Raw genomic sequence first — 139,406 nt, 5'->3', positions numbered from 1 at the left:
TTGATTATTGGATTCCATTAAAAATGTTGATTCACTATACATGGTAGTCTACAGGGAAAAAATGAACATTTTTTCCAATAAAACATTAGCAATATCTTTGCATTTATAGACCTTTGATAATTGATATCAATATACTTATAAGAATAGGGTGGTCACAAGTACATATGTGTACAAGAAATTTCGCCGAAAAACGTTGATGGCACTATACATGTAAGTCAACGAACAAACTATGAACAATATTTTCCAAAGTAAAACTAGCAATATCTGTGGATCTATAGATGTTCGATAAATATTGTAACTGTACTTGTTCAGAATGATTTATAGATGTGTGATAATTGATATAAATGTACTTGGTCAGATGCTGGAAAATCACCAAAATGTTGATTCACTATACATCATAGTCCATGAGGAAACTGAATATTTTTGTTACAATACAAAACTAGCTAAATCTGTGCGTTTTTAAATGTTTGACAATTGATATAAATGTACCTGATTAGAATAGGGTGTTTGAAAGACCAGATGAGAACAACAAGTATGATATTGGAATTTAACCCTAAAATATTAATTCCCTTCTCATGGTCTAGGGGTAAACTATTAAACACTTTTCCACTACCAAAGTTGTTACACGCAAGGGGAGGCCACTTTTTGCGCATGGAAATTGAGAGGGTCACTATTTTTTTGCGCAAACACTCTTGAAAGGTCACTATTTTCGCACAGCGTCATTTTAAAAAACACCGGCCCTCCCCCCTGTAACTTCTGTCCAGTCCCTTATTGGCACAAAAGTGCCCTTGCATTGGGGTCAGTACTCTGGACGTGTGAATTTACATATAACAATTATCACCAAGGTTATGTTATTTTTATATTCCGTTTCAATATTGAATGAGAAACTAAGTCACAGCTCACTTTTTATACTTCCTCTCCCTTTCGATTAGTTTTACTTGATAAAACCAATGACGTGACGGTGTAATGGTGTAATAAAGTAAGTCCTTCCCACGCTGGGTGTTGTTTTTCAGTGTTTAAAACCCCAATCGGAGGTGGAACAGGTCATTGAAGAGTGATTTAAAAAATATGGACATGGGATACAGGGTGAAGCTGAATGTAAACCGTGATATGGAATCAGAAGCATGGAACCCATAGCCGGACGACTGTTGGAGTGGTAATCATCGTAATGCATCAAATGTGACTATCAACCTCACTTTATATACTCACATTTAATTTCATACCAAACAGTTTAACGCTTGTGTCAAGAGTTTTGGTTTTTTTTCAAGTTGGAATGAAACTATTCATTCAAATAATGTTTTTTTTTATGTGGGTGTAGATCCCACATCCTTTTGGGATAATCTGTACCTATAAAAATATACTGTGAGTTTATTAGCTGGCAACTTGTAAGGGACAGGCAGAGAAAGCTCGTTGATCGATGACATTGCTGTTTAAATGATGAAGTCGAGTTCAACTGGACTCAGAGTTTTTTGTTTTAATATGTGAGCATCAAAGTGTGAACGTCACATTTCTGAGCATCAATCTCATCATCGAAGGTGGGATGTGTGTTGGCAAAGTCTTCGGTAAGAGAGGTGGATTTCCTTTCTTAACGATGTTCACATTTTAAAAGGAGAGACCAAGGGAAAACATCGAGGTTAGATCTGTCGAACTCCCCGCCATCGTGTAAACAACACAATCACGTCACAATCAAACAAGCGTTCATTCCTATGAATTAGCCTCAAACGGTGCAGGGTCCATAGCTAGGTAGCTTGTTGTAAACCGATAAGGGCTTTCAACAATTTCCTCATTAAGAATGTTTTGGGTGGAGGAAAACCTATCAATTATTTCATTGAGGACATTCATGACATCATCATGAGAAAGAGTGATGTATACAGTGCTAAAAGTCACGTTTACGTCCATTTTCTTCTCTTTTTCTGAGTGCTAATCACTCATATATAGTTTATCTGAAACTTGTTTGGAACTTTGCACCAACCGGAACTTATGGATATTTGAACAAAATTTACTTTTCAGATGAAACTGGTGAAAGAAGTCAAAAGTTACCTTAAACAGATGTTGTATAAGTTGGTGGTTTGATACAAATAGAACAAGAACTGATCAGCCGGCAGAGCATTCAAACCGAGTAAGGGGTTGGTTCAAATCCGACACATACATAAGACATAGATTATGCGATTTTCCTCACAAGTTTATTCAAACAAACAAACAAACAAACAAACAAACAAACAAACAAACACACATACATACATCTATGTATATATATATATATATATATATATATATATATATATATATATATATATATATATATATATATATATATATATATATATATATATATATATATATATATATATATATATATAATATAAAGTTTTTTGTTTTTATTTTTTCAAATGTAACAGATCCCCCAATGTTGTGTGTAGCGGGGAAATATATGCATAAAGTAATGCGAAAAGCACACAACTAAAAATTTGATTGTCTCACATAGCAACTTTTGGGGCATTGAAAAAATGACTCATGTAGATTCGAACCGACGTCGCCAGAATTCAGTTCGGATGCTCTACCAACTGAGATAACGAATCAGTTCAAGTTGGTATTTGGCGATCTTTGTTGGCCGTTTTTCTTTCCCGAAAGATACCTAAGATTCAACACTGCTTGTTCTCCAAAACTACTTGTTTTAAGGAACCGTATGTAATGTAAATAAACGGAATTTAAAAAATGTAAGAGGTTCCCCAATATTGTGTGGAGCGTGGAAATATGTCAAGTTTCGCATCATGCTGCGGGCAGGCCTTCAAGTTGCTGAAACGTGTTTATTATCATAACGCCCGCATGAAGTAACGACTTGAAAAGCCTATATAGGATGAATGTCAGCGCATGGAGTATCGACTTAAAAAAGCCCACATAGGATGAATGGCTACGTCCTAAAATAAAATGCATTGTTCTTTTCTGTATAATTGCCTAATACAGATTATAGGTTAGTAGGCATAACAATGATAGAAAATGGTGTTCCAAACAGAATTTTTCGAGACCCAATAAAAAGTCTGCCCATTGATGTTTTATTGCAGTTATTAATGTCTAATAATTTTCATTCGTTAAAGTAAACGTTCTATGCATCTGACAAAGATTGAGCTATTGTTGTTTCCTAGATTCGCAGATTTCTGTAAGGTGCAAAAGTTAGTGATTGTCAAACATATGCAGAAAGAGGTTGGTTGCTGATCAACTGAATAGATAAAGATACAAAAATATTAATGGCATCAATATTCGCACCAGAAATTTATCTTGCAGGAATTTTTAAAGTCTTTTCTTGGACATTTCGTGAAGACGATTAACAGACACATTTAGTTTGTCTTTGATTAAAGTTAGGTTAGGTTAGATTTTTAGACGACAGCCTGCGATGTTACGCCAAGTTTTCGAAATACACACACGTCTATGGATCCTTTCATCACCTTAAGAAACACAAAGTCTGGACGAAGATCTTTCTGGTGTATGGCGCAGTGCCATTGATCAAATGGGTTCGACCTAGGTCTTACTCTGCAGTAAACAAGACGTTGGTATTTTCTTTTCGAACATTCACACTTTACGCGTTGGTGTCAGTGATACCCGCATGGATCATATCGACTTGAAAAACCTATATAAAAATGCCAACCCCTGGATCAAAAGTGTTGTTCTTTTCTACGCAATTGCTCGGGTTTTCGTGATATGAGCCAGCATTCCTCAAAATGACGGGAAAAAATCGGGCTCCAAACTGAATTTTTCGAGTCAAATGGTATGGATATAACTGATTCTGTATTCTGTAAAGCTTTTATTACAGTTACAAAATTTGAGTCATCGAGGAATTAGGAAACTAACAAATGGAAGATTTAACTTCTGTTATATCCTTGCCGCGAAGATTTTTCTGAAGTTCTCCGTGAATGACTTTCAAAGAAACGACGACGTTTCTTGGTTACTTATCAAGTGATGAAGATAGGACAACGATACTTTTATCAAAATTTGTACCTAAAGATGGGACAACGATACTTTTATCAAAATTTGTACCTGAATTTGCTGATTCAGCAATGTACATTTCCCGGGTGTTTTTTTTTTAAAAAAGAAAACGTTCAAGCAATTTGTCTTAAAATAATGATTTGTTACACCCATCCAATTTTTAAAATAAATTTTCAATACTATTACTCAGTGAGTCTGGTTTTGTTGATGTTTCCAGAAAATGATAAAGTAATATTATAACAGCACATCCCTGACTGATGTGCTCTTGATTTGTACTAGCCAACAAAGGCACTAGACTGCCACCTCAGGGGTTTGTGTATCTCAAGGACGGATTTCCATACTCTGAATGTCTACAATACTTCTATGGTTCATGTATTTCGCTTTTTTCGAAGCTGGTGGAGATGAATGGGGCTTACGTCGTATTTTCTTGTGAATCTGAAGTTTTACAATTCCAAAGAATTAACGTAGGGTTAGCGGTCATATTGAATTTCAAATTATTAGTGAAAATTGGGGTATTTTAGTTCTCTGGTATTAAAATTGCACACTAAACCCTATTTTTATTCCGAATTCAGAAAGAGAACGATTAAAAATTGTCATAAGGAAAATTTGAGCAACAGATCATATATTTTTGTTTGATGCACGTACTTATCACCTTCGTAGTAGAATTAGCTATATACAAACAAAATAACATCTCTCGTGCGAGAGAAACTGTCTCGTGAGCACGAGATAGTTTTTGAGCAAGTTGTCACACATCCTAAGGAGTCCTAATTCTGACAGGCAAATAACTGACTGCCACTGGCCACATGGTTAATTAGTTTATGGTTACGTCCTGAAATAAAATGTATCGTCCTTTTCTTCATAATTGCCTAATAAAGGTTAGAGGTTAGTAGGCATAAAAATGATAGAAAATGGTTGTCAAAACTGAATTTTTCGAGACCCAATGGAAAGTCTGTCCGTTGATGTATTATTGCAGTTATTAATTTCTAATAAATTTCAGTCATTAAAGTTTTATGGATCTGACAAAGATTGAATTATTGTCGTTTCCTAGAGGCAGAGATTTCCGATAGGTGCAAAAGTAAGTCATTTTCAAACATATACAGAAAGAGGTTGGTTACTGATCAACTGAATAGATGAAGATGCAAAAGTATTACTGTCATCAAAATTCGTACCAGGAAATAATAATTCAGCAATTTATCTGGCAGGAATTTTTAAAGTCTTTTCTTGGATATTTCCTGAAGACGATGAAGACGCATTCGGTTTGTCTTTGATTTAATTTAGGTCATGTTAGATTTTTAGACGACAGCCTACGATGTAATCCCAAGTTTTCGAAATACACACACGTCTATGGATCCTTTCATCACCTTAAGAAACATAAGTCTCGACAAGGATCTTACTGGTGCATGGCGCGGTGCCATTGATCCAATGGATTCGACCTACATCTTATTCTGCAGTAAGTAAGATGTTGGTATTTTCTTTTGGACATTCACACTTTAGGCGTGGGTGTCAGTGATACCCGCATACATCATATCGACCTGAGAAACCTATAGAAAAAATGCCAACCCCTGGATCAAAAGTGTTGTTCTTTTCTACGCAATTGCTCGGGTTTTCGTGATAGGAGCGAGCATTCCTCAAAATGACGGGAAAAAAATCGGACTCCAAACTGACGTTTTCGAGTCAAATGGTATGGATATAACTGATTCTGTATTCTGTGAAGCTTTTATTACAGTTACAAAATTTGAGTCATCGAGGAATTAGGAAACTAACAAAGGGAAGATTTAACTTCTGTTATATCCTTGCCGCGAAGATTTTTCTGAAAGTCTCCGTGAATGACTTTCAAAGAAATGACGACGTGTCTTGGTTACTTATCAAGTGATGAAGATAGGACAACGATACGTTTATCAAAATTTGAACCTGAATTTGCTGATTTATCAATGCACATTTCCTGGGTGTTTTTTTAAAAAAGAAAACGTTCAAGCAAAATAATGATTTGTTACACCCATCCAATTTTTAAAATGAATTTTCAATACTGTTACTCAGTGAGTCTAGTTTTATTGATGTTTCGAGAAAATGATAAAGTAATATTATAACAGTACATCCCTGACTGATGATATGTGCTCTGGATTTGTACTAGCCAAAAAAGGCACTAGACTGACACCTCTGGGGTTTGTGTATCTCAAGGACGGATTTCCATACTCTGAATGTCTACAATACTTCTATGGTACATGTATTTCACTTTTTTCGAAGCTGGTGGAGTGAATGAGGTTTACGTCGTCTTTTCTTGTGAATCTGAAGTTTTACAATCTTTAACAAATCAACGTAGGGTTAGCGTTCATTTTGAATTTCATATTATCAGTGAAAATTGGGGTATTTTATTTCTCAGTATCAAAGTTCCACACTGACCCCTATTTTTATTCCGAATTCAGAAAGAGAACGATTAAACGTTGTTGTAAGGAAAATTTGAGCAACAGATCATATCTTTTTGCTTTGATGCACGTACTTAACACCTGGCAGGAATTTTTAAAGTATTTTCTTGGATATTTTGAAAAGAGGATAAACGCACACATTTAGTTTATCTTTGATTTAATTTAGGTAAGTTCGATTTTTAAACGACAGCCTGCGATGTTACGTCAAGTTTTCAAAAGACATACACGTCTATTGATCCTTTCATCACCTTAAGAAACATAAGTCTCGACAAAGATCTTTATGGTGTATGGCGCGGTGCCATTGATCCAATGGTTTGACCATGGTATTATTCTGCAGTAAATAAGATGTTTGGTATTTTCTTTTTTGACAGTCACACTTTACGCGTGGGTGTCAGTGATACCCGCATGGATCATATCGACCTGAAAAAACTGTATAAAAAATGCCAACCTCGGATCAAGTGTGTTGTTCTTTTCTACGCAATTGCTCGGGTTTTCGTGATATGAGCCAGCATTCCTCAAAATGACGGAAAAAAATCGGACTCCAAACTGACTTTTTCGAGTCAAATGGTATGGATATAACTGATTCTGTATTCTTTGAAGCTTTTATTACAGTTACAAAATTTGAGTCATCGAGGAATTAGGAAACTAACAAATGGAAGATTTAACTTCTGTTATATCCTTGCCGCGAAGATTTTTCTGAAAGTCTCCGTGAATGACTTTCAAAGTAACGACGACGTTTCTTGGTTACTTATCAAGTGATAAAGATAGGACATGGTACTTGTATCAAAATTTGAACCTGAATTTGCTGATTCCGCAATGTACATTTCTTGGTGTTTTTTTAAAAAAAGAAAACGTTCAAGCAATTTGCCTTAAAATAATGATTTGTTACACCCATCAAATTTTTAAAATAAATTTTCAATACTATTACTCAGTGAGTCTGGTTTTATTGATGTTTCGAGAAAATGATAAAGTAATATTATAACAGTACATCCCTTACTGATGTGCTCTGGATTTGTACTAGCCAAAAAAGGCACTAGACTGACACCTCAGGGGTTTGTGTATCTCAAGGACGGATTTCCATACTCTGAATGTCTACAATAATTCTATTTCGCTTTTTTCGAAGCTGGTGGAGTGACTGAGGATTACGTCGTATTTCCTTGTGAATCTGAAGTTTTACAATCCTAAACAAATCAACGTAGGGCTTGCGGTCATTTTGAATTTCAAATTATCAGTGAAAATTGGGATATTTTAGTTCTCTGGTATTAACATTGCACACTGACCCCTATTTTTATTCCGAGTTTGGAAATTAAAGTTTTCATATGGAAAATTTGAGCAACAAATCATATCTTTTTGTTTTGATGCACGTACTTATCACCTTCAAAGTAGAATCAGCTATCTACAAACAAAATAAACATCTCTCGAGCGAGAGAAACTGTCTGGAGCGCACGAGATAGTTTTTGGACAAGTTGTCACACATCCTAAGGAGTTCTTATTCTGACTGGCCGACAGCTGATAGCCACTGGCCACATGGTTAATTAGTTTTGTGGTTACGTCCTAAAATAGCATGTATCGTTCTTTTCTTCATAATTGCCTAATATGTGTTATACTTTAGTAGGCATAAAAATGATAGAAAATGGTTTTCCAAACTGAATTTTTCAAGACCCAATGGGAAAGTCTGCCCATTGATGTTTTATTGCAGTTATTAATTCTAATAATTTTCAGTCATTACAGTTATATGGATCTGACAAAGATTGAATTATTGTCCTTTCCTAGAGGCGGAGATTTCTGTAAGGTGCAAAAGTAAGTCATTTTCAAACATATGCAGAAAGAGGTTGGTTGCCGATCAACTGAATAGATGAAGATACAAAAATATTAATGGCATCAAAATTCGCACCAGGAAATAATGAATAATTAAGCAATTTATCTGGCCGGAATTTTAAAGTCTTTTCTTGGATATTTCGAGAAGAAGATAAACAGACACATTCGGTTTGTGTTTGATTTAATTTAGGTTAGGTTCGATTTTTAGATGACAGCCTGCGATGTTACTCCAAGTTTTCGAAATACACGAACGTCTATGGGTCCTTTCATCACCTTAAGAAACATAAGTCTGGACAAAGATCTTTCTAGTGTATGGCGCGGTGCCATTGATCCAATGGGTTCGACCTACGTCTTATTCTGCAGTAAATAAGATGTTTGGTATTTTCTTTTCGAACATTCACACTTTACGCGTGGGTGTCAGTGATACCCGCATGCATCATATCGACCTGAAAAACCTATACAAAAATATGCCAACCCCTGGATCAAAAGTGTTGTTCTTTTCTACGCAATTGCTCGGGTTTTCGTGATATGAGCCAGCATTCCTCAAAATGACGGAAAAAAATCGGACTCCAAACTGACTTTTTCGAGTCAAATGGTATGGATATAACTGATTCTGTATTCTGTAAAGCTTTTATTACAGTTACAAAATTTGAGTCATCGAGGAATTAGGAAACTAACAAATGGAAGATTTAACTTCTGTTATATCCTTGCCGCGAAGATTTTTCTGAAAGTCTCCGTGAATGACTTTCAAAGTAACGACGACGTTTCTTGGTTACTTATCAAGTGATAAAGATAGGACAACGATTATACTTTTATCAAAATTTGAACCTGAATTTGCTGATTCCGCAATGTACATTTCTTGGTGTTTTTTTAAAAAAAGAAAACGTTCAAGCAATTTGCCTTAAAATAATGATTTGTTACACCCATCAAATTTTTAAAATAAATTTTCAATACTATTACTCAGTGAGTCTGGTTTTATTGATGTTTCGAGAAAATGATAAAGTAATATTATAACAGTACATCCCTGACTGATGTGCTCTGGATTTGTACTAGCCAAAAAAGGCACTAGACTGACACCTCAGGGGTTTGTGTATCTCAAGGACGGATTTCCATACTCTGAATGTCTACAATACTTCTATGGTACATGTATTTCACTTTTTTCGAAGCTGGTGGAGTGAATGAGGATTACGTCGTCTTTTCTTGTGAATCTGAAGTTTTACAATCCTCAACGAATTAACGTAGGGTTAGCGGTCATATTGAATTTCAAATTATCAGTGAAAATTGGGGTATTTTAGTTCTCTGGTATTAAAATTGCACACTGACCCCTATTTTCATTCCGAATTTAGAAAGAGACGGATTAAAAGTTCTCATAAGGAAAATTTGAGCAACAGATCATATCTTTTTGTTTTGATGCACGTACTTATCACCTTCGTAGTAGAATTAGCTATCTACAAACAAAATAAACATCTCTCGAGCGAGAGAAACTGTCTCGTGCGCACGAGATAGTTTTTGGACAAGTTGTCTCTTATCTTATGGAGTCTTAATGATTCCGACTGGCTAACACCTGACAGCCAATGGCCACATGGTTAATCAGTTTTGTAGTTACGTCCTAAAATGAAATGTATTGTCCTTTTCTTCATAATTGCCTAATATAGGTTACAGGTTAGAAGGCATTAAAATGATAGAAAATGGTTTTCCAAACAGAATTTTTCGAGACCAACTGGAAAGTCTGCCCATTGATGTTTTATTGCAGTTATTAATTTCTAATATATTTCAGTCATTAATGTTATATGGATCTGACAAAGATTGACTATTGTCGTTTCCCAGAGGCGCAGATTTCTGTAAGGTGCAAAAGTTAGTGATTTTCAAACATATACAGAAAGAGGTTGTTGCTGATCAACTGAATAGATGAAGATACAAAAGTATTACTGTCATCGAAATTCGCACCAGGAAATAATAATTCAGCAATTCATCTGGCAGGATTTTTAAAGTATTATCTTTGATATTTCGAGAAGACGATAAACAGACACATTCGGTTTGTCTTTGATTTAAAATTTCAAGGTCAGGTTAGATTTTTAGACGACAGCCTGCAATGTTACTCAACGTTTTCAAATGACACACACGTCTATGGATCCTTTCATCACCTTCAGAAACATAAGTCACGACAAAGATCTTTCTGGTGTATGGCGCGGTGCCATGGATCCAATGGGTTCGACCTTCTTCTTATACTGCAGTAAATAAGATGTTTGGTATTTTCTTTTTGGACATTCACACTTTACGCGTGGGTGTCAGTGATACCCGCATGGATCATATCGACTTGAAAAACCTATACAAAAAATGCCAACCCCTGGATCAAAAGTGTTGTTCTTTTCTACGCAATTGCTCGGGTTTTCGTGATATGAGCCAGCATTCCTCAAAATGACGGGAAAAAATCGGACTCCAAACTGACTTTTTCGAGTCAAACGGTATGGATATAGGGCCTAACTGATTCTGTATTCTGTGAAACTTTATTTACAGTTACAAAATTTGAGTCATCGAGGAATAAGAGAATAACAAAGGGGACATTAAATTTCTGTGATTTCCTTGCCGCGAAGATTTTTATAGGGTTATCTGTAAATGATTTTAAAAGAGATGACATGCATCGGTTACTTATCAAGTGATGAAGATATTACAACGATACTTTTATTAAAAATTGTACATGGATTTGCTAATTCGGCAATGTCCATACTCTGAATATCTGCAATACTTCTATGGTTCATGTATTTCACTTTTTTCGAAGCTGATGGAGTGAATGGGGTTTACGTCGTCTTTTCTTGTGATTCTGAAGTTTTACAATCCTCAACGAATTAACGTAGGGCTTGCGTCATTTTGAATTTCAAATTATTAGTGAAAATATATTGGGGTATTTTAGTTCTCTAGTATTAAAAATTGCAAAGTGACCTCTATTTTTATTCTGAATTTAGAACGATTTAAAGATTTCACAAGGAAAATTTGAGCAACAGATCTTTTTGTTTCAATGCACGTGCTTATCACCTTCGCAAAAGAATCAGCTATCTGCAAACAAAATAAGCATCTCTCGAGCAAGAGAAACTGTCTTGTGCGCACGAGATAGTTTTGAGCAAGTTGTCACACATCCTAAGGAGTCCTAATTCTGACTGGCCAAGCCACATGGTTAATCAGTTTTGTTTCTGCAACAAGTCAGTCAATAATGACTCCATCATTGCACGTAAATATCTTACTGCCATTATGTCTCTAAATTCCATTTCTCTTACAGCTTTGCATGTGGTCGGATGCATCGTCAAGAAAAAGTGATATAATTATAGGTTAAAAAGGCAGAGTTTGTATATCAGTGTACCTTGGCAAAACGTAACAGTTATCAGCCCACTGTAGGGTGCTAGTATGATATCCATATAAATGAACTTATAGTTGCCGGTTTATGTCTTTGTGCTTACTGTTCACATTTGCACAGAGAATCTCAGATATTTTGTATTTATTTATAGCGTACGCCATGTTTCAAGGATTTGTTACCTCTGTTCAAAGGAAAACGTCGTTTGAACTGCGCCTGTGCGAGTTTCTTGTTTACATACAATTACTTCGTCCACAATATCTAGATGCACCTCATCGTCATAGCTGCAACATTGAAGTTATATACGATGTAGATTATGACAGACATGTTCTAATTTTCATCAATCACTATCGTACCATGGATACGGTGTTTACTTTGGTCGTCTGGGTCCCACGTGACCTTTGAGTGCAGTCCGACGACTGTATCCCTTTAAGAACTGTGAGCACATACCGTCATTTGAAACCTCAACCATAATTTATTCTTGTACTCTTCCTGTTTCAAGTTCACTCTACCTCTAAACACTAACCTAATCAATGCCCATGTTAAGATTCGATCTCCTTAAAGGTACATACAGTCACCTGTAATCTAAATATGCCCATATATGGTCAAAGGGGCGTTCCTTGGTATTCAAAATGCCCATGTGAGTGCGCTGCTTTTAAAAAGCGGCCACCCGCTTAAAATCTGTGATTGGTTAGATTTTCTCTTTCCATGGTAACTGTGGCAAAATTGGAACAGGTCACAGTATACCTTCAACTTCTCTCGCAGAGTTTCGCGATTGATGACGTGAAAAAGTAACTTTGGTCATAGGCAGTAGAGGGGAACGCCACTCTACTGCCTATGATTTGGTCAATAAATTTCGAAGACGTGGCCAGGTGGCGCCGCGGCAATATGCAAACTGTTATCGATCGCTACCATTATTCTACGTGTCCAGAGATTTAATCCTTTCACCTCCGTTTGCCTCTCTTGAGGTCCAACTTTATCGTAGAAAACAACGGGATTGGTTCAAACCACAGTGGTGAAAGGGTTCAGGCAGGGACGCAGCATCAGCGAGTTTGATTCCCCAGAACCTCCGGCTCGCGGTCACGACAATTTTTCGTGGTTTGGCACAATGGTGTTGGTGAGGGTTTGAGTTAACGTTCTTCTTCTTGATCGCGGTCCCCCCCCCCCCATCGCTCGAATCAGATGTAACTGGCTGAGGCCTAAAGTCATCATGATTTAGTATCAATGTCTAGCACATATTTGGTTCTAACTGGTATACCGATTAAAGGGAGGGGTGCCGGAACTGCGCTTAAAAGACGTATAGGGTGTCGACCAATGTAAACACTGCATCCAAGGTACGTTGGCGATAGATGAAAATTAAAAACTGTTTGCCATAATGTATGCCGTAAAATTTAAATATTTCAGATATGTCGACGTAATGCATCTGGATATCGTGCATGTAAACATTGTTTGCAACAAGAAACTCGCATAGACGCAGTTTCGACGAATTTTGACAAATTCTTGTCAAATTTTCGATTCCACATTGTATGAGACTGAATAATTTTTCGGCTGGTCTTTTTGAGGAAGTGAACGGTATTTCAGGCGCCAACATGTCTGGGAGGATATTAAGTGAAATCTCTCTAGGCACCGACACAGTAAACACTGTGGCCGGGGCCTTTTGACCGGACAATTCGCGGGGATTGTAAGTTCAATTATGAAATGTGTTTTCCGGCGGCAAAGATTACGTCGTCGGAAAATGGAGGCACGTGGTACGGTTGTTTGTGAGATCATCCAGCATGGAATAATGTGATTGTCTTCCTTGCTTTTTGATCATTTCTCGTTCTCCTTGTACCAGTACCGACGGTTGCTTCAATGGTGACCTTAGTATCGTTTCGGTCAATGTCATCCAATTGGAGTGATAGAATCGATTCGTTCACATGTTTGATAATGACATATTCAACATTGCCCCAATCAAGACTGTCATCATCGTTATCATTATCATCATCGTCGTCATCATCAATGTCGTCATCGCCGTCGTCATCGTCGGAGTTGGCATTACTAAGCTATGATCATAATTATCATGATCATGATATCAATCATGATCATAATTATGATCATGATCATCGTAAATTGAATATTACCAGCAGCGGAAGCAGCAGCAACTAAACATCTGTAAATTTGATATTCATATTATATGCACAGAGATTACCTATAATCTGTATAATCCACAGTGCCCGTGGCCAAGTTAACCATTCGCACATGCGCAGTTGCAGACTTTGTCACGTTTCCCGATAACGGATCATTAGCAGCATCTTGAAGGGCAAAATGAAATCGACATTTCATATGATTTCTTTGAATTGCCCGTCAATTGACAAGACCCATCTTCCCCCTCAGTGATGTGAGGCTCTCTGGTCTATATGTGTCATACTGTGGTCGCTTATCATACGAAAAACGCTTGATTTTCTGAAAGTGGGACGGTCTGGAAGGCTGTGTTGGCAAATTACCCACTTCAAAAGCGTATTGCCGAACCGTAGAGTACAGTAGGATTAAGCCGCCGATCACCGAGAAAGCAAATCTTGACATTAAAGATTCCCTTTTTTACGCAAATCTCTCTTGAAGGCTGAATTATTTACGCTTGAGTCTATTTCTAGTACCATGTTCGCCATGATCGAAAGACAATATATCAGTCTAAGCGCATGAGTGTGTATCTGTCTGTCTGTCACTCTCTCTGTCTCATTTAGGCGATACTTGTCCGGTCTGTCAGCTACTTATCGCCCCTACGCCCCTCTTTTTTCCTTGGCCTCTGCAAATCCTTACAAATCTGCTCTGATGTCTCGAGGCGATTCATCTACTGACTTGAACGTGATAAGCGGATCAAGTCAATCACATGATAACCACAGTCAATGCCACCATCACTTTATTCACATCACGTCCATGACCATTTACGGAGAGTATAATCAGGTTGTCTTCGCCAAGCGTAGGCCACTGTCACGTCAATATTTAAAAATCGAAAAGTAATGTAATGATTTTTTTCTGTCGACGTATTTGCGCAAACAGCACTCAAGTCGTAGTTGTAAATGTAAGTCAAAGGGACATTTCCCTGTTGTCGTATCTGCATTGTGTTCTTGACATAGCAGAGACGTTTGATCTTAATCTTGCTGACTTATATTACTTGACTATGCGTAAACTAAACGTAAAACTCACAGAATATACTTGCAGCAATGCATCTTTCTTAGGCATGAAAGACTGAATCAGAAACAGGATATTTATTTGTGATCCTTGACATTTGGCAAAATCAAATTGAATGCGATTTTCTTTTCTCTTAACATGTTTTCGCTTTGGTGTTAGGGTGAAACTTAAGAAGGTAATGATTTTGTTGAGCACACCAAGGAAGACAAACAGAAACATACTGCGCATGTCACGAAATGATGCAGGCGGTGTCTCGAAGTGACCAAGCGATTTCCAAAAACAAATGTTTCCATTTTTTTCGCTTTGGTAGTTATATGAAATGAATTATATAAAACAAGCATTCAAAAACATAGGTAGACGAGCATGTAATCGTTCGTATACTACACAATGTGGATTGAAAAAGTATAAAATACGAGACGTGTCGACGTATGAACGGCTGAATAATTGACACGTTATTGCCATTCTGCAGTGGGAGCATATGCCCAATAAAAATCAAATCGGTTATAAACACAGTATTTTCTCCCATTCGCTTTCATAATAAAACGGAGACCTTTGACCCCGCCATCCTAGAAAACAAACTCAATTACCTATGACGTCAGGGCGAACGCTTTTCAACAGATCATCGGAGAAAGTGTGCAATAGAGATACGGGCATATTGTGAGTGAATGATGATGAAACAAGGTTTAAAACTCTTTCTGCTAAGTTCAGTGTGACATCTTTCAAATACCTACGACTTATCGCCATGTTTCTCCAGAGATTAGTACCGTTTCCTAAAATTCGAGCTGAACACGGTCACTGTCATATTACACTTGAACGTGATACACAGCCTAATCAAACCTCCTAATGTAATTATGCAAGCGGCTTCCCTCATAACAAAATATTTTTAGTTTCCATATTTTTGATAGCAATATCTCTATGCATATATACAGACAGGCTGTTCATATTTTTAGTTTCCATATTTTTGATAGCAATATCTCTATGCATATATACAGACAGGCTGTTCGCTGGACATATGCGTGCTGTTATTAATATTTTGACCTCATCATGAATACAGTTACTCTTCCTGACCGCAGGTGTGCACGTGATTGTCTAGTACTCCTTTCAAACAGCGCACTGCATTCGAGGGTGACTCATCCTTCAACGGTATCAATAAACAGAACATCAAGACCCATTTATTCCCCTCGGGCCTCTTTCTCTTCCTGTGTCTGTGTATCCCTCAACCTGTTTCATTCTCTGTTTCTCCCCCCCCCCCGCCACCCCCACTGTCTGTGTAGGATATACAAATATTTATAATTCGGAGTCGAACGGAATATCTTCGCTAGAGCGGCGACAATGCCAATCGCATCGTTCGACTTTGCTTGTAGGCTGACGTTTCTTCGGTTGTGGCAATACAAATATTTTATAATGGTAGGTTCGTTTTGACGTCCTACATGAATAGAAAGAATAACACTGGCGCGACCCCCGAGTTGCTCCTATTCAGAATGCGCAAGACAGACATATACATCTCAGACCGGTCTAGTTTTCATATGAAGGGAGCCATTTCTACTTTACACAATAACGGTGTATGGATGTGTCCTTGCAGAGAGAGATAGATTAGCCGGGTGAGGTCGGGGCAGAACACCTAAAAATACCAAAACGGCAGCGTGTTATGAATAATCAATTAGTAACCTCTCTTTTTCCCCGCTAGCAATTTCAATAAACAGTACCAAAACAGAGTTGAGATTTCCGTTTAAGCAAATCACCAAGGTAGCTTCAAGGTTTTTGCCCTTTCACGGGTCATACGTTTGGAAGCCACCTGAATGGGAGCAGTCTCACCTTTGTAAAATGTGAAGGACGACACAATGAAAACGTTTACCGTTAGGATCAAGTCAGCTAACTTCTCTGTTTTGAAAAAGAAGTAACACACCGGACGGCGCCATGTCTGATGCTGGAAGAAAAAAGACGGGGTCACAACTTGTAGGAAGATCAGACAGAGTGTTCACCCGAAGTCCCCGGTCACGTGGAAAATGTCTGTTTTGTTTTCGTTTTCAACACAAACGATACTTACTATTAACATTCTTGGGGATTACTCTCGCGTATGAAAACTGTATGTTGAAGACTGGGCAAACAGATTCTGTACACAAACGCAAAAGTACATGTAGTATGTTCAAATTTACCACCATTACGTATTCGTTGCTAAGTGGTCGATAATGCTATCAGATGATTTGACAAATAGTATTTGCACGCTTTCTTTACAAGACTTCGTTTTTATACTGTTCAAAAAGACATTAGCATCTACACACTAGCTTTTGCAATCATTCAGCGTCAATGCACTCAAAGGCGACCCATTCGTTAACGGAAATATCTGTATTTATTATCACTGTCTTTTTGTCTGTCTTTTGTTTTTGAAAACGAAAACCCTGTATTCTTGTTCCCCTTCAAACATGCTGAAATTTAGAATGCAATCTTTGCAACTGTAATATACCGTTTGCATTGTTATTGTTGACAAATCCTTATCCAGACTATGATTAAGATGTCAGCAATAACATTTGGCGATGCATACAGAGTGTCTGACAGACAAGGTGTGTTCACAAACTGAACATTCGATATTTTGACATTTTGTTAGTAGACGAGAAAATGTTATTGACAAACAGATAATGATGATATTGGAAAATACTTCAAAAGTTACAGCTAATGAGGCTATAAAATGCAAACATGTCTTACGAAAATTGTACAACATTGTTAACAGTTACTAAAACCATTCTTATGGATTTTATAGTTTCTCTTGTAAGAACAACCAATCTCACACTGTATATTGACAACTTTCGTAAACCAAGGAACGAAAAACGAAATAAGTGAGAAAAGACACAAAAGAGGGCAACATGATGTTCTGAATTCGTTCTCGTTCCCACTGGTTTGCTGTCTTGCTGCAAGTGTAAAGATATGAATCTAAAGCTAGGCATATGTGTCCACGATTTTTACGAATTTCCACAGGGAAATATTGCCTTTTCACGCATTTTCGATTTTTCCAACTAAAGAGGTCAAACTCCTACGTCAATGTCGTTCCGCAAAGAAAAAGTCGAGGTCACCAACATCGACCCTTGGGCAATGTCACTATTACTATTTTTGGATTATTTCATTCCATTCAGAGCGCCGGTGAGTGACATTGAGCATACAAAATGTACTTCCTGTACAAAAGAAAAAGAAAACACCTAGTTTTAAACGACTGGTCATTAGCCCCACCATTGTGCATTATATCAGCATTCAAATTACGTTTTAAAGTGTGACTGCGTATCTACCGACTTGAAAAACAATCTTGCATGATTCGATGTAACACAAACCTTTTGGTAATACGTACATACATACATACATACATACATACATACATACATACATACATACATACATACATACATACATACATACATACATACATACATACATACATACATACATACATACATACATACATACATACATACATACATTTGTGTGTGTCTGTGTCTGTGTGTTTGTGTGTGTGCACTAAATGATAATGTAAAATTAGAAAAAAGTAGCAGAAGACATGTAAAGAGAGCCTTTACTGTTGAAATGGTGATTGCTTAACAATGGGTCGTGTTATTTTATGTTCGGAGGCCGTTGCCCCGACTTGCAAGATGACTTCATAATGTTGATTGTTGCTTATTTTCAGGTCCTTGAATTTCGCACCAAATGGGCATCATATCGTCCGTAGCGATGCCAATGTCATTTAAAGTGCCTAAAGGACTTTTTAAATGAAAAGAGCCAGTGCTATCCGAGTCAGCACAAGGCAAGTAACTTGATGGAAAGTGAATGAGTAACGATCTAGTCCTTAAGCAAGACCTCTGGAAGATTTTGGACAAAGAATAAATCCCGTGACTGCCCCTGACAAAAGATTTGGTTTCATTGAATAAGAATCAATTGATGAATGAATGAATGAATGAATGAATGAATGAATGAATGAATGAATGAATGAATGAATGAATGAATGAATGAATGAATGAATGAATGAATGAATGAATGACGGGATGGGACATTGGATGAAAGAAATAATGGATGGTTGATGAATGAATTGAATTAATGGTAATCAATTAGCTAATTGATTAATTGGTAAATTAATCAAGACGAAATACGTTGCGATGAGCTCTTTTCACAACAATACGGACATCAAAATTTACATATTTGTTTATTTACGTAATTATTACAAACCAGCTTCTCTAACGATGATTCATAATAAAGGATGCCCAGTCCAATGTTTGTTGAATAATAAATATGACAAACAATTTTGCTGACCTACGATTTTTAGCTCACATTTGGTTTTACCAATGTGAGTTTATTATCGTATAGGCTGAAGTCGATGGCGTCTGTATGTATGTGTGTATGTATGTATGTATGTATGTATGTATGTATGTATGTATGTATGTATGTATGTATGTACAGTATGTCCGTCAACATCAAAACACGCAAACCGCTGCACGTTTCAGCTTGGTATTTGGTGTGTGGATGCATCCTGGGCTGTAGATGGGATTTTGTTCAAATGAAGTCTGCATTGCCAAAATTATGCAAATGAGCTTACAAAATGTGAAAATGGTTAAAAATTAATAACTCAAGAACCGCTTTTTTGATTGCTTTGAAAATTTGTGTGCAAGTACCTTAGGTGAACCTTATACAGTTTTATGAATATTGTGAAGATATCCTTAATTTTGTATTTTTGCTGAATTTTTTGGTGATTTTTCTCATTTTCAGTAAAAATTCTTCTTCTCTGAAACCGCCAGCCCAATCGCTCTCAAATTTGGGTTGTCTCTTTGCAAGGGTGTTACTCTTCGAATTTGTTGAAATTATGACAAAATTGGGAAAATTACTATTTTTAAGCAATTTTGTCATTTTTGGTCAAAAAATCTTAGACAGTATTTCCTTTTTAAAACCCCTGGACAGACAGCTTTCATATCTGGTACACAGACGTACAGAGATGACAATAGTTAGATATGTGGAAATTGTCCTGAAATATAAAAAATTGTATTTTTAAGACAATATAATTGTCATTTTTGGTCAAGAAAACTTATCTCAAAATTACTTGTTTGATAGCTTTGTAATTTGGTATAAAGTCCCTTGTTTGATAGCTTTGTAATTTGGTATAAAGTCCCGAAAGATGTTATTAGATAAGTTTTCTGCTCAAAGTGTTGGGAAACCCCAAAATTTTTATATATTAATAGGTACTTTTCTCAGCTTGTGACCTTAAATGACCTACACCAACCCACCAATTTGTGAGACAATTTTGAAGGCTGTGAACATAATTTTGTCATATTTGGTACATTTGTAGGATAATTTGATCCAGAAAACAAAGCTGAGGTGATTTTTTTCATTTTGGACCAATTTTTGCAACTTTTCTATGTAAGACATACAAGAACTGATGAGAAATTTGGATCCAGGATAATTCCAGATGTTGTAATCACCGCCCACAGTGGAAGGCATTTCACTATCTGTAACTAACTTAAGTGCTGTTTACATTAGAATGATAACACTCATGGCATTAATTAAAAATCTCCAAGGTTGTAAATGTACTTCCTGTCATTTGGTCCTATGTAATACCAAGGGGTGGAACATTTGATATTCAGGAGGGGGTAGGGTTTAGAAGATCGATGATGTAGCATTACTTTTTTACCAGATCCCTTGTGCATTTTTGCCCACTCCCACCTTTTCTTTTTTATCAAGCCTTCTCTGTTTTTTGTTGTTGACATTTGCTTATGTATTTAGGATCTGCTTCTCCCATTGCTATAGAAGTTGATATGCATGTTCCTAAAGATGACCTCCAGTACCTAAGTTGGAGACCTTATTTGCTTTTGTCATTCTTGTTTTTTCTGGTTTAAATATTTCTTGAATGGACCAATTCAAACGAATGTGAGCACATAGTGTCCTTGACGGAATTTTTCACTGAACTGGTTGAAGTTTTGTTTAGCACGATATTGCGCTACCCGATATACATACGTGGCACATGCACATTGAAGCGCTGTGTTTCAGATATTCCTTATTAAATTCATCTCAACTGAGGTTTAATAACCAAAGGCTACAAAAGATGTCTGGCTTTACATGCAGGCCCCACTGGCAAGCATCGCAGGCAGAAGTAATGTGGTCGATGGTACAAGCCTAGGACAATGCCGATCTAATGCTCATAATCCCGTTTTTTATAACAATTTAAAGTCATCAATCCCTATTTGTTGGATGTATCTGAACAGTAAAAATATGTCGAAGGATAATAGAAGTATTACAGTAGCAAACGCGTGTGTCAGGGGGACAGAGTGTCCACTAAACCAGTGTTTCTACTTCCTGTCATTACGTCAGGGCGATAAATTTTGAAAGCTTTCAGCCGATCGACATTCAGTTCCTTCAAATCTTAATGTGGATAGCGTGACCCTATACTACTAGTGTTTACTCTTCTATTTTTCATTCGATTACGTATTTGACTGAATAAATGAGGAAATGTTATTTAAGATTGGAGATTTTCTTATTTATTGATTCTGCTTGGCACACTGACGTATTGGTATATTGACGCAATTGTGAGAGTAAAAACACAATTAGGTTGCAATCATTTATATCGATTTGACTTCTAGATCTGGCGGCAATTGTATCACTGATTAGCTCAATACCACTACGGTACTATGGAGAAAACAAAAGAAAATCTGAGCGTCGACGCTGAAGTCGCTCTTTTGCCCGTCCGTTTTTCTGAATGCTCTGTACCTGAAACACGATTAGGTACCTAAGTGAGTGATAAAAGTCTCAGGCGGTCGACCACATTTTCAATATGGCGGATTTCTTCTTGGTAAAACACATAAGATTACAGGAGCAAAGTGTAAAAATTTTGGTTAGACAGGCTTTTAATGCCAAAAATGCATGAAAGATTAGTGAATTTAGCTAGATTCACAAGCACACAAAACGATTTGCCCGGCAGCGACTAGTTGTCACCGTTGAAAGTATTTATGAGATAATTGTGTCAAACTCCCGGGTGAGAAGTCGACTTTTTACCCGAAATGCATTCAGATATCATCTAGTTTGCCCCTCCCCACCACCCCAGCACAAGACAAAAGCTATTTAAGGCTGCGAGAATTAGACTGGCCATCGAGGGTCCCTTATACCCAATTATTTAAACCACTACTGTAGCCAGAGTCATAGGCTAGAGCCGTATAGAAAGAAGGCGGCAGCGAATAATTTCTCTCAATATGAACATTGGCTATCCATCGAATATACCCAGCAAAGTGCAAAGAACTTTAGTTCGTGCTCTATTTTTGCGTGCAATAAGGAAATCAAAGAAGTGGCTATTGATTCATTTAATTTTTGGCGAGGTGTCAATGAAATTCTATTTCACAACACCAGAATTATTACGCGTTGAACCCCTTCAACAAAAAAATGCCATTACTAGCGAACATGGTAATGTAATTACGAAAGTGATTTAAAGAAACATTAAATTCATTTTTTTAATATTCATGTTTGTTATCTAATTAGAAAAGGCATCAAAGTTTATTCAACTTCTCATGGGGTCATGGCGATACAGATACTTCGATTACACTTTGTAAACCCAGACAGTCTCCTGACGTCACGTGTGGAATGATTAATAATTAGTTGCCAGGATCGACAGAGAACATAGTCTTGCTTAGCTCAGAAGTCATCGCCAACTTTTGCCCTTTCACCTCTACTCAATGAGACACAAAGAAACAACGGAAAAAAAAATGCCAAGCAGATGAAATCATTTTGTAATGTGTCGCTGTGTTCTGACGTCGATGAAGAGGATTTGACTAGAAGTTGGGATTCGTGGATGTAAGGAGTGTGTCCCGCCCTCTATTGTGACAAGTAATCATGGGATCAGTAGGGATTGCCCTTAAAATTATTGATTTGTTAGAAAAAAAATAGCAATCAATAACATCCCTCGATGCCAGTTATGAAATGAAACGACAAGAGATGATCTAAAAGCAATTAGAATCTATAACCATTTAAAGACGATGATTGGCAAGTGGGTGCTGTATGTGTTAGGTCGGTCGAGAGTTCGCTTGCCCGTGCAGCTATCTTTGTGATGAAACAGTTGATCGCATATTGTGTTAGCACTTCACAGAATGATGCATTTATGGCAGTGTGTTGTTAAGGCTATTTAAGCTTGGATAATAATGTTATTGACTCCTGAACTCATGCATATAAAACTTTCCTTGCAGTTCCAAAGTGTATTTGCCAGCAATAAAACGCACAGCACGTGCTTTGACCTAATCATAATTTTTAATGTTAACGGAAATTCATTTAGCAAGATACATTTTCAGTCAGTTTCATAAGAAGTATATGTATATATATATATATATATATATATATATATATATATATATATATATATATATATGATAGAGAGAGAGAGAGAGAGAGAGAGAGAGAGGAGAGAGAGAGAGAGAGAGAGAGAGAGAGAGAGAGAGAGAGAGAGAGAGAGAGAGAGAGAGAGAGAAGATTGCTGAATCAGCGGGATAAATCCAGGCTTTCATTCCAAAGTAAAGCCGTTGACTTTTTATACTAGCGCGGACTTAATAACTTAATGCGCCTTAGGGGTTGATATTCGGATTCTCAAACATTTACAATATTTGTAGAGTGAGGGCTTAATAACGCATGGTATCAATGTGATTTGATGAGTTTACATTAAGCTGTTTGCAAATAACATTATATAGGAGGCATGTTTACGAATACAAAGAGGGGACTTGGTAGAAAGGGGGAAGGAAACGGGGAAAACACCTGGCAATATGCAACATCCGTGTTTCAGAAAAAAGCGGTGTTATCTTTGAAGACTTTGCGCCACTTGTCTGTCTTCCAACGTCCTTTCGCTAGTTATTCCCCGTAGGGAAACATTTCGCAGTGATACCTGATGTGTTCATACTATGACATGTGGCGAAGCGAAGGTCCTGTCTGACCGTACTCCAAAGGCCACACACATGGCTGTACCAAAAGCCGAGACCACCAACCATCTCGCCCGGCGCCTTCAACGGCCGACGTACGATCAACTATCCGAGTCGCCGAGGACAGGGTGATAACTTCTCCGTCGGCGATTTTTGTTCAGTGAAATCCTTCCAGTCCTCCCTAATCATATCTTATCAGGAATTAAATATGGTAGAAAATCTTGCACTTTCCTTTAACGTTGACTATGTATGCATTACCAGGCAAGGTATATTACCATACGACAAACTACTCTACGACTCCAAATCTTGTCGTGTCCTGTGTTATCGCGCCATTTGAAACGAGTTTGTACTAAATAACGAGAGCTTGAATTACTATTTCTGGGGGAAACTAGGTATTGTGAGAATAATGGATACAAAGTCGTTGCACTCTTTTACTCAACGCACCAGATGGTACGATTTCACAAAAGCAGTGCAGTGTTTGCGGCAGAGTCGATGAAAGATATATTAAAAAGCCATGCATTCGGGGCAAACAATGAAAAGTTTAGGCCGAGTCTGAACCATGCAGTTCTACAAACATTAATTCTAATACCTGCTGACTATTCGTCATTTTCACAATAGTCTGGTCGTCAAAATCAAATAAAACGTTTTAGCTAATATCTTCCATTCTAATATAAGCTATGATGAAACAAATATAAAAATGATGAAACGGGACTGCCGGATCTATGCAGCACCTTTTTCTTTGACTATACAGCGCAGGCATATAATAGACACAATTTCCAAATAAACCATCATTCACGTGGAGTGGCACTCTAATTCTTTATTAGGAAATACATCAATCAGAATAACTTTTTATTGCAAATGTATATCCGATTTATGATATTTATCAATCTTTTACCGGTAAAAATGATATATAAGAAAAATCTCAACATTTTTCTTCGATGGGCACTTTCTGTGATGTTTTTTCATGTCGCGGTCAACCGTGACGTCAGACGACATTCACTCGAATGATTATTGGCGCCCGATATCACGCTATGAGTTTTGTAAGATCCTGGAACACGCAGCTTTTCAATTCAATAAGAGATATTATCACTTCTTAAGGGGAGTTTTCTCCGATTTTTTATAAGTGGCGTAGAAATTGCAGTGAAAACGAAGCTGCACACACCCCTGTCTGTAACACTCGGCGAATATCTTCCTTCTGTATCGTAATGCGATACGAGTGAATGACGAAAGCACTTCTAGTTGATGACGACACACAGACACTTCATCGCAAAATAATTTGATTTCAATGCGCAGCACGGGAGAGAAACCAACTTCACGTGAGCTGAACGGCAGTTTTAAGTTTTGTTTTTTTTTTTAAATGAAACATTTCGTAAGTAATATTCTTTTTTAAGTTTTCTTTAGCACGATTGGAACTAATTTGGGTAATTGGATCTTCATATTTTTCAAATTTCTCAAAGATGTTAAGTGCCCTTTAGCTGAATGTTGCAATATTACAAAGTACTCATGAAAACAAGTGTATAACTTAAAAAGAAAAGCAGATGAGCTTAAATTTGCAGATTAAATCGACATTATTTCACCATCCAATTATTCCAAATTAGTTCCATTCGTGTTCTTTGCAGATATGATCTGGCGCCAGATATTACCACCTAAAAAAGGCGATAACACCTTTAAAAAATTGATGGTGTTATTTCAGCTAAGGATTACTTTATCGTCTGTGCATCATAGTGAGAGTTATGAAGAGAATTCTATTTGCAAACAGTGACTCACGTAGAACGGGTATCGAAAAGATAGTTTGAGTGAGAAGTATACGTTAAACATCGATATTCAGATACAAATTTTACAACGCCCTCGTTCTAGTTCGCAGATATTTGTTGGTCGGTACAAAAGGTACGTCGAGTTAACGTGCTATCTTGCTGTCATTTTATTTATAAAATATTATAAAATAGGGCGTCCGAGAGTGAAACTACTCTAAACTATGTTTCTCAGTCTTTGGCTTTTCTAAATTAAGTGAGAAAGCATCGATCAACACCTGCAACACCTGTCGCCATATTGCCAAATAAACGAAATATGCCCTTACGCCCTCTAGTGCCCAGTAATCAAATAATCAATGCATATTATGTTCTGCGTTATCTATGGTAACCTCATATACCGTATCCTGTGAAAAAAAACTACCACGTGGCATTTTGTTTATGAATACAGCCAGAAAAAGTACGTATTCTCACAATATTTTCATGCTCAAAAAGTGCTCGCACTATGTAAATATGATAAAGTTTCGACTCTCCTCCTCGCATATTTTGCTTGTCGTATCCAGTCCACTGGTCTTGATCAAAACGACTGCTGTACGTGTTGATGGTGTAAAACTGATCACGTGACGAAGAATAAGTTCCGAGTCTACAATTCTTTCCGAACAAAACGCCTTTTCTAGCAATGTCAAAAGGTCGGACTACTGCAAGCTGATAGTCCATGAGAGAAAATGCCGAGAGAGTTTGACCGGTTGACCTCGCTGTTAATTTTATGCAGGAAATTACAATGACAATGCTTGGTCGAATGACGCAGTGCCTTGAGGGTGGGATCACCAGTGGTATATGGGGAGGAGTACCTTCCCGATGGTGATAAGTGGTGCAGATTACCGTCGCCTGTTGACCAATCGGATGGCAGAGTTGCAAATACCTGGACTGAACCATTTGGTTTTTTGTGGGTGTCGGTGGTACTTTGACAATATAAGTAAAAATGCACATTTATTGAGTTTATTGTCTTGTTTATGAGCGGCCAGTATTTCCAACAGCATAAATTATGTGCATTTGCCCTTGAAGGAATAAATAATTTTCGAATAAAACATCGCGAATGTAACTACATTCCTTAAGCTCGACGTACACTTAAGTGCCCCAAAGAACCATGAAATCGCCCGACTTTCGATTGAAGAGATGAGTTTTGCCAAACCGCGTATACAGAAAAATCGGCAGATGACTTTATTTTTAGAATCATAGACAGTATAGCGAGATGTAAAAAATGTGAAACAGGCTCCCCACCTAACTATCCTAAATGTTTTTGTGTCGAGTTTGTGTTTGATTCGTTTCGAAAATGTGTTCCTACATTCTTATCCGATTGTTTGTGTTAATGAAATGTTTGTTTCGCTTTGGATATTTGTAGAGAAGTTTGGATTAGTGTGTACGGTAATGTTTTGTTTGTGTGGGGAAGCTTATGGCGAGACGCAGCCGGACCTATGTTGTTACAAAAGTTGATAGAGTCGCCCTTTGACGCTTGCGTTTCGAAACCCGAGTGTGGTTTCTCATCAGTCGCAGTGTAGATTCTTTCCTTAGTTTGTGTTTGTGAAAATTTATTTTAATGCATTTTAGTGGTCTTGCTTTCCGATTAGCGAGGCAAGTATATTAATTTTGGTCACGTTGTGAGTCCGTTTGGTGGTTCGGTCTGTTTGTTCTATATTTCTTTACTTCGGTAAATTTTGTTTTGACTGGTGTGTCTTTTAGATTTTTGCGGAGGTTGTGTGATTTTTAGGCAATAAGTACCACTGCGGGGTACGGATTTTATGTTTATTGGATCAAGATACTTACAAGTATCCTGTTGATCCTGGTTGATGTGCTTGTTCTCGTACATTTTAATAATAGTTCATTTACTTTGTTTACTGTTTGTTCTGGCTTGTTGTGTATAATACTGAGTGTTACGTAATTGCCTTTCGCATTCGAGTACGTAATCGTTTGTGTTGACAATAACGAAAAACCGACCCTTGTCGAAGGGTTATTTTCCCAAAATTTGTACAATGTTTGCAAGCTGGTTTATCGCGATTCTTTTGGCACGCGACATGTTTTGTTTCCTTGTTTGAAAGGGTATCTCTAGAAGTGCGAGTTTAGAAGCTTCAGATAGCTTTCAAGTTTTTGTTTTTTTGTTGTTCGTGGAGTCCAATTTGACTTTTCTTTGAATTGGTGTTGTTGCGATTGTTTGTGTCTCACGATGTAGCATAGTCACATTATATGACTTTATTTGTTGAAATCCTGAGGTGGTTTTATTCAGTTTGGTTTTGTTGGTGTCCGAATGAATTTTAAGGCTTTTTGCCTAGTACTATTTTTCGGAGTTTCATAGTTTGAGCGATGATAGGTTGTTGTTGAATTTCATGTTGTTGTCGGCTTTTCTTTGGAAATGGCTGATTTATTTCCACGGCCATGTTTTCTGTTACGTTACTGTGATTGTTTATTTTGTATTTAATGTTGTGTTTCAGTTGTTTGTTATGTGTACGATTTTTGTTATTTCTTTTAAGTATTTGTGTGTTCTATGTCATCTTATCGTATTTTTTGGTAGTTCCCTTTTTGGAGTATTTGGTGGCCCTGAAAAGGGCCGCTTGGTATGGGTTTTTGTTAGCGCTTGGCGCGTTTGTTTTTGCGATAAGCCTAGCTTTTCATGCTTCTTTTCGCCGATTCGATGTGCTTGGTGAGTAGGTGTTTGCCGCCTTCTTGTCAGTGACTGTGTGTGCTTACATGGACAGTCTGCATAGCCCTTGAATGTGGTCTCGATTTTGATCAAACTTACAATTTAGGAGTATATATCAAAACTGATAAATGATTTATGTGATTACTGTAGCTATAGATAGGCTACATTCAGGACGGGCAGCGACGGGCAGTAATTAGTAGGCAAAACAGGTGGTTTTCACCGTGGGCAGAACTCGGTGCAATGATACTGAACATTAATAGTAAGCCTGTCACCTTGAAGGTAATGCTGTAGGTGAAACAAGGACGCGCGATGGTACAAACAACACCACAAGTGAAACGTACACACAGAAATACACGCGTTCCTACGTTGTGCCCACCCGGGCCACGCGATTAAAATATGACTGATACTGCTGGATAGTGTTAATTGGGTCGGTAAACAGTCAATTAATAGTTTAATTGACTACCTGGGTGATTGGCAGGTCGTGTCCAACGACGCATATGCAAAGCAGGCCAAAAGACAAAAGCCCCCAAAGTTATTGACAGCTGACCAGGGGTCACCATGAATACGTAATGAAGCTTCACTACGCAGAAACTGCGTAGTCAAGCCCTTCTTAACCGGTCAAAGTCTCTCGGCATTTTCCGGCATGCAGCGTAAAAATCATTCTATACACCTTGTTTGGGTTTTACGTGATCATTTATTATCTATAATATTAACTGTGAAAAAGATCATAAATGTTAACAACATTGTCAATCGTCGACTTTTAGTTGTAAATTTCACCGAACTTTGTCCCAAATAAGTAAATGTGGCCCAAAAGAACATCGACGAGTTCACCGACAGCGCAAATTTAAACCGTCCATACTGCGCATGCGCACATAAAGTTTATTGTTAGACCAAAAAAAATTGATTTTTTCTGGTCACCGCCCGCATCACTTCAAAGTGTGCGCGTTAACTCGTTTTTCTTGTTGTTCAGTTTCCCCTATGGAAAAAGGGAAAATGTATCAAATTCCAACAAAATTAAAAAAAATGAAAAAAAAAAATCACGTCGCCGCGTCAATGACAGAAACAAACCTATTATTTGTTTTTTTGGCCTAACGAGCCATGAGCGGGTCGATTAACTTTTCTTATCACCTTAAGGTGGATGAGTGCAAAAGGGTAGTGAAGTGAATTATTTGTATATAGAAATGGAAGAAAATGCCATTTTAATTTTGTCATCGCCTTAGATCTTTCATAAAAGACTCGGTACGAGCCATTGAGAAAAATTTACTGAAAACGTGGTGTCATGCTATACTTACTTCTAAGATAAATTGGCAAGATTACTTCTTTCTTCACCAAAGAACCTGTTTTATGTCATTGCACATTTTCATTGGTTGGTCAGCAACCCTGGTGTCTCTTTATAAATCTGAAATTCATTTTAAGGTAACAAGATATATGCTCAAAAAAAAGACCGTCTTCTGTCTCCATCTGCTGCTGTCTTCTCGGAAGGCTGAAATTTGTCATCAAGCGGTGTGAGCAGCACAAAATAAAGTGCTAGAGCGCGTTTCTCTTCGATGAATCTAAAAAAGTTAGATTACATTTGAAACACCATTTTGTCTCATGATTTTCTTGTCTGTACTCATGTTGCTTACAATATGATAATTATGCATTTATCAAGAAACTGATAATATTTACACTTCTTCGCAGACATCCACCTTAAGTCAAGTCACTAGTTAGCTGTTCCTCTCAGAACTTTATTAATAGCTGAAGTATGAATATGATACATAAATAACTCAAAACTTCAAGTGCCAGCCAAACATATTGAAACACGGCAGAGTAAAATTGTATATCAACAGTGCTTTCCATATCAATATATCCGTACTTTTACTTTTTCCATTATCCATGCATTTGAGAATATACTGTCAGATATCGTTTGAAATAAATGTCATTCCGTACATATACACTAAAACCCTTGTATGTATGTATGTATGTATGTATGTATGTATGTATGTATGTATGTATGTATGTATGTATGTATGTATGTATGTATGTATGTATGTATGTATGTATGTATGTATGTATGTATGTATGTATGTATGTATGTATGTATGTATGTATGTATGTATGTATGTATGTATGTGTGTGTGTGTGTGTGTGTGTGTGTGTGTGTGTATGTATGTATGTATGTATGTATGTATGTATGTATGTATGTATGTATGTATGTATGTATGTATGTATGTATGTATGTATGTATGTATGTATAACCTTACTTATTTTGATACTTGTCATTTATATTATTAGAGTATAAATATTATAAGTAGCCTACTGCGGTCAATAGCCGTATATCCCCACTGCGCATGTCAAACATTTCGCCTTATTTACCTAAGATGCTGTCGGACGTATAAATCGGATAAAATCATGATCGATGTATTGCACTCTACGTCATACGATATAATGGTTCCTTTGAAGGTTACATCGTTTAAGTGCCTATTGCTTTCATAGCAAAACCAATGTTTGCTGTGTTAAATGCGTGTTAATATGGAGACACGTCGGAGTGTATGGTACAGTATATAAACACACAGATAATGTCTGGCCTTGACACTTCTCGTACGCTACTTGTGCAAATATGGTTACCTAAAATATCCAATCTTTACCTTTCACGATATCTGTGTGTACAACGTGCAAATTTGATTGTCAGCTCAGTTGAGGAATGCAAATATTAAACTCATGTTAAACCACGTGTTCTTGTTGTACGCATGCTTGATAAGTACATTGAGTTCGAAGGAAGGTGCTATATTGCGCTTTTCTCACAACACACTGTACACCTACAAACAATAACGATACTCACAAATTTACAGTAAATTCCGACTTTTAAAAACTTCTCCACATTAAATCGTACAACGATTGGGTAAATTTAAGAGAATAAGGATATATGGACCACTACTGATTTAATAAAAATTACAAAAATCCCATCCATAAGGAAAAGAAGGACCTTTCAGAGACTTAGGCATATTTAAATTGTTTTGATAGGAAAATAAACCGCAATTTTCAAATCCATAATGTGCTCTATTACACTGTTTTATCTCTGTTCTGGATATGTTCCAGGTGCATCCACCATGAAATCTTAAAGTACAATGTTTTGAATAATTACGTTGAAACTAATCAGAGTTACATTGTCTTAAGCTTGTTATTGAACGATGAACGTTGATTCAAATATGTGAGATGAAATTTTGTGAGTTTTATGGCAATAGATATCAGAGTGACAATGATCAATCGACTGTGAATATTAGCTCATTTTTGTATTGCTGGACATCGTAATGGATTGGTTGTTGTCCTGTGATCGATTGAGTCCGAGGATTTTCCGACACTCCTCCCGAAACTCCTTCAACTTTGCCGCATAGATGAAAGGGTTCACGCACATGTTGCAGCAGACGGACACGACGGTGTACCGGAAGAAGATGCTGTTGAAATTGACGTAGCCGCCCAGGTTGAACCAGAAGTATATGATCTGATTTGGCGACCAGCAGATCGTGTAGGTGACGGCCACGATCAGTAAGGTGGATATGATGTTCTTCTCCGTTTTGGAGAGGTTCTTCTGTCCCGCCGCGGCGTTCGGAGCCTGGCCCTGGGCAGGATGTGAAATGGTACGCACATCTGAGGTATGGATCTTGCTCTGCCTCCGTACCACCCTGAGTATGCTTATGTAGGCAAAAGTCATGATTATAATCGGTGTGACGTATTGAAATACAAAGACTATGACTCCGAGAACGTCGAGACCGCTAAACCATATCTGAGTGCATCCTCCCTTGTTGTCCGACTCCTGCACCATGGCCCAGTGAAGCTCATAGATGAAGCACGTTGGCCAGACCACGGCCACCATTATCCTGGCTTTCCTCTGCGAGAAGCTTGCGTGGTGCTTGATCGGATGACAGATGGCGAAATATCGTTCGAACGTCAGAAACACCAGGTTCAGGGTGGAACCCAGGAAACAAGCCCACATTGGGTAGAGGCTCGACACCCAGAGCTTGCAGAAGACGTCGCCGGGAATGCCATGGGGGATGTATCCTGTAGGTATGAGGTTCACAGCTAACAGGAAGATGGAGCTGACAAGATCTATGCAAGATTGGTTTACGATGAATATGTTGGTGCTGGTTAGGCCTGTCGGAGTTGCTTTGTGAATCCTCGCGAAGACGACTATGACAATAATGTTTCCAACTACGCCGGTGATGCCGATAATTGCGAATATAACCTTCATAATAGCGTCGATGTTTCCATCGCTCGTCCCGTCGACGTCCAGCGTCTCGGTGACGTTGCTGGGACCGGCGGTCGAATTCCACAACGTCGTGTTGTTATTCATCATTAAAGGTCAATGATTTTCAGAAGTTTAACAGTTGTCTGTTCAATGTATTGCCAAAACCTTCAAGTTTCCCGGGTACACGACCGCTACGGCGGCAAGTAAGCAACTGGGCGGGGATGCATGAGCACCACTGAATAAACAGCCGAACGTCAAACGCAATTCACCGCCGAGTCGACTTTAATATACATCAATGGCTCTCCAATAACTAGTCTCTCACCACATTGATGAAGAGTCCTCTCGGTTTTATGATTCACTTTAACGAGACTGTATAGCTCACTTCATCCTCAGGTTAGCTGCGTTGATACCTGTAAGCAAGGAGAGAAAGTCGAAGCGTGTGAAATTAAATATAACAACTACTGACTCAGAGATTCCTGTTTTTTTCAACTGATACAAATCCTGTCTCATTACCTTGTGGGCGCCTTACATCCTTCACCACTTTGATGCATGTGTGTGTTGTCACATCACAGGAAATGAAGACATGCTCTCTCATGACCTCCCATCACCAAGACTTGTTATCGCGCCAAAGGTTGATTTGATAATGACCAGGAGCAAACATCGTGCAATCCTCCGTCTACTTGATTCATATGCTCGATAAATACAAGATTTCATCTTAGCAAGTTAGGGGAAGCGCCTTTTTCAGTTAAAATACAGCTTGGTGTGAAAGGCACGTGTATATTAGCCCCTGGGAGGGAAAAAACCTTTGCGTGCAAGATAGACTTTTCACATGGTTACAATCCGGCATTTACAGTGACATGCTAAAAAAAGATCTAGAAATGCTGTGGGAGTTCGCAGTTCAAGTATTGATCTTATGCCAATTTTGGTTATTATTTGATTTCCCAGATGCTTTCTCACATGTGCCAGGAAAGTAAATGTCCTTTTTTAGATATCGGCAAAACGGTGGTGTAAAAACCTAGTCCTAAAGTGTTTATGTCATTGACAAGATATTCACGTAATAAATTAAAAGCAAGAGACTCTGGAGGTAATGGAAAATAACAGTTTACTTAACAATATATTGCAAATTCATTTGTTGTTTATTCTTGTATTTGTAGTACACTGAGCATTTGATGACGCAAACAGTAAAAGAGCACTTAGTACAACAACTGTATATATATACCAATACAGGCTGGATTTGGCGGTGTTAAGTCACGTGTGGCTATACCAAGGCTAACGATCCAAATGGCCGACAGAGTCAATACAAGGTCAGCGAGCTTAAAAGATTCTAAAATTGTCATAACTGTGATTTGAAAATATACATGATCAATAATATTTGATGATGATGATGATGGTGATTATGAAAATCTCTCGGTTAAACTATTTTGTCATTGCTTAAGTACACTGTACAACATATATGTTCAACTGAATACGTTTATAGAAACTCGAAGGCCATTTTGGAAAGTTTATCATTTATTGTTGGTATTTAATGTGACTCGGAAAAACCATTGGCAGAATCATTGCTGACGTCCATTTAAGACTGGTATCATTATGCAAATAATTCCAGTTTATTCAAAAATAAAAATAAAAAGGCAAGAAGTCAGCTGTTGCCACATGTTGAAAATGACTTTGACAACAGACCTGCAAATGGGATTCGATTTGTACAATGCGAAATGGACATAAATATTATGTACTTGGCTTTTTAGAAGAGAACCTCGATGGGGTTGAAATTATTTATGGTCAGTCTTAGGAATACAGCATTCACTTGAAGTGTTAAGCGCTGCCCATAGATGTACCAGTGCATTTACCCGATGCTATTGATCCAGTTAGCTGCTCATAGGGATACAATATTTCTTGTAGGCTGTTCACAATGCGACTAGTGTGATTCTAGCAGTGTCAGAATCAGAGTAAATATAGTCGTATCTGCGATAGTTTAAAGATCGTAATGGACTAACACCTTCTTTCACTATTGGCACAAGCACTTAAACTGTCTGATTTCTTCTTCAGGGTATTTGATAGGCTGGACAGTTCAATGCTATGGCTTTCAGAACTTCATTTGAACAGTCATGCCGACTTGTCCATTCCCGCACCATTCTTTCTTTTTTCACGCCTATTGTGATTGCATCTCAAATGATTGATTGTTTGACGTCATCTCCAGGGGTTATTACGTCACGATTTGACCGGGTCAACGTTCGGAATTTAAAAGATTTCAATAGATCATGAAGTGAAAGTTTTTTGCAGTCAGATTAGCGGACGGATGCAGCAAAATACTGCTTTTAGTTCACATAATATATGATTTGTTCACGAACATAAAGATTCTCTTAATTCATACTTTTTTCGCTGCATATTCTGACCTCATTAATATATTACCACACCATGGCATGATTTGGATATATTTGTGTTATATATGTGTTTTATTTTTTCTGTAAAAAAAGCTGTAAAGAGTAAGATTTGATTTACTTTGAAGGTAATTTATAATTTATTTGCTCTCTGTTGGAAGAGCATCTAAAAAGGCTCATATGATCCACTGAGTACCATGGCGATAGCCAAGTAATGAAAAGGGACAAAAACCTAAACTAACAATATATCGCAATAAATTGAATGTTTTATCAGAGCTGATTTACCGAATGCCTGCCATAAGGCCAAATGAAAAATTATGTTCAACACTGGCTTTAGAAACATGCCTCAAAAATTAGAGCAGGTTGGTCAAAGGACATTTCATTTTTTTTCTTTTTGTTGGCTGAGAACTATAAAATATGGTAAAATTTAGAGAATTTACTCGAACTGTTTTGAAAGTGTTAAAAAAATTCCCTCAGTTGGGTGGGTTACCTGAAACACACATATTTTTTGGCCTAAATTAGTGTGTACGTGCATTCACAGACAAGGAGAACCCTTTGTCTGTGCTGCATTTGAGAAAGGGAAAGTTTGCCTTTCTGTACCGGACTTACAGACAAGACCATTGCCAACGAGATCGGCATAGAGCAAGTAAAGATAATTGGTGAAATACAAAGTGATTGGAATTAGCTTTGTGTGCTTAACTTAAAAACAGCGTGACTTCAACACAGACACACAAAGCACAGTTATCGAACAAATTGAATACCGATTTTCTTTGAACGAGTGTTGTAGTGATCATCATTAGCAATTAATTCAAAATACCATTTGATGACGCAAATCGCGTGCTTGGCTATCAATAATTTCTTCAGTGTTAATGGCGATATTGAGCTTACATCAACTTTCTAAGCTTAAGTAAAACACTGGAGTAAGATATAGAATATATACAAGTCAATGCGTAGTTTCGTGTTTTATTATTATAGTCTTGCCAAGACATGATGACGTTTATGCAATGCACCGATGAGCACATCCTATATGATACGTATACTAGGAACGTGGAAGCTTCAATAAGTCTGCGACAACGATATAATGTAAAGACTTAAAGGCAAAATTTTGTATGTCTATTCTGGGTTCTTTTTCGTCGCGTTTGAAAGCTTTTCTTCGCAGCAATATAACTATCGCTCTAACGGAAGGTCTAATGTCAACAATGCATTCAAACAGACATGAGGAACTAGGAAAGAAATCTGAAACGTGACTGTAGCATATGCTGAGTGTCACCATGGTGATATAAGTGATCCCTGGTGCAGGTTTGGAGTCAGTGCTCCTTCTGAAAAGGTGAACAGCGAGGTTCAATGGCTTATTGTCGACGTCGTTGAGAGAGAGAGAGAGAGAGAGAGAGAGAGAGAGAGAGAGAGAGAGAGAGAGAGAGAGAGAGAGAGAGAGAGAGAGGAGCGAGAGAGAGAGAGAGAGAGAGAGAGAGAGAGAGAGAGAGAGAGAGAGAGAGAGAGAGAGAGTATCAGTTCATTGAACCCAAAGTCTGATTTATTTCATACGCAATATGTTGTAGTTAGACTGAGAAAAGTGTCAGTTGAGAGTGATGCTGTGTAAAGACCAAGCTGGCACGCCAAATGCTAACCAACTGCACGAGTGATGTTGCTTCCAGTGGGCGGAACAGACTCCTCATAGTAACCAGCCATATTCGCCCCGAATGCAAATGACTAGGTGATACAGTTTTAGTCACGGTAAGGGAACCAACTCAACCAACTAAGCGGCTATATGCCTTCTAAACGCAAATGACGTCATTTCACCAAGACTCTTCACTAACGATTGCCTATAAGAGGCAATTGATTGACAGTAAAGGGTAATTCATTTCGAAAGTAGGGCGCGAAGTAATAATACCTCGACTCGGCGGCTTAATACTACTGTATTTATAACAAACATGGAGTATTCAGATTATGTCGCATAGGTTGACGAGTTTGTGCAGCAAGACGGAAAATCCACTGTGTGGATGCACATTCTAATGGCATGCTGGCGTATCTAGAGTTTTTCAGGAGTACAGTGATTTGCATGCCGGGTAATGGTGAACAACCTATCAAAACGACGATGTAAATACACGTTTTTTACTGACTTCACAAGACAAGAATATCACCCTGCCTGCTACAAGCTGTTATAATTGTTCGTACCGATCGAACAACCCAAACCATTGATTATTTTTAATTTAATGATCGTCAATGGAGCAACGAGCCAGGCTCTTTGGAATGTGGTGTTGCTTTATTGGCTTAATCTAATATTCAGCAAAATAAGGAATTTAATAAACCGGTGCGAAAATCGATCTGACGGGTCATACCGTCTACTGCACACCGTAACAGTTTGTCAAAAAAGGGCCGTTTGTCATTTGAGCGTGCTTGTCTCAAGTCATGAGAGAGGGATGGGAACGTCGATCTGGATTCACCCAGCGAGTATTTAAAAATTGCCCGAATTCGCCAAAGTATGAACAGCTGCGCGGGTTTGAATGATTAAATATTTGACCTTCCCTTGGCCACAACATAGCGAGCCTTTTTGACGAAATATATGTGAACTTTAAAATATTAAATTCAACCTCGAACATGTACTCAACTTTTATTTTTTTTAAAGTAGATTAGAACATTTAAGAAGTTCTAAGTAGATACAGAAATGTCATGTTAAAATGTTACATATCTGTTTCTCAAATAATGTGTGGCAGTTTGGTTTTGTTGTTTTGCCGAATCACACTTAAATTGTCACTTTGGGTTAATCTTGTTGACGGGTGTAGCATGGGAGCAGGGCACGCTAACCCATACCGGACACCAGACACCACCACCAAACAGCGAATCGAGGTGGCTCTACTGACATTTGCAATTATCTCTTGGTTCTTTGACCTAGTATGTAAGTTATTTGTTTACCTGAATGATATTAATTATTGGACCTGGTTTGATGTTATAGTATTGTACAGTACATGTATAGTACATGTATGCAGTACCCTAGTACGTGAACAAAGGCCGTTCGCGTTGACCGGGTGATAAATTTGATCTTATCAATTGATCTTGGTCATTGCTTGTAGGAAAAACCGATGAGCCGAGGGTACAGGACAAAAACTTCTTCAATTTCAGAGATGAATGTTTCGTTTTCTGCTTTTGTCTATTCTGAAAGTCTTTCTTAACTTATCTATACACAGTTATTTGATATTCTCACGCGTAACCAGCGGCTGCACAGCGCCGCTGAATTGCAAATAACGTGATGCGTGCTTTCTGATTGTATCTCCAACAAAAAGGTCACACTGAACTTCCATAGACGGTACAAATTTTCAGAACTGGCACGTCCTGTTTACACCGAGTGTTGCATCCTCGGCTCGGCACAAATTAGGCGCCTACAGTTTCGTCAAACGTCTACCCGATGATGCCGCCGGTGAATTGGTGATTAACCACGACATCACATGCAAGGCGAGAAACGAATAATGTTAGGGGTACTATTTGATCTCATTCGGGCAATTTTGTGCGTACAGTGTCCGCGTTCTTATCCAGAACACAGAAGCTTTCAAGGCATGGAACTTGAGCGTTCTGCGAGTACCAAGCTTGTTAAGATATTTAGCCACGAGTTTTCGGTAGTTTCTTTTGAAGACGGTGCTAGATGACTTCAGCAAGAAAAGAGTCTGTAAGAAAAATCTTTTGATCACGCTTCAAACTGAAAGAAAAACGTTTCTAAGGGACCTTTTGTGAACTGCCTTGTTAAATAGACCTGGCCTTCCTCGAATAACCATGAGTTACTCTAATCACTTACCATGGGCGAAATTTAAAGCGGAGAATACCATTACAAGTTCCCTTGATTCGGTTTTGATGACAGTGTTTGTCGAGGTGGGTACAATGCCCGGATCGTCGCTGGCACAAGGATCGGCCGCGGGTTTTTGTTCAGTACTGAAAACCGTGTGAGTGCGGAGCGCGAAGGACCATTGTGTAACTTGCATGTACGTTTCTCAACTAACAATAATTGGATCTTGGAGGCGAGACTACCGTGTTTCATGTGAGTCACGATGCGTGTGCAACAAACATCAAGAAACGTTACGAGCTTTAAGTGTGCGACGTTCGAGAGTTTGAGTTTGTGTGTCAATTCAGTTTACATAGGAGCTTGATTTTTTCATGCACATTATTGGTTAAAGACATGGGCATAACTATCAGAAAATAGGACTGCAATTGCCAACTACTTTTAATATAAAGTTTACCGGAAATCAATGTGACCTATACTCCACTTGACATTTGAACTTTACTAATGCGATCATTTGCCTATTTTCCAACTACGACCACTTCATTTCACCTGATGTCTCGGCATGTCTAGTCAGCATATACAAAATTAAATAGTTTTCTCCTGACATCATGATGGAATATAATGATTAGTTACTGTGACAAGAATTCATGACGACAATGAAACTGTACATCTGTGAATTGATCAAAAAATTCTATGGTATATTTCATTAAAATGATGCAGTAGTCCTCCGTGTTTTAAAACATTCGCTCGCAAAAAAACTGCAAGAGAGAGTTGAGGTTTGTTGAAATAAACCAATTCAAAGTACGCATTCATAGATAGAACATTGTCAGACATTTGTTTTGTCTTCTAGAACAATGAATTCAATATTATTAACCCTGTCTTTGAGAATTTTGATTTCAATCTTATTAGGATTATATGAGAAAAAGGAAATTTATAATTGTTCTCAACCACAATGTGTTCAACATAAAACATGAAAAGCCTTGACTTCGATTTCGAAAATAAAAAGTTGGAATTAGCAAATTCTTTGATCATGCGCGTTCGCATCTGCTTGCATGCCTTAACAACAGTTCTTAATAAATCACAGTCTATACTGCGTTTGTCGCTGAAACAAAGCGATGTGAAAATAGGATTAGATCTGCTGCCGACTAACACCTGAGGCATAGGCAAGGGAAATGGGAAAGGCTAAAAAGGTTGACTTCGATTAGCCTCGGCAGGGAAGAAGTTAATACAAAGGGATAAAAAATGCAATTAGCCCTTGGTGGGCTGTCATTTTTTTTCCGCTCCCAGCCTTGAACACTGTCAACAGAAATTCTCCACTTGAACGTGAAATCAATCTCTCTATATCTGCATGGCATCGGAATCATGGATTGAGATAAAAAACAAGAATGCTGTGTGAGGGTAACATTATTTGTCAAGTCGCTCTACTATAATTTGAAATCGAATATTTATGTTCACTGGATATGTTTTTGCTACTATTCTGTGCTAAATAATCGAAACCCTTGAAGGTAAACCAAGCTGGCACATTTTCATTTCATAATCTACGGTGTTTGGAACAGCACTGTTAAAGCTCCCTTCAGGCCTATACGAAGCTCGACTCTATAATTTTCTTGATATTCATGTAATACAATATCGGTGACCCTCAGTATTTTCCTGGAACCAAGGACAGATGTTCCAACGCTAATAGACACTTGAAGGACACAAGTAAACACTAACCGTGGGAGGGTCGGATCCATAATTGCTTATCCATATATAATTTTACAGCGGATGTTGTTATTTCGGGTAATGTGCAATTTTTTAAAAGTCCAAAGGTCTTACAATCTAGTAATAGTGTCGTATGATTTTAAGCTGTTCTCGTTTCATATATATCCTATGAGGTCGATAACACATAGGCTAGACCAAGGATATTATATGTATACATGTATATATAATCATATTATTATCCTACACACAAGGAAGGCCTATATATATTACATATATATATATATATATATATATATATATATATAAATATATATATATATATATATATATATATATATATATATATATATAACCACCTAGGAAAATGGAGAAGATAAAGAAACAAATATGCGCAGTTTTCAAAGACCACGGCTTCAGAATCACCATAGAAACCAACAAGAAATCTGTCAACTACCTGGACGTGACCTTCGACCTACGCACTGAAACTTTCAAGCCTTTCACCAAACCAAACAACATCCCGCTATACGTCAACCACAGAAGCAACCACCCACCCTCCATCATCCGCAACATACCAGAATCCATCAACAAACGATTGACCAGCATATCATCAGACAAACAAACATTCGATTCAGCCATCACACCATACCAAGATGCACTCAAAAAGAGCGGCTACGACCACCAACTCACTTTCAAACCCGTACAACAACAGGAAAAACGCACAAGAACACGAAACATCATATGGTTCAACCCACCGTTTGACAATAGCGTCAACACCAACATCGGGCGCAAATTTCTACATTTAATCGACAAATGTTTCCGCCACGATCATCCACTCAGGAAGATATTCAACAGGAATACACTCAAACTAAGCTACAGCTGTATGCCGAACATGCAAAGTATTATCACTTCACACAACAAATCAGTACTTGCCAAGGAAATGGAAAACAAGAACACAACCGCCACCATCGCCAATAAAGAATGCAACTGCAGACAAAAGAGCAAATGCCCATTGCCAGGAAAATGCCTCACCGAGGGCGTGGTTTACCAAGCAACGGTCACCAGAGAAGACAACAATACACACGCAACATACATCGGCCTGACGGAGACTCCATTCAAAACAAGATATAATAACCACATGCTATCATTCCGCAACACAAAATACAGAAACAGCACCGAACTGAGCAAGCACATCTGGTCACTGAAAGATGCAAAGACAGAATACAGGATTGACTGGAAAATAATAAAGCAATGCAATCCATACTCCAACGTCACAAAAAAATGCAATCTGTGCCTCCACGAGAAATTCATACTCCTCAGATATCCAGAAATGTGCTCCCTCAACAATAGAAACGAATTAGTATCGACCTGCAGACACAGGAGAAAATTTCTCTTGTGCAGTCACTAATTATTCAACCTTTTGCAACAAACAGGTGCCAACAAAAACAAAACAAAAGAAATCGTTTCCCGCCTAAAGTTTCAGTCGATCACAGCCACCCGATGAGTGTAGGCGGCTCTGCAGCCTATACGAAACAAATTTGTAGTGGAAATGTAATATTTTAGATTATCCTGATCAACTCAGTTGTGTATATATATATATATATATAGAATATTATATATAATATATATATATATATATATATATATATATATATATATATATATATGTATGTATGTATCGGACAAATAGTTGAAATACATCAAAATTTCAATCAATATTAAACCAAATGACACACGTTTTAGGTAGGCTAAGAGTGACGAGCAACCATATTGGAGTATTCGTTTAAAGAGGTCAAACTTCGAAAATAAGGATCTGAAGGCGGTACTCGTCGCGCTGGCACGTGACATCTTTCTTGTGAAATTCGTATTTTGTGCAATATGAGTTTTGAGAGTAAGATTTGTTATGTGGGCGAAGTTGAAATTTATGGTGGACTTTATTCTTACATCTTTGCAATATCTTCTGTAAGACCATCGGTTGTATTTAGGTCTTACGGCAGCTCGTTTTGTATTTGATATTGCTAATGCAAAGTTTGATTTACTTCGAGTCTCATAAAAAGACAAAATAATTTCAGTTACACTTTCACATGATGCTGTCTAACGCAAAGAAGTCATCTCGATTTCACAAGCGATGGTGTGAATATGTTTACCATAAATTACCAATAAATTCACCAATAAAATTAAAGCGACTGAAAATTCTTTTATAAATGCATAACTGGACTATATTTTATGAACATTTATAATTTTATTGAGTTTTCATCTTCTAAAATTCAAATGCGTCTAGGTGCTGATTCAAATACACTGCGATTAAATCGCTATAACAATCTTAACTTTCTTAGCACAAACCCTTTTAAATGCGTAGCATTACCAATTTATGGAATAATTTACCCTGGGCATTGCGGAGTATAAATTCGACGCTTGCTTTTAACCGGGCAATAACAATGGTATTTGGACAAATATCATAGCTCATTTAATCTACAAACACTTATACATGGACAATCCGCTGCTTTTGTAGTAAATGTAGACCGTAATAAACATGGTTTTTCATATATTTCATTTTTGCATTATTACTTTTTGCATTGTTGTATACTTTACGTCAGGTTTTAAAATTACTTTTGCTCACTGTGTATTGTGCAGTGGAGAACTGACTTTGCATGAATGATTCTGACCTGTTTCAGACACCCAACCCTATGAATTTCCTTTTGGGGGCTTACTTTTGATAAATCTTGTAAGTAAAGTATAGTGATTGAGTCATGTCTGAGACGGTAATACAAGTACAATGAATACGACAACTGACAACAGAGTGTACAAGAATAGTTATTAAACAGGAAGCTGGTGGCCATCTCCAGACTTGTCTTCTCCTGTTTTTTATTGTATCACTCCTATTGTCTGGACGCCACGACTACTTCGTGATGAGCAATTTTGAGGGACTGGACAACCAGAAAGGAACGTCTTGCATTCATGAAAAATTACCCGTTAACTCAAGAAAGATTAAATTCCTTGTCCTCAGTGGCTGCTACACTTAGGCGTATCGAGTACATTTATGGTAGGGCATTAAGGTAGAGAAAAAGGCTTGGGCGACAGGTAAAATCTAATAACCAAAACAAGTCATTTATTTTGTTCTTTACGTATTTTTAAGATATATAGAAACATGTTAAATTAACAGAAAGTGAGTGCCCCCACCATTTGTAGAGATACCGCAAATGAAATTTTAATAGCGATTGCAGTTAATATATTATATATAAGAACCCAATATTATTATTATTATTATTATTATTATTATTATTATTATTATTATTATTATTATTATTATTAACTGTAGAGTCATTCACATCCATACCCATTGTGGCGTTTGTCCTGCTGCTCATTGTCTCCTGGGCTGTTTAAAATTATTCTCCTAAACTCATTCCATTTTCTTCTGATATTGAAAAGAACACATCGCAAAACTATGAACTTTATAAAATACATTGTGCCATGCATAATTTAGCGTCCAGCAACAGACAAATCTCAAACTTTAATTTGAAAATGACTCAAAAGTTTTGCATAATAATAAAATATTGCATTGATAAAGTCATAAATGGTAAATAAAATAGTAAATGAAACATGAGCATTTTTCCGTGCTGTGAATAGTTTAGTATATAAAAACTGTTTTTGAGTCTGAAAAAACCATCAAGATTCACAGGCACCAAGACTACTGTGCTTACACCTTCCAGAATTAGTCTTTTCCGCTTATTTGCGTACTGTGGAATCACATTTGCATCAGGCCAATATTCATAAATGCATGTGCATCATTGATCTTGTACGTGCATGTTGTATCTCTTCAGTGTACAGAAGTCATTGGCAAATTGCAATACCCGAGGATGGCGATAGGGCAATATGATGTCTTCCTGTATGGCCATGACTGCCCTTTGCGAAAACAATGCAACTACCAGGCCGCGGTATTCCATTTATAATTCCAACCATATTAATGTGAGGTGAAATTTGAAAAATGACGTGAGTTAGCCACCTGCTAAAGACTGTCTATCTAGCTGAAAAATGTGTACACATTCTGTCAAATTAGGTCAAACTATCAAAAAAACAACAACACCACCAACAACAACACTCGCATCTACGTATTGTGGCTGGTACCAATTATTGAAAGACGTTAAGTTCCAGGATCTTCGCAGTGAAACGCTCAATATATATTCACATTCTGCGTTTACGGTAAACTGAAGCAGCGGTTTCTAATCAGTACACTGTACACTGGGTACATGTTCGCGCATATCATGTTTGTCCGCCATCAAAATTTCATATTGAAACCCATCAGTCAATCGATTTTAAAACGTCACACCGCTGTTCCGGGGCAACGCACCTATTTAGTTCACTAGTCATTTACACCTGAAGTGAAATTGGCATGGACTTAAATTTGCGTGACGCAATTTTCTCCGAATTAGATCTTCCGGGTACTTACTTTTAAGTGTCCGGTTTGAGGCACAAACGTTGTGGTGCACGCTCCGACAATTAACTCTTCAGTTTTGATGTGTGACATTCAATATCTGACGATGAAATTGTTGATGTTCAATCTAACGATTTCGTGATTAAAACTTACTTGGTCAATTATGTCCAATATCTTCTGTATGACTAAAATATGCAGGCAATACTCTTCGGAAACTCAACTCTCTGTTCAAAGATATTCCAAATCCAAAACAAGTATTTGTTCAGAAAAAGTATTTCTTGTTGTCGCCATAATGACGAAACACTTTTACAAACGCATGAATTATGTGGTTTCAACAACGATAACGCCGAGCAATTTATCTTGTTTTGGTAAATCAGGAACAGCTTTTGCGACATCTTAACGATCTCCACAGTCGGTTGGATGCCGTATTAATAATTACATGGCAGCAAGATTGATGGAGGTACGAAGCCCATTTGTTCTTTAAAGAATGGTGTCGTCATTTATTTCAAACGTTGGGTTGAGTCGTTTTACAATGACTAATCGATGAGACGCAATATAAGATGATTCTATAAACTGCTATAAAGACGAATAACCTAAGGACGCACTATTGCGACTAGATTAAAATTCGACTGACAATAACCGAACGCATATGCTGAACATTTCATTGTTTAACCTTTGAGAAAAAGCAATCATTCTTACTTTAAAAATGAAACCCTCTTAAACAAAAAAATGATTGAGTTTCCTTGTACTATTGTCAAACCATTTAACGCTTGTGAAGACTGGTTGTCTTTAGTAATATCATTTTACCTCTCTCGTGCCATCCATTTCCAGTTGTCACCTCTGATAAGCTAGCATTTAGCTGTAGTCTGATACACATCAATTATCAGATACAAATTCAATCATCAATAAGCCGATAAAGTGACTGCGGGCAAACGTATATATTATGATTTGCGTCAACAGCGAGAGAGTCGCAGGGGAGTGCAAGGAAGGTAATATTCAGGAACCCATTAATGGAAACATTGGGAATTTACTGGTCTGCATGTGTCTCGGTGTAGGCTGAGTAATGTGACCGGACTGATAGGTTACATACCTCATGGCTTTGCAATCATTACATCATGTCCATTGTTAAATTTGATGATCGTATACAAGCTGAAACAGTAACCTTAAATTTCCAATTCGCGGTGATTTATGTTTGATTTGTGTGAGGATGTATTTTAAAGAATTTGCCAAATCGAGCCACTCTTTGAAACAACGGCAAATTACCTGTGGAAGTCCACCCCTAACCATACGTTAGTTTAGTGTACGATTGGCCATAATGGCATCGTCAAAGCATGAGAGTATAATATGACATCAAAAGAGGTCCAATAATCAGTATTATTCAAGCTTAATTTAGATAACTGACCGGGTCAAAGAAGCAAATAGAAAATGCCAGTAAGAATAAGAGCATCTTTAATCATTGTTTATTGGTGGTACCAGGTGTCCGGAAACTCACCAATAATCTTCGAACACCCACATGACAACTCGTTGTATTGACAAAAGTAAACAAGCTGTTCTACTCGCATATATAACTACCGTAGGATTTCACTGATTTGGTTAATACTCGGTTAGGCTCAGTCCTTTAATTGGCTGAGATCGCTAAAACTGGTTTAATTCTTGATTTTTCACTCTTGGTTAATATCCCTATTAAACTTGTCAAACTGTTGAGGGGAAAAATGAAAGGCTCCGCGCTACCCACCTTTGGGCCGGCTACGCCTAGACCTTTAATATTTGGTTTCCCCTCGCACCTTGCCAATAAATAAATGTTGATGGTCAGCGCGTCGACCTCAACAAGTAAAGGAGAGCCTATTATCTTGTACGAGGGTGGCTGGTTTGCCTTGGAACACAGACACGTAAATGTTGTATACACACTACAGTGACGGGTGACTTTGCTGCTCTGTTGTTGTCTGCTCATCCCCTTCTTTCTCAATTTCTTTCTCTCTCTCATGCGGGTGTATAATCATGACTCATCTTCGCTCATTTCACCCAAATGCTGTATGCTATTATGTGGTCGACCACTTCTCTCAAGATTGAACACAAAAATTTCCCAATGATTAAACTATAGTGATGTACGTTACATGGTGCAAACACTCTGATTGCTTCAGCTGTAGTGCAAAGTTAATGAGCGCATGCAGTAGAGCACTGAAATGCGCGTGCGCGTCTACTTTTCGTTTGGCATGGTGAACATTCAGAAATCTGATCAATTTTATTTAAATGACTTGAGTTAATTAACTGGAGATAAGCTATGATATGAATCCAAGACTTATGCATTATGTCGTATTTTGTTAAATATCTGTAAGCATTTGTCTTAGTTTTTCATACTTTCGCTGGCGTGAAAACGATACATATATTGTGTATACATGGAATTTAATAATCAATCATTATGATCGATGAAAGTGTCTAAAATTGTTTTTAGCGCGAGGCACGGTGTTACAACGCGAATAATGGTAATAATGGTCGCTGAAACGATATTTTTTCTAATTGAACGCAAAGTAATTCATTATCAAACTTTCACAAGAAACCCTACCCAATTCTTTTGTCCAGACATGACAATAGGAGAGTGTCGTGTAGGAAGACGAATGGGCAGGGTTCCCGCAGTTTGGCATTCCAGAACAACCCGCCAGTCTAACTCAAAAAGAAGCTTTTTGCAATTATACAATATCACCATACAAAGTTCTCATTGCACACACTTGCTGGTGCCTATTGATAGTTCGGCAGCTATGTAACAGATACACTGTATCTATGAATTTATCTACCACTAGAAGGGTTTTGTGCCATTCTTTAGTATCTTATTCTTTTTGACATCCCCTTAAAACTAACTGTTCTACCCCTGATAAAAATACACTTTGTTGAATGGTTCGAAAGACCCCTTACGTAACACTTTGTTGTGCTCGATACGATTATCTTTTATTATCATTGGGAAACCTTTCAAAGATATTAATCTAAGGGTTTAGCGGTATGGTATTAGTTTGCTTGGTAAATAGTCGATCACACGCACGAGTCACAGTGCATCGAAGAATATCTGTAGCATCGATATATTTCAATTCACTGAATGATTCAGAAACGATCCTTTTGACCCTGAAAAGGGAGTACAATGCTCAATATTGTTGGATACTTGATATACTACCTCTCCTTAATGGCCTTACACAAAAAATATTGTGATCTTGCAATATCTTTGCGACGGTCATAGAGAAAACGGCTGTACATTTAAACGTAACAGTGTTGGCACGCTGAGTAATTCCTGGCACAATCTCTAGATTAATGAACTCATTCATGCATTAATCATCATCTAATATAACCTGGAATTACTCATTTAGTGAAATAGCGTTGTAACGTTTAAAGTTTAAATGTTTTCTCTATAACTGTTTCACAGAGGACAACAAGATCACGATTTTGCTTGTGATGATGATGATGATGATGATGATGATGGTCATCATCACCATCATCATCATCATCATCATCATCATCATCATGTGTTTAAGAAGCTATTCTTATTTTAAAACGGTAATCTTCATCAGAGCCCTTAAAGGGAAAATCATTAGCATTTAAGAGAAAAAAAGATATGTAATGTTTAGAAACTCAAAAGTGTCATCAAATATTTAGCACAAATATGCAATGGATATATCAGAGTGAGTAAATTCGTAGTTGAATCATCATTTGCAAATTCAATGAAAGGAAAATGAGTTCATTATTTTCAGAGGAGAGAAAGAAGGACTGTGTCTGATCGAACACCGGATTGAGTTCTAAGTATCAGCAGTATAAAACAACATTTGGGCGAGTGTCAGTCTTGTGTAACGTGGAAGAGTCAAGTAATTATGGTAAATAATTAAGGGCATGTATTGACATTGTATATTTTGAGCAAATATCCTTTTGCGGCGAGGTTTCCTTTAAATGAATATATTGACATTCAGGAAGGCATCTCTTTCGAATAGACTGCAAGCGAGACAACACAAGCGTTAGTGCGTAGAATAGTTTATAGTCAGCTCTTTACATTAAAATGTCTGAGACCGATAACTTAAATGTTTAATTTGGCACCCTCTATCAAGCTTATTCAAACATGATACAGTTGCGATCACTAACAAAATGTACTCACAACTTTTTTATCAAATGTTTGCAATACTCTAGCTCCTTTTATTATCATCGGCAAAAAAACCGGCAAAATTAAACGCCGACTGATCGCTTTCAATTCACAGAAAAAGAAAATCATCCGTTTTTGTGTACAATAGATCAGTAAATAGATACTAGGTAACAATTCTTTGTCAAAATGTATTTTTTCGACCATATCACTTTACGGAAACGTTTCAGCCGTTTTCCCTTTGACAAAACATTCTACAGACACTATACTGTCTGAGATGATTCTATTTACCATGGCAAGAATTTTCAATAACCCGTTCATAAATATTCGTAGATTTCTTTAAAGATTTATTCCGTAAATTGTGTAAAGATTGTAGTACTTCCGCCCGAGCGAGTTTGCAGTGGTCAAGGGGAACTAATTTCAAAATTGATAAAGGAAGAATCTGCCTGGGTGATAGATTTTTGGACTCCAAAAGTTTATTATTCTTTGTTCGTCATGTGCTTTCGTGCACTGAATTTGAACATACGGATGTAGCAAAGGTTCTGAAATTAAATTTCCAATAAACCTTAACATAAAGAATGGTGGTCATTTCGATCTTTATACCTTTAAAGTTTAGTGCTCCCATGTGTTAATTGTTATGCAAGAAACTGGTTAAAGGCTTTTGTAAGCAAAGCATGCGCACAAAGTGGATACAAAAAACATGAATATAATCCTTTCAATGGTGAAATAACTAGGTTTTGTATAAACCGGGTAAGATAAAACATGTGCCACTCATGTACGCTGGCGCTAAATATGCGAGAACATCCTTCTATTCATTTGTGATGTCCACTTGTGCAAATTGTATCATTTGGCAATCGATGCATTGTTGGCACGTGAAAACAAAGTCCTTACACTATCTGCATGATACATCATATAGCTCATTGAATAAAAATGAATTTATCAATACTATCCTTTTCCCAATTATTGTTCCAATCACTGCCATTTAACGACTGAAGACCAGCGTCTGTAAAAACGCAAATTTGAGCTGTATGCGACGATTCTGAGCCAGGGTGGTCGTAACTCTAGTATATTGTAGTATAGGCAGACGTCTCACGTTTTGCAGCTAACGGTAAAATTTGCAAAAGTTGTTGAGAGCTGCCCCAAAACGAGGCAGCATACATTATGGTTGAAATTTGGGACCAATGTCAGCTGGTTGCATAGACCATTTTTAATCATGACGGATTTGTTGCTTAAAATTTAGCCACTTTGGAGTGATACAAACAAGGGGATAACAGTTTGAGTAAACATCGGAAATTCCCCTGCAATTACTGTGATTGGAGTTTGCATCCTAAGGCACCTTTCACAAACTGGCGATCAAAGCATTAGCCTTATAACTTCAGCACGTGGTGTACAATGAGCGATGTTTCGTTGACTAAATCTAAGTCGCCAATAATAATATCAGTTATTGCGCGCACATACGCTGTGTTGGTAAGTTGAACACCATGCTTTTTGATATGATTTCGGAAATAGAACAAGAAACTGCATTTATCGACAGAACAAACAAAACGGTAAACGAATAAAAAGTTACGACTAATGGAGCTTGAAACATAATTATTTATTACAAATATTGCATTATTGTCCCACCTCTAAAGGAAGATCATTATATAAACTGCTGTAGGCGTTTTCCGTCACTTGCAAGCATAAGTGATCAAAGAATGGTAATTAAGACACACTGTATACAAGTTACTTTGAGTAATAATACTTACAATATATGCATTGGATATTTCCAATCAGCGCGTTTTGTGTGATCTCATTTGTTATGCATATTTGATATGAATATTTTGTTCTTAGTAAATTTTTAATTAAAAATGTAATAAATTGTTTATCAGTCATTTTAATGTATGAATGGTGAACAAATAAATGTCCCTGAACTTAATTTACTTTTAATTCTCAAATATTAGGTGGTTGGAAAGGCTAGAGCGTCAGTTATAAATTTCAACAAAACTATTAAATATAAAAGTAGTCAACATTCTCTGTGGAATAAAAAAAACTAGACATTTGGGCACAAAACTGCAAAAACTGACCAAATAAGAAGAAGTTGGGGAGTCCTCAGTGTATTAACTATGGTAGAGGTCCCCTAGCTTTTAATAAAATGTTGAAAAGGGAAAGTCATTATTTGCTGTTTTTCAGGAAAGTTTGACAAGGCGGTGCTGGCATTCAGAGTGAGTGACTGCTATTGTAAATGCATTTTTAGATTCTTTGAGTGTCAAAGAGGTGTCAAAAGTGAGATTAACCAAAAAAAACTGCTCTATGACTTCAAAAGAGGGGTGCAAATATGGCTTGTTTTCAACATTTTTGACAGAATAAAAGTTTTCCTACATAATTTTATACCAATTTAATCCAACTTTGAAATGAGATATGGACATGGAATTTTTACAGCCTATTAACAAGGTTACAGATAAGATTTGCACGGCACAATTTTCCTGTATTTGAAGTACTTTTTGAAAAATCACATTTTGAAATTTGAAAGAATTTTTAATAATTTTTGATATATAAACCCATGTAAAATCATAAAAACAAATTTTATTTACAAATCCTGCCGTACAAATCTTACAATAAATAGTGTCAACATATTTATAACTAATTTGGTAATATTAATACTATCCAATTATTATTAAATTCAAATATGTAAAAAAATATGAAAAATTAAATTTTAATATTTACTGGTGTCATATTTCAAAATCATGGCTGCAAATATACAATTTTTATATTCTTTGGAGAAAGTATTAACTAAGGGAGTTATCCTGAAAATTTGAACTAAATATCTTGATTCTAACACTTGAAACTTGACATTAACTGTGAGAAAAGAATTGGTGCAAAAATAGCCTTTCCAACCACCTTAAAAGACATAAATTATACCTAGTGTATGGTAATATTACATAAAGGTCGTCAATATACTTGAAATTAATTACTGTTGACATAAAACTGTTTACAAGTTCTGCCAACATTGTGCAAACTGACAGAAAATTGCATGTATCTCCAAGTGGATTCTACACTGAATGGCACATTTATCTAGTACACCTAGTAATTAAAATTCCCCTTAATATAGGATGTATATTTGTCGGTCTGTCTCCCTGACTGTCTGTCTGCCTGCATGCACCAGTATGTATGTATGTATGTATGTATGTATGTATGTATGTATGTATGTATGTATGTATGTATGTATGTATGTATGTATGTATGTATGTATGTATGTATGTATGTATGTATGTATGTATGTATGTATGTATGTATGTATGTATGTATGTATGTATGTATGTATGTAAATACGTCTGTACGTTTTTTGTCTCTGTTTCTCTCTCTCTCTCCCTTTCTGCTAACCTCCTCGTGAAGGGTAACTCGTAAAACTAAAGAAGGACGTTATTCGAGCATGCTTAATCCTAGTGATGTACCTCTTTGAAAAGCTGGTCTATTTCTTTCCGAACGCACATCGAGAAAAACGCTGGTGGAGGAACCGATTGTTTCTTTAATTTGCCGTATAGAAAGGATATCATCTATTCATATGTGTTCAGAAAACACAAATGATTAGATTTTCTAATACACTAAAGCTACCCGTATATATGCATGCAGGTGTAAATTTGTCCGAAAATGCTCCTTTACACTTGGAGGAAACTAAAAGAGGATATCAAATGCTGAGAAGTACCAATTATCTTCATGTTTTAGGCTATATCTCTGACTAATGACGTCATTCCCTGTGTAAAACCCAAAGTACTGGGAGCCATAAATTCTCGAGCTATCAAACGCGCTTTTGATCATGCCTGCATTACATTTGTAATCGCTAAAACAAATACATAAACACCGCCGTGATATCGATCAAACTGGAATGAGTTGGTTCCAGTAGACAGTAAGCAGGCATGAAAATCAGATAAATATGCTCAAATACTTAAGTCAATCCGGCAGAAACAATTAATAGGCATACTGAAATACCAAACGACTCCCCCTGTAACGTAAGAGGTTGCAATTGTACTGTAGTCAGGCACATTACTTCCATAGTGCTCGAAGTTATTCAATGCCCTTTACTTGATAATGTCGCCACTGGCAAAATACACTCTTTCCATGGAAATTTAATACAACTCAAGCGCTGCAAAGGAGGGAGTAACACCGTTCGGGGACTATTTAAAGGCGAACTACTTGATTCGTCCGCGGGGATCGTGCTAACATTACAATAATGTATATGACATAAATTGACAAAGTGTGTACCTTTAACCCTTTTATCGCAAGACTATCATCATGCGCAATGATTTTCAATTTCCAGCTAAAACAGCGCAGTGCCATGATGTTGCATGCATAAATGTAGCATCGCAATAGACCGAACAGTTGGGCGATGTCTCGACAGACGCTTATACAGTCGACAGACAATAACTCATTGCGACGACGTGTCTTCAATAAGAAATCCCCGTGTTTCAATTACCAGTTATATACGCGAACAGAACACTAGTCAAACTCTATTGACTTTATTCATTTATATTGATTTGGAGTCATCGGGCCGTGTGACCGACACACAACTATAGCCTGTGCATCTTTTGCAGCTCTTTCTCGTTACTACAGAAAAATAAACGGTACGTGCCTATGGCAAGGGGAAAATTGCCCATTTTCTATGGCATCATCAAACCGACTAAAGCCGCGGTCTGGAAAACTATTCCGCTCGACTGCTTGACTGATAAAGCGAATATGAAAATTTAAGGTCCTTGACACCGGTAACTCGGTAGACCCATCAATACAAATTAGGCTACCATTTTAGCGTGGATCTTGACTTGGAACCTTTTCTTTGACAGGGATTTGTGCGCCGCAGAGAATGTATTAAAAATCTCACCGACTTCATCCAATGATCGACGTTGAAAACCATTCATTGAGATCAGCGCTATTCTTAGTTTGTGGTGAAATATTAACCGGTACATTTGTAAACTCTGATTCGTCTGATCTTCTTTACAGCCGCTGGAATGGCGAGTCGGCACATTTCACAATTCACAAGAATTTGTTAGAGCTGTTATTGAAGAAATACTATAACTAAACATCGAATATTGGCCAGGTGACGCATCTGCAAAGGATTATAAACTAAATAATCTATTTGCATGACACTAACATAGGGTACACAGCGCTCTTCTTTTTCGCTAACTATCAAATCTCGGCAAAAGTTCCACCTCAGATACTCAAGTACAGGTATCAACAAACGTTATGAACGTTACAATCGTTTGACTGGAAAATTCTTTGTGTTATCGACGACTCTATCAATGTCATCATAGCACAAATTGGTGCCAAACGAAAATGCATCATATTTCCTTGGGAAGCAGCGGGAATACATAAACATGCATAAGAGTCCAATTTATAAAGTTCAGAATTTGACTTTTGTGTCTTATGGTAGATCCGAAATGGCTATTTATCAGAAGAGCCAGATATTTGCAAAACCAAACTGAACTAAAATGTTTCACATAAAATTTGATAGGTCAATAAAGGAATCAGTTTTCAGCGAGCTATGAGCTCAGCTGCCTGACGGGTAATCTCAGAAATGCCTACAATTTGAATAATATGATGTCTGTAACATCGCGTCCATTGACGAATTGAATGTAGTTGAAAAATATAGATGAAAAATATAATGATTTAACACATGAGGCCAATTAATGATGTTAAAAGTATGCAACTTGAAAAAAGACACGTAACATGTAAACGAAATTTTAAATAAAAGCTATCAAAGCACATGAACAAAACCAAACTTATATAATGTTAGATAGGCTGATCATATAACGTCAGCTATTACTGTATATATATATATATATATATATATATATATATATATATATATATATATATATATATATATATATATATATATATATATATATAAGGAATGTATATATCTATATATCTATATATATATATATATATACTGTAGAGTGACAACTACAAGTTCCTAGATTCTCAGTATATATATTTATATATATATATATATATATATATATATATATATATATATATATATATATATATATATATATATATATATATATATATATATATATATATATAATATATAATATATATATATTAAACCTGTCCAAACTGGAAACCTGTCTAAACTGAAACCTTTTTTAGAATACCATTCCAATACAACTATATATTTAAAGGACCTCTATAAACCAAACCAAACACTAAACCGAAAATTATAGATATATATTTAAACCTGTCCAAACTACAAAACCTGTCTAAACTGAAGCCTTTTTTAGTATTCCGTTCCAATACAACTATATATTTAAAGGACCTCTATAAACCAAACCAAACACTAAACCAAAAATTATATCTAATCACGCAAATTTTAATTACCTCAAGTACAATGTAATACAATCGTCTGATGATGATTGTATATTGTGCATGAAATTATGTAACAGAAATCGTATGATTACTTTGTACTTTATATATATATATATATTTATAGATAGATAGATAGATAGATAGATAGATAGATAGATAGATAGATAGATAGATAGATAGATAGATAGATAGATAGATAGATAGATATGACATTTCTCTTAACACTAGCCAATCGGGTCATGCAGGAAATGGAAATTATGCACTCTCCACCGTCGTTTGATATCAGCAGATCGCAGATCATGCCTAGCTATGACCATGTGGCTGCCTATGTCCATCTATCGGTGACAACATTTGAAATACAATCTGAAATATCAATAACGGCTTACCTGAGCCATCAGCTCAGTTTTGCGCTCTCATAATTTCAGGTTAAATTGCTGTCAGTGTTCTCTGCGAGCAATATGAGGGAATCGCCGTGCATTTACTACACTGCATGTCTGCACCATGAATCCATCGACTTTCTCCTCCACTCGCCTTTACTACACTGCTATAAAAAGCGGCCAGAGTTCAGGTATATAGCTGGGTTGGTTATTCCACCAATCAGTCGGCGACATGGCGGTCGTTGCCACGTGTGCGTGGCAACAGTTGCCCGGCAACTAGGTAAACACGGAGAGTTGTATTATTTCAGGTGAGCTCATGACAGCTTACCATCATATGCTGGGAACCAGAAGCGGGCAGGATTAAATCACCCTTTTTTCATAAGTGCAATAGCGACTCTGAATATCCTTCAGAACGTTTAAGTGCATTATGGTGTAATAATCGTCAGATTTACATCTCCTTTGGTTTACCTTCTCACAAATTATTATCGAATCGTTTGTGTACCTAAAACCGCATTCCATGTTTTCGACCCTCCAAAGAAAATTTGGAAAATGAAGCTGAGTGGGATTAATTTGTTCAAGAGAAAGCGGCGATGGTAATGTCAACAGGTTTATCGCATTGGTGTTTTGAATGCCTGAATATATGCTTTGTTAGGGAAGAAGCGTGTACAATAAACAGCTTGATAAACCGTCGCACACACTCATAGCACTAATCAGATCAAGTGGGGACCCTCTAAATTCATTTGTGACCGCAGACTACGTGTACGTGAGGGGAAGTATTTATGCGGGGGAGATTAAATGAATGCTATCTCACAAGTGCGTCCGTCCTGATTGCGGCATTGTGTCTCACAATATGTTGAAGCTGATGACAGCTCTGGGGGATCAGACGACGGAACTGACAGAGACAATTAGCGAAAAGTAAATAGTCTCCCGGCGAAACACGTTTTCACGCCGAGAAAGCCTCAACGGTTCGCACGTACAGAGCTGTCGCAAAAAACACGCCATTTGATTTACTCAATTTGTTTGCAGCGTTGTAAGGCTGATGTTAAAGCTTACTTCAGGAGAAACAGGACGCCTATATTCCGGTGTGTTTTTGTTTGCTAAACGGTCACAGTTTGTGTTCGCTATATATAATGCCTTCTCTTGTTTACGTCCTAGAAGGTAAGATCGCGTAAACCCACTTTTAAACGTGTATTTCATTATTGCGTGAATGTGATTTCTTCAGCGGCGAAGAGTCCAAATATCTATAGTACAGTCCCACCTTTGACAGGTTGCCACGTATGTAGGTCTGTTATCATCCGGATGTACATTTGTCATAACAAAATCTGACGGACACATTGATCAACTTCCTTCTACGCATATGTTCATAACATAAATTATCGATGACGAGATATGATGCAAGTAAATTTTGGTGGATTGTTTGGCCTCGAGACATATACATTGTACCGTTACGTGCCTGTCTAGATTTCTAATATTCATTTTGTATTATTCTGTATTCACTTGAAGGTATGTGTCTACGCCGTACATATTAATTTATTATGTTATCAAGGCATTCATGATCACACAAATGCAACAGAATGCTACTCTGTGTCTGCGTGTTTGCGTCTATTTGTATGTATGTATGTATGTATGTATGTATGTATGTATGTATGTATGTATGTATGTATGTATGTATGTATGTATGTATGTATGTATGTGTGTGGTGTGCATGTATTGTATGTATGTATGTATGTATGTATGTATGTATGTATGTATGTATGTATGTATGTATGTATGTATGTATGTATGTATGTATGTATGTATGTATGTATGTATGTATGTATGTACAATGTGTATGTGTGTATGTATGAATGTATGTCATGCTCTCTCTCTCTCTCTCTCTCTCTCTCTCTCTCTCTCTCTCTCTCTCTCTCTCTCTCTCTCTCAAATATTGGCAAACTGTGTGCGTGACCTACAAAATCCACTAGAGCCTACATCATAAAATTATGCTCACGTATGTGTTTGCTCCACTATTAAAAGAAGCACAACTACTACACCAGTTCGCAATAACGAATGGACTTAAATTAATGTTTAACACGTTTTGCTGACATATTGGCGTATACCAGTTTAAACTTTGCGGTATCATGTGCATTAGAAAAAGGTCACAGAAGGGTTGGCAGTGAGTTGAAAGGTCAATAATTTCTGCTATTTTGTAGGGCATGGTCACTAAACTCTTACTATCTATTAACGTTATTATGACAAGTCGTATCGAAAAGTTCTGTGACAAGTTTGGAAGCTAGAAAGGTGCTCGCCAGAAGGCTGCATCTTCTGTCCGACAGTTCGTGAAATCGAAATGCCTCGTCATGTATTCCCCTGGTGTTCAGAAGGATATATTGCGCATAAACAGGCTAAACAACTTTCTCTTGCATTTATTTGAACTTCACTGACAAATAGCAAGCCATGGTTGTTGATATCCATGTTAGATTAGATTTTATATCCGAACTTGTGACGGAAAGTTTCCAGAATCTAAGCCTAACAATAAGAAGAACCTTCTCACCTAAGAACTCAAGTGCGATGCGCAGTAGTATGAAAACGCTTCTATCGGACCGGCGCCTTTCAACAGTTTCGCGCGTTTCCGTATGCAGACGACATGTAGCACATGTTTTGTCACTCGTATCAAATTTCGCCTGCTGTTGACACCGCGAGCGTGTAAATAATCAAACGAAGGCCGATTTTTTTAAAAGGTGGCCGCAAGAATTCTGACAATTTTAGATATTGTCCGTGACGAAGAACCGAAACTGATCGGTTGGCAAGTCAGATTTTCGCAGTCTTCCATGAAGCTGACATTTGCCATTGTTCTGTCAAGCTATAGCAATTTGATGAAATCGGTCAGAGTATACCTGCAGTTACGACGGTGTTGCTAATGAGCGTCCAGGTCTACTCGTGCGTGATCACGTTGCAATTATTAAATGGTTGCCAGCGACTGTGGTCTCTTTGGAAGTTCATCATCAACACGCTGGTTTCTATTCGCGACTTTTCAACAGTTGTCATTATTCAATTTTATTCCGCAAAGTAGTTCGTCAGTCGGCGTATGAATATTTTATCTCTTTGAGAATCGCCTGGAGACTATTTTCTTCTACGGAGTGTGGAAATTGCCCGAATAATACGTACCTCTAGTCACTAAGAAATAGCTCTAAGACCTGAAGGTAGAAGTGAGTGAATACGTTAAACGTATTGAAAGACTTCACGACAGTTTTCCCTTCAAAACAGAATTTTTCATGAATGAGTGTTATTTCCGTGAACGTTGTTTAACCTGTGCTTTCAATCCAGTTATTCTATATGCAAGGGGACTTAAAATTCGAAAGCAAATATCGATCTATTTCATCTCAGCGGTATTTGCCTTGTCAAGATATTTGCATGCTGCAATGACGTTCAAACTCTTCAAAAGCGCGAAGTGACACCTTATTAATGTCGCACGGCGTTTTGCTTGCGCCATGATTACGATTATTGCCGTCGAAGTAGAATGAAGATGCCGTACTCCATATGTCAGAGGTAAATGAAAGTTTTAACGCCATGTCAATTTGACTGTTCTCCCCGTAGGGTTGCGAGAGTAAGTGTAGTGCGTGCTGAGGCGGGATAACCTCAGCAACCTGGTATTAATCACACAGCTGCTGCGAAAAAACACTGCATGAATTCGTGTGGCAGATTAGCGACAGCCGCCAGTAAAAACACACAATGTGATAATTTCAAGATATTTTATCGCATCCTACTTGTTTCCAATGGACACGAACATTGGCAATAAATTGCTTCTTTTTCAGAAGTTAATAGCTTTGGACGATAATCTTAGCTAAACTTTGAAAAGAAATTCTTCCACTAAATAAATTATTTTGTTATCGACCTGAATCAAATCCTAATTGTGATAGCGAGAAAAAAGAGGGCATTTGTAAATGGGAAACAAATTGGTAAAAAAGTCTTGTAATTTTTCTGATTTTGAAATGAAGTATACTGACAAACTGATATGAGATGCGCTGTCTGTATGCATTCACCTGTCTCTCCTTATTCATCAAAACGATATGTACCCGCGATTTGAGCTCCCTCGGCTGCGCTTGTCACTTAATTATTGATGTAGTCGTTACCCATTAATGCGTCAAATGAGAGCTCTTTAAGATAATCCAGGGAGACATCCAATTCTCGCCACACTTGTTCGGAGAGATCAATTACGCTCATCTTTTAGCGATGCTGGCGGATCTTGGCACGATGGCACTGTGCCAAAAAAAAAATACTCTTTAGCACTGTAAATCAAATCATGTCAGATGACACAACAATTTGGATTTCCGATAAGTATGAAATTGATGTGTTTTGACTGTTTAAGAGATTTAAGGGATGTCCTTTAAAATTGGCACATAATTGCCATTTGATGTATTCCTCGAAGACTTTAACATCTTACCATTGGGCAATTAGAAAATGGGCTCCCTGGAGAAACGTGTTAGCTTAAGATGATCGCACGGGTACATTTTCCTGGCGTTACCGGAGACGCTGTGTTGAACACTTTACATTCCAAGGTTTCTTCTATTAGAGGGCCAGCCAAACTACAGTATCATGAAACAATGGACAAACTTTAAGATATTTTGAAATGCCGGAGTTTGACTACCGTGTCCCTTACGTGCGCATATGCAGAATAAAACCTAGAATTGTGCGTTTCCCGTTTTCTGTGCATCATGGCGACATCGCAAGTTAATAAAATAATGCACAGAATGGAATGTTAAAGGCAAATCGTGTAATGTGGTTGACAACAATTTTATTTCCATGTATGACAGAGTACTTTTTACAGAGTTCTTTGTACAAATATTCTAGTATTAGGTAAGACATAAAAACGTTGATTTTTAGCTGTGTTCATCCTGTGGCCTGCCATATACTAAACTCCGATAGACAAAACAAAATTACAGACTTGCGAATGAACCCGACGGCGAAAAGTTTAGGGTTCCACGGAAATCAAATTTGTCCGCCTCTTGAGAAAAATTCCTAGTTCTATCCCATGCCTCTTTCTTATTTATACTACATGCGCTTCTACAGAAAATTATATCATTTTAATTTCCGCAAGAAAATTGCAAAACATTTTGTAATTTACCGTATGTATCAATACCTTCAGGTTGACGACTGCCCAGCAGGTCATGTATGCAGAAATAGGAAAGCATATAATATCATTTTAAACTGTAATTTCGATAAATCTTTCTAAAGTACCACATACTATAAAGAAACCATTTCGGGCAAAAAAAATGTGCGTAAATTTTGGATTAAAACGGCTAGATTATGTGTACCATTTAAATCTCTGCCAGACAAGTTCTCTGAACAGTTTTTTGTTAGTAATTATAACAAAAACCGGTGAAGTGATGTACCGGGTGGTAGGCGCCTCGGAGTCAGACGTTTGGCTATCAGTTTATTTCAATGCTTTTCAGATTTACCGCTTTTTTAAGCTCATTTTGAAGCTCTTGGAGTAAGAACAGTTTTCAACGTCTTGCTGTTTTGAAACCGAAATTGTTATTTTCCCCCTCAGTGTTTACCCAGGGATGACGGCCACTTTGAATTTCAAATATCGGTAAATGTTAGGTAATCTGTTTTTCCATTTGCAAATTTTACACGACGGTCTCTGATTTTTATTCTTGAATTGGTAGGAAAATAGTTGACAGCTTAATTGAGGAAATTTTGAGCAAAAGTTTAATTCTTTCACTTTCCAAGCGCATTGTACATAGGTGAACTACTTTTCCCAAGACTCGGTAATGCTATACATTGTCACTTGGTCAGAAAGTATTCCACTTGAGTCTTCAGACAGCCAGCTTGAAAGGCATTTGTGGAGGAAGTTCTAGCAACCTAAACTGAAAGAAAATAACAATGCTTCAATTTTCATTAGATCACCACTTCTTTGGAGGCTGACATTTGCCATATTGCTGTATAAGTTGCATAAGATGAGAGGATATTGTGCAATTCCATGCAATAGAACTCAACACGACAAACGGAAGCACCAAATTTTCTCATCAAATTTCTTGACGTTATACCTACGACATATGCCATTGTAAAGAAACTGGTGGGTTTTTTCAATGTTACCTTGTCTCTTCTGCTTTAATTCAGCAATGGTAACTGCCTCAGCGATAATGTTGCTGAATTACCGGAACAGAAAACCCAGTAGTGCAATGTCACCAGAACGAGCGGACGCGGAAAATCGGTTCAATACTGAAAACAGCCGCCGTCCGCTGACTGACAGTCGTCGCTTCTCTCATGACTTTATCAGAGTGTAATCCGCTCAGTGTCAATTAGCCGGCATTTTTGCATCCGTATCATCATCATATTCATAGACTGACTTGCATGATATAAAGATTGGTTATCTCAGTCTCCGCATAATCTCTCTTGCAAATTTCTGATCGGTATTAAGGCAGGGTACCGGTCTCGGCGATAGACTTTTTGATCTAAGCTATGAAAATCTGACGATGCATCGCTCGCGTATAGCCTTTTTTAGTCGCCTCGCATTAAACATAACATTTTCACGCTCATCTTGCTTTGTGATAATCGAAAACTTTCAAATTTTCCCACAGCGTTCACTCATAGAATGGCGCCCATTTGAATTTTAAATATGCCGATGTAAAGATTTCTATGGTGAACCCCGGATTGAACTGTTGGAACAGGATGTAAGGAACAGTTAATAGCATCCTTTTGCGAAATATGAGTCTATATATCAAGCCATTGCTACGTACACATTACCATAAAAATTATTAATGTGTTTCTGTTTCAGTTTTCCACTTAAAATGAAATCAATTATAGTGAAGATATTTCATATTGCAGCTCTTTAGGAGCACCAAACTTTACTTCCCGGACTGCAGTATGTTGTATCAGCCAATAAATGCCACGAGTCTCTCGTAATTTTGTTTCATTTCCGGGCGCGGATTGGATCAGTTGTTAAGTTATTACGCATTTGCTCTCATATAACTGTATTGTTTTTTACATAAATTGGTTCAGAGTAGGATCAGCGGTGTCGTAAAGGTTTCTCAACCACTTGGCCCGAGTCGACCCTTAAAAATAGAGTTACACGAAACGTGTCGTGAAATCGATTTCTGAATTACAGAGAACTGCGTCACATAAAGTGCAGTTGAGAGAGTCGGTCCGGTCATTCCGAATTCGTTCGCTTCAATATACCCACAATCATCGACAGGTTTTCTTATACCTAATTCGACCCTACATTCGACATCAATGGTAAAACCAATCCCCGAGAGATCGCATATACTATTTTCGGTACATGTGAGAAGACAACACATGCATATATATTATATAGTGTGAAGCTCTTAAGACTTGGTGTTGTTGTTTGTCTCAAACACGGATTACAACTGAAAAGGATCAGTAAAATGACCTTTGACTTTAGATTGTATTAGTTTATAAGGACAGACACGTCACGATCGGAATTCTTTCGCTGCGTTTAAATTTCTAAATGTCGTTATAGCTCACCTAATGTTGGATTTGGAAAAGTTAAGAGCCCTAAAATGTTCAATTATAAAGTGTTGAAGAATGTTTCACTCCCTGATCATTCTCCAAGTCTCTTCCATAATGTTCAGAGAGCGTACAGTCTTTGGACGTGTTTAGCATTACTTTATAAGGTAGTATTCGCTTTGAATTAAATTGGAAGACTTAAAGTTTTGGTAAAACTTTTCTCAATGAAACTTTTCAACCTTTCTCTTGCCAAATCAAGAATAAAATCAAGTCCTCGATGCAAAGCTTGGAACGTGTAAGAGAATCATATTACGTTACATTTATCATTATTTGAAATTCAAAATGGCTTCAATCCCTGTGTTAACTCTATTGGGAAAAAAATCCGGTTGTGGAAAAACTAAGATGGCGAAAATCCCTTCTTACTCAAAGAGCTTTAAAATGATCCCACAAGCGGTAGATCACAGAAGTATTGGAAACGTTGACGGTCCGATAATCTGTTCCCGGGGCACATTTTACCTGAAGATTGAGTCATCTTTGAGTACGAGAATCATCAGGAAAGTAAGCTACGATCTAAAATGAGATTGTAGCTACTTCTGATATCGTGAAACTCGCCAAGATTTCAGTGTATGTTAACTGTATAAAGAATTTTGCCTGAATTGAAGAGAGAACCCCCGGTTTACATCGGGCCATGTGTTTGTTTGAACACATCTAACGCGACAGCCTATATCACTTTCACTACAGGGCGTTCTTCTAGAGATACCGTACATCAAATAACTGAGTTCGCTTTGAATTGAGCCGCACGGTAAACCACAGAGAGTAATTTTATTGTAACGCAACCTAGGCGAAAAGGTGGTGATGATACTTGCCCGAGGGCATAAAATGTCCAATTGAATCGCAAGCTCGCCTTACGTGATGTGTGTGACGCTCGGGCTATTGGGTTTATCCATTGAATGAAAAGAACCGTTCAGATTGCAAAGTGTCCCCGTGTTTTCTGTAACAGTCACGAAGTCTGGTTTCTTCTTCAGTGAACGCTGATTTTGATGAAAATAACCCCAGGCAGATTCGATCGTTGCTCTCCAAAGAAAAAACACGGTTTATCTGTACCTCGGATTTCAAGTGTTTGTGATCGGCATGTAACAAGATCTTGTCCATCAGCCGTCTAATATTAATCCTTTCTGCCGGACTAGTACTGTTGTCTCGTGAACCTTCTGTGACACCTGGAATACATGTGCATGCTTGGCCGTCTCACTACCATATTCGCTCTTACGTTGATACGATATCATGGAGTGGATGTATCGCAGTCAACGAGACGGGTTCGTGTTTATCGTGTCAGCGTGCGTTTATCCGTGATCTAACGATTATCAGTGCCTTTACTCACAATCGAACGCGTGACCATTAAAAAGGCAAAAGCTTTCTTTTGCTGTTTATAGCTGTCATGACAAGGCCACGTAATTGTCCTTAAGTTCATGAACACTGTCATTATCGTTGCTTGCTTGTATATGAGTGTTCGCTTTCTGGTGATTAAGAGACAAGGGTATGGCTTTTTCACAGATCATCAAAAGATGATATCATTAAGATTGTACTCTGATCGGCAAAATAAGCCCAGCTCATCTGGACTATGACGTACAAGAACGTGAGACGGTGAGCTGGTTTCGTCATGTAGCGCTGGAAAACTAGAATGTGCTTCAAAACTTTAGCTTGTCTCAACCTTTTGCCAAATAACCGTTGTTGTGCAAGTCTATGTATCGACATCAATCTTAATAAACTCCCGATTAAAAAATTAAGGACACAGGGACAAAGAACCAAAGCTTTTAGGAAAGGCTTTGCAAAGTATGAAATCAAAGAATCGTGTGATACTACCAAGATTTTGAAAGACTTTTCACTTGTTAAAGGTATACTGCCACCTGTTCTAATTTTGCCACAGTTACCATGGAAAGAGAAAATCTAACCGATCACAGATTTTAAGCCGATGGCCGCTTTTTAAACAGCGCCATCACATGGGTATTTTGAATACCAAGGAACGCCCCTTTCACCATATATGGGCATATTTAGATTACAGGTGAGCGTATACCTTTAACGAGTTTTCAGTCAAATACCATGGGTTAGCCGAGGAAGCTTATAGAGACAGAGAGATATAAAAATAAATCTGCAGAATTTTGAAGAGAGTGGGTAAAACACTTAAAAATGACCAGAAGTAATAAAATGACGAGAGAAAAATAATCTATCGTTTGATGACCATACTCGATTTGAGACCACTAGTTACAGATATGGACAACATATGTTGGAAGGTTCTTGCGTCTGCGTTCAATTGACTACTGAAGCGTTGAATATTCCCACCTTTCTATAGCAATGTGGTGTAAATGTATGCGAACTTCTAATTTTTGCCTTTTTGGTGAACCCTAGCCACTGAATTCATCATACTCTCTATTTCCAGCTGTACAAACGAAAACGAATCTCCTTTTAAAATCTTGCGACTATCTAACCATCATGTTCTGCGTAGGGCGGAAACTTTCGTGTCTGCAGCACACATAGTTGACAGTTATGAAACATAACATTAAGCATGCAGCTGCAAAGAGTTCCTTGCCTTATTATGACAGGCAAGCTGTAAAATCCCAACTCAGGAGTTCTTTGTTGAATTCATTTTAAGAGTGTACTGTGACAAAATTACGATTTTTACCGGCGATCGGCCACACACAGCGGAAAATGTGATACAGTTATCATGACTATTCGTATATCACTCTATATAACAAGCGCAAATGTATTGAGCAACGAAACTTGTTGACTGTGCGTCCTACCCGTCCTATTGTCTTCAATTGAACCCGAGAGATTTCCGGCAAATTACAACTGATATACCACAGATATATTAAAATTGAAAACTAGATGACGTCAATATGGAAGATAAAATTTCGCAAAATCTAAGTCCCAATATTTGCTTCTAAATTTTCTACGATTTCAGTAGATCGTGAGTGTACGGCTGATGGGAGTTGTGTTTTGGCTGGTAAATAATGAAATCTTCCAGCAAAAGTAAGATTTCGGAGAATTTAAAACTGAAGCTGATGTACACTTCTTCCGTCAACGAAGGGAGATGGGTACAGCCACTGTGACAAGGAGGATAAAAATTATCTCGAAAATCTTCCAACTTCGCGAATAAAATATCACGAGACATGACCTCAATACAAATACATCATTTTACCTCAAAAACGGGATCAACGTTGGTGATTACTGGAAACGGATCAACTAAGAATATGAAATCGGAAAAGGTACTGGAAGCCGCAATGGAATATTAGTGAATTGTAGCGTACGTGCAACAACCGGTAAATAGTTAAGCACTTTCTTTGTAACTTTATCGGTCTGAATTCTCCTCCGGCAACAAATTAAAATATCCTTTATCCGAGGAAGAAGAGGGGACAGACAGACAGACAGACAGACAGACAGACAGACAGACAGACAGGGAGGGAAGGGGCAGACAGACGGACAGACGGAGACAAGCAGACAAGCAGACTGACAGAAAGACATAGATGGAGAAATATACACTATAGGTACAAGAGGACGGTGATCAGCATAAGGTGGTTTCATGATAAGGTAATTTCATCAGAATTTAGCTAAACCTGGCGTCTACTTTCTTGGTGTAGAACTATCAATTTTCTCAGAGCCGCATCTTAACTGAAACGTTATATGTCTGTCAAAATCTATTATATTAAAGTTGCATTATCTAAAGCTACGCTCATCGCAATAATACACGTCAACCGATGCGGTGCATGATATTAACATAAAATTCAGTCAGTTAATTTTTCAGTCACCTTTTTTCCCCTGCACACTTGGTTTCCACAGACCTGACTATCCGCCAGGCGAAAGAATTGTGCAGAGATAAATCGTAAGTCGTTAGTAGACATACGGCAGATGAAATTTTGATATTTGTGTGTGGGTGGTAAATTCATGCAGTATCTCTGAGGTATATAGGAAAAGTTTCAAATTAATTTAGCGTGTCCTATTAGCTTATCGTCATATCATTTTTCGGTTGTTTCTATCTAACATGATGAGGTTCTTCTCGACTCTAGATTGCGGGCGATCGGTGCGGTAATTGGAATTTCGATGCGGACAAATGCGGGGCCTTTCAAATAAAAAACAGCGCGCTTTTGAAAAGCAATACAGCAAGGCCGACGGATATACTCTCCGCCTTCGCGGTTATTAAGAACTCGTTTCGTGGTAACCTGATGTCTTCTCTATGTGATCAGGCGGTGAGTTCACACAGAAAGCGAAACAAAGCTATCCAACGCACGAAACAACTCAAATAGGATGTAATTTTGCATTCACTTTATGTTAACAACGTTGAATTAGAACACATTGTCAACTTGAAATCAAATACGTTCTTATTTTGCATACTGGGATATTTGCAAGGTCGGGCGTGTATGGTTTCAAGATAAACAGAGCAAAGATTCCAACGGGAAAAAGACGGCAGCTGACGTCTTACCCGAGTTTTGCCGGGTCACGGTGCATCATCATTAGCAGACGGGCAACCATAGAATCCTTACGTGGTACGCTCTAAGCGTGCAATGTTACATCTAATTGTACACACGTTTCAGACAAGTCCTAGTATGATAGTAAGGCTCCGAACATCGACCTATCGCTGTTGCTATCGTTATTTGTAAATTTTGCCGCATACAGCAGATGAATAAAAACTATACGAGTCAAAGCATTATGTCACCTCCAATTCAAAGACTAGTCTAAAGATATATGACAATTTATATCCTTGGGCGAACCCTTTCGGGTATACCGTTCGTTAGCCTAAGGAGTTTGAAATTATCTCACTACGTGTAGCAGCAGACGACATGAAGATAAAATGTAAATTTATGATATGTCGCGTCACCTTGAATGAGAGTATAGAATTTATGATGATGTTTAAAGTTACCGCTGCCGCCAAGGGGGAAATATTGTAAATTGTAGAAATATGCCGCAATTTGTTCTTAATTACAGCTCCATTGATTAGTTTCTACGACCTTAAGTGGTAAATTTTTCGCAGTGTTGATAAGTAGCACCCTGGGAGTGCTTTCCGAGTTAACATTTTGCATTTAGAAATGCGCAGAATGACGGTGTCAATGTACTTCGTACTGCATAAAAACAACTTTGAGGCCTCTGTTCTTCTGTGAGGGCAAACTAAAATTGCCTCATAGTAGTGCAGGCTAAACTAGCTCAGTTAATAAACCTCGAACGACTTCGCAAATTCAGAATTCAGTACCGGGAATACACAATTTCTCCACACCTTGTCCAACATTACATGTAGATTAAGGTAGTATGCACCTCGAAAGTGAAAGACTTAATCTTTTGCTAAAACTTTCCTTATGGAATCCTTCAACCATTCTCTTTCAAAATCAAAAATAAAAATCGGGGGTCACCGTGCAAATTTTGGTTCTAGAGAAACAAATAATGCAAGCTTTACCGATATTTGAAATTCAAAATGGCCGCCATCCCTGTTCTAACTCTATGGAGAAATTAAAAATTTTCGAATTTCGAAAAACTAAGCCGGAGAAAAGTTTCCTTACACCAAGAGCTTTAATGTAATATGCACCTCGAAAGTGAAAGACTTCAACTTTTGCTCTAAATTTCCTCAAGGAATCTTTCAATCATTCTCTTTCAAAATCAAGAATAAAAATAGGGGGTCACCGTGCAAATTTTGGTACTAGAGAAACAAATAACCCAAGATTTACCGATATTAGAAATTCAAAATGGCCACCATCCCTGTGTTAACTCTATGGCGAAAAATAAACATTTTCGAATTTCGAAAAACTAAGCCGGTGAAAAGTTTTTTTCACCAAGAGCTTGAAAATGAACCCCCACATTTGGTAGATCAGAATAGAATTGTAAAAGTTTGAGAGTCCGAATGTCTTTCCCTAGGTGCGTTTTACCTTAAGTGTAGCAGAAAGATAACTGAACTCAAATGAATTTGCTTGGGTAGAAATTGTAATGGTCGAAAATACACCATTACATCACCATTTTATCAAGAACTTTTCGGTGTGTCAAAACCAACCCGACTTTGATCACCAGATCACGGTTAGTTCACACTGGGAGTCTCATTGTCGCTCTCGGACGTCATCACACCGTCAAGTCACGCGAAAAGTCAGCTACCACTGCGCACGCATAGGTCGTGCTATGTGGCTTTTCAAATGCTTGGACGAGCTCGAACTCAAAGTTAGGACTTAGAACATGGCTGGGGGACCACTTCAAAATGCAACAATCACATACTTCAGCTGCCCAAAATATCCCCCTTTCACTAAGCCCATCACATTTGAATGTCGTCAACATCATAGGCAAAGTGGTATTTTCAAGCATTTTGTTTACTTTGTCCGGTTGCAAGTCTTGTTCAGAAATGCCACACGTCTGATCACGTTTACGGAGCATATCTCGGCGATTATCGTGTCTAATACCAATGCTAATCTAAAAAAAACCAATTACTTCGAATCAACAATTTCAGTCCAGTTCCCGCTTCGACGATACCAGAGCGTACCACTGTGAGTGCCGGGCTATCGTTTCGATAAGCTCCGTTAGTTTTCTGGACCATGATCACAATGCTAGACTAATTCAAAATTTGTATTCAGCAGTGTAGATTTGTCAGCACCGACTATGTTGAGCGTTTGATACTGAAACTTTGGTTTTTAAACCGCCAAAGACAGATATTCAGATGAGTGTCTTCATCTGTTGTTGAGACGCCTTTTTCGATAAAAAATACTAAAATATTGCATTACGGCATTCTTGGTTCAGTACAAAAACAATATTCGAAGCGAAAAATACAGCCAATGGCAAAATGTTGGCCCGTAATATATTCCTTTGAATACCTCAATGTACATGCATTTGTTCTGCCCTGAATATATAAACCCTGAATCCTTATCGAGTCCAACTTATTATTCAGCGCATTTTAATTCACTTCTCTCGTTTGTAAAATAAAGATACAAGATGATTGTATTTTTCAAAAGCTGTCATCTGAAGAAAGATTCGCCCAAGGGGTAAAGCAGTTACTTCCATGCAATTTTATTAATTTATGACTGGTTTATTTTTTATGACTCACAGAGTAATATGATATACATGCAATATGTCAAGACCCAAATTTGTTGCAGAGCCGTAGGCTTTATAGCTAAGTTTAACCCCGAAGTAAGGTTGCGTGTATATCTGAAGTTTCACCGGGGAATAAAGACTGTTGTAAAAGCAGTGTAGTGTTTCCCTCGATGAAGATATGCATGTTCGTATTGCTCTAGGTATGATCATAGGGTCACGGTGTATACTGTTTTGAGTTCAGAAAAGTACAGTGTCACTTCTCGCTTGTAAAATGAAGACCCAGGATTTGCAGATAGTCGATGATGATACTTTTCAAATGCTGTCATCTGAAGCGGGATTCGCCTGAGGGCTAAACTAGATACACCCATACAATATCATAAATGTATAACTATAATTTTATGACTCACAGGGTAATATGATATACACTCTGACAGTCAAGACCTTAAGTTCGATTCGTTGCAGGAAGCTGTAGACTTTATATCTAAGTTTAACCCTGAAGTAAGGTTATGTGTATATCTGAAAGTTCACCGGGAATAAGCACTGTTGTTAAGGCAGTGGAGTGTTTTTCTCCCAATGAAGACATGCATGTGCGAATTGCTCTAGGTATACTCATTGGGTCCGGTACTGATTTGAGGTCAGAAAACTCAAGATGGTGGCGATAATAGAACCAATGTCACTATGTTGTCGAAGTGCCAGTAAATTCACTGCTTGATTATATATTATAGCCAAAACATGGGACTATGTGCCCGAGGGTAGGTGACCATTTGCCCGACGTAAGGAGGGCAAATGGTCTCCTGCCCCGAGGGTACATAGTCCCTTGTTTGGGCTATAATGTTTTTATTACATGCCTCTCTTACTCAGTTTGCACCAAAAATATTTACGTTTATTGGCAAATTATAGTCAAATGCTTTATTTTCATTTTAGACGAAAAACGGTTAAAAATAGAACGATTTCCATCGAATGGCGCATTGATAATTTAAACTACTGTTATGCGGTTTATCAATATTTTTAGGAGAAATTTCCAAAAACAGGATTTTCTGTGCAAAACATGAAATTTCAAGACTTTTAATTCCAAAAGTTTTCACGTTGAAAATAGTTCCGGTTCACTTTCAGTCCAGTGATGACTATGCGGCCCGCAACGTCATCGGCGAGTTACCATTGAATCCTATGGAGCGCGCGACGTTCGATATACGAGGCATGTAATAATTCCCTTTCTTGTCTTTGTGATCGATTTAATCTAGTGTCTGCCTTGCGTTCAAAAAAGCCCCTGTCTCTGAGCTATACGCAGTATTCGATATAATTCTGTCTTAGGGGGCTCACCCTCGTTCCCCATTTCTACATTTTATCCAATCTCCATCAAACCCTGCCCTGCTTCTATCCAAGTCACAAAATACTTGTAGCCGTCGAAAGCTGTCTGGTAAGTCGCATTGAGTCGGCACTGTGTGGTGTTTCTCCTTTCGAATGACAGCCTATATGTCCGTCGTTAAGTCAGGCTACGCTTTTCTCCATGGCTTTTGAAATATCTCACACAAAGACATCGATATCTGACGATTGTTGCTACTGAAATTTTATTGAGTAAAACACCAGCATCTCGGTCGATTTACAAAAGCAGACATACACTTAATCAACGGTAATATACTGAAAGTCGCTAATTATGTTTTCAAAACAAATTAATTTCATTTATTGCAATGCGTAATCAAACCTAATGAATGAACATGAGAGTTTCCTCTGATGAGTTTTTAATGTGTCAGTTATAAATACTAATTATGATACGGAAATTGCATATCAATAAATGTATTCATGTCTATGATTGAATGTATTCTCTTAATCTTTAGTTCACATCTTACATCCATTGTATTATTCATACCTATTGTATATTATCTCACGTACAGGTTAAGTGATCTAGAAGCTGCTGACACAGGCATTATTAAGTGAAACACAAGGATCTCAGTAATAAGTCGACTTGCATACAAAGCAAACATACGACCAATTGACATTTGAATCAAAAAGACGTTAATTATGTTTTCCGATCAAAGTAATGGTTTCATTAATTGCAATATATTGCGAGTTCGTTTTGATCAAACTTAATGAATGAGCATGAGAATTTTATGTTTTTTGATTGTGTCAGCTATGAATACTTAATTGCGAAGTGTAAATGGTAGATTAAGAGTTTTGTTAACATTTTTGATTGGATTAATTCTTTTCATCTGTAACTTAAATTCATGGTATTATGGAAGCCACGCCTTTGAAGAAGGGGTTTAAAAGTTCACGGTTTTTGAGTATTGATATCTTCTCTGGGGCTCTGGTTCCAGCTTCAACCCTTAGCACCCAGACACACCAAGGCATAGGAGAAGCTGTATTATTTGGCGATGGCATCTAAACGATTACCTACATCTACCCATAAATAAAGTCTATGTTGTTGAAACGAATTTACAGTAACGTCTTCGTACATACTCTGAACAAGATCCCGAGTACGCGTGAGCGAACGAAAAACGAGCAATCGACTTTGTAAATTCCAATAATCTAAGAATAACAAGTGTGAACTTTCACGTCTTCGTTCAGCCAATGCTTTAAAGAAGACGAGTAAATCCACTTGCAAACTCTCAATAGGGTTGTAAGGAGAGCAATTCCCCGTTATAACACAGTCCGTCTGTGTACCTGTACCTGTATGTCTCTCCGTCTGTCTCTTCAGCGCAGCTCTCTCTCTCTTATGAACAATTATCTTTCTTCCTTGCGCGTCGTTTCGAATCTAAAATTTGCTATTATCGCATCAGAGCTCTTGCCGCTTTCCTCGAATAACAGTACAAATGAACTATCGACCCCCTTGTTCCCCACAGACAGGAACAGTCCGGACCGTGATACTAGATTTATAACCTGATTTTCTTTAAACTTCTATGACGTATTTTCGTTACTCTAGAAGGCTCCCAAAGTCTACCTTAGAGCAAGCAATTGGCTCTTTTGTCAAAACATTAAATTAATTAAATCTAAGTTTCATTGCAAACTTCTCCAAGTCATGCTAATTCTATTTGACCGTCTGCCTTGGGGACCTTAGGTAATTAATCACAATTTTTGTATCAATACATCAAAAGGGATACCATACATTCATTTTACCTTATCGAGGCCAGTCATTAAAGTTTGACTTACGAGAAAGCCAATTGGGTCATCCAACAAACGAATCCCTTGGCACTAACTTTACAGTTCAAATTTTTGCTTTATAAACTGCCTGACGAAATTTTTGGATTTTTTATTTGGCTTCACAATTAATGATGGAAATGTGCCCTAAGGTTTGAATTAATTACATTCTAGACTTTCAGTTGTTATGATACTAGTGGCGTCTCATTCGTATTAGTATGCATAGATTTAGAAAAACAGAATGTAGTCGGTTTGGTACTTTCACTGTTCACATAGATACGGCAAATTAAGATAAATTATATCAATGTTATCTGGTCTTTGTGATACACTTCGACTTTGATTGCTAACGGTTCATTCACAAAATAACTGCATACATACTACTTATGATTGAACAGCTCACTGAAACAGAATATGTTCGTGGCATTGACTTCATTCGACTCATCACTTTGTATTTCAGTATATTTTTCTTGGTCCCGTTTCTTGGTTTATTTTCTGGAGATTTATAATGTTATAAGTATTGAGGTAGTAAACATTTGTGCTCATTGTGAAAAAAATATTGGCTCGTGGTTTCGATAGATCAAATCTTAGAGGTCGAGCAAGTTCAACTCTTTGTAATTTGGCAAGTGAGACCGATGACAAGTTAGAGAGAAATTACGAGCGACGGCCACATTGCTGTCCAGTGCGTGTTTAATTAATTACATTGGAGATGTTCTCTTTTGTGCAGATGGAATATGATATCTATCAACGGCATGGAAATCGATCGCGCCACAGTATGCGAGTTTTTTCCCGCAATTTCAATTCGAACATGAAAAGGTGTGTTGCTTGTCTCGAAGTAATTGAGAACCGTGAAAACGATACTGTGCTTTGCACTTGTACACGCTGGTCACGGTCTCATGATTGCTGTTCTTTGAAAGACGCGTGTCACAGTCAATCAATACAGATCGACTTACGAATCTTGAAGCTTGTGTATCGTTTTTGAACTTCCATATAAAGTACAACACAGAACAGTTACAGTTGATAATGAAAAATCTCAACATGTGCCCAGTGAAGGTTCTCTTCACACCGCTATGTGAATAAAAAGACCACTGATCGACATAAAATGGTATAATCATAGACAGGCTGAAGCTTCTACTGTCCAATGATGGTAGAATTAACTTCTTACAGGTACAGATAGGTGAACTTAAACTTACACATTTCTTTTCTGTCTCCTTGGCTTTGTCTACAGCTGCTGTAATGATAACCTGTAGACAACGTTTTGTTGTCCTCTGATTTGTTTTTGTGAAAATCGATTCAATTATAATCTTGCCCATAGAATCGATAAAGAGAATATAAGCCATTTTCATTTTTCAATTGATGATAATTTGCCCTTCTCATCCCTAATAGCTTTTACTGTAAAACAGACACCCTCACACTTGTTTCGATTACGAAAGAAAACAATTTGACCTACTACCTTGAATTGAGTATATTAAAACATTTAAAATTTTCCAAACGCTTTACCTAGTCAATGAATGTCGTCTTCTACTGTTTTCGTAATATCGCGCGATCGTGACAACATCTAAAACTCATGCATATTCTCAATGCTACATTAAAAAATATTCTGAATCTTTGGTTCATCGACCCACTAGTTTTTCCTTAATCTTTTAGAATTTTCATAAATTGGGTGTTCAGATTTAAGAATGAGAAAGCCAGTTCACCACAGCATCTGGAACGTTCTAATATTGATTCATCCACATCCAATATTGCAGTACATGTATCTACAGTAATTTGTGTTTTGTATTGAATATTACTTCCTGTTACATTTGCTCTCCTTTGCTGGCTAGCATAGCCCATGGTCTTCGCACTCTACAAGGGGGTGCATTTCTTCTTATCATTGGCATGAGGCACATGGGTTCAATGGTAACGCCCTAGGATCCGTACCAAAGTAATGCAATATAGCAAATAGGAATCAGGTAAGCTCCTATACGTCTTACGGTGATAATTTACATATTAGCCGGATATTAAATGCCCGCGAAAATATAATACAGTACAAGCAGTGTACACGGTTATTATCGTCGGTTATAAGGCATCCATTGCCGTACGGTGTCGGTGGTGGCTGAACGCATGTAATTGTCGACGGCGATTGTATGTCGGCCTTGCCACATAGAGCTAAGAACATGCCTGATCCTCAAGGCATTTTGTCGGCCATGCCGATCGGTGTTGTCGACGTCGATTCGTGTAAGCTCTTTGTGTGTTTTTCATACTTGAACGCTAGTGTTTTAAGGGAAAAGCAGGAATTGCTTTCTGGAACGCCTAGTTCCATACCATAGCTCACTGAAAAATTTAGTACACAGTCGCATACGATGGAAAAAGCAACATCTTCCCTTAAGCTCCAAAACTTGAATTTTGGATCACAACGACGTTTTTTTCAGAAGCCTTAACGAGAGGTTACACAAAAAGAAGACCTTACATTCTGCATATTTATTTAACTAAAATGGACCAAAGACAAATGAAAGATTATCTCAAGACCAAATGAAGTACTTCGCAAAGGTTTGTGTAATTTCCCTTGAGCTTAAAAGTCACCCGTATGAAATATGTCTGAGTCAGGGTGTCGGGAAATGCATTTGTATATTGCCTCCTGTAGCTGCAAGGTAGCATATCTCCCTACCCGCTTGAGAGTTTACAGGCTTCCGTATTCTCGCTCGAATGATTAAATTGGCGAGTTATTTTTGATGTCTGTTTGCATCCCCGCATTTCGTCTGTATCAACTGATATTTTGATATCACAGTTGTAGATTTCATTAAAGGTATATAGTCACCTGTAATCTATATGGTCAAAGGGGCGTTCCTTGGTATTCAAAATACCCATGTGGGGGTGCTGTGTTTAAAAAGTGGCCACCCGCTTAAACTCTGTGATTGGTTAGATTTTCTCTTTCCATGGTAACTGTGGCAAAATTGGAACAGGTGACAGTATGCCTTTGATATGTTATGAGGAAAATTTAAACGATCGTCGGCGAGAAGTACCATGGTCCTTACCCGGATTATCCACCATGTTGCAGTATTTGACTCTTTGTATGAAGCATGCGTATTTGCTGAGATGTTTACAGGGGGAAATTAGCCATATATGGATTAGTAACTTCATCGGTAGAGAGGGAAATCGTAACTGGGGAATTAAATATTTATGGGGCAGTCTCTGACTCGCTTGGCAAGGTGAAAGGTGCTTTTGGGGATCGAGGTTATGTTTGAATTAAACTTTGATATTTATGGGTCAATGAGGTGTGATAAAATTCAATATAAAAGAGTTGGGTGAACTTAATGACTTGCTAGGGCTAATAATTTCTGACTGGGAAATCTATGATATAGCCACATTTTATTATCTGGAAAACAGATAAATATCGAATTGTATTGATACGAGAGAGAAGTTTTGTCGAAGGTAGTTGTTCCTCCTCGGTCTAATGTGCGTTCTTTCTTTTTTGAGTTGCTTGAGCTTTTCTTACTTTTCGAAAAACTCTGATTTTAGCACTTAATTTTCTTTGTTTCTACAGTTATCTATTATGTCGTTAATATGTAGTTTGCGAGGGTTGTTGTGTGAACGTGTTTGTCGGGCGAGTACGGCAAAGCAAGCTGGCTGGCAATTAGTGTAATGCTCAGTCAGCATTCAGTACACGCTTGAAGTAATATGCGGGAGGGTGGATTTGACCGTGGAACTTTTTCTAATTATGTGTTCACAGGAAGATACCTTTTCTAGCGTCAGATCAGTATCAAATATTAGGCAGGCAGCTAAGGGATGCATCAATATCATCTTGAGAGACAAAAGGGTCAACATTTCCAAACAAAGACATGCTATTCTTATGCTACCAAGACTACAAATGTTTACTGGAGTAGAGAGAGCAAACATACTCCCCCATATAATTCCACACCAGGTTCGTAAGTTTCAGGACATGTGAATATTCATTTCGTAAAAGCAGCATAACAAAAGCAACACTTTTGGCGGTGCATATTTTATTTCAATTTTCCCACATCTCCAGGAATCGACAGGTCCATCTCTTCATGAGTGTTAGGGCACACAGTACAGAAGCCTGACATCGCGCACATCTCTAGTATTTCCCTCAAGGGAAATATTCACTGGATTTGAAAGGGAATAGCGGTGTACGTGTACATTAGCGCAAGTCTCTGTGAACTTTAGAAATTACGCTGCAAGATGTTGTATTCATTATAAGGGGAAGATGTGAAGGCCGAATCTCGACAAGCAACAAAAGCAAACATGTTCAACCATGAGATTCATTCAGAGGAGTGCAAGTGTATCGCTATCATTTCATGTATATACGCACGAATATTGCATTTGTCTAGCAGTAGGGGTTCGACGGCTGTACGCATGTTACTGTCTATAATGCACGTTTACTCTGGTCTCATGTCGTTCGATATAATAGAGCCAGACAGTTCTCTTCTCGCGCGAAAAACTGTACAGTAATATTTCAGAAGTTTGTATTTTGTGTGTTTTGCTTTGAGATTAGTGGGTATTATATATCGTATACATTCATACATGCCACGCAATCAGACTACTCAAATCACGAACAAAGATAAAACACTTTTTCGTATGCTGATAAAGCCGGTAATTTGGTGGAGGATATATTCTGGTGATGATTCGATTCAGAATATATTCTGACGACATATTCTTCTTATGACGTTATGAAATGTTCTGTAGGTATCTATAAAAATACACATAAATGACGATAAGTGGGGGATATAAATATCAAGTGCGTTTGAACTCAGGGTCGAACAAAGAGTATATTTAGGCAAAGTTTTGAATGAAGGGAAGGTTGATGATAATGAAAGTCAGAATATTGAATACTATGTTCTTTAAGGTTGATAGTAACCATCATTTTACACATGAAAAATGTTCGATGATAAAATGGCCTTACGATGAAACAGTATTTAAAATTTTCTTAAAAAAGGGTCTGTGGATAATGATCCAGTTTGTTTTTGGTTTCCGAATTGACCTGATAGAAGATTGGAAAGGTTTCCCTTTTTCTATTTTCACGAAAATTAGAAAAAGGAGAAACCCGATTTGCTTTCAATTTCCGGATTGACCTGAATACTGTGAAGATGAAAGGCTTCGGATACAATTCGGATTTTGGATTTCCCCGACACGCCGGCCAATACTTTGATACTTGGCTAGAATATTGCGGGTATTACACTCACCAGACCTAGGGCGAAACAGCGTGGCCAAGGAACGGTCAGGAAACGAAGTTGCTTCCGCCAAAATTGCAAATAGTCGACATACGTCATGGGTCTGGGGTCTATAGGGACTTGGTTTACCTCTACTATACTGAACAAAGAGGGTCTTTTACGAAAACACATTTACACAGTACACTTTAAAAGTGTGTAAATTGTTGAGTCATGCAAATCGCTAATGTGATCTTTGCGTACATCCGGGTAATCTGACAAGTATCTTTATAACTCTGTTATTGGTCGTCATGCGACTTCCTCTTCGGAGAGCACATAGCGTACCTATATTTCACTGTCAGTGGCACAAACATTAAACTAAGGGTTGGCAATTTCTGTGATATTTTACAAAACTATATATGAAACCCGTTTGCTATAGAAACATCCGAAGATAAAAGATGACTTTTACTTTTAATTAGTTTCTGACTGAAGAAATTAATAATACTTCAAATTAAGAGATGTATAAATCTTCCGTTAACATGGCTCAGTTCATCTCCGGGATCATTAATTATCTGATATGTGACAGCTAGTAAAATTACAATAGAACGGGCGAAGATAAGATTCCCTAGTACTGCGTCGTTGTTGGCGGCGAATGACTGTCTTGCCGTTTTCGTTGACTAGGAGACAGTAGCATTTCATTATATAAACTAAATGTTTCTTATAGTATGGAAGCTCGTCCACCATCTTTTGTACAATGAATTTGTCCATCGCAAATTCTTTTTCCTTCCAAATCCATTACCAATGCAACGATGGAATTAGTAAATCTTTTTAGAGTAACCTTCACCTTTTCATTTATTATATACTTGATCAAGTTTTGTTTTGTTTTGAAAACTGTGTACAATGAAAATACAACCCAAGGTAGTATGCACCTCGAAAGCGAAAGACTTAAACTTTTGCTCAAACTTTCCTTAAGGAATCTTTCAATCATTCTCTTTCAAAATTAAGAATAAAAGTCAGGGGTCACCGTGTAAATTTTAGTACTAGAGAAACAAATTACCCAAGATTTATCGATATTTAACACTCAAAATGGCCACATCCCTGTGTTAACTCTATGGAGAAAAATTAAATTTTCGAGCTTCTAAAAAAAAGGCTAATAAAAAGTTTCCTTACATCAAGAGCTTTAAAATGAACCCCCACAAAAGGTAGATTAGAAAAGAATTGTAGAAGTTTGAGAGTCTGAATATCTGTCCCCGAGGCGCGTTCTACCTTCAATCCATTTAGAGTTGATAACAGTTGATTGCTAATAAAGTAGAAACTTCTGAGAGCCGTTACATGTCAATCAGCACCTTGGTTTCAAATCTGCCATTCTAGTTCTTTTCACTGTGTTCAGGAAAGTGGTAAATCCTAAGAGACCTTTCTGTCAAGCAAATTGAATTTGTTACGGAATGAAGTTCCATAATGAAGAAAGAAGTGTACATCAGTAGTGGTTACTTCAGTACAGTATGCAATTGGTAGTAAAGCGGCCGCCATTGCTAAATTCTGAATCGTAATATCCCCGTCGTCATCCACAGTAGAACGCTCCGAAACAATAGCAAATGTTTGCTGAGTCTAAATGTATGAACAACAGGTTTTCTAAAAATCACGGTTATCCTACCAAACGTCAAAGAAGAACTAGCTCATTGTATGCGTTTCGGCCTTAACTACAACACGCGTAAAGTCAAGAAGAATCATGCGTACTGTAAATACCGACCATCTGTTAGCTGTCCTCTATTTTAAAGCTTATTAATCTGCTCAAATTTGCATGAATGTGATGGACAGTAGATTTTTGTGATTACGCTCATCTATCATAATAATTTAAGTATCTATATATCTATCCATCTATCTATCTATCTATCTATCTATCTATCTATCTATCTATCTATCTATCTATCTATCTATCTATCTATGTGCTATGTAGCTATGTTGCTATGTTGCTATGTGGTCTATGTGTGGATGAGATGACGAAAGGATTCATTAAAGTGGTATTTTTGTCTCCGACTCACCTGATTTGATTTTAATGATTTCAAATTGCACAAAATTAAGAGTTTATTTCAAATTTCCACATTAACTTTAAATCACTTGAAACACTAATTTAAAGGAATATTAACGTTGCTACGGTATATCCAAATGTGCATGATGTTGAGACCGAAAGATGCTGATGAGGAGTGTTATGATATTCTAATTCTAAATTGTTACCAACTTTGTGAGATTGCCATTTTTAATTTTAACGATACACATAAGTCACTTGCATACTAAACAAATGAAACCAATCCAAAATCTTGAATTACGTCAGGGAAGTACTCGCCTCGAATTTGAAAGTCTTTACTTTGGCCACGCTTTCTGTAAGGAAACTCCAAACCTTTCCTTTTGAAATTCACAATAAAAATCAGGGTCGCTGTGCAAAATTTGATAGTTACTAATCGATATTCACAAAACTAATTCAATGAAAAATTAATTTATCCCATGAGCTCCAAATGAGCCCCTAAAATCGTCAGACCAAAACGTATTGCAAAAGTTTGAACGCCGACAGCTGTCCCCTCCAGGCGCATACTACCTTAATTAGCTACATTGTTGAAAGACGCATGCGCGTATGGTGACAGTCCGAACAATATTTTGCCATTGTCGCAAATACCTGCGTTACATCATTGTAAACTTTTGCACACAGTAAATAGAAGCACTCGAATGCTAGGATTATTCTACGGTAATCCTCATTCGGTCACTATGAACATAGGATATCAAACTAGCTTCAATAAGCTTTTGGAAATAGGAAAATATTTTTTTTTTGGAAATGTTACGAATAATCATAAAGTTCAACTTACCTCTATAGCTACTCATGGAATATCGTTCTTTCTACTGAATCGTAACACAGTTCAAGGTGTCTACGGTGTTTTTCTCTGGCAGTCATGCCATCTGGACAGAAGGAAAAGCTCTGCCTTGGCTCGCATTGATCAGATTTATAGTGTCATGTAGGCTTGCAAGCACCTCCGCTACCTCTGTATCTCTGAAGATGATTTGCTGTCAGATCCCGCACACTGTGAACCGCCCTACAACGTAGGGAAAAGAACCTTTATTGTTTAAATTACGTGCTACCTCTGCCATCTTCACGAATGCTTACGCCCCGCGGCGAAAATGATATTCACTGTTCAGGTTTTGCTACCCTAGCAGGCGGGAACCCTGGCTTACATCCGACAAAGGCGACTGAATACGACACAATATTGACTTAATGACTTTATTCCCTACGTCATACAAAATTGATTAGAAAACGAGAATGACTTTCATTGATCAGACTTCATATGGAGTGAGTTGACTTTGATCTCAAGTATGTCGCCAGCGCACATCGCCAGCTCGCCAAACCAATCTTTGCTGCGAGCTAGGACTGAAAAAGCTATCCATCAGACGATGTACTCATGCGCATACCGTCGGCCGATAGATCAAAGAGTGTACTATTAGTGTTTTGACCGTTGCAACCTTTACACCTATATTTGACGTTTTTGCAATCAAAAAACACTTTAGTATGTTTTTGTGGTTTTTTGCAGTTACCTTACCAGCACGAGTCTACAAATTTCATGGTCAAGTGACCTAATACAATCTGTTTCGTTTGTATGATCCCTGAATGTAACTCCGCTAATATTATACATTACAATTTATATTGATAACATAGACGGCAAAGTACACAGCATACACACTGGATAAATATTTTAATGGCTGAAAAAATAGCAGGCACATACATGTTCCTGCTTTAGTTAAGCTAGCACTGTGGGTTGTCTTGGAATGCTTCATAATAAGAGCCTAGAATATGTTTTGAATAATACTAATAATGTATATAGGTTTAAAAGTAACAAAAGAATTGCGGCGAGATCACTAGGAACTTAAGGCACGGTTCAGATCATTAAAAATCGATAACAGTAATGCTCGTACAATAAGCACATGCATGGTTGTATACAATGCTCTATGATAACTTATCGTAGGGTCCGGAACAAACATATGTAGCCGACTTATATACGTTTAGGTAAAATTGCTACGCTCAAAGTAAGGTGTTTACAGTGCTATAGTGCTGCTCTTCTTCTCTTTGAATATAAACGATTCATGGTTCTTATCTTTACCTCAGCTTTAAAACTACACATCTCTGTCTATCTCTAACTACCAAGTCTACTGCTATCTATTGCAAAGTACAGCATTGTTGGTGACATCGGAAATAAATAAGAACTGATAATATCTTTCCATAAAATGATGACGATGCTATATTTATACCACACTCCAACAAATTACGAACCTTATAAACTTCGCACATAAAGTTTGTCAACCTACTTTGACGTTATCTCATAAAATGGCAATTATTATTGGCGAGTACAATAATACAGCACTACCAATTTACATATGTTCATAACAGAACGGAAGCGGGATCCTCTGGTGCGTATTTCTCATGTAGTTTTATTTTGCCTTGAATTATTAAATTGTATGTCCTGTTCTATTCGGCTGTGTACAAATCAAGCAATATCCCCGTGGCAACCCACGTGACAAGGTAATTTTAACATCGTATCCCAGCTTGAAGACGATATTTTATTCAAATACTCAAAATAAATTGCCATCATATAAGAATAAATGATATTTATGTTTTCCGTCATTAATTTCCCTATACGATCAGTCGCCTTAATACATGGATATTAATTTATTCACTAGTATCATGATTTACGATAGCGATGTCCACCAACGGAGCCCTGTATGCGTCTTCGCCAGCACGTATGCCAGCTCATATATTACATCCTACTAACAAAAAGCAAACTCAGTTATATCGTCATATTGAGAAGAAGATGTCGAATTAAAAAAAAACGAAAAAACGAAACATCGATAACACGACGCCTGAGTTTCGAACGGTAAGTAGAAGTTATATGGGCGTGAAATGTCAATCTGAATATGTACAATCCCTTGTACCCACTTTTACATCGAATCGTCTCATGCATGCCATGATGGTGATAAGTTCGAATCAAACTGAAGATAAAAACAATTTCTGATTTCACTGATATTTTCTTATCATTTATCTGTACACATACATATATTCGTGTCAGGTTTTAATTTTCTCGCCCTTTCTGCGATATCACGCCTTCCAATCTCTTTTTTGTTACAGAAATAATAGAATAATAGAAAGAGAAATGTAATCTTTGACGGGAGTATACTTGACGTTAATCTGCTACAGAGCTGTAATTCAATCTAGCCAAGTATCTTCCGATGGATTAATTATTCTAAGTAGACTTGCGTGATTATAACTTAAGGAATTCGATGGCAAGTCAGCAAAATGGAAATGAATAGAGTAAAATATCTCAAACAGACTTCTTATTCACAAAGCAAAGCGTCTTATTTTCATTCCATAAGCATGTGCTCCTTCCGTAGGATTATAGTGGCTTGCGAAGGCGTCATCCAATATCCACCCTCTACTTTGAATACTGCAAACACAGGGCTTGAGACGCGGGTTTAGTCAAGCAGAAGAACTTGATAAGCCCCTCGCCTTGATAGCTTTTTCTGGATTATATGGGACGTACGTTTTCACAAACTATTTTAGTATTTTTTCAGGGGAAAGCATATTTGCGAGTTTATGACGTTTGATAGACAAGTGTTCACATTCCAAGAGGGCATTATCGACTCAAGTCCGGCGAGAAATAACACCCTGAGGTGAGAAATATGTAAATGATGCCCGCGGTTAAGAAGGTGACAGTGAATCTATGTTGCTTATTAATGACTAGCAGTAAACACTCTTCTTGCAGAAAAATCTTCCTTAGACTACTTCATCCCGTTAATGCTCTCTGTCATTAGAACAACCCTTCTCAATATTTTTTCACGGATGCAAAACACAATGATGAACTTGTTGCTGCTTTAAATGTACATCCAAAGCAATTAAACTGACTGGATAACATGCGTTGTTCATAGCGATGACGATCCAGGGAATATTCTCCCGTGTTTAGTGTACTTGGCGTACAGTAAGGCTCACAGAACTAATGTACAGGGGCATAACTTTTGTGATTGTGGCAACGATTTGCCTGACTGCTCAGATGCGTAATGTTCTAATTACATCGTTCTTGTTTTACAAGCGTGCATGACAACAGCAAAGTAAAACCGTACCGATGTTGAGCTGTGATATAAGACCGAATAAAAGAGCAGTGTTTTATAGAACTTGTCAAATTTTTGCTAGGCGAGGTAGATTGAATGGGGAAAAAAGTATGTACGAAAAGGTTCATTCCCATACGGATGACTCAGTAGCAGTTACTCACAACAATTTGTACAGATGGTCGTGATAGAGGCAGAAATGGACTAATGAAGGAAAAACATGATTTTGTTGTTATAATCTGTTATCTTATGTCACCCATCGGTAAGTCCGTTTTAAGATACAATAATTGAAGATTCGAATTCATCTCTTCCCTTTCAGTATCGTTTGCACTCCATAATGTACTCGGCTCGTACATTATGTCGTGCAACGTTTGCTTTCGTTCATTATGGGCTTGGAGGGAGTACATTATTGCCTAAATAATGAACAAGATCGGGATGCTGCCTATCAAACTTTACACAATATGACCCTCGGGTACATCGTTAGAAGGGTAACCACGGAGAAATGCACTCTCAGGATTTCCATTGACATATTGACAAGAACGACAACAAACTTTTACATCTTCTGAAAAGCTCTGTTGATTCGACTTTCAGAATGTTCTCCTCGAGTTCCGACTTCTGAATCGTTCAAAGGGTATAAAACTAGAAAGCACGTCAATTGCATATAGAGAAACCGATCAAGCCTTAGTTCAGTCTTCCTTTTTGTAATCAATTCAAGTTTAATTATTCCAGATACTAGTAGTCAATTAAGTTAAGATAGTTCGCGTCTCGAAAATAAAGACTGACTTCCTCAAGCAGACTTTCAAACATTCTCTTTCTAAATGTGTAGTCAATATAATGAATTTCATGTGTGCACACGTGTACGTTAATATATATCTTCGAGAAAAATCGGTTTTATTTGAGAAACGCAAGTTGGTGTCAACCTACCGTGATATTGTTTTTCACGTCGCAACGTTTGGATATTTCTCACAGCATTTATTTTAATCTACATATAAATCGAGTTTTAATCATAAGATTAAACCATGCACGGTAATCGTTGTTATGGTAAATAAGGAAGCGACTGTTTGGCAGAATTCAAACGTATACCTTTTTTTATTAATACCAACTGTACACTTTACGCTGTAACTTTTGTGCATCTGATAACATATCCCGATAGAACAGTGTCAGCGGAGGTGTCGCCATGGTAACTTTAATCAGTAGTCTTAGCGACGGCGGATGTAAAAAGGTCTGCGTAAAATCCACTGTCGAGAACGAGGAAATAATTGGCGTTATCAGTCTTCTCCCTTTTAAAAATGCAGACGTATTTCAAATCTTATCAAACAAACGCAAATTGAGATTTGTGGTTGACTATTAATATTTAATTTGCAAATTCCTAGAATTGGAGTACATATTATAGAAAACTTCTCCCATTGATCGGATTCAGGCTTTCTGTGTTAGATAGCACAATATTCCCCATTTATATCATTTATATCTCTTTTGCTGAATGTTGATACTGAGCATACTTTTCTCAAAATCATTTGTTTGCAAAGACTCATTCGATTTTCAATAATATGTCAACCCGAGATTAAAATTCAGATTGAACACTTGTTTGGCAAGATTTTTTGTAAACTGGGAATAAGAGTCATTTCAGTTGTTCTTATTATATTTTCACCACTTTTTTGAATATCAGTCTTTCAATTCCTGACATTAAGTATGAGAATAGAAATGTAAAACACAATTGTCGTTTTTCTACATAAACAATTTTTTTCAAATTAGATCTTAAATTTCAGAAAAGTAGTATCAAGTTTTTAATGTAAATTATTTTTTTTTCATAAGTTCAAAAATAAAGGTGTAATGCCATACATGTGTATAGTTTAGATCGTTTGCTTTTCTTCAATGTAAAGTATAAGTGGTTGTCATGTCATCTGTGATGGGAAACATTGTTTTAAAAAGTGTTTAAGGTTAAGTGCAACATTACATTAAATGCTCAAATCCGATGATTTGATCTCACTTTTGATAAGACTAGAAACAGAGCATTATATTATGTGTTTGGCGTGCTTCCCTTGAAAAAGCCGTACAAGTTCGGTTTTATTCGGCGTCCATACTGCTGTACATTGGTAATGATTGAATGCAAAAGAGAAGCCATTTCAGAACGACGTGCATACCATCTGAATGAGAACATCAGTTTTTCATGTAGGATTGTGTTTCGCATTGTACCATGGCACTCGTCTTTCGGCTATCAGGTGTTTGTATCTCGGGAACCAAAGCAACGATATCAATGACAGAGAATGAGCGTTTTCAATCGGAACAAATATATACGATATCGTTTGATCAAAGCATTAGATACATCGTCCTCGAGAAATCAATTTTACAGAAAACCACACACCGTTCTCAGAGAAATCATATAACCCAACAAACCTTTGCAGGCGATGTTGTCTATAACAAAGGCAACATAAATAGGCTTGTAACTTCAACAATATGTTTGGCGGAAGAGGTAAATTTGAACAGCATGTCAAACGCCGAATTACAAGGAATGAAATCAGTTAATAAACGGAGATTGCTATATATATTATAGCACATCTCAGTGAGTAAAAAGATAGGCATACAGGAGAGCGGATAAAATTGTTTGAAGATCTTTTTAGTACGTGGAAACTGATGGTAATACGTATGTGTGTAAATATATACATTTATGTGGTGGAGGCCAGAGTACCGTATAGATACGCATATTTCCGTATTAAGTATTTAACAGAGGTATTCCCGGCGTCATGTCGATTTGGCTTTTTGCTACTTATGGACGATGTTATTCCCTAACAAAGGCATTCATTCATATAAATCGCCGAAAGTGATCCTTTTAAGTAGTGGACATTTCTCTGGTTTTCACGGCATGGGATTTCGTCGCTTGCGGGCATCAAGACTACGTATCCTTGGTTCAGAATCGCAAGTTCACTTGCTATTCAGTGTTTTTTATAGAGATATTTCCTGTTCTAAGCCTGTACTTTATAACGGTGGATCTTCTCATTGAACAAAATATATCCAGAGTAAGTATTTTTGTGGCGGGTGTCTTTAGAGTGTTTTTAAAACATATTTACCCTCTAGATCTAAGGTAAAATTTACAATTAAAGATAAGGCGTTTAACTTGTTATTCAGACCTTTTTGCAGTATATGGGTGAAATTTTGTTCATCAGTCGATGCACTACTCATGTACGTAGTCATCGTCCACAGGTACTATCGATGTGCTTTCATATCTCAATCGAGGTACCTAGCAATTTCTTAAATGTCAAGTTCGTACTTTACACTTCATAATGTACATGTAGATTCCAATAATTCCAAAGATTCTTGTCTGTTTAAGGAAAAAATCTGAAAAAAAGCGCCTCGTTTCAAGCCAACATGATAGCAAATTGAAACCGAACATGCAACCCACATAATGTATATTACGTTTATTTGTAGGTAAAGACTCTAAGGAACCGAGCCAGATCACTGCCCATAATACAAAGCTGACATGAGAAACAATTTAGCGAGCATTGTATCACCCCTATTTGTAACAATCAACCCTATTTGTAACAAAACTTAATTTTCAAAAAAACTTTGCCGTATTTGTTGAAATATTAATAAAATATGGCATATTGTATGTTTGGGAGCAATTTTCTTTTTTTTCCTTGTCAAACTCATTTTCCGAAACTGCTTTTGTTACAAATTGGGTTGATTGTTACAAATAGGGCGACATGTCAACCCTATTTGTAACAATCAACCCTACTTGTAACAAAACCTAATTTTCAAAAAAAAATTGGCCATATTTGATGAAATCTTGATGAAATATACATATTTATATTTTTGGGGACAATTTTCTTTTTTTTCCATGTCGAAACTCATTTTTTCCGAAAATGCTCGTTAGATTAAATGTTGTTGTGCAGGTTCCTAGGGATAAGAGGCCTACTCGTAAGATATAATCAAGTCGTGCAGATACATGCCAAAAGTTTGTTTCAGGGCAATTTTCACCAATTTCGGTCAAAAATGTTAAAAATCTTGTTTTCTGACCGAAATCATACTAAACCTATATTGGGTTAACTTTTGTTACAAATTGGGTTGATTGTTACAAATAGGGTTGACGTGTCAACCCTATTTGTAACAATTTGTAACAATTGTAACAATTTGTAACAATCAACCTACTTGTAACAAAAGTTTCATCAAATACGGCCAAGTGTTTTTGAAAATTAGGTTTAGTTACAAGTTGGTTAAACTTTGTTACAAATAGGGTTGATTGTTACAAATAGGGTTGACACGTCAACCCTATTTGTGACAATCAACCCAATTTGTAACAAAATTTGACCCAATATAGGTTTAGTATTATTTCGGTCAGAAAACAAGATTTTTAACATTTTCGACCGAAATTGGTGAAAATTGCCCCAAAACAAACTTTTGGCATGTATCTCCATGACTTGATTGTATCTTACGAGTAGGCCTCTTATCCCTAGGAACCTGCACAACAACATTTAATCTAACGAGCATTTTCGGAAAAAAATGAGTTTCGACATGGAAAAAAAAGAAAATTGCCTCAAACATATAAGTAATATGTATATTTCATCAAGATTTCATCAAATATGGCCATGTTTCTTGGAAAATTAGGTTTTGTTACAAGTAGGGTTGATTGTTACAAATAGGGCTGACATGTCGCCCCTATTTGTAACAATCAACCCAATTGTAACAAGGAAAACAAAGAAAATTGCCCCCGAACATACTAATATGTATATTTCATCAAGATTTCATCAAATACGGCCAAGTTTCTTTGAAAATTAGGTTTTGTTACAAATAGGGTTGATTGTTACAAATAGGGTTGACATGTCACCCCTATTTTGTAACAATCAACCCAATTTGTAACAAAAGCAGTTTCGGGAAAATGAGTTTTGACAAGGAAAAAAAGACAATTGCCCCCAAACATACAAATATGCATATTTTATTAATATTTCAACAAATACGGCAAAGTTTTTTTGAAAATTAAGTTTTGTTACAAATAGGGTGATTGTTACAAATAGGGGTGATACAAGCATGGTTGAAAATGGGAGGGGTTTGGAAAATTTATCGTAATCAAGGGAAACCCTCATCTTTGTATCAAAGGTAATTAAACAAAGACATTGCTTGCATCTGAAAGGAAAATCTTTTTTTCAAATTTTTCATTAAAAACAGACTTAAAATCAGATAATTTATTGGCAATACTGCAACATCAGTCCATCGTTAAATGAGTCACGCACCCTATTAATATAACAAATGTATATGTTCGTGAATTTCTTCCTACCTAGATAAGAAGAATTATTGTTCTTTAAATTATGCTTTAATGACTGAAGATGTTATGAATAGTATTCTAATTTCCGATGTATGAAAAAGTACTGCTTATATAGTTCAATGTTATGCAGATGGTGGCTTAACGTAAATATGACATTTAATCATTTAAACTTGGAATAATTAAAGGGTGTTGTGCTCAGGGCGAGATCGGGGACTGTGAGAATAATCAATAATGTGATCAATATTTGTAGATGCAGAAGGGTATAGATGAATGCTTTGCTGTAACAGACAATAAATGTTCGTAAATATAAAGACTATCGACGGACAAGTCATTTGGTATGTCTGGATTCAAACATTTCAAAACTTGTATTGTCAAAGGAATGGTGCAATTTTCCAAATATAGCAGTTTATTGTAATCATCTCATATGTTTTAGCTTCCTCTTCACAGAAATATGACAATACCCAGGATTCTACTTGTCTTTTGTGTTTCTCGTCACAGTTATGGCTCCATTATCGTCACTTCCCCTTCGTCTTCAATATTTGTACAGGACTATCAAAGTCGCTATCTCGACCTATTTGTACAGGACTGTCAAAGTCGCTATCCTTACCTATATCCTTAAGTACAATGTCACCTTCACTTACGTATGATCCACCTGTATCAACTTTGTTCTAATCTGTGCTTCTCATACTTCTTGAAAAAATCCCGGCTTTAAACTTGTCAACCTTTTTATAGATGAGAGAGAGAGAGATGCGCTTGTTGTAACTGTCACTAGATAGGATTTGATTCGCTTTTTAATCGCTAAAAATTATTGCAATAATTGTACATACTAAAGCCTTTCGACATAATTTGAACTAGAAACTGTGTATCTTCAGAAATTTCAATTTATTGAAAGATTGGGATTCTCCAGTCCATTGTTGGCATTATTTGAAACTTGCCCCTGCTTCGTTGGTAGTTTCTTTTGTACCTTCTGAATCAACAAATACAATACAATGTAGTCTTTTTTCTCATTGCAGGTGAACTGTTGTAAAACGTACTTCCCAGGTTTGCTCTGGTAAATCTTTCACTACCGAAACTGAGCTTTTTTGTGCCACGCAAATGAGTGTTTCTGATATGTTTTCTGTTGAAAAGAGTCAAATTAGAAAAATATCGCCAAGGTTGTTTGTTGACTCATCTTGAAGGTAAGCCATTGAAATCAAAACTTTCACTTTATTAATAGTTTCTGCAGTCATCACACAGTTTTGCAAGACCCATACATATTCAGTATATTCAGATATAGCTGCTTGACTCTAAATATTGAATGTCCGAAAATGTCAAAAATTTATTAGATTTATCCTCCTGCAAAGAATACAATCAAATTTGTCTAGCTGTCTGCAGCAAAATATCATCTTGATTGATCGGTGTTTTGGTTGATGTATTGATTTGTAGGAGATTGCTTGATACAGAACATATTAATCGATGTATTAGGAGAAACTAAACGCGAAATCTTAAGTATTTTACGGTGTAAGTGAAGTATTTTAAATAATCTTTAGATACAGAGAAAGTAGAAATGATGCTTTTAATGTTGGGTTTTATGTTCCTCTTCTTTGTCCCTCTGTACAAAATGACAATGAATGAATGGCTGAACTTGCCACTTTCAGTTTTCGAAATGTACATTCACTAATGGCGTTATACACTCAGTGTTGTAACATGTAACATTGAACTGTTTTGGTCGATGCATTTCTTGATAATGATGTTGATTTACAAGATGTATGTTTTATTTCCTGACAACAGTCAAAGTGAAACTCAAATGTATTTGCCAGAAGGGCCAGTTGATGATAAAAGGCAATGCTATCGACACAAATAGTTAACGATTTATTTAATAGCGCTCCAACGCCCGCGAGAAGCGTTGTTTTCATAGTATTGACCAAATGACTTCCCTTTCTGATGCGAAACAGACGCTTGTTGTTTAAACACGGCGTCAATGAAATCGAAAAGTTTCTTGCTGATAATAGGTTAAAGACTAGAGAACGCTTGGTAAGTAGAGAAAGCCGTATGCACAAAAACTATAATATTACTCAGCTTAAAGACATGCAAAATCGCATGTATTTTTATTCTTGCTAAATTTGGAATTAAAGTGCCATTTATGCATGGGATGTTTTGTTTTATTTTCACCATTAGGAAGAAACAGAATATTACAGTCATAAACTATATATATATATATATATATATATATATATATATATATATATATATATATATATAATTCTTATATATATACAAAATGTATACTTTGTGCCCTATATATATAATGTATATACGTATTCACAAAAGGTCAGTAGGTAATAAATGTCGTTTGACTATATTGATATTAATTTATGGCTTTAGGAAATGCTACACAGTCTCACGAAAAGCAAAAGTCTGGTATCCGATGTTATTTCCATATTTGATGGATGTGATCGATTTCTTGCCCTCGTCTGCATCGACTTTTCAGCAACTACTGTAACCATCGTGGATGTCGACACTGTGATTTACGTGTAGTTAACCATATAATCGTCACAGATTAACAAATTGCGTGTGTCCACTCCGGCTAGTCTAAATAGGTTGAACTGTGGTGCAAAGATTATCAGCATCGCATTGGAGGCGGGGTAGCACCAGATGGATGGCCGTCATATAACACAGCCGTTTCACTTCTATTTTTGTCCTCCCATTGTTACGAACCCAAATGCCACATTTAATCTCTGTTAGTACAACAACGACAGAAAGATTTAATGTATTCGCATCAATACTTAGCCCAAGCAAGCTAGGTGTGTTATGTGTCCGACATTCATCTACTCAATCTGTAAACCTCGGTCTTTTAAGAGCTTACTCGTATATAGGAAAAGTCAAATCAATTTCGTCACTGGCGCTGTATCCATGGTAACTGGTGGAGTATACCAACCACAAAGGAACTCACCAGACCACTTTCACAGGCTAGTCGAAACACATAGCATGACCCTGGCAAAATGCAGGAAAATTATTAACGCGTTAACTCTTACCACCATATGTGGCACAGTTGTTAAAAATTTCCCTGCGTACGTTTTCTTTCAGGGGCTTTGTACAAAGTTCGTTGTGACAAATACCTCCATCTGCATCAAATCTGGTCCAATAATTAGTATCATTCACTGTAAATAAATAATTTTACCAGATCCAAGGAACAAATAGAAAATATCAATAGCAATGCTTACATGTAGTTGTGGTACCAAGCGTCCGGGATTGGTAAGCGTACCCTACTAACATGATACACCAGTCAAGATTGACCCAAAGACACATGTATGTAATTTGGCTAAGCCACAGAATTACTGTGAGTTCAAGCCTGGAATGCTGTCACTGTCACCCATCATTTAAGAAACAGAGACGTGTCATATTTCGATGCAACATCTCGGTAACTACCTCAGAACTTCTTCTTGAAAAGGATTAACATTAAAGTCTGTTCAGAACCAGTACTCTGATGTTGCTTTTCGATAGCCTTGAAATAATTACTGTGGTACAAAAAACAGTCTACATTTACTTACATCAAAACAATGTGTCGAGTTTCAATAACTTGAAATCTGACATTTCTGCATTTATTTTTGTCATTGTAATTTCCGCAACGCGTTTCGCTCGTGTCGTAATTCTCACGCGAATGTTAACACATGGGTCACAACTGCCTCACGTCTAAACTAGTCTGGGTCATTATCGGATTATTATTCCCCGATTTCGTTTCACCCACGGGAGGACAGCTGCAAAAACAATTTCAGGGGATTTAGTAATAACGTTAATACCGCAGCATCGATCGCTGTGAGAGGCGTTGCAAGTACACATAATTTCAAAAAATAAAATTTTTGTCATGCTCCTCAATGGAAATGTGTATTTACTCGACTTAACTGCCATTCTTCAATGTTTACAAAGACTCCTCCGTTTACGATATATTAATAGCCACTGGAAGACATTAAAGAAATCTACAAGAAAAGTCGGAAAGTGAACATCGACTGAGAATTGAATGGCAGCGCATATGATGTCTTTCTATGGAAAAATGCCCGCCATACCAGTGTGAGCAATAAAGAGAGCCCTTTTTTACTAAAATCAACTCAAAATAATGTTTGATTACTCCATTCGATGTGTTTGAGTACAGCCACATATCCGATAAACGTCGAGAAAATATCATGTCTACGCTCACAAATTGAACGACAGTTGTAAACATCTCTACAGTCAGCGGGTACTATACAGCAGTTCTAATTTCCTTCACGAAAGAGTCACGAGAGTGAAATGAACTATGGTGTGGTGGGATAATTATGTCATTTTGACTTGTTTTCCAAGAAATCGGAAATGAAGTACTTCACTGGCATACAAGTCCTTTCCCAGGGAAGGATGTGCCGCTCGCAAATCCTCTTCAGTGTAATCAGCTTCTTTTATTACTTCTTTTGCACAATACCAGTTGATTACATTGTGCCTTGAAAAGGTCATGTCCGTTTCGCGCCACAGGTTAACTGACGGCGGATATTACGTACGTTACGATTATTCAGCGAGCTTTTACCCAATGTACTGATTCCCTTTTCTTTGGATTCTATATTGCATTAGAACATTAGTGACTATGTTAACTTTTAAAAAGAAGAGTATCTCAAGGAGCTTGTTTACCCGGTTTTTTTCTTCGTTACCATTTCTAATGTATGTTTCGGATTTTCTTTCTTAACTGAAAAATTCAAGGAGGCCAAGTTTCACTTAAAATTCTTAATTTCTTGGCCAACACTTGAACAGACCAATAATGTCAATACATGTAATTATGTATGTATGTATGTATGTATGTATGTATGTATGTATGTATGTATGTATGTATGTATGTATGTATGTATGTATGTATGTATGTATGTATGTATGTATGTATGTATGTATGTATGTATGTATGTATGTATGTATGTATGTATGTATGTATGTATGTATGTATGTATGTATGTATGTATGTTTGTTTGTTTGTATCTATCTATATATCTATCTATCTATCTAACTATCTATCTATCTATCTATCTATCTATCTACTATCTATCTACGTAGTACGTACTTAAGTATATGTATGTATGTATCTATGTATGTACGTAATCTATTATCTGTCTTGTGTATCTATGTACTATCTGTGTACATATATATGTATGTATGTATGTATGTATGTATGTATGTATGTATGTATGTATGTATGTATGTATGTATGTATGTATGTATGTATGTATGTATGTATGTATGTATGTATGTATGTATGTATGTATGTATGTATGTATGTATGTATGTATGTATGTATGTATGTATGTATGTATGTATGTATGTATGTATGTATGTATGTTATTGTATCTGATTAAATCTGTTTGAGTTTATAGTTATTTATAATCATAGGCTCCTTATTGGTAAAAATTTATATTTGATATACCAAAGCCCTTAAATGATGATTAACCGTAAGACGTGTACCGATAATGTTTTACTGTCGTTCGTAGTTCCATTTCGGTCGTTGCAAAGGATGAAAAATGGTAATTAAGTTTGAAGTTTTAAATACATGTCGCATTGGTCAATACGTATGTATCAGTAGTTTATTGGAGATAGCCAAGACTTTATAGGCATCTAGCTTCTAATAACAGATTATCACAACTGGTGAAAAGTTTTATGAATGTAGCCAACGCTTTAATGAAATCGTAACATTTGATTGAAACTAGCTCATATAGAATTCCTTTGAGCACACAATCCTATCTGGCGCCTTCTATAAAGCTTAAGCGTGTTTGATTTTTTTAAATGAAAAACCTTGAGATGTTACCAAGCTAGAAGTCCCAAGCGTCGTAGGTATGTGCTCTACAGTCACCAGACGATGTTGTTACTCGATAGTCGTTTACTTGCACTTTTGAAAATCGCCTTTACCATCGTTGTCTGTCTGTCTGTCTGTCTGTCTGTCTGTCTCTCTCTCTCTCTCTCTCTCTCTCTCTCCTCTCTCTCTCTCTCTCTCTCTCTCTCTCTCTCTCTCTCTCTCTCTCTCTCTCTCTCTCTCTCTCTCTCTCTCTCTCTCTCTCTCTCTCTCTCTCTCTCTTGATGTTAAGGAAAGGAGAGAATATTTCTCAAGGTTTGAAGGAAAGGACAGACGAAAATGTCATCATATACCGTTGCAGCATCTTCAGGCAGGCATCTTTACGGGTAATCTTTACTTTCACGGCGACAGAGCATTAATATTAAAGATATACAGAGGGGGAGAAGTAAATGTTTGAACAGCCGTACGCGGCAAAGCTTGAAAAGTATTCTCAATACACGTCGAATCAAAACCTCGCTATATTAAGCGACGTTACATTAGCACATTGCTCCCTGCGGGATATACAACCAATCTGTCTTGAATGTAATTTTATGTTGTAACAGACGTTTTGATAAGGCCCTAGATATTCTATAATATGATTGCTTTTAATTCAAAAGTGATCGCTGTATGAAAAGCAACCGCATTATCTCGTAAAGAAACTATACGCGGCGTGTCAACGTCCATGGCGGCACTAGGTGAATTGTCTTGTAGTACTATAACAGCGTCAATCATAACATATAAAACTGTAAAGGGTCATATGTGTCAGGTGACATAAAAAAAACATAAAAAAGATATCGACCTAATGATTGGTTGAGTTATTCATAGAGAATTTCTTGGGGGTTTGTGTTTTTCCTGAGGGTCTATGATTTATCTCTACAGATTATTGCTTCTTTGTTGGTTTATTTCTTTGCTTATAATCTATTTCTCGTTTATTCATTCAATGTTTGTCTTCCGTGTTTTAACTTGGAATTGCAGTTAAGTTGTTTTCTAAAACTTTATGTCTGTTTCTTGTCGAAACAAATCTCTGTTGAAGCCAGCAACATATAATGTATCTCTTGTCATATATTTTGTCTAAAACGGCCCGGTAAACGTACTTTGCAACAACGGTGACTCCATTTGATTCGAGTGGTCACAAACACACAACAATCTCGATATATTCAACGCTCGTTCAAATATATACAAATAAGCGGTACTGCCGAAAATATTGTCCGGTACCTTTTGTTATAGTTAGCTGTGATTCAACCATAGACACGTCTGATGTATTTGGCGTTATCGGGCTGACATACACGATGCTATTGCGTACCTTTTATCAGTTATACTAACAACGGATGGGCATTTTCCCAAAACGAATACACTTATCATTTACAAGACAGAAGACGAAATGATAATAATCGCAGTAGTGAATAGTTAATATAACAATATCTTCCACATTATTAATGCCACGTACTGTTGCTAAATCAACTAAACAATCACCACCTAGGAATGTAATTTACCGCCTGCAGTGACGTCTCTTTGAAAATGAACACTAATCATTCTAATGTGAATTTGAGAGACATATCAAGTCACTGTTATACACCTCGCTTCATGAAGGCCTTCACTGATTAATTGAAGTTTGGTGTGGAGTGTTTCGCAGTGAGAGCTACTGTGCGCTGTCCATGGTGCGAAGCTTGGATAATAGCCATCCCTACCGCATTTTATGGAACACATTTGAAGAGAAAGAACTGTAGACTCAAAAGACCATACGACCATACCATGTATATTATGTTTTTTACTAACACTACTATTAGCATGTAACGCTGGAAAAATATGTGTCTGGGTCCATTAAAGTGTGGCATTCTCGAACTGTTGGCGTTGTATAGACTGAGCGTTACAATTTGCTTCTCAAAACTGATTAGTCGATACTTCCAATAATTTCCAACAGCGCGGCGGGAAATGCATTTAATGTTCGTCACAAGGCGTCACTTGTACATTTTGATGTATGGTAGGATGGGTTTTAAGAAGTGCCGACAGTCGATGGCGCCGATTCACGGCAAACAATGTTATTTTACTTGTCAGTCGTGTTGTTTTTTCAATCACATTTTCAAAATTTGCCGCTCCAGCATTGCCATTTCTTCACACCTTTCAGTTTATATCGTTGTTAACACATCACAAGTTAGAGAGGCTATGTGGAGCCACAGACAAGGTTTTTGCTTGTCTGTGATGGAGCAAGGTGCCGTCGAGGCATTGCCTTAGTCTAAAAATACCAGCTGACAATACGTACGGTGGAGAGGGCCTTTCACGGAAAGCTTTTCACGGAAAGCTTTAGATCCAACTTAAATCAAAGACTAAACGTAACGTACTGAAACTTCTTTATATAGATGGATTCTCGATATGGCGATGAATTCAGTATTTTACCACAGCCTTCGAAAAATGTACCTCTGCTGATTGCGATTAATCACTTCGACATACCAATTCAGAAACGTACTGCCTGACGCGTATGCATATCAATTTGTTCGGCGATGCGATTCAATATGGCTGCTCAGCGACAATGCCACCACGACTTTCATCAAAACCGAGAGCAATAACTCCGACACGCCTCACTATTTTTTTCGAACTTCGCACTGCACTGTGGCATAAAGTTACGTGTGAATTTGTTTGGCAATGTGATCTAGTAATCTGGCGTGCTTAGCACAACGACGACGTGCATATGAACGCAAAGGCGTTCATATGCACGTGGCTCTAATGTTGCGAAACAACAACTGAATTTTGTTAGAAGTATAGCACTTTTGCTGGATTTTTTTTCAAGAACGGAGCCGACATGAGGACAGCAGTTAGCGTACTCTGTACAAATTTGGCACACGTTCAAAGAACTAAAGCACGCATACGTCAATTATTTTCTTTCCTATAGCGCAAAAGCCATACGGCTAATGGCTATATTAGGATAGCACTATTGTAAAGTAAGCCCTTCACCTTGGTTTACGATTCAATTCAATATGTACATATTATACCCACATACAACGCCCGATGCTATTATTTACACAACATTGAAGTGAACCCTAAAAAGTTGAAAACAAATGAGTTACTTCCAATTGCCTGACAGGGCTGTGTCATTATTAATGACTTGTCATTAACGATTGTTTTATTTTGAGAGTGGCGCCGATGTTCTTTCACTTTTCACACCACTGAGAAAGTTTCATTTTAGGATAAACTGCTTTTTCTCCAAGTACTGTCAAAGAGCGGTAGGTTATTTAATGTAATTTTAGTTTTCAGTATATCCATTACTGATAATCAAATTAACATACATTTTGGGGGATGAATCGCCTTGAGTCGAAATGCTTTCTGTCGGTTTAGTTTTTTTTGCTTTTCAAATTGATTCATTGCAAAAAGGCAAAATGTAAATTCAGAATTCTCCTTAAGCCTGCGTTATTTTATTTCACTCATGTCGATCTGAATTTGTAGCAATATCAAAAACAAGCGAAGAAATTATCTTTTTTGCGTACAAAAGGACGGACTTTTATGTTTGCCGACTTTAATGGACATGCCGCTGCGTATATCAGCACCGTATGGCATGAGAAGTTGTCAGCAAAACGAGAAACGGAACCGAGAATGTGACCAAGTGTGTAAATCGAAGACCTCTGCACCAGCCGACTGCATCTGTCGCAATGTGTGGTTTGAAGATACCGAACATCATGTACGGGGAACAAAATTTGTTGACATGCCCGATGTTTTTTTATTTGTGAATATGTCCTCTATACTATGTAAATTCTCACATTGATATTTATAACCATCGGTTTATTTGAGGTTGTGTTCTATAGAGCGGGTATCGTGTTGTAACAAGGTTCTGTTCAATACTTCGGCAGTTTAATTTCTGACATCGAACAGGCTGATTTCTCAATCTGTATTGTCATTTCGACGTATGTATTGTGCGGTTATGCTTTGGAAACATAAATTATAATAATTGTTGGTGGAATTGCAATCAATAATTTTATGCCAGAGGTCTTACGCGATATTTGGCGTAATTATAAAGTGTTCAAGTATTCAACATCGCAATACCGAACTCAATAATGTACAGTTCTCTAATCGTTCTTTTAATTTGTTTTTCCCGGTGTTTTTGTTGTTCTTAGTACGGTAAAGATATTGTTCATACCCCGCATGTCGTGTCGAAATGTCTGTATAGTGTCCAACTTATAAACACCGCCTGTATGTGTGTATTGTCGAATGTTATCGTTGACCATTGAATTAAGTCCAGACTCAGATTCATGTATCAAACGACATTGCATTTTTACTCAATACATTGTTTGCAAGGCTTAATACTGTGTGTTTAAATACATTTTGGAGATGGATAACCAATATAGGCTGTTTTATTGGTGAAAAATAAGGGAAAGTTATCAAAAAAATAGTGATTGTCTCCATAAGCAAGGGAAGAAATTATCCGATGAGATGGCTCTCTGCGGAAATTCAGATCTCCTGATTGGTATCTTTATAATTGATATTTTTAACGGTGGGCTGACTGATTGTACAAAAACAAGGTGGTGGCCAAATCACATGATGTAGCCGAAACGAAAAGAAAACAGACAAATTTTTAGAATCACTTAATTACTACGGCAATGCTTCAGTACGAATTAACACCCCGTATCACATTATGAGCCGTAGCGAAATAATGTATCGTTACGGTACTGAGCACTTTGAGGACACTCCCAATTTTAAGTGATGCCATAAAATTCTATCTCAGTAATACGCTTGACCAATATTGTTACTTTGGTTAATCAAGCAAAATAGATGTCCTTCTTGGTTCCCCTGAACTATCTGCATACCGCTGAATAAGTACATGTATTCCTTGATTGCCTAACGCACTTTTCAAAATGAATATTTCAGCTCACTATGGAGGCCCTCGTAAAGTTAGCCATATACAGAAGTACTTGATCGGCCCTTTCAAGGAATTCGTCCAGTCTTACATTCACTGCTGACGTCTTCAGTCACTCGTACAAGCCGTTGGCTGAAAAGGGCTCTCACGTTCCCCAGCGATGAGTTCGCTGCAAATTTCATACGGTGTCTTGCGTTTCCCGGTTGCGCGTCTATCAAGACGAGTGCAGTCACTCGAGAAGTCAGTCAGCATGGAAACCGCATCGATGGATGCAAATTACGTGCCTGATGGGGTGTCTTGGGAAATGCGTCAATTGAACGACGATTGTGTTGGTTCAGCTTGTCTTTTTCCGCCAACTTCCTTCGTCGTTCCTAATAACCAGTATAAAGTTTACCTGCCATGCGGAGATTGCAGATATTGAAGAATGACCAACGAACACCTCGGTGTATCAAGATTTCATTTTCTGGCAATCTTCCCTATTGCGCAGCAGGTCCAATTTCTTCTCTGAATAAATCACTTAAATTCACATGAAGCACGAACGCGTGCGTAACTATTCGTGAGGCAATTTTCTTCCTCCACTTTGCTTTGAAAAGAACCCTTTTGAAATATGTGGTATAATGGAATTTTATCGTATCTCCGATTTTGTCATTTAAAAGTTAGACACTACACTCAATAATACTCAATACACTTAAAAAATCGTGAAACTTCCATCGACCTACTGACTGACATCAACTCTGTAAAGGTTTTTACAAATGTTGCATAGCTTAACAAAAGAGGCTGAATAATGTATGTAGTCAATAAAATAATTTCGTTGACATCTTTTAAATGAGCTTGTCACGTATTCATGATGTCAAAATAAAAATTCAACTCAAAATTAACGATATTTGAAGTTTTGATCATTTCAAAGAACCTGGACCATTGAAAGGAGAAGAATGTAAGAGAATATTTATTTCTCCTGCGGAAAGAGGTTTTCTTGGAGGATCCTTATCAAGCCAGCGTCTACTGTTACCTGTTGCCAAAGCAACGCCTCCAGGACATAACACAGTATTCAGCGTTGCCATGGTGAATGATCGTTAGCCTGAATGTGATTGATTTCAGAGGAAAATAAACATGAGAAAAGTCGCTTTCTTTCAATGAGCACAGGAGGTTTGTGATTCTGAACCAGATAAATGATGTTTTCAGTCAGCAACCGACGGTATATTTAAAAAGTAAAACATCTTTTAACTGACAATAAGTAGAATTTGAAAAAGTGCGCAATATAATTTAAAGCACATTACACCAATCAAATCTATCTTCTATGTCAGGCAAGAACATCTGAATACAAAATTTATGGAGGTTACGTTTACGATGTTGCATTTAAGGTTCTCTAAGATCAAGGATCGTCCTCAGTGTTAGATTAACAAACTTGAATGCGATGGTATACATAACTTTGGTTCTTAACTTACTTTCTTCCGCATATTTTCACTACCAAATGCCAATAACAAATACAGCGTCCCCTGTTGAAGGCATCTGGCCATTGCATAAAAAACCGCAAAAAGGCAGAGCGATATTAACATTCTAAATGAGTATTATGCCTTTTATAAGCCTTATGCTTATAAATATATTTAAATTCGAAGTGAGCAAGCAGCTAAAATCAAATAAGTTGTCGGGCCTTGCTTCAGCCTAAGGTTATATTAAAAAATCCCAGCATAATAAAAACATCCAAAGAGAATTTTTTCGACCGGAAGATGTGGCCCACCCGGTATATCATATTTTGAACAGACTCGCGAGAAACAAAAAATCTAATGTGTACATTTTAGATTTGCGACGATCCGAACTTAAAGCTATATACTGGGTCTAGTCGAAGTTGCATATATTCATATTTGAATACGATTGGAACTAATTTGGGATAATTGGATCTTTCCCAAAAGTGTTAGGAGCCTTATAGCTGACTGTTGCATTATTACATATTACTCATAAAAACAAGTATGTAACTTAAAAGAAAAGCAGATGAGATTACATTTGGCATTTGCAGATTAAATCGTCATTACTTCACCATCCAATTATCCCCAACTAGTTCCAATCGTGTTTTTGTAAAGGGTATATAATATCAGTCATGTCTACTTATGACTTCGCTTGCAGGATATGTTTTTAAAGGTGCATATTAATTCTATGTGTAGCGAACCAAAGACAATGATTTGCTCACAGAATTTACTGAAATCATTCATTTAACTTAGAGGCGACTCGAACGCATATCGCAACATGACGAACAGCGAGGTATCACAGTCAGCAAGCTGTTAGTTCCACCTCAATCGACTTCACCCCTTTATCAAGGAATTCCAATGCCTGGGAAATTAATTTGAAGAAACAGCGTAAAAGAGGCAAGTAAGCCTAACCTCAAATGAGATAAGACTTGATCTACGTCTTTTTCTCTGTAGACACAAAGTTATCAAGTTCGCTATCTGCACACATTTCACCGATTCATCAGGGAGGCAACCACCGCAATCTCTTAACGACATTCTCGGTTGACAAGTTTAACATTAAGTTGAAATTCAAAATAAGCTCGCTCTTCTTACAAGGCATTTGGGCAATGAGAATTTTCTCTATTTTTTGTAAACTATCCTGTACACAGAGGAAAATTGATGCACCGTGGCGTTATCAATTAATCATCAATCTTCCTACACGCTCTCCCCACTAAGATGAAGTTGACAGGAACACCACAAGACATACCTGCTAAAGGCCTCTGGTCAGCAGGATATGCAAATTAATGGCTAATGCCAAAGAGCATGTAATATCCGCACGATTTCAGCCATTTATTCAATGGGAATGGTCTGTCTGTTCATTACTGCATAAAGTGGTATAATTCTACTGTATGTGGCATAATGTGCGAACATCTGACCTCTGTACAGCGTTGAATCTAAGTGCCTCGAATAAGGCACTGAGATTTAACACGTTTCGCAGGATTTTTAATCTTTTCACTTTCTCAAATGTAAATCGGCCTGGCTTCATGTAAGAATTTCATATCCTGTACTATTCCTGTTTGCATAGATCTCAAGAAATTCACGGCAACCTATAGACAACGTTCATCAAACGGCCTTGTACACAGAAACGTGTACGTTTCATAATGTTATTGCGACCCCATGTTGCTTGTTGCTTACACGGACGTGTACCACAGCTTTATGCCGAAGGCTGAACACGGTCTGTTACATGGTTTATTTTTGCTGTTTACATTTGCAATCCGAGTTATGTTCCTTCCTAGCCGAACCGTGCTGATCATAAAGGTATTATTTTCACCGTTAATAATATGCAATATGTCACATATATTTCAAATCTATATCTCTCCATAAAAGATACACCGTATATGGGCTGGCAGACATTGTTGAGAGACAATACGAACAAATATCTATGATCTATTTTTACAAGAAGGATCCTATCACACACTGCTGAATGATGTCTGTTTTACAAGGACGGCGCACATCAAGAAAAAATCCCTTGGTTCGGTCATGCCCGATGGTCTCTTAGTTACATGTCTGTACAAGATAAATTACTGAACGTGCGCAGACAAATCGATTTGTGAGATTGGTTAGTTGGACTGTACGTTTCCAATAGCATGAACGATTGTTTATTTTTTTTTATCCTTGATTTGTTTGAGGGTTTGCATCTTTTGAAGATTAATAGTGATAAAAAAATGTGTTGCCGCAACAACCAGACTCTACAAACTCTGCAGTGCCCCTTTTGAACAGCATAAATTTATACGATACGACATTTCGACATGATACGGTAAGCATCATACCTTCTGATATGATAAGGCGAGGAGCCAGTCAATAGAATGATGCGATCTCTCGGAGCACTATGGATTTCTATTAGTAGTAGATCTGCGCCATCAAATATACCGGTAGCCCAAGGCGATGAGTATAGAACTTTTATCGACTATTTAGCATCGTTTTGAGAACCGTACAGAGAAAAAAACCAATGCCGTTTATCATGGCTTGTTGTTGACAGTGCGGTTGCTGATGTTACGTGGTTGACATTCTATCTATTCAGTGGATTCGTTCTTAAATTAATATTCAAAAGTTTCGCACAACAAATTACAGGACACACCATGTTTTCTTTCTAAGAGTGTGCCATCGGTGCTGTTGCAGAATGCGGCAAGGATGTGCGTCCAAAAGTGATTTATTAAGAAGTCGCCATAGGGCCGTACTTCGCTCTAATCCCTTACCAAGAAAGATTAATTAGACGAAAGAACGGCAAGTAGCCGCTCCTGATCACTTAATCTAAGACAACAAATCGTGAGCTGTGTCAGTAACGTTTTATTTCCATCGTTATAATGCTACAGAGTTGCAATGGAAGGCAAGGTTCAGTCCCGTCAATTATTCATCCTAATAATCATAAAGCACTCTCACCTGAAGCGCTTTGGTCGATAAAACAAGGAAAGTCATTCAGTGGAACCGTCTGATTTTTATTTTTGGTCATAATTATTTAACATGATACGACTGAATATACCCGTCGGGGTAATCTGATATGGAACAAAGTGTTCAACGCTCATGAATGACGACCAGCGAAAAAGGGGTAACCGATAAAATTAACTTTGACGTCAAAATGTGCAATTAACTTCGTCGGAGCCTCAGCCTTGTAATGTGATAGAAATTAATTGAAATTAAAACAGAAACTGACAATACTGTCTTTCCCCATCTGCTTGTTACCTACTAACACCCGTTGGATAAAAGCTTAAAGGTCGGCGAACAATAAAACATATATGTAGACAACATTATCTCATTTATGTTTGTATGGGAAATTCTCTACAGTCTATGGGGAAACACATGTCAAGGCAAATATTAAATTTTAAAGTATGTGCGTGGATATTTTTTTTCAAAACGACACCAGTAAAACTACTGCCTATCCTTGTTTTTACAAGGGAGGTGGTATATTACAAGCGGCTCGGTAACTGCACAGATTCTTACCTTCAATTTATGATTTCTTTGGGATGTCCACAAAAGCCTTCGAAGCTGTAGAGAGAACGTGGATCTTCCGTCTATACCTTCACGACGCTTAAACGGGAGTAGAAAGGAAAATAATGCAAGCAGAAAAAGCCACGTTCGACTCACTATATCCCGTTTTTCAAAGCAATCAATGACTATCAGAGTGGGTCATTCCACTTTCTTCCAGGGTGTGTCCATTTTCCAACGAACACGTGTGCGAAAGCGTGATTCGTAGGGACGAACCAGTCGGCTACACTTGTTGACTTTTCAAAGAATATTCACTTTATTTGCAAACAACGTTTATACAATGCGAATAACTAGTGATTTTAACTATATGATAGCAAATACATCATTTTAATTTTATAATTTAAAACTGTGACGAGAAGACTATCGGTTGCTATTCTGGTATACTAGGACTCTTGTACTGGTAAAAAAACTTTATTAACAACTGATTATGTGCAGTGGTGCAGATCATTGAATTCGTGCACGAATTGTAGTAAATGCTATATACTGTTCCTTGATGTCCTTAGCAACCGAGCTTCGATTCTGGAAAAATAAACTTGCTTTTGAGCATATCTTGTCGTTACCCAGGGCATTTTCAAACACGACTAAAGACATGTATGACCCAGAGAGAAAACACTTAACAAATATCACTTCACCAACGATCAGTGCTTGATTTAAGGATATCAAGTATATCTTTTGAGTAACACCATGAATTTTCATCATGTATGTATGTAAGTATGATGTAAAATACATGTATGTATGTATGTTAGTATGTATGTTAGAATTATGTATGTATGTATGTATGTATGTATGTATGTATGTATGTATGTATGTATGTATGTATGTATGTATGTATGTATGTATGTATGTATGTATGTATGTATGTATGTGTGTTTGTATTATTTTGTTATCGTATGTACATACAACACACACACACACACACACACACACACACCACATACATACATACATACATACATACATACATACATACATACATACATACATACATACATACATACATACATACATACATACATACATACATACATACATACATACATACATACATACATACATACATACATACATACATACATACATACATACATACATACATACATGTACATTTACTTTGACAAACACTTTGTGCTAAGTTTACTTTACGAAACTCCATTAAGCTTATTAATTTTCTGAAAGATATGTCGTGACTCGGTCATTAGTCTATAGCAGGCCCATATCATTTCTTTTTCAAACTAATCTGTTAAAATAGAAGATATTTTTATTCATGACAGCCGGAAATTGGATATTATTTTTTTCCAATGATATCAGCTTCACGCCAACGTCGACTCAAAAGATGATGACAATTGCAAAGGTAGCAAACCAGTTGGAATAATGTTCGAGCCGCGGACATTGACTAAACGTGTCGTATGTTAAGGTAGTATGAGCCTCGAAAGTGAAAGACTTAAACTTTTGCTCAAACTTTCCTCAACGAATCTTTCAACTCTTGTCTCTCAAAATCACGAATAAAGATCGGGGGTCACCGTGCAAATTTTGGTACTGGAGAAAGAAATTACCTCAGATTTACCGATATTTGAAATTCAAAATGGCCGCCATCCCTGTGTTAAGTTAACTCTATGAAGAAGAATAAAATGTTTAAAAAGACAAAGAAGGTAAAGGTTTTTCTTTTACTACGGGCTTCACAATGAGCCCCCACAAGTAGTAGATCAGACAAGAATTAAAAAAGTTTGAGAGTCCAAATATCTGTCCCCGAGGTGTGTACCACCTTAAGGCGCATAGGCCATTCAATACCGCGACGTTTACCGAAGTTTTGAATAACCAAACAAACAAATCTTTGCATTCAGTGCGCTTGCAAACGATAAACATCGTAAAATGTCACATTCTCCTTTAATGTGATTTTTAAAGACGCTTCGCCCAATAAACCATGTCATCGAGTTCGTGTTTTGTTCTAGCGTGATTTTAGGGACAATGTACCTAAGGGCAATTTCACTGTAGGAGCAATAGCGTCAGATGTTTGCCACGTGGTTAAATAAAGACACAATAGGCAGAAATTAACCATATTGAAGAAATACTGGGTATTCTCATAACACAACGCAAGACAATGCCCACAGAGCAAAGAAATGCTGACCATTGGTATTTATAAAAGGAAAACTATCTCTTCTGTGCAAACCTTATCGTTCAGTCTCAGTTGCAAGTAGGTTTTTCCCGCCTTTAATTTTGTAGATATACCGCTATTTGCAAGAAACCTCGCCATGAAACCATGGTATATAGGCTTAGTTTTGCCTATTCCACAAATGGGAAATTCCATGGTGATATCCCGAGCTTGAACACACCATTCAACAACAAAAATGATATTACTATTCGTATTTTTCATGTCGTTGGTGTTATTTATTCGTTAACTCGTCCTGACCTGCTAAGAGGCGCTCTGAATCTCCAAAGTATCGACTGCACTCGACGTTCAGAGTTCCGTGGCACTTCATAGACTATTTTGTCGGCAGACAAGCTTGACAGGTGTCATCGTCAAAGGCACTCCGCTCCCATTGTCTAAATGTCTTGGGTTACTCAATGGACTTTCCGTCCTCCTGCCCATCTTTTTTCTCTCGTATTGTTTAAGAATGGGGTTTTAAACGTTATCTTTAAGGCGTGGCTCTAACCATACGACTGTAAAAATGAATATAACACATCCAATCATAAACAATAATATATAGCTCTTGATCTTCAAATGACATGTCAAAATTGGTATTTACACGTCATTGTGACACGTTACAAACCAATCATGCAATTTTTTATGTTCCTTCAATTTGTGTCGACTACCTTCACTATTTTTATATAATTCAAATATATTTGTCTTCGTCCAAACTTCGTAAACATCCTTGGAAATCGTTAATAGCGTCTTTGTACATTTGACGCCCGGTATGGTGTGTGCCTGTCTTGTATGCCAATCGACTTATAATTGAGATCTTGCTGTTTTAATAAGTTTAAATTTGATTTAATTAACATTTGTGTGAGATAAACTACAACAATGGTAAAACAGTTCCATTCTCGGAATTTTAGTATTGTGTGGACTGGGCATGGATAATTACTGCACCATAATTTATAATGATATTATCAAAAGGAGTTGACGATGCTGTCTTATTATAAGGTAAGCATGGGAACTTACTGGCAAACTTTCTGGTTATGACTCTTCTGTGATTGAGAGAGACAAATACAGAAAGGGAGACAGACAGACAGACAGACAGACTTGTATGCATACCAAGGACAATAGACATTATAACGAAAGTTAATTTTGACAATGACATTCCTTCGCGTTACAGTTGCAAGCAAATTATTGGCAGCAATCTTCCTTAAGGCAACAACAAGAAGTTTCGATAACTCCAGAATTGATACGGACTATCTTATATATAAAACGTAAAAACAAACTTTTTTTTGAAAAAGCGGAATAACAAGTGTACGCGTCCTACCGTTGTCTATCTCGCACTCTCTGTGTTGTATGAAAAAGAGCGAGTATGACATTTTTGTACGATAGAGTCAAGTTACTTCTTTTCTCGGGATCATGGTCTTTTTAATTGTCCTGCTTTCATGAATTTTGAAAAAAGAAAATGTATAATTGGCCTAAAACATATGGTCAACGTACAGTTACATTGGCCCAATACATTAAGAATATTCGTCATAAGAAGATTATACAGTGCACAATCCGAGGCACATTATTATTCTCTTTCGATAATGAGTCATTATAATAAGATTTATGTATTTAAACATTCCCCAATGATACACATTGGGAAAATTGAATATCAATCAAATTTGTTGGAAAGCATTCGACGAGAAATATTGTGAACATATAGTTGCGTTTTTAATTTTTTATGTTTAATCTACTGATAAACGATCACAGCTGCATGAATTGTTGTTTTTGCCACAAAAGTGAAATCTCATTTTGCTTATTTCAGAAAAGGTAATTTTTTAAGCTGAAAACGTGTAGCCAATTTAAAGTGCATTTCATTTACAAATTTCCACGGGCATGCCTGATTCGTGTTGAATGGCATCGTTAAAGACGTGCTAGAGTTAGGGTACAGACTCGTGACGTCGACTTTGACGCGAGAAACGTGCAAACACGCACGGTGTCGCCGTTCTCAAACAACTGGCAAAGCATGAGTCTGAAATTGATCCCATCTACATTGAATTGTCATTCATCGATTGTTCCAAGTTACCTAGTCATGACTGTCTCCATTGCCCGAAAAGGAAAGACATCCGGGCCGGGATGTGGATACTCAACTTTAATTGCGTGAGCATCTCGAAAAACGCTGGAGGCAAAACACAACAGTATAGCAAATGAAACACTGAAGTTTAAGCCATTTGCCTTTGTCGCTTTTTCTTTTGGTAGTCTCAATATAGAACTTATTAGGCAGAGTAGTGATCACAAATTTGTTAATACTTAATGAGTTCTTGCGACACGGTATATGAGCCGCTGGGTCAACCAAATGGCGAGTTAAGAAACGCAATTGACGTCAAATTAACGGATATATTTAGGATATTAACTTTTAAAGTACATTGGGAGGTTTCTCCGAAATGGGTTAGAATAGTATATTTGATTTTCATCAATCGTTGCGAAAGGAAGCTTACGTGCAAATAGTAAATTGGTCGACCTCAATGAAGACATGTTTATGTTATCCTAATTAGGAAGCAAAGCTTTCAAGCGTGGAGGACAAGACCCCGTTTCGTGCCAAAGCAGGAACAGAGCGCCACAGCGATGTAGTTTTCTGAATACAATTTGAACTATTGTCTGATAATACGATTTTTGTCAAAATCTACATAGAATTCCACAAACCAGCAGTACTGTTTTGTAGGTAAAGATAAGTTAATTTTAGGTGCCTGAGTGCAGCGTCGGTAGATTCGCATCCCTAAAATTTTCCACCACAGTAACTTTGTTTATCTTTTCCGTAAATTATTTTAGAAAAATAAAATCTGAAATATAGACATGATTGTCAAATGTATTTCTAAGTAAAGTAAACTTTTTTTTAGTTTAATTTCTACATTGTCGCTAATTTTGCCCATCCATTTAAACATGAACAATTTATTTTAGTAAACCATCCTCTTTCAGCCAAACCACTTGTCAAATGACTGAATACTTGTTCATTTTGTTGATCTGTGCTAAAAAAATCACAACATACAGCAAAACATGTCTTTAATGTGATTTTTTCAGATATCAGTAAAAACACTGAAGGAAGTTTAAGGGTACAAAGTCTGAAATATGACCAACTTCTGCCAGGGAACCACCGTGGTTCCCTGGCCAGAGGTTGGTCATATTTCAGACTTTGCCGCTTTGCCGTGATATCTTCATGCCTGCGGTAATGAAGGAACAGGGAGGGAACGATTAGGAAGCCCCATAAGGTTGCTGGCCTTGGATCTCAAATCACATAGCTGAAAGTCATCACTCACCAACTTTGCTCTAATTGATGACGCTCTTGGTCAAAGCCACTTTTCCAAAGAAAAAGCAACGTGGCAAATACAACGCCTTGTCATGATTGGGAAGTATAATACGCGCAAGAGACACACATTCTTGTAAAAGACACATGTTGAGTGATTGAAGTCTCTTTGATGAAGGCAAATACTTTGTTGCTTCCGTCATTCTGTCAAGTAAGTCAGATCTGGCTTATTGGATTCAAACGGCACAGCTGCATCTTATGTATTTATGGTATTGTTCAAATATCCTCGAAGTAAACAGGCTAATTTACTCCAGTAGATTTCCATTGACTTTCTGTGCTTACTGTACAAAGGCGCAAGCCTCTTATGACTGACCATGATAGATGTTCATAATTAATCTCCCTGTTCATGCTATTTAAGTGACCAATTTGCAACCATACACCGGGGCTTTTTGACAGATACTCAAATTTCGGCGTGAAATGAAGAGCATAGGAAAATAAATCTCTTGTGTTCATGTGGATTATGCAGGCACACAATGCGCTATATGCTGACGAGCTGTTCAGGTAGATTATTTTCTGCGATAATTAGTGTTTATATCTCTGGTTTCTGGTAAAATGTTAGTGGAAGAGTTAAAGTTTCTCTTCAACTTTTCTTCCCATTGAGGTAGAAAGCACTTCGCGGAACAGATACTCAGGCTCTAAAACTTTTACAGCACTTTTTTGTTCTACCTCTTGTTGGAGCTCATTTTGAAGCCGAGGGAGAAAATAAAGATTATACCAGCTTACTTTTGTGAAAATCGATTTTTTTCTTATTTTCCCCATAGAGTTAACGCTAGCAATAGCGGCCATTTTGAATTGCAAGTGTCGGTAAATATTGGGTAACTTGTTCATCTGGTTCAAATTTTTGCACCGTGATCCCTGATTGTTATTCTTGATTTCGAAAGGATGTTTTAAGTTTCCTCAAAGTTTGAGCAAAATTCAAAAGTCTTTCATTTTCGAGTTGTAGTTCGCCTATGGAAACTCGCAGCATCATGAAGGAAATACGGAGAGCAATAGAATCTCACACTCCTAAGGGTTGAGAAAGTATCCCCAACGAGTGTGAGAAATCTGATCCCAGGTCCTTGGTGCGTGAGATTCGGTTCCTCACATGACCACAAAATGCGTTCAATTCATACCGGAAACATTAAATGATTATTTTACGTGTATCAATAACTATCCTACTCACGTATATATTGTTCCATGTCACTAACACGAACTCCGTGGCGAGTTTCACTGTCATCTGATATTTCACTTTGCTCCGGACGAGATATCTGTCAGGAAAAATTGGCGATATGTTTTAAGTGGCCTATGTTCACCTGTTATTGGGAAAATTTGACCGCCTTTTGCGAGTCTGTCACCAAAGACGTACAACATTATCCACAATCGTGACAACGTTGCCGTCTGCCACTGCACTGTGACCTACTAACTTTGTAGTTCCGGTCCCTTAGCTACCAATCGCACCATTGGACTGTATTTTGCGCGCGGAGCAAACTGCCGTTTATTATCCAATCAGAGCTGGTGTAATAATATACCACTTTCATATGAGCGCATTTATACACGGTGTGGGATGATTGCTGAGAGTATGGGATCGACTTTTTCTACACCGTCGATCCAACACTCCCAGTACCCAGGTATGTGAGAAGGCAACTTTTCAGTGAAAAATAATTAAGGTTCTGCAAGGTGTTCATCTTGAGACATACTCTGAGAAATACTCTGAGAAATAATAGTGAAAATAAGCGTGGATATTTTGCTTTTTAGAAGTTAAAGAAGGAAATAGCTTATGGAAGTACCCCTTAAAGCACAGTATAGATAACAAAGAGATCGATAGAATTTGAATTTCAAAAACACATTCAGTTGATAGGTATGACTTTTAATATAGCTACCAGAAATCTCAAAACAGGACAGAGACACCTCACACTTTAGCAGTCCCTGCAATTTCCAAATGGTGATTTTCAGTGTTAATCTGCACCTTTAGCAACAACCGGAAACTCCATCGTGACTTCCTTGTTAAGACAGAAACTGTCTTTGCACGGCAGGTGCGCTTGCCTCTGCCCCATACAATACACACAATTGAATCGTCCACGAATAAGAACCACATAACGAGCTAGGCGTCCGCGCCGCGTCTGCTACTACGCTACTGCCGGTAATCGGAATTGACGAAATAGCGTCAATCAGGAAATATAGATCGTTATCCTCCGAGTACATTGACTAAAAGAGTCTTTACTCGGTGCAATTAATAAAGATTTGGGAAATTACCAGGAAACAAACGTGACATGTTGACAGCTTGCATGGACGTTGGCCGCATTGTAAAAAAAAATTCCTTTTCATAAAATGAGCTAGACTAAAGGCAGCTATTAAGTGTACGAACCTCACGGAGCAGAAAATAGAGAGTATTTTCCTATTATGCGATGTATATAATGTACAAATATTATGAAACTGTAGGCGGTAAACTATATTCAAAGACAACAAATAGTCCAATCGCGATCATAATTTGCACTTTGGGCTGTATGTAATTAAAATATATCCCACCTTTTTGTCTCTGAAATTAAAACCGCCGTATGACGTAACGTCTCGTTGTTTTCAGAGCGAATTCAATGCCCGCCGCCCAGGTTGCTCAGTGCCTGGTGTTCCGTTTCTTGGGTAAATTGGATTGATGTAGATTGCGTGAGAATTGATTTTTATGAATTGAGGAGTGATTTGGATGACACAATAGGGCAAAACAAATCCTGCCGTGACCAATTTACTGTAAGTCGTGACTTTACAAAGAGGAAGGGGACACGCCAAGACTGATCACTTCACTCAAGATTCAATATTTGACTCAATCGGGCCCTTTTCCCCGGATTCTATATGAAGATGAAAACGAAAGATGTTATCCAAACTGATCATTCTCAAATTAAATAAACCCCTATCAAGCCTGCGTTTGTTCAGCAGATAGTGCCACCTTTTGGTGCACAAGAAAAGTGTTTGATGAAGAAATTTTCTCTCACTCCGAATTATTCAAGATTGTGAAATAAATCCGATTTACCATGATATGTCACATCTAAGTAATAAAAGCAGCGACTGTAGCTAGATAAATATTATACTCCGAGTTCATTAAGACTTCAAAGGTTTACAATGAAATTCGATTTGATTTTCCTTTCTGCAAATTAACAAGATGATTTTGCAATTTGGTTAGGCCATGGCTACTGGCTACATGTAATAACGAAAGTAAGCACGCACACTACCATGCGTCGTCCTTCACGAACCGAGATGAGGTGAGGAAACTCAATCGGTCAGTACAAACATGACTTTTTACCGTAGCCAGCGAGTTTTCCTGCCGTTTTTAATCAGTTCCACTCGGCACGGGCCACCATCGTTTTGTCATTGACATTTATCCCTCAACCTTCAAAATGAAATTATTTTGCCGTATACATGTCAGCGAAGGGTCTCCCTTCCCGCTTCCTACTCGACAATGCGCCTTAATCTTTTAAGACCTAAACCGCTATATATAGGGTGGCTCTGGTAGGTTACCAAAAAGTTACGTCTGACAGGCTTAGAGGTAGTCAGATCTTGCCTCCAAACAATGCCGGCAAGTCTAGTAAATTTTGTGTTGTTTTTTAAAAAAAACTTTGTCGAGATTCTTGCTCTACTGAGTTGCCCTAAGTTAATAAAAACAAATATTCTTCTGATACAGAAAGAGGAGATATTTCATCAGATTTAAAAATCGCTGTTCATACTCTTTTTCATAATATTTTTGTAACAAAAACAGAATGGTCCATCCATAACAGCTGATAGATAAATTGGTTTCGGGAAAAGAATACATGTAAGTCTTTTATCTTATAAGCCCCTTTTCGACAAAAAAATCAGAGAAGATTATCTTGGAACATTTCATCGCCATGAGCGGAACAACATGCTTGCTTACCAGTATAGGAGCATAGTTGCCGTAGACAATAGCCCGTTGAGATGTCGGGGGTTGTTAGTATGTAGACGTTAATAATTGTTGCTTGCAAAATTTGAAAATGCTTTTGCATTTTACATAACATGAGACTTTTTCCACATTTCAACACATTTTGGCCAGACACATTTAGCTCACTTTCATGTCGTAGCGATGTCATCTCTGTGCCTGTATGTCAGTCCGTCTGTGTGTGTGTCTGTCTGTCTGTCTGTCTGTCTATCTGTGGACCCGATATCTCAGAAACGGCTCATCAGATCAGAATCAAATCTGGGACACAGATTCTGTTTGAGAATAGCAAGAACTGATTAGTTTTTTAGTATGGTTTGCATATTTCATGCTTATTTGCATAATTAATGATTTCAGGAGAAACAGACATAGATTGAGAATTGGATGAGATTTGCTACAAATGATGATCACACTGTGACAAGGATTTATCCTCCATGAAAGATATAAAGGTTTGACATCAAAGTTAATTGCTAATTTGCAGATTTGATGAAATTTCCTAATTGGGATATCTATCTGAATTGACGCAATCAAATTGACGAAACTTGGTATGTACATTGAAGATACTATGATTTAACACTACTGAAAGTCAATAAGATTTTTACTTCAGCCATTCCTAATTTCCATATTTAATGAGCTTCGGTAATGAGGGTCATATACCTGGATTGACGTAACTAAAGTAGACGAAACTTGCTATGTACGTGGAATATATTATGATACAACATCATTGAAAGTCATTGCGCATTTTCATTTCAGCAATTCATAATTTGCATTATTAATAAACTTTCCTAATAAGGGATATGTACAGGGATTTAATTGTCAAAATTGGCCAAACATGTTATGTGCATTGATGATACCAGGTGAAAACAATATTGAAAGTCATTTCGCATTTTCACGTCAGCCAGTTTATAATTTGCATATCTAATGACCTTTCACAGTTTGGCATATATAACTTGAAAGACTTGACCAAAGGCAATTATACTTGCTATATAAAGTGGTGATTCAATTACAGCAGTCAAAGAAATTGAGAATTTTTATAAATAATTTCAGCTAATTACATATATGTATACTTAATGACCCTTACAATTAATCTGTGACGAATAGTATTCATGACGTTGGAAAACGTGTGGCAAAAGTTTAAATTTACCCAAAAATACAATATATAATGAAACACGTGAGCATTTTCAGTTCATATTTGGTTGAAATATGTTTTAAAATCAGCTTTGTTGCGTTCTTTAAAAACATTTTGTTCTGTAAATTTTTCCCATTTGTGATCCTCCCAAAATGTGATTGTTGACCCCTTAGTAATGGTCGTTGCAGTTTTCCTTTAAAATCGCAATCCTCGGAAACTACCGGAGTACTTGTAAACGATTATTTGAATCTCCCATTTATCTCCTAGAGAACCTTGGAGCCCTTTGTGTGGCCATCAGTCCCTACACGTGGCGTGGCTCAGTTGGAAAACCCGGCATCAACACTGCTGCACAGACCGTGCTTGTTGGCACGACACCGTTCACCAATGCGATCGTCGTGGGCATGATTAATGATACTAATCTGCCATACTGCACGCAAAACACGTTATAATGAACGTGTGTGACTATGCATTCACCTTTGGAGATCACCATATACGCCTATTGAACCACTGTTACTCTCTATGCAGGAGGTGAGATTTGACGTAAATACACGTCAAATACCCAAAAAATCTAACAGTGTGATATCCCTCGACCTAAAAACATCTACCAATGACAAGCCAAACTGCAGTAGTTAAGAGTGAAGCTCGTTGAAAGTGGGTCAAACTTTTACATATCTTGGCGCTGGTAGATTTTGGATTCATATGCGATATGTGTGAGTTTTATATATAAGGACAATGCATGTGTACATATTTGATATCAACGTTTGTTACCGTGGTTACTCGAGAGAAAATGTTTTCAGTGACCCGTGAAAAATTGCTCTAAATATGTATTAGTTTCTTTATTTAGAAGTATAGTTTTGGATGGTCAAAATGGTAAATTAAATAATTAGGTCGTATTAATACATGTATGTGTCATTTTTATGTCGACCGATATCTGTCTGTCTGTCTGTTTACACGATATCTCACAAATTCATGTCAGATTTGATACACAGACACCATATGCTTATGGCAAGAACTGATTAGATTTGACTTAGTGTGGCTTGCACATTTTATGCTTATTTGCATAATTAATGATTTTAGAAAAAAGCAGACATACAATGAGAACGGATACACAAAAATGGATGAGATTTACTACAAACGTTGATCACACAAGCCATGAAAAGACATAAAAGACATACAGGTGACGTGAAAGTGAATTGCTAATTTGCATATTGACGGACTTTCCTAATTAGGGATATCAGAAATGGTTCAATCAAAATTGACGAAACTTGGTATGTATATTTAAGATACTATGTTTTAACATTACTGAAAGTCATAACCCATCTTTACTTCAGCCAATTCCTAATCTGCATATTTAATGAACTTTCCTAACTAGGGTTATATATCTTAATTGCCTTGACCAATATTGACGAAACGTGCTATGTTCATTGGTGATACTATGATACAACATTATTGAAAGTCATTAAGCATTTGTACTCAAGCCAATTCCTAATTTGTATAATTAATAAACTTTCCTAATAAGCGATATATCTGGATTGACTTGATCAACATTGATAAAAAATTGCTCTGTACATCGAAGAAACTATAATGACCAAAATTCGGTTAAAAATTTTAGAACACATAATTAGTTATTTGCATATTAACTAATTTTCCTCATTTGAGACATATCTGGATTTATTTAATCAAAGTTGGCAAAACGTACTCTGTACATTAAAGATACTACAATATAACATTATTGAAGTCATTTAGCATTTTCATTTTAGCTAATTACTAATTTGCGCATTTAGCAAACTTTCCTAATTAATTGATTGACATGACCAAAGTTGAAGAAACTTGCTATATATTGTACATACTATAATATAATATTACCAAAAGTCAGTTTTGATTTTGTCAAAACATCCCATTACAAATTCGCATGCTTAACAAACTTTTCTAATTAGGGATATATCTTGATTGACTTCATCAAAGTCGATGAAACCTTATACGTGGATTGAAGAAATATGATAAAATGTTAATGAAAGTTGTTTAGCATTATTACCTCAGCAAGTTACTAATTTGAATATTTAACTAACTTTCACAATTAGCGATATAAGACTGGAAGGACTCTAAAAAAGTATGTTAAACTTGCAATGCATATTGATCAGACACTTATGATGTATAAATGAAACATATTTCTCATTTTCATGTCAGCTAATTTATAATTTGTATAGCTAATGAGCTTTGACTGTTCGCAAAATATATAGTTTGAGGGACTAGACCAAAGGTAATTTCACTTGCTGTATAAAGTGGTGATACAATGACAGCAATAAAAGAAATAAAATTTAGTATTTTATTTCAGCTAATTACATAGTTATATACTGAATGACCTTTGGAATTAACCTTTGGTTAATATTGTCCATGATGTTGATCGATGTTGATGTTGATGTTGATTGTCCATAATACTTTAAACACGTGGTTTCAAAATGTCGCCACCAAAACAAATATTATCTGTCAAATTTTAACACCACCTAGAAATAGAATGGTACGTCCCAATCATATAAATGAGAGCGTAGAGCTATGAATCCTTTTAGTTCTGTCTGAAGATTACGGAATGCATGAAACTTAAGTAATAGATATTATTACTTTGTACTTAAAGTAATTTGTGTCATTATTTTTTATAGCGCTCTGCTTTTCGCATCGAGCACTGTAATTTCCCACGAAGCCATCTGTATACTTCAGTATACAAACTATAGGTAAGCAACATAAAGTGTACGAAAAAGATGTGTCCATGGGCTTTTAGCAATAGCACACATTTTACGAGTTTCTCCATATGCACTTCACAGACTGAGAGAAAGCCCAGTTTCAATATCGACGTTGCATAACCGTAAAACCTTGACAAGGGCCGGTGTCTGCATAATAGATTCACTATAATTACGTAATGGACAACCAAACAGCTATTCGACAGATATCACAAACCAGAGAAGTGCAAATTACTCGACAAATTTATGTATCATGTTCCTTCAATCTAGTAAAAGATAACATTTTGATACGATTGTAAAACCTGGGGAATACTTAGTTTTCTGAACCATTGTACTAATCAGCATCTTATTATCATTAATCAAACTTCGATTAAATGTCCATTTAATTGTTGGTACTACATGTAACCGTGAGATTTTGTCGAGCCATTAAATTATTTCTAGCTATAATATTGGTTCATTTTTCACAGTTACCAAGAATGTGGACCTATACAAAGCAGAAAACTTATTGATGCATTCTGATATTCTAATTTCCGTTACCTCTTATTATTACGTAACGTTTATTTTCCTGTCTCTAGGGACCTTGCGAGATGAAATACTTCGAGGATATGAGTTGTGTATCGCATATCGATAAGTCAAATTTCGAGCCAAGCTTTCAGTCCGTCTAATTGAATCAGTCTGTATCTCTTAATCACCAGACTCAAGCCCTTTGTATTGGATGGCCTCGAAGCGATATAACCTATTTCTAGGTAATTATCACTCACTCTGGCAACGCGTTTTCATGCTCATCTGACACGGTAACCAAGCAACCACTGGTTACTACTTCAACTTGGTCATGCACAGATACTTGACTGGCATCCGGATTGAAACACCTCCACCGAGAAAGCTTCTCTTTCGCATTTCATGTCGATCTGAATTCATGATTGATTCGAAAATCCACTTGCCGTGCACGACTGAGCATTTATGATTCTACGACCCTCTTGTGAGTGGTGCTAGCCGTTCTAGGCGACGTGACGCTGGCTTCAGGAAAACAAAAAATGAAACTGAAATTGATCGTACAAGAATTTATGAACTCGATAGCCTTGAGGCGAATCTTGAACGCATGTCTCGATTAAGTAAAGTAGGTTTTACCAGTCAGCGAGTTAACGTCGGCGACAACCTTCGTCCCATTATGGTGATTAAGGATTGTAAATCAGTCTAGTTTACGTTTGGCTTTGTTTAGAACGCACCATTCATCAACTGGAGAGAGAGAGAGAGAGAGAGAGAGAGGAGAGAGAGAGAGAGAGAGAGAGAGAGAGAGAGAGAGAGAGAGAGAGAGAGACAGAGAGAGACAGAGAGAGCGAGACAGAGAGAGAGAGAGACTGAGACAGAGACAGACAGACAGACAGACAAAGACTGACAGACAGACAAAGAGAAGCAGAGATATAGAGACAAAGACACTGCTGTAGAACAGCAAGATCAACGGAATGACTGACTTAGTGACAAACATACTCAGACAGATAAGAGACAGATTAACTTAGAGTGACAGACGGAGATAGACATTGACCGACAGACTGATTCACACAGACATTCAGACATATGCACAGGCATAGACAGAGATAGAAGAAGAAAAACTGAAACACAGGAGAGACCGATAGAAAAGAATGGGTAGATCGAGACAGAATTCGTCAGAAGGACCAGTACATCAGATATGCTAGGACACAGAACTAGAGACACAATGAGCTGCTTTGGGAAATAAACATAGATACAGGGACAGAGATACATGCAGACACAATAGCTGTCAGAAACAGACAAATTTCACCAAAAAAAATTGAGAAAGGATAGTTGAGTCAAGAAGCATAATAGGGACAGAACGCATAGGCAGACAAATGCTCAGGTAAGGATTGAAAGCTCAGATTGCAAGAAACGGTTAGATGGCATTGCAGTTGGGGAAGATGGGACGGTACATGTGTGCATGACTACGCTAGTGTGTTGTCTCAGTCACCACAACCGATACACTTACCCTAGTTACCAGGATACTGTGTTTGTCAAATTGCTTTGCATGAGTATTTTGTATCAACTTACATTGTGTTCGCATTTCCTCCCTTGTCACTCAAAACCCTTTCTCTCTCCCCTCCTGAATTAACCTGATACATGTCCCAGCTTTCACTCTTCGAGTAGTTTGACGTTATTAACGTTCCCGCTTTCCTTTCTCCCCAGCTCTTTATTAAAGGACCTTTCCATTACCCCAGGAATGAAACACCTAATACAAATATCCCGTCAAGGCTTTTTTTCCTGTATTCTTGCACACGTCCCTATAGCGCCTTTTGTAATCACACCCCGAACACGCAGCGAGATTTTATTAAAGTAGGAACTCATGGTATTGCTTCTTAAGACCAGGGGGAAACTAATTTGCCAGATTTCTTGTGAGAAAAAAATTAGTGCTGTTTATGAGAACAGTACACTGCGCGGAATTGTACTGGCTGCGTTCAACGTCATAAAGGGAGCATCTTCAGCCGAGCTGCGACAAAAGCTCTCTGAATGCATGCACGCCGCCACCTAAGAAATAGAAGCTTTGATTAACCAAATCCTCAGGTTAATGGTACAGCTCGCTTTAACATTGACTAATAGATCCAAAATGGCATTGTCTGATGTCGACATGGTCCAGGCACGAGAAATCTGCTTTGTACAATGAGTCGACAATCAGAAGCGACTTGACGTATACCTAATAAAACACCTCGTTTTGAGGCTGTTTAGCGACCTTCTTCGCCTTTTACATCGACGGCTTTCAGAAGCCATCAGTCAGTTTTTAGGGGCAGCCGACAAAGCTGCCCGTGGGGAAAAAATGTTCCAAAGAGATTTATTGGCGGGCTAGATGGCGGGCATTTTTTTCTCTTCTATCAGCTTTGTTTCTCATAAGAAGGTTGGGATAATTTCACTCTTTTGGTCAGCGGAAAACTGATAAGAGATATGTTTTCTCCCGCACCTTTGTCGATGTCACAACCACGGTAGAGGAGACTTTTTGTAGAATTAGTGGAAGAGTGTATATATATAGAGATATATATATATATATATATATATATATATATATATATAGATAGATAGATAGATAGATAGATAGATAGATAGATAGATAGATAGATAGATAGATAGATAGATAGATAGATAGATAGATAGATAGATAGATAGATAGATATAGATATGAAAACGTATAGGTGGGAGTGGAACAGTTTCATATCACAGTGAATGGGCAAGTTCGAACAGCTGTCATTTTCTCCAATCCATGTTTTTTTTTCCAAATGCGTATATATTTACATTTTAAAGAGCCTCTGATAGCACTTTCTCTGAATTGACTGGTTAGATGTTCCGAATACTATTTTTTTCTCGACCGGGAATTAATCTCTGTCAAGAATGTCTCAGCTTTACAATACAGTACGCCCTCTCTCCGTGCGCTTCATGATGCCATTTTCAACTTGGGCCTCCACAATCACAACTCTGATGAAGGCAAATTTTTAAAAAATGTGTGTCGGATGGAAAATTTTAAAAAATGTACGTAATTAACTCAAAGATGTAAAAAAGCGACCTCTGTCAGAATTACAAAACGGAGAGTTTGATATTTATGCAGCTGTGATTTCATGTAGTGTCATGTCACTACGTCTTTGCCTTGACGTTTTACAATATTCGCATATACACAGTCGGAAGGTCGGAACAGGCAAACACGCTACTAACGGTGTTCCTGCACATTTACAAAGGATTCACAAGCGGCAACTTATGTCACGCAAGCCGTCCACAACGCTGCAGTTACCCTTCTCCCCCCCCCCCCCATGTTGTCATTTCAAAAGTAAATAATTAAAGCGTGAAATCACCTGGGTAAGATTGCGATTTATTACCCCCGTGCAGGGAGTGGCACTCACGGCGGTAAAATTGATAACGCCCGGAGCCGCAGGCGAGGAGATCAATATCACCGTCATGTGAGTATAACCCCACCCCTCCATGGGCAGGCAACAAATCGTGGTATTGCCCTTGTGTCCTGCGTTTTTAATTTTATTTCAAGGGAACAAACACTTTCGAATCCGAGCCTTTGCATAGAATGTGAGCATGAGTCGCCCTTTGAACCGCTCCTTTTGTAGATCGCCACTTGCAGCTGATGAACTGGGAGAATGTCGTTTTAACAAACATTGTGTACTTACTGACAATTGCTCTGAAGTCCGTCTAATTCTGCACAAGCTAAAAACGCATAACTTTTTGAAGCCATGGCTATATTGCAGACATGCAACAAGTGCACTACACGGCCATCTGTCACGCGCTGAAACGACGCGCAATAATACATGCCAGAACGCCGTAGTGGGCTAAATCAGTGCATGCGACAGGCCATATCACTGTTATATCGCTTTTTGTCCTATATCACTTGAGTGAGTCTCTGCCAGCCACAATAACTGTATATTACGTGAAGTATATTAAAAATTGTATAGTATGTCAGTTCTTCCCTGTTGTGAATTTAAGCGTTTATGTCGTCTGACTAAAGATGTCGTTTTGTTTTTATGAATCCTGTGACATCGCAAGCTATGACTATAGTGAACCATCCACTAATATTGCATTTTGACAACGAAACCACACGAAGCCATGTTTTAGAATACATACAAATGTGCTCTTTCGAGATGTGCTGATGGTACAGTGCTTTTGTTCAGTTCCGTCTATCCTACACTTCGTAAGGGGATAACTATAGAATTTAGAAAACAATTAGTGACAGTCAGACTGGATCGAGCTGATTAAATCTAACCGATTGTCCAGTAGTTGCTTTCCACCAGCATAAGCTGACTGAGATACCTACGTGTGTACACTGTGTGGTTGTTTCATTTTAGGGAAACATATTGTAATCTGTCTGTTAGCAGAGAATTATTATACTGCGCTGGAAAGCGATCGCATGGTCACGTGAAAATTACTCAGAGTGCAAGATGGGAGGTGTATTCGTAGGCATGTATGCAAATTTTATTGATGACCTTTGTTTTGGTATTCAAATTTTCATGCCACTGACTCCTTATCAATTTGGAATATTCATGTAGCCCGCATCTTGAATTGTAAAGAAAAGTATGAGAAACTACGCAAGTCTTTTTAAATTTAATTAGCTAATTCTTTCTTGAAAATGAGCCAATACATGAAAAGTTTGGTTAGCCACCGTTTCCAAGACACAGAAGACGAGAGAGAGAGAGAGAGAGAGAGAGAGAGAGAGAGAGAGAGAGAGAGAGAGAGAGAGAGCATGTAGTAACGATGATTTTTTTACTGTAAATATCACATATAAGCAATTCGCATAACTATTTTCCGTATTCCCCGCCGAGCTTTTGCAGTTATTCGAGGTTGTCCAACTGCCGACAGTGTAAATCTTTGACATTTGCCAGTCAGATATCCCTTTTCCCGCGAAGACGAGAGGTCACTCCAGGAGCTTATTGATCAACGCCAGGACTATTAGCCTTCCACTTATTTCACTTTGTAAAATGGAGTCCATAGGTCGACGTAATTGGGGAAATTACATTTATGAGGAGCGTGTTATTGACAGTATGCTGGAAAGGCCAAGACTTGTGATCGGGGCAGACTGTAATCAAGGTATTGGCCCCTTTGTTTCCCGGAGCAAGATGCGATTTGCTTTTATATAAGACCCTTATCGACTATGTATATTTCAAAGCGTAATATCTAGGTCACTCCATAGAGATTACAGATTTAACGGCGCGCTAAATATCTGCAATATATTATGCTTCTCGCAAACTGCACTGACACCGCCCACACATCGGCAAAGTTATTATTCAGGCTCCACAACCTACATCACTATCCGTTAAAAACATGACAGTTTGAAGCGGTCTGCAATTTTGAAAATAATGTATTTCGATATCTTTAAAAAAAAAACTGTAGCAGCCGTGACAACACTCTTGCGCCCATGCAAGCACCACTATTAGGCGCCACAAAGTGTGTATGACCGACGGGCAAGCCGGGCTGAGTTGACTTCTAGGAAGTATGTTGATGCGAAATAACTTGACCTCTTTACTTGTTGCCCGTATATATATTTTATTTTCAGTCTCATTCCCTTCCCTCTGCAGCACCAGCCAATTTGATCAAGAAAAAAAGTTTTTACATTTTTGCATTCAAAGAACCGCATTTTTTGAGGATGTCAAAAGAAATACAAACACATAGCCGACACGCAAATCGTAAATGCCATCGGTGATTGATTCGAGTCAGTAGCACCGCCATGCAGTTGACTTAGCTTATACATGATAGAAAAGTAATTTTTTGTCCGGTGCGGAGATGCGGAGTTTACGACATTTTGTCATGAGATACCTTATCAGATCTGCAATAACATTTTAGATTAAAACTCCACCGCAAATATCTATTTATAATATTCAATGCCAAGTATTTGATGTCAGTATATTTGCGTTGTGCCAATGGCAGTGACATTGAAAGTATTTATCGCAAGTTCCTTTCAAATGAAACGGCGCAGGCTTCTAGAGAAAGCCGCGAACTACAATTCTGAGAACAGAGAAATCATATCTTCCAAGACCCAGGAGGAAGAATCCAGTCCTTCCCCCCCCCCCCCCAAAAAAAAAAGAAAACGATATTAGGGAGCATTTGCCCTCTGGTTTTCAAGGCGACACAGAAACCCAGTTATCGATTTTTTAGATATTTTGAATCACAATCTATCTATTCTATTTGAAATTGTCTGTAGTAATTGTCGAGTTTCTGTCCTTCGGTATTTGTGTTCGCGCCCTGTAGGCTTCTGTGCGTTTACACCGAAAGCAAATATGTACACAATTGCATTAAGTCATGCACCAACCGACCAAGCATGACTAACGTTCTCCCGCGCAATATGCTGGCTTCAAACAGTAACAAAACGTTCCCATGGTAACAGTGTTTAGTCCGAACACTCTCTAAATAGCTGGTCGACTGTTGTCCCGACCTACTTTCCCATTTCAATCATTTCTAATATCGGTAAAAAAAAAATCAAAATAGCACAGATATTTCTGCTTTATTTTCGTTGCGTACGGCGAGGGTTGTGATCATCAAACAGAAAAAATACGAAACAGCTACTCGGTGTGTTGTCAACCGCCGCAAATAAAACGCTAATCCACGCTCTTATATTCTTCCGTATATGCTATGTGATCTTTGCTATAAAAATACGCATTTGCTGGATTGACACAAAAATATCTCACCAAAATGTAAAAAACACTTTAAGTTGGAGGTCGGGGCAATGATTCTTACATCGAGCTGAACTACTTTCAGTGGGAAAAAAAGTTACAAACATACTTTGGGTTTTCGACAATCGCATGTGGAATTCCTTTGAACTTCATCTTGTATGCACGTTACATTTCATTGTGTCGAAACAAGTATACACGGAAAGGAAAAAGCCTTCATCACTTACAATCAAATCAACACGACAAAAATTTATGCATGAATCCTGTGCTATTCTTAAATATTTCGAGAGAATAGTACCATAGAAAATATATTATGGTACATAATTAGAATTATTTGACATGCGTACAATGAATAAAGGAAACCCATATTATGTCTTCTGAAAGAGAAAGTAAACAAACACCCATTCTCATTTAGTAATATCGATCTCAGGAAATGTAGCATGCGTATATCGATGTGTTCATATTGTGATATGAGAGATTCCGGATAAATATTAAAGTCACCGTCAACTCACCGTCAACGCCTGAATGACTTGTGTCATCTATTTTTGCATGGAAATTCATCTGTTTTCGGTAGCTGATTACTGTCAATTAGACATTTGATCTCAACACACTAGATTTTTGCAGCTTAAATTTTCGGATGCAGCACTACAGCCTTCATCAGGATCTCAATATCTTGACCTTTCGGACACGTGACGTCAAACTCGGATCATAGACTTTTGGTAATTTATCCTTTCACTGTTCTGCTAATGACGGTTGTAGTGCTGCAACCGAAAATTCAGCGACAAAATCTAGTGTGCTGAGATTAAAAGTTTAATTGACAATAACTCATGTTCTCTGTGAACTAGTTACAACTATTTAATCTGCTGGCCCTTTGTATATCTGCCGATGAACCAATTCACCAACAAACTGGCGTTCATATTTATACAGATACAGATTGGCAAAAAACGGCGCTGCATCTATACCAATTGGGATACCAATAATTTCTACACTAGTAACTTGTTACCAACCTGGAATTAGATTTCAACTATGAGATGTTGAAAAGAGAGAGAGAGAGAGAGAGAGAGAGAGAGAGAGAGAGAGAGAGAGAGAGAGAGGGGCACGTAAAACGTTACCAACAGAACTGGCATTTTATTTTTATTGAAGAAGTAGTCATCCGACATTGCTACGCTGAAAGGCATGTACAGGATATATACACCCAAAAATATAGCAATATAACATTATACAGTTTTGATTAGGTATTGTTGGACTTCCGTAAGTAAACCTTACCTTATCATGCGTAGTTTTCAAAACAATATAAACCTATGTTCAAATCTTGCGCATACAATATTTACAATTGTGCGACTGTCGACCCTATTGAATAATAAAGTTGGCGGTATACATTAATTTTGTATCATCGACCAACCTGTCATGAACGGTCCGGTAATCGGCTGTTTAAATTTGTTGGAGGTCGTGCAAAGTATATCGTGAGCAGAATGAATCGTAATCCGAGAATGGATCACTGCTCGTCAACATTGCGTGCAACAGGTTACATATTTCACTGCAAAATTTTCGGAGAGTTGTGTAAGTGTAATTATCGAGCAGTATCACTGCAACCATTACTGTCCCAACGTTCGTTCGTTTTTCTTTTTATCTAACTATTATTAAAAATTGCTTGTCGTTTGTCCTCGGTTACAGAGCCATTATTCTTTAATCTCTTTCGACTGTCACGATATAATCCATTGTAAATGTAACTGATGGATAATTTATCTCACTGTCGTCATAGTTGACGTCCATATACTTGTCTCTAATATATTCTGTAACTGTAAATGTATAAGGGGGTGGTAGTGAATGTGATAGCGATGGGGACAATGATGATGGTGACGATCATGATGATCACGATGATGATTATGACGATGATGGTGCGGATGGTAGTGTTGTTGTTGTTGTTGTTGTTGTTGTTGTTGTTGTTGTTGTTGTTGATGATGATGATGATGATGATGATGATGATGATGATGATGGTGGTGGTGATGATGATGATGATGATGATGATGATGATGATGATGATGATGATGATGATGATGATGATGATGATGATGATGATGATGATGATGATGGTGATGATGATGATGATGTGGTGGTGGTGGTTGTGATAATGAGGAGGAGGGGGAGGAGGAGGAGAGGGGGACGACAAGGTGATGGTGTTGTAACGATGGATGGCATTGGTAATTGTTGTTAAATGGTTGTGGTTAAATGAAAATTAATTAATCAGTAATTTTGGATTGTGACGGTAGGGTTTGTGTTCTGGAAATTGTTGCGCGGTCCGAAGTAAAAAGTGTACCGAATATACATATATATCACATGTTCAAGTAAATATTTCTCACAATTTCCGTTTCAGGGTCTGTGTTTTCACTCATACTAATCATTGACGACAACAAATGCGGGTTTTTTCTGCCTTCCGCAGGCAAACATCTTGGCCGCTTCTTCGCGGAAGTCTTTTAACTTGGCGGCATAAATGAACGGGTTTATGCACATGTTGCAGCAGACAGACACGACGGTGTACTGGAAGAAGACGCCGTTGATCTCTATGCTGCTGATGCCAACGTTGAAGAAGAAGTAGTAGATCTGGTTCGGAGACCAACATATGATGTACATGACGACGACGATGAGAAGCGTCATGATCACGTTCTTCTCGGTGCGGGAGAGCTGCTGCGGTTGGTTGCCCGTCCTTTGGTCGCCCATGCTGATCTCATCGCCGGGTTTCACTCGGCCCTGGCGTCGCACCACGCGCAGTATGGCGATGTAGGAGAAGACCATGATGAACAGCGGGATGAGGTACTGGAAAATCAGAACCACAGTGCCGAGGATGGTGAGAAAGTCGTAGTACACGGTCAGGCAGCCTCCCCTCCCGTCGCTGGCGTGGACCAGGGCCCAGTGCAGCTCGTAGGTGAAACAGAAAGGCCAGACGACCACGGCCATGATCTTTGCCTTGCGAGGGGTGAACTTGGTGTGGTGGATTATTGGGTGTACGATGGCGAAATAGCGCTCCAAAGTGAGCCCCACCAAGTTGAAGGTGGAGCCCAGAAAGCACGCCCACATCGGGTACTTGCTCGACACCCACAGCTTACACAGCAAGTCGCCGCCGGTGCCGGGCGGTACGTAGGTGATGACAATCAGATTGTTGACTATGAGCAGCACAGAGCTGACAAAATCGATGAGGGACTGGTTGAGAATGAAAATATTTGTGCTGTTCAGTCCCTGAGAGCTGGCGTAACTCTTGCGCAAGAAGACCGTGATGACAAGAGCGTTTCCCACCGTACCGATGACACCGATGATGCCGAAGCACACCTTCATCGCCAGTGGATCATGTAAAGGTTCGGGACATACGGCTCTTCAGTCGTTGTATTGTAATGAGTATCGTTCCCGTATGTGCTGTTCAGACTTGCCTCGGTAGAATTCTCCATATTTTTTTGTCGACGTCACTCGAACGCAGAGATATAATGTCGGTTGTTCGCACGGGGGACTCACTGTCTATTTTCAAGCACTGCCTTCGGATCGTGACTGCGTTACCAGTGCCGATGACGACTCAATACCGACGAGGAATCCTACAGTATGCTGTCATCCTCGTGGACGACAGTCCGGCCTGCAGCCAAAACACAACCAAAATAAAAGAAACATTAACGATAATACATTCGTGTATTGCCATTTTACAAATATAGTGTACAGCATCTGGCTACGTCTGGATCGCAAACAAAAACACTCCGTGCACCATACTGGCTTCCGTAAGAGTATATCGCTGCGGGATTTAATTCCAACAGAACAAAATATGAATGCATCATCACGCACGCTGTCAAATATGCGCCAAATGACTACATAAACGAACTTTTTGGATTTCTGAATAAGCTTGCAATTATCTTTGCGCGATGGTACCAAGGTCGCTTTCTGCATCACAGGAGAACACATTCAGGTTCAATTAAAAATTTAAAATTGCATTCACAGAATGTTTTTTTCGGTGAAACTAAATGGGCTTTCTTGTTATTTCGCTGGGGTGTGTACTTAAAAGGCCAACAGCTGTAATTTTTTAATGTTTTCTTCAGTTCTTCGATAAGACAAATACTTGCCTCTTCTTCGCCCTAGAGCACGTTGAAGTTCATAGGGTCAGCTTTGTTAACGCGGGCATTATGTATAATATACTATGTCATCGTTCGACAAATGTACTTCATCCCCGAGTCTGGACCAGCAACCGTCTGAATCAGTTGCCAATGACATAATTTGAAATCACACTCAATGAATCTGCTTTGTGGCGAGTTGAACGCCATGGTATTGATTACAGAGCTAGATCAACAAAAAAAAAACTATACAACAGAATGATATGAAGCAGAAATAAATACAGGAAAATATATCACAAGCTACCGCATATGGAGCTTCGATACTTGGAATTGTGGGAATTTCGCTTTTATTTCGCGTCGAATCGTCGCTCATAAATGATGATTACTGAATCACAGTAGTGAAGGATACCATCGACCTATAATTATTGAGTTTGTTTGTTTTAATAATTGGAACACCTTCTGTGTCTCCAATATTTGGAGATTGCTGTTCGATGTACTGTAATTGAGAGATAGGAAATAAAGAGAACCATTCTTGATACTGCGTGAGAGAAAAATATGGTGGAAATCAGCAGGATGGTAATTATAGATAGCATTTACAAAACTGTATTCGGTGTTGTTGCGATTTGTTCCCGCCAATTTTGTGATACGCAATTTACGTTGTCGGTAATTTTTCAAACCTTTCTAGAAAATATTTCAGTACATATCATCCCTAACACTATAATCTGATTTTTTTCGTTTGTGAATTTTATAAAATGTGTGAGCAAATAAGACGATACTTTAGCGGATCGTCTGTTACGCTTAATTTGGCGGGAAACGACGACGATTTGCCATCCTGATTCCATGTGGTAGATAATGCGTTGTCATGGCACTGGTTGGCAGGGCGTACTCAATCTGATTTCATTTGGTGCGTAAACCAGGGGACCATTCATACAGTATTATTGCTGAAGGTACAACGTTTACAACTGAGACCCTTTATCAACAATTCGCTTGATGTTAGGGAATATTATTTTTTACATCGATACAATCGCCAGACGTCACGGCGCGCTAAACCGATATTGTTATTGTCGTCATAAAAGTAACGGTATGCAAAATTGCGCGCTGTCGCGATTCCACCATATCTGAAACTTATTATTACTCAATCAGTTCATGGCCGGAGTGTTTTACAAGCAATAAAGTATAAGCGGCGGAGTGTTCTATTTTTTATCTCTTCAAGTTTTATTTTAATAGAGTGCAAAAATGGCATCAATCCGGATCGTAAAGAACTTTCAACCACTGCGCATTGGTTTTCCAAGTGCAACCCGTTTCGATAAACTTGAAGCATTTCCCTATATGAGCAATGAACAGAACCTATACGCACGCAATTAAAGATGTTCAAACTATATATACATGGTGTCAAAGTTCGAAAGTCCCTAACTCACTTTTAAACCGTCTTAATATCACCATTGTGAACGTGACTACTTATACTTACGTCACATTCATGCGCCAAAGACTTTCTTTACAGATCACTTTACAACCTAATTCAAATTATGTAACAAATGATATAATGCGTTTGTCGTTTTCATCTCTTAAAGTTATAGTTTTTCTTACAAGTACTCAATATCTCTTCATCTGATCTTATTGTAATGCATATCTACTGTGTACACCCATCCATGTATATATGTATGTATGTATGTATGTATGTATGTATGTATGTATGTATGTATGTATGTATGTATGTATGTATGTATGTATGTATGTATGTATGTATGTATCTATGTATCTATGTATCTATGTATATGTATGTATAGATGTTCGATTATACATTTAGAGATGATTAGTCTGTTTATAATTTCATGAAATTGACATCTGTCAGCAATGATTTTGAGGCGCTATGAAAAGGCTGAAAGAAATACAGTAAATTTATATAGAATGAGATTTCTGCGATTTCGAACGTTGTATGTCTTGAAATAATGCTAAGTATATACATAGTCCTATATAGGAAAAGATGTTACTCAATCAAATCTTGATTACTAAAACAAATTAGAATGCAGTTTTTACATTGTTCAAATCGGTTGCTTAGGTCTCCATTGATATTGCCATTTGTGTGTCAACACATTCAGCGGCAGGATTTAGCTCATTTGAGCAACAAAACATGTTGAATCGACGAAAAATCACGTCCAGACGATTGAATGAAGTTAAATGCTTTGTTCGTTGAAGAGTTCTCTGTATCAATATTGTTCTCTAATGCGTAAATCAAGTAATATACGTCAACGGTTAGAGCTGTTATAAGCTCGAGATAAATTTTCCCGGAGATCTTTTCACACATTGTGCAAACTAACACGCGATGGATCTGCTAACAAAGAGCGTGCCACCACTAACACACGCGTGTATAGCTGCTGTCGGGGGAAAAAAGGCCTCCACAGAAACAGAGATTGGAGTCATCAGGACGCAACTGACTGTAAAAAACATGAATAAATGAACGATGCAGTGCAAATTTGCCGGAGGATACGTCGTCTTTGTGATGCGCCCGCACGGAAAATATGGCTGTTTTTCAATATCTGTTAAAATCCTACGATGGATGGTTACGTGCTCAAAGGCTGGTTCCGTCAGACAACACGGATAGGATGTTCCATAGTTAATGCTGTCCAGCTGCTGAATAAAGTACTAGTGAACTACTTTCCATTGTCGTCTCCGACTTAAAAAAAGAATCGTTTATTTTATTAAAATTTACCTTTAGGATTAGAAGACCGTTTCCGGTAATTCATGCTGGTCATTCATTCCGTTTAACTTGTCTATATAGCTACAGTGTATTTTGTTTTTTGTGGTTATATTTATTTTTAGTTCATTCACTGGGTTTAATTTTTTTATTTCATGTCTTTTGATGTTTTAAATTTATTATTGTGCGATTGAATTTTAGGAGTCTGGGCCTCAATGCTTGTTTCTTGTTCCCCATGGAAAACACACACTATATATATATATATATATATATATATATATATATATATATATATATATATATAATATATATATATATATAATATATATATATATATATATATATATATATATATATATATATATACATATATATTTGTAACCTGTAGTGCTATAGAGATGAATAAAGATTAAAATTAAAAGTTAAAATTAAAATGCACAGCGACATTGATTATCAATGACGCACGTACACGCAGCTGTACTAAATTTAGTATACCACCATTGCCATTTGTTTGTTCATCTGCATTAGTTAGGTCGTTTCTGTTTCAGTTACTGTTTTTGTAACGCATTAATTCCACCACGGTTTATACGGCACTGTGTGAGTTTCAGTCACGTCTATTTCATCAACATTTGTCACTCATTTGTTAGTTTCATTGTTGTTGTAATATAATGGAACTTCCTGAGAAATTAGCTACTGGAAAAAATTCTTTTGTACTCAACATCTATACATGTAATCGATTTGGGAAGCAAATTATGTTGAGACATAGCAAGTATAGAAAACACAGATTTTATGAACTTGAATTAACCATATCCAGCAAGGTGTGAAATAGATTTGGAATGTTCTACGTCATAAGCTGCCAGCCTTATGCTGTCCGTTCCATTTCTCTGTGCTTGTAATATGTCTGTTCCACGTCCCTCAATTCATCGCAGAGACCGGCCGTATTTCCTTCTGTGTTTCTGTCGTTCTCTGCATAACTACTCATCTATTTTACATGTGAAATTGTCATCCCCTCTATTTTCTATCTCTGCAAGCAAGTCTCGTTGGCTGTTTATCTCCGTGTCCGCGCCTCTGTTTCTGTGTCTGTGTTCGTTTTCATATATATCGCAATGTCTCGGTCTCTTTCCCTCTCTCTCTACCAGTCTGTCTCTGTCTTCCTGTCTTTGTCGCTGACTCTGTTTCTGCGTGTCTCTGTCTTTGTCTGTCCGCTTTTCCCTCTCCCTATCTATCTGTCTGTCTATCTTCTGTATGGCTCTCCCTCTCACTATCTATCTATCTATCTATCTATCTATCTATCTATCTATCTATCTATCTATCTATCTATCTATCTATCTATCTATCTATCTATCTATTTGCCAGTCTGTCTGTCTGTCTGTCTGTCTGTCTGTCTGTCTGTCTGTCTGTCTGTCTGTCTGTCCGTCCTCCCTAACTGTTAAGTCACACAAAACAGTGATCTAGCCACGTGGCACTGTATCATTGTATGACGAAGGATAGTAAACTGAATAAAGCCCTCAATAAATCGATGCATGTGGAATATACATAAAGGCTAGTAAGTGCGCACCGCATGGTTACCAGACAACACAGTATGACAGCTCATTCCCAGAAAATTATTGTTGTCACGGCATTTTGTCTTGCCTGCATGGTAATATCTCACTTTCGGAAAAATCTGTCCCACACAAAGTGCAGCTTTATTAGCTTCGAGTCATAATGAACGTAGTAATGATCGCTATTCACGATTTTTAAATCGCGGATGCTTCGTTACTTTCAACTGCAGTTTGATAAAATTGATAGGAAACTGATCCCAGCATTGTGATATACCTTCCGTGGCTTTCACAACGGCCGACGTTTGCGTCAGGAGTTGTTAATGGAAGTGGCCTCTGATTGTAATTTGCTCGACGTCTGGGAAAGTTGCTGTGAGGAGAAAAGCGGATTATTCTTGTCGTGGAACCTGATGGATCGCCTCTCGAAATTTATCGCCAAAAAAAATACCGCCGTGCGTACAGAGACATCCAATTAAAAGGAGTGACGCCATAAATAGGATTTTCTCAGATCTCTCGACGTTTTTGTGTGTTTAAGAGCTCCTCGGCATTGTCTGTGAAGCTAAGTCTATATGACATTGTTTGGAAAAGGAAAGAAGCTATAGAGAGAAAGGACAGCTCTAATTTCGAAGTAAGTGTAGATCGTGCTTGATATATCGGATTTAGATACCGCACTGTGCAAATAAAATTCAGCAATGAAGTATTTAAGACAGTGATTGTTTTTAATTCCACCAAATGCCTGATATGGGTCGCTGCTATTTGCATCAAGATCGGAGCAAAGTCATATATCATTATTAAGTTCATCGAAGCGAAAATACGCGTTGACGTTTACCTTGTAAATCTCATATTGGGTTCTGCGGTATTAAAATTAGAGGGCAGTTCGGTGATCATCGGAATGGGAGCACTGCAGGTGAAACCAGATTGGCTGCATCTTAGGAGGCAAGATCGGCATATTTCTCGATTCTGTCAGATACTATTGGTGTTATCGGTGCCCTCGCGAGTGGTCGAAGTGTGAATAATCTGCTGTAAGCGAAAAGCATACGTGTATCTCTCTGAAAGGCACCTTGAGTATTATTGCGCAGCTGAGACAATGAATAGATACTGTTGACGATGATGAAAAGTCGTGTCAACACGCCATGTTTTGTTCTCTTTAAGGTAGTATGCGCCACGAAAGTGAAAGACTTATAAGCTTTTGCTCAAACTTTCCTCAAGGAAAATTTCGACCATTCTTTTTCAAAATCATGAATTATAGTCGGGAGTCACCGTGCAAATTTAATACTAGAGATACAAATTACACAAGATTTACCGATATTTGAAATTCAAAATGGCCGTCATCCCTGTGTTAACTCTTTGGAGAAAAATATAAATTCCGATTTTCGAAAAAATTTAGACGGTAAAAAAGTTTGCTTATACCGAGAGCTTTAAATTGAGCACCCACAAGTGGTAGATATCGAGAGAATTGTAAAAGTTTGAGAGTCCGAATATCTGTCCCCGATGAACATTCTACCTTAATAATGAATAATATCGGATTTTTTCGGTTTGAAACATCTCCTTCCGGCAAATCTCAAGTTGCTGTCATCGCGATATTCGACATTACAAAGTTAAAAATTGCATTAGTGTAACGGCCTGAGTTAAAAGTTCTGTCGCTTGGGAGACATTTCGCATCATTACGGTTGAAATAAATGAAACACCTTGATTCAACTTGTACCGGTAATGATTCAATCAATGAACGCCTAACTAAATAGGCACGCTTTGTTTAGCATCTGACGCGAGGTAGCAGATATCCATGTGTAACATCGAGTATTTTGGTTGACATGAGTCTGTGTCGGTGCGTGCGTCTCCGTGCATGTGTCGCAAAAGATGACGTTCAGAGTCCTGTCTTTGAAATTCGATTCGATTTGCGGAATGTTTGAACGCCGGCGCTGTGAAATCGACGCTACCCGTCCACTGCAGGTACTTTTAAAGTGCCCGCATAAGTGTCTTCTGCGGTTCGATCAAATTGTACGTAAGGAGGTTTTTATCAGTCGTTCAGTCGGTAGAAAACATGGCCATTAACATGCGCAGTAAGATCAAAACCTGCAAAGCAATAGTGCGGCGCATAAATGCATTTGTTTCAAACGTTACTTTCAAACCGCACATCCTTTAATATCACGATTCCAAAAAGTCGCGTACATGTTATCGTGATCCCATCGCGATGGCGACATGTACAGATGCCGTGTAGCCCTGCGTTCGAACGCACCTTGTCTCTGTTTTCGCGGGGTAAATGTCTCCCGCGTTCGGCGAACAGAAATGATTAAGCTACTAGCCCACGTTGTCTGTGGAAGACATCAACTTTGATGATAGATTGAGTTATTCAAGTGAAAGGCAATAAAATGCTACTGCGCAAAAAACAACGATTTTATTTTTTAAAAAATTATGACGAAAAATGTTTGCCTGACAAGTCGCGGTTTTATAGCTTTAATACAAATTTACAATCGCATATAATGGTTTATCATTTAAATCTATAATTTATGCATCATATCGGACTTCCAGAGATTCAAGCATCGAGTTCTTTTAGCATCCAGCTATACCGTGCTTTCTCTTTGCGCACATCACTAATAAACGTGGCTATAAATTCTTACTCGAGCTCTGAATATGTTTCATTTCACTAAGTGATAAATCATTTGTATTTTCAGGATCACTTGAGCGAAAAAAGTCGAGCAGTAAAGAGAAACTGGAAGAGATGACACTGTATATGGCGTATCAGATGGACACTTTCTGCGAAGTCCACTATGTTGTCTTAAAGGTAGTATGCTAGCTACGAAATTGAAAGACTTGAACTCTTGCTCAAACTTTCCGTAAAGAAACTATCTATAAACCAATCCTTTTCGAAATCAAAAATAAAAATTCTGGGATCACCTCACAAAATTTGGCACTATAGAGAAATATATTATCCAATATTTACTGACACTTGAAATTAAAGATGGCCGCCATTCCTGCGTTAACTACACAAAAATTAAGCCTCTGAGAAAACTTAATAAACCTGTGAAAATAAGCCTGTGAAAACTTCACAACTCCATGGAAGTTTAAAATGATCTCCCGTGCCAAGTGGTAGAACAGAGAAGTGATTTAAAAGTTTTCAGAGTCTGAGTTATATGTGCCTGAGGCGCATTTCACCAATAACAAAAATAATCTGTAATACTTGAAATCCTATGCGATATTTTATGTCGATGGCAGAGGCTGAGTTTTTGTTATATATGTGAATGACAAGAGAACGTTACAATTTTTACGATGCAGCAGCTGTACGAGATCGTTCAGAACGAAAAACAAAACGAATCTTTTGATTTCGTCGTGTAGTGGAATTACGTATACAGGTCGCCGTGACGTTTACAGCATATAATTGATTTTGAAGTATGAAGTAAACATTTTTACCGGGAGCAATGTTTTCCATTCTAAAGTTTAGGTTGACTCAGCCATTCACCCTGATCTTTTAACGAGGTGTAAACAATCTCAAAGACATTGCAAAGGTTTCGAATCGTATTAGAATCAACAGGTTGACACGGGGTTGGGTCATCGATACGGCGTCTGTTTCGTTCTTATACGATTACACGTTGTCGTTCCAACAAAGGCACATCTTGTTAAGTTCGACGAACAACTTACCCTCACTCGCTCCTCGCAAAGCGGACGCGATGCACAGATCACCGCCGTGGCCCGACGTCACAGTCTGAATTGTACTTCGGTAAAGTTTATACTCTCACAGAAACGCAGGCAGTCGTACACGGTATACAATGTACAGTGTGAGACTACAACGTGTTACAGGAAGGCCAATCAGCCGCGATGGTCGATGGGTAATGCATTGATGTATGAGAGACTCAGTGTGGCCAGAACTCTAGACCCGCAACCTTCAACAGAAATTATAGACTTCACGACACACTTATAGGATCATAACACACGATGTTACTAAAATATTATGTAAACACATTTCCTGCCCACTCGTTTATTATGTTTTCCTTTCACTGAACAATAACGGTTGACATTTACAGACTTTAGTCACGGTATTTTTTTTAATTGTTCCAGTACCAAGTGACGTAGTATAAGTCGTGTTATAGATGGCGCTTCATCAGTTGTAGAGAAATGGTCGAGCCACTCTACCCCGCTACAAACGCTATAGATATCAAGGGACTTGATAATCGATGGCTGAGTAAATAGAACCCTTATACCTGTACGCTCTCTATACGTGTCTACGTTTTACTTTTTAAAGGGCACTCACAGAAAATGGCAAATAATTAGATTTTTTCCAGGCGAATTTACATGTAGAGTACACAGAAAGCAATTTTACATCCACGTTGTTAATTGCAAGAAAAAACTGACAAGGTTTAAGTTTTTGGCAGCAGAGAAGAAAAAATCGATCGTCACCGTGAATGCTACAAGCCACACGCTAAAAACAATTAGGCAAAGTCTGACCTACAAAAAAAATTAACTTGCATGCCTAGCCACTATCAATGTCCGTTTTTACTTTCCCAAGAGCGTAGTGGAAATCGTCTGTCCATGCCGCATCATGTGGTATCAGTGATTGTACATAGATCATTTGCTGATGTTTTATAACCAGGTGACTTTCTACTAGAGTAAGTGAATCTAACGTAAAATGCGCTCTTACAGCTCGTAGGTGCCGTTTTCAAACTACAACGCAATTGCCTGCACTCACTCGATCGAGGATTTTTTTTCCATCAAAGTGATTTTCAGCAGTGTCCCTATACTGCTGACTTGGTTGATATCAAGCGTGCAGTGATAGTGATTCGCTCTTCTGTTTAAGGTAGTATGCGCCTCGAAAGTGAAAGACTTAAACTTTTGCTCAAACTTTCCTGAATGAAACTTTCAACCATTCTGTTACCAATTCAACAATAAAAATCGGGGGTCACCGTGCAAAGTTTGGAATTAGCGAAACAAATTACCCAACATTTTGTGATATTTAATATTCAAAATGGCCGCCATTCCTGTGTTAACTCTGTGGGGGAAAAATTAAATTTTGGATTTTCGAAAAACTAAGCCAGTGACAGTTTTTCTTTCTTCAAGAGCTTTCAAATGAGCCCCCACAAGTGGTAGATCAGAAAAGAATTGTAGAAATTTGAGAATGCGACTATCTGTCCCCGAGGCGCTTTCTAGGCTTAACCCATTGCACCCTGACCCCCTGGTACTCTATGACAGAAAGTCCAACCTCCTACACTGGTAACTGCACACTCAATCGCAGTGATGCAACGAGGAAATCGAATAAGATGCTTTGTAAAGCAATTTGGTTCTCAAAAATTTGAAAAAAAAGCCAGTCCATACGATCATTTCTTCATCCGTCTACTGATTCCGCCATTCTAAAACCTGAGTTTTGTACACATTTTGAACTTTAAGAAAGGGGGTTCAGTTGTTCAAAACACGTTTTCTTGTGCTTAAACACCCTGTATTATTATGATTACTGCGTG

The 139,406-nt window shown here is 37.6% G+C and overlaps 2 protein-coding genes across 4 annotated transcripts; both read right to left on the bottom strand.

Annotated features, from left to right (window-relative positions):
- Window positions 1–28,771: 28,771 nt before the first annotated feature.
- On the bottom strand, window positions 28,772–105,332 carry LOC139138846 (galanin receptor 2b-like). Of its 3 annotated transcripts, XM_070707399.1 has the most exons (3): window positions 105,186–105,332; window positions 81,054–81,278; window positions 28,772–32,729 (listed from the first exon to the last, which is right to left on the bottom strand). In XM_070707399.1, exon 3 carries the CDS (start codon window positions 32,425–32,427, stop codon window positions 31,354–31,356), a length of 1,074 nt encoding a protein of 357 aa, XP_070563500.1. In that variant the 5' UTR covers window positions 32,428–32,729; window positions 81,054–81,278; window positions 105,186–105,332; the 3' UTR covers window positions 28,772–31,353. The 3 variants fall into 3 exon arrangements, with proteins under 3 accessions (XP_070563500.1, XP_070563503.1, XP_070563501.1); XM_070707402.1 differs by lacking the exon at window positions 81,054–81,278; XM_070707400.1 differs by lacking the exons at window positions 81,054–81,278; window positions 105,186–105,332 and adding an exon at window positions 55,436–55,590.
- A 22,703-nt stretch (window positions 105,333–128,035) lies between these two features.
- Window positions 128,036–128,971, bottom strand: LOC139138032 (galanin receptor 2b-like). Its single transcript, XM_070706253.1, has one exon. The coding sequence runs from the start codon at window positions 128,969–128,971 to the stop codon at window positions 128,036–128,038; it is 936 nt and encodes a 311-aa protein (XP_070562354.1).
- Window positions 128,972–139,406: the final 10,435 nt, after the last annotated feature.

The sequence above is a fragment of the Ptychodera flava genome, chromosome 8 (genome assembly GCF_041260155.1).
Source record: "Ptychodera flava strain L36383 chromosome 8, AS_Pfla_20210202, whole genome shotgun sequence".
Classification (NCBI taxonomy): domain Eukaryota; kingdom Metazoa; phylum Hemichordata; class Enteropneusta; family Ptychoderidae; genus Ptychodera; species Ptychodera flava.
The sequence above is the reverse complement of the archived record's forward strand: the minus strand, read 5'-3'. Positions and strand labels throughout refer to the sequence as shown.

Coding starts and splice junctions, on each gene's coding strand:
- LOC139138846 (XM_070707399.1), bottom strand. CDS start 32,427: ATGATGAATAACAACACGACGTTGTGGAATTCGACCGCCGGTCCCAGC.
- LOC139138032 (XM_070706253.1), bottom strand. CDS start 128,971: ATGAAGGTGTGCTTCGGCATCATCGGTGTCATCGGTACGGTGGGAAAC.